Source organism: Triturus cristatus, chromosome 4_2 (genome assembly GCF_964204655.1).
Source record: "Triturus cristatus chromosome 4_2, aTriCri1.1, whole genome shotgun sequence".
In the NCBI taxonomy this organism is placed as follows: Eukaryota; Metazoa; Chordata; class Amphibia; order Caudata; family Salamandridae; genus Triturus; species Triturus cristatus.
The window spans coordinates 23,702,123-23,846,301 of record NC_140586.1 but is presented as its reverse complement, the minus strand read 5'-3'; positions in this window follow the sequence as shown (position 1 = coordinate 23,846,301).

The window sequence follows — 144,179 nt, the reverse complement described above, 5'->3', positions numbered from 1 at the left end:
CCACGCAAAGAACTCAACAAGGAAAGAACAACCCCCCTTCTGAGAGAGTTGAAACCTCAGAATCTGAGATCACAGAAAGCGAGCAGCCAGGAGATGAAATGACTGTTTCTGGAAGGGACCAAGTGAAGACTCCTTTTCACTTGGAGTTCAATCTCATTCGCCAGACGTGGCTGAGAGGGGGAAAGAGCAAGCCTCTGGAAAGCGACGGCGCACAAGACGAGGTGGCTGGAAGGGGATGGGGAAGAGGTGGCACCACGACAAGAGTGACACGAAGCAAGAGAGGGGGCAGATGGTAAGGGAAATAGAAAACCTTACCATCATCAACCTTACGCCCAGAGTTCTAACATCAGTGGAGGTATCGGCCTTGAAACTAGGACTGTCATTCTGCCCTAATGATCGCCTGGAATTTACTCAGACGAGGATAGACCTCTTCAAATTTGTTAGAAAACTAAAATTGCATAAATGTTTTAAGTTAAAACCAACAGTGAAAGAGGCACAACGGCTTAAATTAGGATCACAAGCCAAAGACACGGATATTCTCTCATGCCAGGAACTTAGCATGCTCGAAATGTTGGAAGACTTCCATTCCGAGCAAGAGAGTGAGGCCAATCAAAGTGAGGATCTAGCGTTAAGAACAAGACTGGTGGGCATCGAACAGGAAGCACCAGTGACTGCTTTCAAACCCCTATCACAATTCAATCCGCAGATGCCATATGATGCAATCAACTCTTTTTCGGATGCAGTATTGAATGATCTTGTGAAATTTAGATGCAACAAGAAGCCTCCCAATAGGAAGAAAAACATGACTAAGGAACAAGAAATAACTCTGGCAAACTTGAGTGAGGATAATAAAATCATATGTAAACCCTTGGACAAAGGAGGGAATATCGTGTTAATGACAAGGGAACAATATTGCCGGGAATCATTGCGACAATTAAATGATATAAGATACTAGGAGAGGACAAAAAAAAACAATACAACGAAAGCATCAAAATGTATCATGCTCTGATAGACAAGTGGCGCAATAAATCAATGCTGGACACAGACGAATTTCTATTCTTGAGGAATAGTGACCCTATCATACCAACTTTCTACCAACTCCCCAAAATTCACAAAGACTGTGTGAATCCACCTGGGAGGCCCATCGTTTCTTCCAAAGGAGGCCTTACTGAAAATCTATCTTCCTACATAGACCATTTCCTTTTTCAAATGGTTCTACAATTGACTTCCTACATAAAAGACACTAAAGATTTTATCATCCAGATAAGTGAAATCAAATGGGAATCTTCTTATACGCTGATTGCACTAGACATTACCAGCTTATATATGTGCATTGACCACCAACAAGGAATAGAGACAATGAAGTACTTTCCAAACAAGAGACCCTTAAAAATCATCGAACATAGTAATATGCTCATTGAATTTATTGAATTTTGTTTAATGAATAACATCTTTCTGTTTCAGGGGAACCTCTATAGACAAATCTCAGGCACAGCTATGGGCACCTGCTTTGCCCCCAGCTACGCAACTTGTTTGTGGGCTGGTGGGAGGAGCAGGTGGCCCTAACCCTAGACAATGAAAAATGGGTGAATGAAATAGTAGCCTGGCATAGATACATCGACGACCTCTTCCTAGTGTGGAAGGGGTCGGTCGAGTCAGTCGAGGAATTCATCCAACATCTGAATGATAACAACCTCAAATTCTCCTATGAGATCAGTTCAGTGGCAGTGAACTATTTAGTTCTTAGGGTATATGTTAAGGATGGAGTCTTAGAGACAGAGTTATATCGAAAACCTACTGCCGGCAATTCCATCTTACATGCCGACAGTAACCATCCACCTAAACTCGTTAACAGTATACCCTATGGTGAGTTCCTCAGGCTTAAACGTAATTGCTCAAAATATAGCGATTTCGGAGAAGCAGCAGAAGGATGTCTAGCCAGGTTTCTAGGGAAGCAAAACCAAAGGGGATGATGGACGGAGTGTTGAACATTGCAAGCACTCACCCCCAGTCAACTGATCTGGGTTTAATCCATCATCATTCTTTAGCTCACTCCGCCACCCCAGTTCAGACATGGCCATATGCAAATCAGTCTGACCCTGTGCCTCATGGGAACAGTCCAGCCCGAACTGACAAGCCATGTCTTCCCTGGACCGGAAACAAGCATCCTGGGACCGGTTTCTGGATGATCAGCCAGGCTAGCTTGAATCCAGGGGCAAAGTGAGCAAGGGACCCCCATCTGGGCATACCCTGCCAACTTAGGGCGAACAAAGCAAAACCAAAGGGGATGATGGACGGAGTGTTGAACATTGCAAGCACTGACCCCCAGTCAACTGATCTGGGTTTAATCCATCATCATTCTTTAGCTCACTCCGCCACCCCAGTTCAGACATGGCCATATGCAAATCAGTCTGACCCTGTGCCTCATGGGAACAGTCCAGCCCGAACTGCCAAGCCATGTCTTCCCTGGACCGGAAACAAGCATCCTGGGACCGGTTTCTGGCTAATCAACCGTCATCAGCCAGGCTAGCTTGACTCCAGTGGCAAAGTGAGCAAGGGACCCCATGAAGCACAGGGTCAAGACTGATTTGCATATGGCTGGGTTCAAACTGGAATGGCATGGTGAGCAAACAAACGGTGGATTTAGGCCCAGATCTCTCTACTGGGGTGAATGTATGACATTGTTCTGCATTCTGTCCATCAACTGTTGTTTTTGTATTTGTCACTCCGAGTGGGACGGGTATGCTCAGACGTGAGTCCCATGCTCTCCATGCCACTGGAATCAAGCTATCCTGGCTGAAGAGGGGTGAAATCCTCGAAACCGGTCCTAGGATGCTTGGTTCCAGTCCAGGGAGGACCTGGCTTGGCAGTTTGGGCTGGACTGTTCCCATGAGGCACAGGGTCAAGACTGATTTGCATATGGCTGGGTTCAAACTGGAATAGCATGGTGAGCCAAAAAACGAATTTAGGCTCAGATCTCTGTACTGGGGTGAATGTATGACATTGTTCTGCATTCTGTCCATCAACTGTTGTTTTTGCATTAGCCAGGTTTCTAGCCAGAGGGTAGGAGAAAGACTTACTGGTAACCACCCTAAGGAAGGTACAGCGAATTCCCAGAAAAGAATTAATGAAGGTTAAGGAGAAGGCCGATAGTGGGAGGGATAAAGATGCAGGCAAATTCCGGATGGTGACCACCTATTCAGATGATGCCAACACTCTGAGGGGGATGATGAAAATAAATTGGCACATTCTCAAGACAGATATGGTAATAGGCAAGGATATTCCATCAGCACCTTTGATCACTTTTCGTAAAGCTAGATCTTTGAGAGATAAACTGGTCCAGAGTCACTTACCCTCCATTTTGAACTGAGCAGGAACATTAAAAGACATGAGGGGTTTCTTTCCCTGTGGAAAGTGTAGAGCGTCTACCAACAGCAAAAGGGTCCTGTCTTACAGGATAGCGGGTTTGAGTAAACCCAGGACGATTGATAAACTTCTCACTTGACATACAACCCATGTCGTATATTGCCTGGTTTGCCCTTGTGGGCTAAGATACATAGGAAGCACCATCCATAGTGTTAAAATGTGCATTCTCGAACACCTACGCGCTATTGCTAATAAAGATGCTAACTACCCAGTGGCAAGGCATTTTGCTTTAAAGCACCAGAGCAACAGGGAGCTGTTGCAGTACTTTGGTCTAGACCATGTACCTATCAACCCGAGAGGAGGGGATAGGGTGCAAAGATTGCGGCGATTAGAATCCCGCTACATCATTGATCTACAGACCAAAATACCATATGGGCTTAACAGTGGAGAAGAGTTAGCGGTACATCTGGGCAGATAAACTTTAAATCTCAATTATGAAGAACGGCCCAGAGTATTTAAATAATGAAAGGATAAGAAGAACAGGAAACTAATGCTCAGACATCTTGATCCCACACTGTATATAGTTGTTGTCACTTACTTTTTCTATACATAGACCTTATTCCCCTTGCTTGTAGGCCAATACATGGCGTAATTACATGCAATAGGGTTATGTTTCCATATTATGAACAGGAATTGTAAATATTGTAAATATTGTTGTGCCGGCCGATACACGGCTTAATGAGTTGATACAGTGTACCTAAGTATGCTGCTAGTGTAAGAAGGGTTCATTTACCTTAGAACCATGATACGCAGTATGGACACTAGTTGGAATTCGCCGATTCATGGCATGATTTTAATGCGCTCAATGACTTTAATCTATAATGTATTAGTCATGAGTTGGTTTTCATACGAATAACAAATTTGGCACTGTAGAGGATGAAATGCAAAAACTGTTCCAATATGGCCACCAATGGAAATGTATTCATTTGTTACACATCCCGTTGTCTATGTTGGTGACAGAGTGACGTGTATGAATTTAAATTGCTCCTCGCAGTGAGCAAACTAAACACTGACGAAGGATTTTCCGAAACGCGTCTGTTTGCTGATTAAAAGAAATCGATACGATATTCCCCGCGAGTGCAGTACTGTGTTGTTGAATTTCGGAGTTGGAGTAACGTTGATGTGTATATATATATATATATATTACGCTCACCACAACCATCCTGAAGTCCGGAGCTTCAAATGCGACGGTCCTGGATGGGCCCCGGAAACCCTCTCATATGACGCACAATTTCCTTACGTTGCAACAAAATTCCAAAACACTCAGGGCTGCTTGATAAATTTATTGGCAAGGTTGCTCAATACCAACGCGTTTCACCTCTCAGCTTTTTCACGGTATCACACCGTGGAATTTTCTTGCAACGGAAGGGAAATTGTGCGTCATATATATATGTATCTAGTTGAAAAAGAATTATTAAACTAATAAATGTAATTTATATTAGAATTTAATAATTTTATAAATAATGTAATAATATAAATAAGAAACAAATATGTATATATACATACACATATACTCAATAACATACATTTTTTTAACCCCTTCGCCGCGGCAGGAATTCCGCCGCGGCGCTGGGGGGGTTTGGGGGCAGGTGCGGTGGCGCTGTGCTCGTGACGGAACCACTCCGTCACGAGCCACGGTTGAGCTGTGCTCATGACGGAGTGGTTCCGTCACGTCTCCGCCCACTGCGCTAATCGCCCGCACAGGCGGGGAATTAGCGCCGCGTGGGCGGAGCGGCCGCCAACGGCCGCAGCATGACGGAACCACTCCGTCATGAGCGCAGCGCAACCGTGGCTCATGACGGAGTGGTTCCGTCATGAGCGGGGAAGGGGTTAAACAAGCCATTTTAATTACAAATAAAAAAGTAAATCATGTAAAAAATTACAATATACTAAAAATATTGAACACATTAAAAACAATAATTATAAATATTATTATCTTAAATAAACAAAAACATAATGATATAAGTTGTAACAATATAAAATAAACTATAAAAGTTTACAGTTAATACATATAATATTCCCACTACGATTTACACAAAAGTAGGCAAAGTGTTGGACTGAGGAGGGATAAAATGAATTACTCAAACTTCACACAATGCAACTGTAGAAAAACTGCTACATTACACGGGGGTAAAATTTACTATTCCCAAACCATTCAGTGTAAAACTAGGGTAAATCTTACCTTTTACTATTTCCACTACAGTCAGTGGAACAGTAAGAAAAGTGTTGGATTGTGGAGGGGTAAAATATAGTATTCCCACTCCAGCCAATACATGAGTAGGGAATGTGTTGGTTAGTGGGGAGGGTAAAATTTACTATTCCCACTCCAGTCAGTGTAACAGTAGGGAAAGTGTTGGGTTGTGGGGAGGGTAAAATGCACTATTCCCACTTCAGTAATGCAACAGCAGGAAAAGTGTGGATTACGGCGGGGAGATTGCAGAGGGGTAAAATTAATTATTCCCACTTCAGCCAGTGCAACAGTATGGAAAATGTTGGATTGGAGAGGGGTAAAATGTACTATTCCTTCTCCAGTTGGTGCAATAGTGGGGAAAGGGTTGGACTCTGGAGGGGTAAAATTGACAATTCCCACTCCAGTCAGTGCAACAGTAGGGAAAGTGTTGGATTTTGAAGGGGTAAAATCTCCAGTCAGTGCAACATTAGAAACAAACTAATTCACTTCCACATAATCAAATATTTTCAAACAACATAGTCAACAATTAAAAAAAATATATGTTAAAAAAAGAAATATAAATATGTTTTTTAATTAATAAAATAAATATGTATTACATTATTAAATGCATAAACAGTTCCACAAATATTATTATAATGAAAATACTAAATTATATTCTCAAAATAACAACAACTAGTAAATACAATATTATTAACATTTAATAAACACAACACAATTTACACATAAAATAATAAAAAACGGGGGCGTGGCTTCGCGGGCCGACATGGTAGACGCGTGCTAGTCGGCTCCGTCCAGCCCAGCACTTATCCGCCTTCTATCCTGGCTCCCTCGGACCCACGATCGGTCCTGGAGGGAGCGCTACAGCACCAGTGATCGGAGGGGGCTGCTCGGTGAACAGCGGCGGAGATCAGGGCAGCGGAGCGCGGAGGCAGACGCGCTGGCGAGGTGCGGCCCAGCATTCCGAGGCGGAGCTGGGGAGTCAATTCCAGCATGCCCGAGAGGCGCAGCGAGCCGTGCGGCAGCCCCAGTGAGCCTGTGGCGGCGGCATCTGGATTAGACGGCCCGGCGGCGGCGAGATTTTCGCGGGGCAGATCGGCCTCGGGAGCCTGCACTGTGGACACCGGTGAGGAGCTGGGGGAGGCCCCAGCCAGTAGAGTAACTTGATTGGGCCTGCCCACCGCGCCCAGGAGTAAGGCCGGTGCCGGGCCTCGGGAGCCGGGGGCCCTCCACCCAGACATTCTTCCGTGGTGGTGAGGTGGTAGCAGCAGGGCGAGCAGGGGGCCCTTCCCCCAGCCCCCCACCTCCCCCCCTGATTCTCTGGCCGAATTGGCGACTGCGCTGGGGGATCGGCGGCTGCATCAGGCCGCGGTGGAGAGGCCGGGGGGCCCCACGGGAGCTGCCTGGTTGTCCCCCGGAGTGGGGATCCTACGCTTTTCTAGTCTTGGGGGCGTCTAGGTCGGGTGAAGAGAGGCGCCGGGTCGGGAATGTGCTCCAGTGGGGGGCCCCCGTGACGGGCCAGAGGCCGGAGCAAGACCAGGAGGGACAGCGCGACCGCAGGGTGAGGACGGTGGATTTTGCTGGACTGTCGCAGTTCTATGGGCCTTGGGGGCGCATGCAGGTTGGCGAGTCAGCTTTGTTTTTTTTTTTTTTTTTTTTTTTTGAAAACCTTTATTGACAGTTCAATCAAGAACAAGTATGGGCCTACAACCCCCCGGGGCCGGCCGCTAAGCAATCAGAGCAAAAAAAAGGCAAGTGTAAACACAGGCAGCACTTCGGGGAGCAGAATCGTAATGCTAATACTGTGAACAAAGTAGGTAGGGCACCAGGAGAAAAAGGTTTTCATTTTATAATGAAACAAGGCAGAAGGATCAGGTGCCAGACAATTTTCAAACAGCAATTACAGGTATGCAGAGTAATAAACGTAAGCGATTTAAAGCAATCCATTAGGTCAATGGCGCAAACACAAGAACATCAGGATGGGGAAAAATGTCATAAGCAGTTGCGCCTGCAGTCCCACGCCAGAACTCCCGGAGAGCACCCCGGAAATTGTGGTACACACGGAGCGGCAACGAGTCATAGCAAAGGAGGTGTATCACGCTGATCCCAGAAAAGAAAAACAAAAAGAATCAGAGAAGAAAAAGGAGGCCATGGAAAAAGAGATAAAAGACTAAAGAATCCCCTCCCCCAACCCCCCACCCTGCACCTCTGCAGATGAGTACGGCCCCCCCCCCAGCAGTGTGCCTGTCGCCCTGGAACCAGACCCGAAATATAGGAGAATAGGGAAAAAGAAGTAGGAAAAGAACCCCACCAGACGGGGGGGGTAGAGAAAGTATTAATAAACTGGAGGAGGGCCTTCAAAACATACCCCCGGCTTCTCCCTCCCGCACGGTAAGTTTCCCCCAAAGTGAACAATAAACGGCACAAAATCTATCTTCTCAAAGAAAAATGGGGAGCATTATGCACCTATTATGCTGTTAGCTATGCCAGGAGAGCACGCAACCCCTGAGCCCGCCCGTCCACTAGATGACCACCCCTGAAGGATCAGCCTCATCCCTGACCACTCTTTGGGAGTCTGCCCATGCCTACCCCTCGACCCAGCACCATATCCGATGTTCCAAGGTAGAGGATTGTCCAAAAACGTCCGAGAAGCGACGCACACAGGTGGGGTGGAAGTCTCTGAGCATCAACACAGTCCGCAGCGTGGAGAAACAGGCTTCCCAGTGCTGCACAAGGATATGCACTGCACTCCAGGTCCAGGAAGGCAGAAGCAGCCAAAGCAGACAATAGTTGCTGGAGTTGTCTCTGGGTCGCAGGAGGGCACGTACGGGACGAGGCTACCACATCCCACTCAGGTCTAATGCCTCCGGGGCAGATCAGGTCCTCAGCTGGACGAACACACTGTAGCATACTGGCCGGAGCGTCCAGCCGTGCACTAACCTCAGGGGTGGCCGCCAAAGTGTCCTCCTGTGCGCAGTGTGGGTAGTCCCTGTGTACGTGCGGACAGGCGGGCCGCCACTGCCCCAACGCCGACGCCACACCGTCAAGCTTACTCCCCAAGACCCCGACACCATGAATCAAGGAGGAGTGAAGAGCACCAAGGGCCTCGAGGAGGTCGCCGTACCCCAGCACAGCTCTCTGCGATCGCGCTGCCACACTCCCGAAAGTCGCACTCTCACAATCCCGCTGCGGCCCAGCGGACAGGATGGTAGGCTTCATCGCAACAAGATGGCCGCCAAGTATGCCCGACCCTCACCGGGGCCGGGACCCCGGGACAAGCGTCTCGATGTCCACGTCGCTGGTGACCGGGTTCCGGGGGCAGGCGAAAAGTTATCCGTTGCGTGGTCACGGGCAACAGTCGTCCCCACTACGGACCAGCTCCCGTAAAAATTCGGGGGCGGCCCGCAATGATCAGGGCAGGATACGGGCGGCGGCCGGGCAGCTCACCATCAAAGGCAGGGGCAGCCACCGGAGGGTCTGAGAATTGCACCCCCGGGCATGCACTCGGTCCGCTACGCTTGACAGTAGAGACGACCACGACGAAATGTAGGCCGAGTTTGGCACCGCTCCGGTGGACCGACTCCACCCAGTCACAACAGGCCGCTGTTGTTGAACTGCCACCCGGCCACGGCGTCCACTCGAGGTCCCGGCTCCAGGGCCGCACAGGCCGCAAAGTTCAAATGCACATTTCTCCAGCGATACCGCAGCCAGAAACCTCGGAGTCACACAGTCGGGTGCCTCTCTCCTTCAGAAACACGACCGCGTAGCACAGGTTAAGGATCTCGTGCAGGATATCCGTGCGGGATGCGGAGGTTCACGGAGCCGGGAGTCTACGCTGCCGTCCCGGTCGCCATCTTGGCTCCTCCCCCGAGTCAGCTTTGTTGAAGGCACCTCGGACTCAGCTGTGGTGGCGGGGCCCGTGATCGGCGGCCGCGCCCGGTCGCGCCCCCTGGGACGGCGGGAGAGCTGTTTGGGATCCGGAAGACGGCGTCCTGAGTGGGGCCACGTGGTATTGGTGCCCGGTGACTCTGTGGAATCTGCTCGCGGATTGAGGCTCACGTCGGTGGATTGCGGGCCCCGGGTCGGGGGTGCTTTCCCACCTCTAGTCTTTCCTTTCTTCCTTCCCGTGGGCCGGACGACTAATTCATCGTGGTGTGCCTGCGCGGGGGAGGCCCTGGTGTCGGCGTCCTGTCCATCGTTTGAAGGTGTGAAGAGTCCGCCGCCATGACGAGGGACAAGGGTGGTGGTGGCTCCACGAGGCATGGGCCTATTGACAAGTTCACGGGCCCGGGAGTGACGGGTGGAGCCGCCAGGGCGTCTCAGGAGGCCATACCAGATAACGTGGCCCTGATGGTGGCAATCACCCAATCCCGGGATATGCTGGACGCAAAAATTGGCGCAGTGGGAGCGGACGTCATGTTACTGCGCCAAGATCTTCGAAACGCGGTGTCCCGCATCACGGAAGCGGAGACGAACATCTCTGGGGTGAAAGATGACGTCGGCGTTCTCAAGCAGAAGGTGGCGGGTCTGGCGCTTCGGGTTGAGGATGCTGAAGGGCGTGCCCGGAGGAACAACCTGCGCTTTGTTGGCTTCCCGGAGGGGTGTGATAATGGCAATATGGAGCGCTTTCTTACACAGTGGTTGGAGAGTTGGCTCCCGCCCCGCCGGAATGCGCTATCCAGGTGCCTCGTCGTGGAGCGGGCCCACAGAGCGCTTCTACAGAAGCTCCCGGTGGAGGCTCGCCCAAGACCGGTGATTGCGAGGCTGCTAAATTACCTTGACCGAGACACTGTGCTGAAGCAGGCCCACGCCAAAGAACCTTTGCTCTATAACAACCAACGTATCCTGGTGTTTCCGGATTATACACGACTCATGCAGCAGCAACGCCAATCGTTCATGGCGGCAAAGGCCAGATTGAGGGACCTTAATCTCCCGTATGCTTTACTATTCCCTGCCCGCTTGCGAGTGGTCTTTCAATCCCGCACCCACTTCTTTGACTCTCCGGAAGAGATCATTAAGTAAGCTGACAAAACCGTTCGTGTGCGGGTGAATACGCCGCCTGGTCTGCAGTCAGACTCCTCATTGAGTGAGGGGCCGTCAAAGAATCCTCGTGGACAGCGTCGGAAGGGGCATAGGAGATCGCGATCCTGGAGGCGCTCTGTTTCCCGTGGAGCCCCGCCCCGGGAGGACTCTGCATCTCAGCCCCGGATACTAGATCCTTGATATTTGTGAATAGGGTGGTGCCAGGGTGCTTCCTTCATTGGCCTGTGTGACTGTTTGCTTTCAGGGTCTAGAGGGAGCCCTTAGGAGGGCTGAATCCCCACCGACTCAGGGCTTGTGGAGGGTGGGCCTGGGTGATATGGGCTGTAAGTTGGGGATCCATTGGCGGGCGCAGCCTGTGCCCCCTAGTTGGGGGCATGGAGCCAACCCCGCCGTGACAGGTACTTCAGTGTTTTTGAGGTATGGGGAGGGGGGTTTGTTATGGGGAAGGGGTTTGATTAGGGATATGAGTTGTGATTTCACATTGTGCACATCTATCATACACACCCGTGGCTGGGACCTTCTATCCGCGCTACATCAAGGCATGTTGCCCAATGGCTAGTGGGAGGGTAGAGACTGGGGCGTCCTCGGGCGCCCTTCGTATTGTTAGTTGGAATGTGCGAGGGGTCCTGGATAAAATTAAGCGCGGGGCAGTCCTGCGTCAAGCGAAAAGGTTCGGAGCTGATATTCTCCTATTGCAGGAGACTCCTCTGATGGGCTCCAAGGCCCTGTGCCTGCAGCGATATGTTTTTCAGCAGGTCTTTCATGCTGGGTTCCTGCAGGGCTCTAGGGGAGTAGCGGTCTTGATACATCACAGGTTCCCATACGTACATGCGCAACAGTGGCTGGACCCGCAGGAGCGGTACCTGTTTCTTCGGGTCAAGATTGGGGAGGACCCTATCGTGCTAGGATGTGTATACACCTCCCCTCCATTACAGTGGTCCTTGGTGGAGCGGTTGTTCTCTCTGTGGGCTGACATGCCAGACGTGGCCGCGGTGGTGGGTGGCGATTGGAATGATGTAATGGATTTGGGGAATGACAGGAGCAGGGTGGGAGGGGGCCTGGGTGGCACTCAGCACACAAAGCTGCACTCACTGGTTAGAAGCCTCGATTGGGTGGACACCTGGTGGCACGTACATGGTGATAGGAGGGAATTTACGTATCTCTCGGCGGTCTATATGTTTTTTTCTCGGCTAGACTATGTTTTCGTCCCACGGGCGATTGCAACGCGGGTACTGTCCGCTGGGATCCTTCCTAGGGGGCTGTCGGACCACTCGCCGGTATTCAAGGGCTGCGGTTAGGTGGGGTGCGCAACCATTTTGTTGGCGACTAGCAGTGTGGAATTTGCAGAGCGCCGAATACGAGAAGCTTCTGAGGAAGGCGATCGCGGACTACTTTGTTGCCAATGCGGGGTCGGTCCCTAGTGCCGTAACACTTTGGGAGGCACTGAAGCCCACTCTATGAGTGGTAGACATTGCATGGTGCGTGGCGGCCCGTAGGAAGCGTCGCGATGGGTTGGTTAGGGCCGAGGCAGAGATTGAAGGGCTTGAGCGTCGATGCCGGGAGGAGGGCGGCGGAACGGGGGTACGACAGCTCCTGTTGGCGAGGCAGTCCTACGCCTCACTCCTGATGGATGAGGCTCGCCAAGCATGGCTGGCTACACGCAGCAGGATCTACCAGTGGGGCGACAAGTCGAGCAAGATGCTACGGGGTCAAGGTCACCCCGGGGGTGCTGGATGTGAGAGGGGTGCCAATCATTGACCCTATGACCATAGTGGAAAGTTTCGCCACTTATTACGCAGATCTATACGCCTCTAGGGAGTGCTTGCCGGAGGTTACGGTGGACAAATTCCTTGAGGATCTCCCGCCCAGACCCTTGTCTGACGAAACGTGCCGGCAGTTGGAGCTCCCCCTCTCGGAGGAGGAACTGGGTAAGGCCCTGGGTGAGCTCAATTCCAGGAAGGCACCAGGACCCAATGGGTTCCCCAGTGAGTTCCATCGTCGGTATAATCTACAACTAGCGCCTTATTATCAGGCGACGGTGGAGGAGGCCAGGGATGCCGGTCGGCTCCCACTGGACTGGCGGCACGCAGAAGTGGTGGTGTTCCATAAGCCTGGTTGACCCCCGGAACAGCATGCCTCATACCGCCCTATCTCCCTCCTCAACGTGGAGGCCAAGGTTCTGGCCAAGGCCCTGGCTAATCGCCTCCTACCTCACATCTCGACATTGGTACACCCGGACCAGGCCGGGTTCATGCCCCAGAGGGCGACACGGCACATCATACGGCGGGCACACGTGGCACTGGCAGCGGTCCGGCAGACGGGGGTGCCGGCTGCGCTCCTACTGGTGGACATGGATAGGGCATTTGATTCCCTGAGCTGGGTGTATCTGTTCGCCCTCCTTCGTCGGCTTAACCTCGGTCCTCGTTTCCTGTCGTATGTGATGCTCTTATACACCAACTTGACAGCTTCGGTCCGCGTGGCGGGCGCAATCTCGTCCAGCTTCCCGATTAGATGTGGTACCAGATAGGGGTGCCCCCTGTCGCCCTATCTTTTCGCCCTCGCCATGGAGCCGTTGGCGGCCTGGGTGCGTATGGATGCACAGTTGGAGGGATTTGAGTGGGCCCCGGGCCTTTCGGACAGGATCGCATTATATGCGGATGATGTCCTATTCTTCTTAACGGCACTGGACAAGTCGGGCCGCGCATACTGGAGATAATGCAGATTTTTGGGGAAACGTCCAGGCTGTATATGAACCCCCGCAAGTCCACACTGTGGGTCTTGGGTCCTCGGGTGAGAGTGGGTACGTGGGCGTCGACGCTACAGGTGGCAGAGGGAGGGCTTAAATATCTGGGAGTCTTTCTGTCGGAGGTACCGACGCTATCCTGGGAGCGGAACTTGGCACCGGTGTGGGAGCGCGTACGTGCAGACCTTACGACTTGGTCCAGTATGCCACTGACTATCTACGGTAGATCGGCGATCTTTAAGATGGTTGCGCTCCCCCGTTTGCTCTATCAATTACAGAACCACCCGTACCCGATCGCGCCGCGCTGGTTCAGGCTGGTGAATTCGGCACTGAGCCGGTCCTGTGGGGGCAGGGGGCGGTGCGTTTGGCGTTGCGCACATGCTTTCTCTCCACTTTTTGTGGAGGCCTAGCGACCTCAGATATCCTCTCATACTACCAAGCCTCACATCTGTTAGTACTCAATGAGTGGTGGTATGGGGACAGGGGGGACCCGGCTTATGCGTTGGAGCGGCACCTCATGGGGCGGTACACTCTGCACACAATCCTCTTTTTGGCGAAACTGCGGGGTGCGCTGCCGCCGGTGACAGGGGTAATCTTCCAGGTCTGGCGGCAATCTTTACCAAGAATGGGGTGGTTGAATACACTAACTGAGGAAACTCCTCTGTGGCACAATGGACGCCTACCCGACCTGGCGGCCCTACAGGGTTTTAGCGGATGGGATGCTATCGGCATCTCCACCCTGGGCGATGTAGTGCGGAATGGGTCCATAAAATCGTTCCAGGATCTACAGGAAGAATTTTGTATGCCCCGGACACAATTTTACCGGTACCTCCAGCTTCGACATGCGCTTTCCCCCAGTTTGAAGGGCCTTGCTTCCATCCCCGAGTTTAGCCCATTGGAGGCGAAGGTATTCATGGGTGAACTTGCCACCAAAAAAATATCGCGGATATACCAGTCCTTGGTCATCCACAGTGTGCCTTCACTGGATAAGCTGCAAAAGGGGTGGGAGGAGGTCATAGACACGCTGGAGGAAGAAGATTGGAGGGAGGCCCTGGCCTCCCCTCGGGGAGCTGCCAGAGCGATGCGCCTCCGCCTTATCCAATTAGAGTACCTTCACCGGGTTTATTATACTCGGGTTCGGCTGTACCGAGCGGGCCTGGATGCCTCCCCGGAATGTCTCCGGTGTGGCGGGGCGGAGGGCACATTCCTACATACGGTCTGGTAGTGCTCGTCGCTGGATCGTTTCTGGAGGGGAGTCTTTTCCTGTCTGTTTGAGGTCCTGGGGTGGATGCTCCCACGCACGCCACAGCTAGCTCTGCTACATGTAATGGCAGATATCGGGGGCAACATATATAAATGGCATCTTCTGCTGCTGGGCCTCACTTTGGCGAAACGTGATATTGCTAAACTGTGGAAGGACACGCGGGCTCCCTCGGTGGCCGCCTAGAAAAACGGCCTGGACTTCTGCATGGGGCTGGAGCAGCCCATATTTGTGGCTCGGGGCTGTCCACGTAAGCATTGTAAAATATGGAAGCGGTGGGCGGACTATAGAGGCCTGTGGCTGCAGCCTCCAAATGCAACAGACGATGTCCCAGTGGAATAGGGCAGAGATGGGGTCGCTGGGTCTGATGCTTGGGGGGAGGGAGATGCCTGGGGGGGGTGTGTGTTAGAATGGCCTGGTCTTTCCTCAGAGCGGGTAGTATGTCTGTTTCTATTCTTTTTGGTCCTTGGCTTTTGGCGGGTGGGCGGTCTTCTGTGGGAATTGAGCAACTCGGGGAGGAGCGGGGGGGGGGAGTTGGGGTGTTTGAAATGGGCATCCGGAATGGCACTGTACGTCAAAGATTGTGTTGGTTTTTTTCTTCTTATAATTTAAAAAAAAGCAAAAACAAAACTGTCATTTGCGGTCATGCCACTGTATAACCTGATGATGCAGCGGTCTCTGGGGTACAGAGCCCTGCGCTTATTGTGCGACTGACAATAAAATTTGTTGTTAAAAAAAACGTACGTGATGTCCGGACGGAGACAGGCAGCGTTTTACGGACCAGCAAGTACGATTCGTGCCTACGTCACTCCGCGCGGCATATATTTTATGGCAGCCAAAAACTCCCGGGAAATTGAGGACGACGCGAAGAAGGAGCAGCAGTACGCGACGGACAGCCATGGACCCCATCCTACGTGTCATCCCGGCCCTCCTAGCCTACGACCTGGTGCACCGCAACCGCCGCGCACGCCGCAGAAGGTCAGCACAACACCCAGGGGCAAAGGGCGGGCGAGGGGCAGGAAACATAACCTCTACCTAATTTTTAAAATACCATATACTGTCCATACATTACCTCCAGGGTCTGGTCACTTCGGGGGGCGTGTCCACCAATCCCCGCGTATGCGTACCCGTCACCACTACAATGGTGGTACGGGCCGTGCCCATGCCCTCAGAGCGTGTGTACGGCCCATACCACGCGTACCCCTACATCACCACTACAATGGTGGTACGGGCCGTACCCACGCCCTCAAAGCGTGGGTACGGCCCGTACCACCATTGTAGTGGTGATGTAGAGTACGCGTGGTATGGGCCGTACACACGCTCTGATGGCGTGGGTACGGCCCGTACCACCATTGTAGTGGTGATGTAGGGGTACGCGTGGTACGGGCCGTACACACGCTCTGAGGGCGTGGGTACGGCCCGTACCACCATTGTAGTGGTGATGTAGGGGTACGCGCCGTACACACGCTCTGAGGGCGTGGGTACGGCGCGTACCCCTACATCACCACTACAATGGTGGTACGGGCCGTACCCACGCTTTGAGGGCGTGGGTACGGCCCAAACCACCATTGAGTGGTGATGTAGGGGTACGCGTGGTACGGGCCGTACACACGCTCTGAGGGCATGGGTACGGCCGTACCACCATTGTAGTGGTGATGTAGGGGTACGCGTGGTACGGGCCGTACACACGCTCTGAGGGCATGGGTACGTCACGTACACCTACATCACCACTACAATGGTGATACAGGCCGTACCCACGCTTTGAGGGCGTGGGTACAGCCCGTACCACCATTGTAGTGGTGATGTAGGGGTACGTGTGGTACGGGCCGTACACACGCTCTGACGGCGTGGGTTCAGCCCGTACCACCATTGTAGTGGTGATGTAGGGGTACGCGTGGTACGGGCCGTATGCACGCTCTGAGGGCATGGGTACAGCGCGTACCCCTACATCACCACTACAATGGTGGTACGGGCCGTACCCACGCTTTGAGGGCGTGGGTACGGCCCATACCACCATTGTAGTGGTGATGTAGGGGTACGCGTGGTACGGGCCGTACACACGCTCTGAGGGCGTGGGTATGGCCCGTACCACCATTGTAGTGGTGATGTAGGGGTACGCGTGGTACGGACCGTACCCAACCTATGAATGCGGGGGTACGGACCGCATCACCCGTACTCCTAGGGCACCAGTACATTTGTGATACAAGGCGTACACACACCACGAATGTTGGCTTAGGGCCTGGTGCAGCATATAACCAGTATATTGGGGTGTGTTCATGGCCAGGACTGCAGTGTACTGCACCAAGGGTGCGGGTGGGTGGGTGGGTGTCTGCCTAGGAGTCCCAGCAGTGGACAAAGACATGTGAGGCGTGGGTGCAGAGGAATACCAGCAGTGGACAGAGACATGGGGGTGGGTGCCTATCACTCCCAGCAGTGGACAGAGACATGTAAGGGGTGGGTGCCTATCACTCCCAGCAGTGGACAGAGACATGGGGGTGGGAGCCTATCACTCCCAGCAGTGGACAGAGGCATGTGAGGGGTGGGTGCCTATCACTCCCAGCAGTGGACAGAGACATGTGAGGGGTGGGTGCAGAGGAATACCAGCAGTGGACAGAGACATGGGGGTGTGTACATCATGATCAGATGACCACAACTCCATGGGTGTATGTACACATCCCTAATGTTCGACTATGTTGATAGTGCCATAACAACACATCACTGACTGCAGTGTCCCACTCCCATGAGGATGGATGTCTTTCCCCCGCTGCATGACACACCATATGTGGGTGTGAGGACAAATGACACATGCATACCCACCCCTGGCGGATGCAGCAAAATACACACACAGAGATCATGCCACAAGACTGTATAGTCATGTCAATGCCTACTAAACTAAGAGAGCCAAAGGGAACACACACTGTCACGCACATCCCAGGACTGGTAGGAATGTACAGGTGCCGGGACAGCCACCAAGATGTTGCCTCTCATGGAAGGAATAGGGTGGAGTTCCCACAGATACAATGCCCACAATTGTCAGTCAGGTGCCCAAATACCCTGCAGAACAAGTACCAATTGTGGGCTAGGCTGGGATAACACACATGCATAGTGCGGAAAATGGAGAATTTCGCCATTAAGGCATTACAACATACTCAATACACAAGTACAGTGACTAGCAAGGATGGCACAGACGATGCAGCCGGAGACATTGCTGAGCAGGCATGGCCATAGTTGAAGGGATCCGTCACCAATAAAGGAAATGTAGACAGAGGTGAGACCAACAATTGTGCAACTCCCTGCAGGGAAGATGTTAGGTGCCACAGAGGAAGGAACACTCCTTGGGACAATGTCTCCAAACACAAATAGCACACACGACCAAAGATTCTTTGCAGAGACCTTGTGATGGCACGCAGACACCATGGTCCACCCCATGAGCATCAGACTACAACATTTCCCTGAAACATAACACATTACCACAACCCCAACTCCTGGAGCATCAGCACCCACATCAATACCTGAAATGCAATAGTGTTCAAATTGAAAAGAAAATGCTTTATTCAGCATTAAAATCAAAATTATAAAAGGACACTATTTACAAAGGCACATGGCCAGTCCAGATCAGAAGTCCTTGGGGGGGACACATGGCCACGCGTCTGCCCTAGCTTGCCTGCACATTAGAACCCTCAGGTTCGTCGACTGGGGGGGGGGCATAATGTGGGGAAGGACCAGGCACCACAGGGACAGGAGGTGTAAGGGTAGGGGTGGTGGGTGCAGGGACGGACGCCTCCACCACAGGGGGTGGGGCAGCGCCAAAGGTGGAGGTGAGCTCGGCGCTGCACACTGCTGCCAGGTCGTCCAGCGTATCCCCTGCACCCGAAGAAACCACAGGCTCAAAGGAAGGGGGGGTCGGAGGGATGGGGTGCAGCGCTACTGGGGGAGGGGGTGGACAGGGGTGGACTCAACTCCCCTACCCGTGGAGTGCCATTCCCGTTTGTGGGCTGGTGAGCCAGAGGGGCTGAGGCCCAGCACAGCCAAGTAGGCCTCCTTGTCAGATTGTGTGGTAGGGGAGCCAAGGGGAGTGCCATTGGAGGGACTGGGTAGTGCGGCATGCGGACTCGGACTGTGGTTGCGTGTATGCCTGTGTGCCCCAGACCCAGTGGGTGTGCCTTCATCCCCCTGAGTGTGCGTGCGAGTAGGTGTGCGCTTGCCCTTACGTGTTGGTGTACTGCCTGTGTCTGGTGGGGTGCGTGCTTGGGAATGTCTGGGTGTGCTTGGGACAGGCATGGGAGTGGGAAGTGTGGATGGTGCAGAGGTACGGGGGGGACGAAGCGCTGCAGGAGACTCACTGCTGCCATCAGTGAAGAGTCCATGGACCTCAGCAACATCCGTTGGTCAGACATCGCTGATGACATGCCCTCCATGTACGACACCATCTGTGTCATCAGTCTGGTGTGGCCATGGAGGACATTCAGCATCGATGTCTGGCCAACCTGCAACTGCCGCAGAATGTCCACAGACTCTGCAGTGAGGGCAGCAGGGGGGACAGGGGCAGGGGGTGTGGTGCCTGGCACGAAGGAGACACGGTGGTGCCTTGCACGGACAGAAGGGACCGGAGCAACTGGGAGGGCGGTGATGGGAATAGAGGGGGCGGTGACAGATGTAGTGCTGCTGCCAGGTGTTGTAGCAGCCTCCGCCCCCTCGAGGAGTTCAGCCTCGGACCCGTCAGCATCGTAGTCAGTGTTGCCACTAGACAGGTCCTCCGCCTGACTCCCCTCGCCCTCCGAGCCAGTTGCTCCCGCAGACTCGCCAGCAGTGGTGGCAGCGGTGCTGGATCCCTCCTCCAGGTCCGTGCAGGTGTCTCCCTCTGTGTCCTCCGATGATTCTGTGGGCAAGGTGAAGATACAGAAAATAATCTGTATACATCTGACACATGAGTCCAAACAAAATATGTCACAGTGCATATCAGGAAATGCATCATGAGTAACATCTAGAATACTCCGCACATATGTAACCCTGCACTCCCCAGTTGGTTGACCCACCATGCCACTTGGAAACAATGGAGATTATGACACAACAGCAAATAACTTGATATCGAATTATACTGAGAAGCTAGTGTCTGGGAACAGTTGAGCACAGCAAGACTATGAATGCATGCTACCTCTTGTTCACTGTGAACGAAACAGTATTGGTGCACCCAAGGCCAAATAACAGACCTCAATGCTGAAGGTGTCCCCACACTCAGCGACCTGTGAGTACTTTGGAAAACCAAACGAAAAACATTGTGATCCCTTGGGACTCACAACACTTTACACAATGTACATGTTTAGAATGTGTGAATGTGCCACTTTGTGAACAGAACACACATGTGCCTGTATAACAGAAGTCACACAAGGAGGTGCACACAAAACTACATTTACACAGTCATTGTATGAGCTGCCAGCCGAATTCAAATAAGCCACTGTAAAGAAGAAATGGGGTATCAGTAAGTACATATACATGGCACCACGGTGGTCTGGATGACTTGACACTCGTAAGTTGGTATCAGCAACAACCAAGGACTTACCCAAATGCAAATACACTGTGGGAACATGGATATGTATAATCAGAAAACAAGTGGTAATCGAACTGTGCCTTTCTTTAAAATTTGCCAGCGTGTCCCCGGAAAGTGTAAAGGTACTTTCTTTTGCACTTCCTTGGGAGACATCTGTCATGCAGGCACATTATTGTCCTTCACAACAAAACATCAAAGTCAAGCATTAGAAAAATTGAGACATGTTGACAAGTGTAGTGAGTGCCAAGGTACAATACTTCTTGACTAACAACTTGAATCATGCCACCTGTCACTTGGCCATCCGTACCATGATGACACAGTTGGCAACACATCTGACCCACTGCCTGTCATGTGGAGTGGCACACATGTCCAAACACAGGACAATGCATTAGCTAATGGGCCTGCAATTGTGTCGGGATAAGGAGCACGTGCACTGAGGAGACACCCTCATGGGAAACAAGAATGTCCACACAGATGTCAGCACACACAGACCAAACTACGTAGCTTCTCGACCACACACTGGTGGCAAAAATGGATGAGCATGAACCATGTATTTTAACTTTTGACACATGCTGCAAAGCACACACATTAAACCCTGCACAACATGACTGGGTCACTGCATGTTGAGTGTCTGTCCAGACAATTATCACACACAGGTCAGACCTGGCAAGGAGACATAAGGTTTGGACATGTAGGCCTTGCCCGCACAAACCCCCCATACCTGAGACAATGTGATTGAGACAGATCAAGAAGTTACACCTCTTAATCTGGGTTTACTAAAATGTGCATCAAGAATTCCTAAATGTACTCCACATCACCTCGTGAGGCTGCCAACACATATTTGGGACAAAAAACCATCAACAGATAGTTGTACATAGACACACAGGCACTGTCCAGTGTGAGGATGCACAAGCCAAATGGGCTCCGCCTGTACAATGGGCACATGTAGCACACTTTAGATAAATACAAATGAGGCCAGGGAACAATGCCACAGAGGCCAATGTATGCTGAACACACAGAGAATGGGCACAGTGTTGGATGACACACATGATTCCGAGGCAAGGGTATCTTAGGGGACTGTAGTGGGCACACTGCTCCATGGTCCTGGAATGATCAGACTGTAACATGAGCAACCGTCCCGGCACTATGCGTATCTCCCACTCATGCACATCATGTCTGAGGCCACAACATCGGTCATGCATGCTGCAAGTCTGTTCATTTGAAAACTCACAATCCTATGTTGAGACTCAGCATTAGTGCCAACTAATATGGATCCCCAAATGACTGAACAGGACAGGGCACAGGCAAGGTAACAACACATGTCTCAGACCCCCCCCCCCACATGATGCAGAAAGCAATGTGCACTTGGATTAACTGGCAGCCTAGATGACCATGTGCAATAGTGATTACACACAGACCAGGGAACACATGTCAAGGAGGGGAAGGGAGGAAGAACAGCACCGGTTGACTTTAGGGAACAGGATATGCACTGCACATATTAACCCTCGCAGTGTATCCAGGCGACTGAGCACTTCCAAAAGCTGGTGACACACAACAAACACACATGTACCTACCCCCTTCCTGCTGCTGCAACTCCTGTAACTGCCTATCCAAGTCAGGGAGGACCACCGCCAGGACACGCTTCATCTGGTGGGTCAGGCATCAGCGCCCGCCGTGCTTGCGTGGAGGTGAGTCCTTCAGCAGGACCCGGGCGATCCTCCGGGCCCAGCACCGAATGTCCTGCCAGCGTTTCCTCACTTGGGCTAGGCGCTGACTGCGACCCTCCACCGATCTCACGGCCCTGACGGCCCGCTTCCAGATCTTCCCCTTCTCGTAGGCAGTTACCTGTGAGGATGACAAAGTGAGACAACATCACTACACCTGCTCCATGTCCCAGAGACACACATTTGAACATCTTTGATATGTTGAACAGGGCATAGTATGCAGGCAACAAATAGCACCTTTGTCATAGGGACATTAGCCTCTGTGGAAGCCCCAATGCACTACATGGCATTGAAAGTACACAGGTGGCATGAGGGGTGCAACACACTCCCTGATCATGGCACATACTGTGCATCATATGCAACACCAGGCTGATGGACAGCACCTCCAAGCAGTCACATGCCCCAGGCCACTGATGCAACCTCAGCAGAGTGCACAGACACACACAGGCACAGATCAATCACCTGCCATTGGCAACAGCGGATGCAAACCTCACTCTGCACATGTGCCACTTGCCTGTGGGGTGTCACAGGTGTGGTGCTAGCTCAGCAAGTCAGACACTCCGCATGGCTTACTTTTCACATCAGATGGGTGGAGCTGTTGCCTCCTCCATGCAGCTGTGGTGCAACACACCACATAGACACTCACACACATGACAAAGAACATTCACACACATCAATGTCCAGGGGGCATACACATCATTTGGACACTCTCACCACAGCTCCACTCAACTCACACACATCTGTGGGTACAGTCACCTGTCACACCGGGGGGGCCACTGAATCACCTCAGGACTATAGAACAAAAATGGCCCAAAGGATTGGGCAGGCTGAATGTGCCATGCACTATGCAGTGAATATCACAGTAAGCACAATGCAAGTGAGGAGTGCACACATGAACTACATCATGCTCTGCATGAGAGACATAAGCCATTCCCACCCCTGGGACCCACTCTAAACAACATTGCATGTCTGTCACACCTGAACAAAATGCCAGAAGTGACAGTCACAAAAAAGGTGCACAGTCAAAGGTAGTGGAGTCAGCACTCACCTGCCCCCCTGGTCTCCCATACAGGCTGGGGTACTGTGGGAGGATGACATCTAGCAATGCCTCATTCTCCTCTTGTGTGAAAGGCTGGGCCCTCTCCACAGACCTTGACATGGTGCCAGAGGAAGCACAGGCAGCAGCAGTGGTGTCGACTGAAAGGTTGTACAGGCAAGTGCCCTCTCATGGGTTCTCTCTGACTTATATCTGCCTTGCTGGGCTGTTTCATTTACAGGAGTACAGAGTGATTGGTCAGACTCATTTGCATCCTACGTTTCCTCCAATCCCTTTAAACATACACCAGTGAGTGCCTTTGCATGGTTCAAAATGTTAGCATCATGTGAAGTCAACAACCACTTTGCAACATTGTATTTAGTTACCAACTGACTTTTACAGGCCCAATAGCCCACAATACTTCCAAGTGCAAAGGAAAAAACATGCTGTGTGACTTCACACTACTATTATAATCACATAATTACATTTAATCGATATATTAAACACTTTGACCCATCAATTGGATATCAAATCCAGATAAACCTCCACCATTTTAACAGTGAACGCTAAGCACTTTCGTGATGGCACCATTGTCCAAACAGTGAACCACACCCTATATTCATGCCTCTAAATAAATCCAATCGGTACCTTAATCTTGTGTAACTGTCTCCTAAGTACCAAAAAGTACAAAAAACACACCTAGTAAAACACACTGCGGAGCACAAGAGGCAAGAAAATAAAAGACAAGTCAAATTGGATTAGAATGATTACGGATTTTAATCCAATAAGCTCAATTCTCTATAGGAGTATGCACAAGCACTGGCATATCCTGAAGGCGGATAGGACCCTACGGGAATATCTGTCAGACAAACCACAAATCACATATAGAAGAGGGAGAACTTTGGGTACAATTCTGAGCCCAAGTTACCCAAGAGAGGCTGAGAAGGAACAGTGGCTTACCCAAATGAGTAAGGGTTTTTTTTAAATGTGGCCATTGTGGGATGTGTAAACATGCGAAAGATAAAACTAAACAATTTCAGTACAATGGTAAACAAGTATATGATATAGTGACCAACATTAATTGCAGTACTAAATTTGTTGTATATGTAATTAATTGCATGTGTAAGAAAATATATGTGGGAAGCACAATAAGGGCTCTTAAAGACAGGATTGCTGAACATTGGAGAGCTGTAAAGAACAATGATCAAAGATATCCAATTGCTGAACATATACAGAATTGTACTTCGCAAGGTTTACATAAATCATTCCAATTTTGTGGTATTGAGCATGTTAAGAGGGAAGCGCGTGGAGGGAATAGAGAACTTGCACTGCGGAGGCATGAGGCAAGATGGATCATGCGCTTGAGGGCCGTGGAAGATGGTCTTAATTATGACCATGAGTTACAGTATTTCCTAGGCGAATGAGAGATGAATGGATGGGTCAGTATGTGTAAAAGAAAAGAGAAAAATTGATAAGTATATGTAGTGTTGGCTTGTTGGAGTTGCGATGTTTCCTCGAGTTTGTAGCTATTTTCTAGCTGTATGCGTCATGTAGTTCTGAGTAAGTTCTACATGGGTACATTTGTTCATGGTACACTGTATGAGGAGATAGTAAAATGGAAATAGAGAAGTAAGATGCATATGTTTTACTTAATTAGTTGAGGAATGGGGAGTTGTCACACAATTTGTGACTGCAGGCAGGAGCAATTTGGGTGATTTTCCCTGGTGCTAAAAATTACCATATTTTTCTTTTTTTATTTGGAAGTTGCTATAACGACTAAAATCACTGATTCCTCAAATGAATAAGGTTGCCATATTAAGACGGGCATTACTGTTTAAACCTTATCTTGGTATGCGAATATGGTGAATATAGGTATCTAAATTGCAGGTATGGCGAGGTAATACTATAAAATAGGAACTGGGCACGACTATAATCGTGGGTTCTGGTATATATCCGGTGTCTAAATTGATACGCTCGATTTATTAGTTTGGTATCACGTTAGGTTTCATTTATATGTTTGAAACCAATCCATAATGGCGCTCGAATATGGCTGTCAAACCTATCGAAAATGGCGCTTTTAATTTACGAAGGAGTCACCTCGTTTATTTTGGCGGGCGTAGATAACAGGTATTGGGAAACGCGACGCGAGCAGAAGCGAAGAGTGTTCCTGTTCGGGAACGTTGCCAGAATGAATAGTAACTACTATGAGAGTGGTACAATATATTACGTTAGGTTTCATTTATATGATTGAAACCAATCCATAATGGCGCTCGAATATGGATGTCAAACCTATCCAAAATGGCGCCTTTCAAATTACGAGGGAGTCACCTCGTTTATTTTGCTGGCGTAGTGGGAAACGCGACGCGAGCAGACGCGAAGAGTGTTCCTGTATTCGGGAACGTTGCCAGAGTGAATAGTAAGTACTATGAGAGTGGTACAATATAGTATTGGGGGGTGGCTTGCAGTAGTGTTAATAATTAGGATTCTTACTAAGAATCAGATGATTATTATTATTTACAGGTCTCCGTACTTCAGAGACTTGGAGGAATAATTCTGACTAAGGCTGCAAAAATTAATTTCGCTAATGGTCACGAAGAGTGCTCATAGAAAGAAGGTGAGACTATATTTCAGTCGTTTCTGTAGACTTGAGGACTGACTGACACAATATCTTTTAGTGCAATTTTTGAGAGCGTAATTTATATTGTAGGTGAATGTGGATGACTGAAATAGATCATTAGGAAGGAGCTACGGCCAATATTGCTGTTAAAGTGCACGAAGGTATGTGTTTATTATTACTAAGTTCGGTTTATCCTCGCCATTCTTGCCTCTTGTGCTCCGCAGTGTGTTTTACTAGGTGTGTTTTTTGTACTTTTTGGTACTTAGGAGACAGTTACACAAGATTAAGGTACCGATTGGATTTATTTAGAGGCATGAATATAGGGTGTGGTTCACTGTTTGGACAATGATGCCATCACGAAAGTGCTTAGCGTTCACTGTTAAAATGGTGGAGGTTTATCTGGATTTGATATCCAATTGATGGGTCAAAGTGTTTAATATATCGATTAAATGTAATTATGTGATTATAATAGTAGTGTGAAGTCACACAGCATGTTTTTTCCTTTGCACTTGGAAGTATTGTGGGCTATTGGACTTGAAACAACTGTGTTTCTATACTCCAATGTATATTATTTATTGCTTCCAGCCCTGAAGAAGTCGCATGAGTTAATCCCTATCGACGAAACGCGTTGGGAGTGGAAGAATGTTATGATTAAAGAAGTTTGGAGATTCTAATGAAAATAAAAGAAGAAGAGAAGCCCACATTAATGTGTTTCTAGTTTTGTGACTGTAACAGGAGACGTGGATGGTTAATTTGCGAGTGCTTCAACAAGAGAAAATACGTGAATCAATCTTTGATTGTTGTTTTGAGGATTAGGGTGCCTATCCTCAAGTTGTAAGCACCGTACTGGATAACTGTGGATCAAAATTACTAATTGTGTGAAATTTTGCAGGTTGCGCGTTCTTTCCCTTGACACCCATTCTTTTGTTTTTGTGACTTTTACAGGCCACCTGATGGAAAAATTTGAACTGGAAACTCGGTATCCATGACAACCAGCATGCATTTAGGCCCTAATACTTGTCCCTCATGTGTCCCTATGTAATTTTGAAATCCACACACAGGTACGGTGCGTTTCACACGTACCCCTACGGCACCAGTTGCACAGTGCGTTTGACATGTACGTGTACGACCAGTGTGTACACGTACGTGTACTACAATCGTACACATACGTGTACAACCAGTGTGTACATGTACGTGTACGACCAGTGTGTACACGTAGGTGCATGTAGGTGTACACACTGGTCATACACGTACGTGTACGACTGTAGTACACATACGTGTACACACTGGTAGTAGACGTACGTGTGTACAGTCCGTACACACACCCGTACTCCGGCGGCAACACCAATATAATGATACGGACTGTTCACATGCCCTCAGAGCGTGTGTACAGGGCGTTTCACAGCTTACACTGGTGATAGGAGGCGCACACGAAAGGAATGGAGGTGTCAGACTCGTGCACGCCTGTACATCAAGTCATTGTCATTGCAGTCCTTCATGTGCAGGGCCTAGGTGTGTCAGGCAGTGATATGGCACATGTCTCCTCATGTTTTAGCACAATAGATGTATGAGGATCTGTGTACACATGTTGTTGGAAATTCTCCACTCCCACACCGGTAAGGGTTGGTGGTAACGGGGTACTTCCAGGACATACAGTGGTAGCTTGGCTCGAGTGGTCAGGAATCAGGCACCGTGCTAAGCATACGACATACCCATACAATAACCATGCGTGCATCCGTTCCAAAAACGACTCTACACCGTAAAAATTATGATAATATCTTTCTTTATCTTCTTTTTCTCTTAGTTGCTGATTAGATAAATAATACACAATCACAATATACAAACTTTTTAAATAGTGCAGGTCAAATAAATACTGGCTTAATGATTCAATAGATAGGGGTGATCATAAATAATAAAGGCATAAATATAAGTGCAATACATACAGGCAATTAAATATTCTGAGGCAATAAATACTGTAAACCAATAAATATTGTGCATCAATAAATACTGTGGACCAATAAATACAGTGAAGCAATAAATAGGTTAAATACAATAAATACAGTGCCCCCAATAAATAATTAAAAGCTGACAGTGACACTCATAGAATCAGATCACATTTGAGATTACTATGGGCTAATTTGGCCCAGGCACAGCTTGTGGGGATGTGGAAGGCTTGAGGGTGTCTACTCCCTGGCTTGGACAAGGCTGAGGCCTAAACTGAGGTAGATCAAGGGGGGAATACCAGAGACCTGGCTCTCTCACTCTACACAACCCCTCTAAATTAGTCTCAGCTCACCCCTGGCACAGTCCAGCTGGTTCCAGCACCTCTCTAACCCCTAGAGTAGTCTCTTAGGATTCCACAGGGCCTTTGGCGCCCTCTATTCCACTTACTGCCCTTTTTCTGAAGTTCCGACGCCGCTGGAGTCGCGTCGACGCCGTGAGGCGGTTCCGGTTCGATGTCGGCGGCCTCGGCACAATGTCAGTTCTTGACGACGCCGGTAGGCGGTTCCGGTTCGATGTCGGCGGCCTCGGCTCGATCTCGACCTCCGATTCGATGGCGTCGGGCAGTCTTGACTCGATGTCGACTTCGGGCGGCTCCGGTCTGATGGCGACCTCAGCTTCGATGACGTCGGCCGGCCTTGGCTCGATGTCGACTTCCGGCGACTCCGGAGTGCGATCCTCACTCCCGACCTCCGGTGCTCCTCTCCTCAGGTTTCCGGCGACTCCGGAGTGCGACCTCCTCTCCCGACCTCCGGCACGATTCTCTCAGGTTCCGGTGACTCCGGAGTGCGATCTCCACTCCCGACCTCCGGCACGATTCTCTCAGGTTCCGGCGACTCCGGAGTGCGATCTCCACTCCCGACCTCCGGTACACTTCACCTCGGTCTCCGGCGACTCCGGAGGGCGGACTTCACTCCCCCGACGACGACGCTCCCTCGACCTTGGGTGACTTCCTCCTCGACCTCTGGGACTCCTCACGACCTCCGTCGGCGCCCTCTCTCGATCTCTGGCAGCTCCGGGTACGACGTCTGCTTTTCCAGTCAGCGCCGCTTCTCCACCTCGGGCTCCAGGTCTCCAGGCTACTCGACGTCCGGCTCCAGGGAAACCAGTATCCAGGTCAGGATCTTGCTGTTCTTGGTTCCTAAGGCCTGTTCCTGCTGTCCAGGTCCTTAAGATGGTTTTTCTTGCTTCTTCCCACACAGGGCTCCAGGCTGGGCTCAGTCAGTAGGGACTAGTATCAAGGGTGGGTTTATGGACCCCACTCCAGGCACAAGTTTCAACCCCTGCTGCCTCACTCCTTCCTCCTTCAGGTTTCTGCTGCTCTCTCTTCACCAGTCAGGTGCCAACTGCCAGCTCCAACTGCCAACTCTCTGTCTTAGCTTCCCAACATTCTAAACCGCCTCCAACTGTCACAGGGTTCTGGAATGTTCTGGAAGGTGCTAGTAGGTTCCAGTGGATGCTGGTGATGTCACAGGTGGCCACCATTTTGTGCTCCAGGCCCTCAGACAGAAGTTTCAGGGGTAGCTAAAATGGCTCCCTGAATCTGCAGCAACACTAAAAAGTCTGGTGGTTCCCAAAAAGGAAAAATTCTAACAGGGTTTGAGGCAAAAGTGGGACAAAATAAATAATGATGAGGAGGGACCACCCAAAGGGCTGACAGGTCTAACACATGTCATGTGTGATGGGGCAGTATGTGGCACACTTCCCCTTCCCACTTTGCACATGTGTGCATGTAGTACAAACGTGTCAAGCACTGCATCACTGGTATGGCACAGTCAACAACACCAACAACTGTCCCCTGATGCCAGGGACAGGGACACTAACACCTGACATCTAAGTACCAGCGTGCCCCGATGTGACTATGTCCTGTGTGTGTCATGTGTTCCCATGAGCTTGCTGTTGGTGTTCCGTCAACTGCATCTGCTGTTGCTGCATCCAACATGTGTCTGTGTGTAGATGGGCATGGCACACATATACGCACACCATGCCACATGTGGATTCACACGTTACGTGTGTCTGGATGCTTCGAAGATGATTTTTTGACATGAGGACATATCTGCACCGTATCCATGTCTGTGTTTTCGTTTTTCACGTGTACCCCTTCATCGCAATGTGTGTGATCTATACATTTTCAATGAAATGTGACCTGTGCGTCTAGCTTGCTGCCAGCTGTTTGTATGAGATGACATCCTTCAAATGCAGATATGTGGATGTATGTCACTCCTGTGATGTCTCTGGCTGTTCACTTACACTGGCCCACAGCTAGTTTCGGGGCATGTCATGTCGAACTTGACAATCAACGGGTGTAGCTGGCTTTTCGTAGGAGTATCACCTGGCTGGCATACGTGTCCTGGATGTATTGCACAGACCAGACTCTGTATTTAGCAGATGTGTAGTAGCAGTTGAGCATGTGCTCAGTTCATTGATGTTGATATGTACTCACTCTTCGTTATTCCTTCCAATTTTCTGCAGGGCACTGCCTCTCCCCCGACCAATGCCAGACTTGGATGCCATGAGGGAACGTGACTGCATAAGACGTTACCGCTTCTCGCAACAGTTGATTGAAAACCTGACCGCAAAGCTGGAACCACACCTCCAACCGCGACACAGGTATCCTACTGCGCTGACCCCCAAGATGAAGGTGATGGCAGCCCTACATTTTTTTGCCACCGGTACGTTTCAATTCACCATAGCTGATGTGGGTGGCATGTCACAGACCATGTTCAGCCGTGTCCTGCATGATGTTTTAGAAGCCATGTTGGAGCACCTGGATAAATTCATTCATTTTCCGACTCCTGAGGAGTTGACAGGTGTCAAGGGGGATTTCTATGCCCTGGGAGGGATGCCCCATGTCATTGGGTCCATTGATGGGACACATGTGGCTTTTGTACCACCACAGGCACAGGAGGTCGCCTATCGCAACCGTAAACATTACCACTCTATAAATGCCCTTGTGGTGTGTCTTGCTAACATGCTGATTTCCCATGTCTGTGCACGTTTTCCAGGGTCAGCACACGATGCCTACATCATGAGGCGTAGCAGGGTGCCAGAAATGATGCTGCGGCTGCACAACGAACGAGCATGTCTTGTTGGTGGGTATACTCTGTTTGTCCTTTGTTTAGCGCTATCTTTGTATCTTACGGCATCTCCTGACCCACTTCTTTACATGATGTTTCCATGTAGGGGACTCTGGCTATCCCAACAAGCCATGGCTAATGACGCCTCTCCGCAACCCCAGAACAGCTGCAGATCACCGTTACAACAACGCACATGGGAAGACCAGGCGAGTGATCGAGAGGACGTTTGGCCTCCTGAAGAGCCGATTCCGGTGCCTTCACAAGACAGGCGGGTCCCTCCCATATGCACCGGTGAAGGTCTGCAAAATCTTCCTTGTGTGCTGCATGCTGCACAACATGGCAGTGGAGAAGGCTGTGCCACTCATCCTGGATCCGGATGAGCAGGAACATCCACCCGTGAAGGATGAAGGGCTTGGTCACGAGGCAAGTGAGGATGAGGAGAAGGAGGACGACGACATCCGGAGTAAGCTCATACGCAAATTCTTCTCATAATGGTGAGTCCATGGGTCTGAGTGTGCACGCTTGGAGCCTTGTGTGGCATGTGTTGCAATGTGTGTGTCCAGCTGACTGTATGCTAAGTGACTTAGAGGTGTGTTCAGATGTGTCACTCGAGTGATGATATCCTTCCACACATTTTAGCTTAGACACTCAATTTTAAAATAGCATGGTGACACACTTATTCCTGTAGAGTAAATGACCATGCATGCGGATGACAATCTTTTCCCTAACTTCTTGTGTGTCTGTCATCCCCAGGTAGTTGCGCATGCTGTCTGCTCGTGTCATCCTTGGCCTCCCGCTATTCCTCATGAGTATTGCAACGTGTGCTGAATCAGCGTCACATGCACGGACATGGTGAAAAGTCTTTTTGGTTAAGGATTGCTGCAAGGCATTATGGTGTTGGTAGGTGTTTGGAATGTGTGGGCGCTGTTCCTGTGCATGTTGTGTTACTATACATACATGTCGACTCACCATGGGGCACATGACATGTTGCATGACTCCCATGAATTGATAGTCACCCTTCGTAACAGTCATCTTTAATGGGACTGTGGATTCTGATGAAGGCATCAATGTGTGTACAACTTCCCTCTGAAACATACGGGATGCTACGGGTGGACATAGTGTGGAACATCCCCATGAGAGGATCAATGGGGAATTGCAGCCCCTCCGTGTGCAGCAGGGGGTGTTTGGCTCACCCCCTTCACTTGTGTGCCAGTTCAATGGATTTACAGCATCTGTGTTGTGAAGGGGGTGTCCAGTGTAGGTCTCACATGTTCAGCCTAATGACCTGTGAGTCTGTTCATATTGATGCATTTCCCTAGGTGTGAACCTGAGTAATAAAGGTGTTCCTCACCCTCCAAGGTGCCTCATCTCTGTCAATGCAGGTCTCTTGCCACTTTGCATGCGGCATCTCTGGCATAGTTGTCAAAGATTGTGCATATGAGTCTATGTGTAGTTTAGCAACATGCATGCAGTTCTTCAGGGATTAGGATCTCTATTGTGCATGATGTCCATGGTTGTGTATGTATTTGGGCATGTTGGTCACAACAACGGGCCGTCAACACCTGCTGAGGGTGTGTAACCTGTGCGCAGCTCGGCCTTCAGTTTCCTGATCCTGTGTCAGTCATCTTTGGTGATTGTGCATCCATTGTCTCTGGGTGTGCCATGGGAAACCGGACACTCCTTCCTTTACATACGCCTGTTGCAGTTGTCCTTTCTGACATCCTTGTCTTTGTGTGCAACTTGTGGCATAGTTTCCAGGACATTCCGCCTGCTGCTGCGGCCCCTACAGCAAGGGCCCACAAAGTTTCCGTATTCGGCAACACACACACCTCAAAGATGCTCCTCTCTTCCTCCCTCCACCCATTCATTTGGCTGTCATCAGCTTGTCTGTAATACAAAAAAGGGTACAAGTTCCTCTAGTCGAAGAAAAACATAAGGGGGGAGGGTTGTGTTGTCAGTAGGACTGTCATGTGTCACAGAGGGGGGGAAAACCCTTGTTGGAACTAGGGCTCTCACACACCCAGCAAGCTAGGTGTCATGCTTCATCATTTGAGCCTGCCCCTCGTCAGGTCGGCGCTGCAATTCCTGACGGGCTCCCAATAATGGGGCTCTTTAGCGGGGATCTTTTGTTCCTGCCGAAGGGTGCTGTGGTGGTAAGGGGCCCTAGAGTGTGTAGATGTAGTGGAAGTATTAAAATAGGTACTGTTGGTCCACGGATGAATATTTATTAGAGTGGTGAACAGCCTAATTAAAAATAAATGGAAATTGAGGTGGGTATAGCCACTAGTGGTTATGTCGCTAGTTATGTATGCCCTACGCTCAAGAAGATCAACATGTTTCATGCCTAGATAGCCAAGAAATGGTCACGGCAATTCCTCAGGATCAAAAATACGAACTATCTACAGCAAAGGTGTGTGGATTCTACATACCTAATAGGTGCTCAGAAGTAACCTAAGAAAATAGGAGAAAAAGACAACACATGACAGTATAGCACATAATAAATTGCACTCACAAGATAAAGTCAGCTCAAATCATCAAGAAACTGGTGGTAACATACTCCCAAGTGGATAGTGAATAGTCAATTGTGAGGAGGCGAAAACAGTGACAGGACCATGGGTAGAGACAGGGGGAAAAAAAGGTGAAAAACTCACCTATGCTACTGACAAGGCAATCTTGCAGCAGTGACCGGCGGGTAAAAGGACTCCAACGTGGGTCCTATGGTAAAAACCGGGAAGGGGGGAGATATTAAAGGACGTAAAACTCAAAACCTGTGCGCGAAGAAAAAATGAGGTCATCCCATGACCCCAAGGGGGTGAGTATAGATCAGGAAGGTAAAGGCAGCCTAATACCTCGTAATGCACTCCCATGGGCGGTGTGGTGTGCAGCCATGGTGGCCCTCATACCCAGGGGCTCAGGTGTGTCACCGCCCAGATGGTTAGAGGGAAAATTTGCCATAAAATCATGGAATCCTCATAGACATAGCGGTGACCGCCGTAACCCCTGGCAGCGGATGGGTCAGTGCAAGGACGGTGGCGCCCATGGAGTCATAGAAGCTGGATTGGCGCCAAAAGACCCCTCCGTAGAAGGAGACTCACCTCGGAAGGTATCCGGATGTCAGGAAAGTAAAAAGCGTGCTCCACTCACCTGCGTCGGTTGACGCGTGTGCTCATAGACCTACCCCTGCCGCCGGACCTGGGATGGGTAAAGGAGTCATCGGGTGCGGGCCAGATAAGGAACCCGGGAGCCGTGAGAAGCGTCACGTGACCACGGGAGCCCATCCCCATTGGAGGAGGAGTTGTTGTCCGTGTGGCCATTTTGGAGCAGGCAGGAAATCAAACTGCCAGCATCCGGAACCAGCCCGTGACCGCGGGAACAGATCCCCATAGGTGGAGGGGTTGCGGTACGGGTGGCCATGATAGAGCAGGGAAGTAAAGTGAAAATGAAGTAAGCAGCATCCGGGAAGTGGTAATTGATAGCCATCAATCCGGGTGAGATCGAGGTGGAGACTGGGGTAGAGGGAACAATCACGGCGGCCATGATGCAACGGGAAGATAGGATATAACCTAGGGGGATGTCAACCGTAAATATATACATGAAACCAATACGGTAATAATACGCTTGGGGAAATAATGGAAAGATAAAAATTAAAAATAACAAATTAAAAATTAAAAAATTCAAGCAGGAAGGTGCAAGTAAAAATACCTGTGCAGTACAGGCGGATAGAAACACCGAACGGATCTATATAAAGTCTAGTCTACTACTAAGAGGTACAGCAAAGTCACGAGAACGTGCAGACGGGAGTGGTGAGGGGCAAAGGTCACAAGACCTAGCTGGACGATTGTGTGAGATGTCAATCACACAAAGTTACATAGAAGCCTCAAGCAGTATCAGGGAGGATCTCATCCAATGAGTGCAGACCATGGGATATCATCGTTCAAGCCAGTCAGATGTGAAGATAATCTGAGGACCCATCTTTGTTCTAGTTTGAACAATGCATTCTGAGAGATCTGTGGGTGCGCTTCTAAAACCACCCAGTTGATAGCATCGGTATGATGTTGCATTTCTTTGAAGTGCGTGTAGAGTTTAGTTGTAACTCTCTGACAACGTATGCTGCTCTTGTGTTCCGTTATCCTAGTCTTAACCATGCGGGTAGTCATGCCTATGTAAACTAAATCGCAGGGACACTTGATCATATAGATGCAATTTTTAGTGTTGCAATTGGTATGTCTGGTCAGTGTCCAGTGGAAGTCATTCTTGAAAGTGATGTCCTTGCAGGTGATAGTCAATTTGCACACTACACAGGAACCACAAGGGAAGTGGCCTCTGACTGGGGTAACTCCCACATTGTCCTTTGTGAACCAGTAGTATTCAATCTAGGTCTAGTGTGGACCAATAGGTCCTTGATATTCTGTGTGCGTTTATAGGCAAACCTAGGTTTGGGTATGTTGAGATTACCCGTGTCTAGAATACTCCAGTTCCTCAAGATGATCTTTCTAATCCTAGTGGAATCAGATGTAAAGGAGGTGACACAGGTCAAGATGTCAGTTGCAGGTTTGGTGCGTGTTTCAAGGAGTGCCTCACGTGGGTTATTCTTAGCCCTTTTCATAGCGTTATGGACATATCTAGTGGGATAGCCCCTGGCCGTCAGGTTAGTTGATAACACCCTAGCCTCTGTGTTGTAGTCAGATACCCTAGTGCAATTACGTCTAATGCGTAAGAATTGCCCAAAGGGCAAATTATCCCTCAGTGTTTTGGGATGGTGGCTGTCATAACGCAGTAGACTATTGCGGTCAGTGGGTTTTTTGTACAGTGTGGTGGTAAGGGTGCCATCGAATAGTGTGATGTTCAGGTCCAAAAAAGGTATTGAGTGTTCTGATATTGTGTGGGAGAATCTGAGGAACTCATTTTGCTCATTAATCCATTGTATAAAACCTACACAATCAGTGTGTGTACCGTGCCAAAAGACGAGTATATCGTCAATAAATCGCTTCCAAAGTGTGATGTTATCATGGAACGGATTCGAAGTATTCAAGATCACGTTTTTTTCAAAATCTGCCATGTAGAGACACGCTACACTGGGAGCAAAGGTACTACCCATAGATGTACCTTGGCTTTGATGGTATAGTTGTCTGTTGAATTCAAAAAAATTCTCAGTTAAAGCCAAGGTAGCACAATCAACAATGAATGTGACTGGTGTGGGTGATGACCAATATGTTGAGACCGTGTTCTACATGATCTCATATGCCTAATCTCAGGTTGGGTCTCATTTAGCACATCAGCATCAGAACTTAACGACACCCGGGAATCAGAATGGACCTCCACCTCTACAAGGACGGGAACTGGGAGGGCCATAGAAATGGCACCACTCGGGTTGATCTCAAGGTCTTGGGGCTGGCTTAGAGAAACATTTTCTGATGGTGTATCTTCAATCACAGTGCCTTTCCCCAAAGATACACGTCTATCATTATTAATCTGTGTTACTTTCCTGACCAGAAAATTATCTAGGGTAGCAGGAGCCACCACCACTTTGTCAGTTTTTGATTTAACCATTTCGTTCAGTTATAGGTTAAGCTTCCACCCAGATACCCTAGTGTCTGCCTACGCACTCACAAACAGGGCAGTCACATTAAAAAAAGAAAAATAGAAATAAAACATACGGACATATCAAGTGGCTAAATTAGTCAATGCGCAATAAAACACCAATCGTCACGACGTAAAGAACCTGGCCCAGTCCAGTCTCCTCAGGCCTCTGAGGGCCACAGAGGGCCCGCCCTTTGCCCGGGCTTAGCCCCGGGCGTCCCGCTCGCGTCCCGCGACGCGGGAGAGGGGCAATGATTTATGGCGCCTCCAGGCGCGTAGCCAGCATTTCCGGGTCCCGCCTTTGGTCCGCTAGGGTGTCTGGTTCCTGTAGTTCTTTCTCGCTGCGGCCGCGGTATTTGCAGTGCGGCGGCGGGAGGGAAGGCGGGAAGGAGCAGTCACCCCCAGGGCAGCAGCACAAATGAGGCAGGTGAGTTCGCTATGTCCGGTGCCGGATTCTGTGTGGTTCAGTCCCCCGCTCCACCGGAGAGGGGCAATGATTTATGGCGCCTCCAGGCGCGTAGCCAGCGTTTCCGGGTCCCGCCTTTGGTCCGCTAGGGTGTCTGGGTCCTGTAGTTCTTTCTCGCTGCGGCCGCGGTATTTGCAGTGCGGCGGCGGGAGGGAAGGCGGGAAGGAGCAGTCCCCCCCAGGGCAGCAGCACAAATGAGGCAGGTGAGTTCGCTATGTCCGGTGCCGGATTCTGTGTGGTTCAGTTGTAAAAAGTGATCGCAGAACTTAGACAACGGTTCGAGAAGCGAGCCAATGCCAGACACGATCGGTCGTCCTGGGACCGGGGTCGTCCCCTTGTGGATCTTAGGAAGGGTGTAAAAGAAGGGGACCCTGGGTTCACGAGTCACAAGAAACTCTGCCTCTTTATGGGTGATCCAACTATTGGATTCAGCTTCATGAACCAAGGTGGAAAGTTCTGCGATCACTTTTTACAACCTTTGGTACGAGACACACCTTCATTTATCAAAGACACCACCGATGTCCTCAAAATCATTGATGACTTCCCAGACACTGGTGTTATTGACTACCTTGTCACCTTGGACGTGGAGGCCCTCTATACAAACATTCCCCAGAGGGCCACATTGGCAGTTATTGAGTCAACACTACGGGCACTCGATTGGTCATCACCCACACCAGTCACATTCATTGTTGATTGTGCTACCTTGGCTTTAACTGAGAATTTTTTTGAATTCAACAGACAACTATACCATCAAAGCCAAGGTACATCTATGGGTAGTACCTTTGCTCCCAGTGTAGCGTGTCTATACATGGCAGATTTTGAAAAAAACGTGATCTTGAATACTTCGAATCCGTTCCATGATAACATCACACTTTGGAAATGATTTATTGACGATATACTCGTCTTTTGGCACGGTACACACACTGATTGTGTAGGTTTTATACAATGGATTAATGAGCAAAATGAGTTCCTCAGATTCTCCCACACAATATCAGAACACTCAATACCTTTTTTGGACCTGAACATCACACTATTCGATGGCACCCTTACCACCACACTGTACAAAAAACCCACTGACCGCAATAGTCTACTGCGTTATGACAGCCACCATCCCAAAACACTGAGGGATAATTTGCCCTTTGGGCAATTCTTACGCATTAGACGTAATTGCACTAGGGTATCTGACTACAACACAGAGGCTAGGGTGTTATCAACTAAACTGACGGCCAGGGGCTATCCCACTAGATATGTCCATAACGCTATGAAAAGGGCTAAGAATAACCCACGTGAGGCACTCCTTGAAACACGCACCAAACCTGCAACTGACATCTTGACCTGTGTCACCTCCTTTACATCTGATTCCACTAGGATTAGAAAGATCATCTTGAGGAACTGGAGTATTCTAGACACGGGTAATCTCAACATACCCAAACCTAGGTTTGCCTATAAACGCACACAGAATATCAAGGACCTATTGGTCCACACTAGACCTAGATTGAATACTACTGGTTCACAAAGGACAATGTGGGAGTTACCCCCAGTCAGAGGCCACTTCCCTTGTGGTTCCTGTGTAGTGTGCAAATTGACTATCACCTGCAAGGACATCACTTTCAAGAATGACTTCCACTGGACACTGACCAGACATACCAATTGCAACACTAAAAATTGCATCTATATGATCAAGTGTCCCTGCGATTTAGTTTACATAGGCATGACTACCCGCATGGTTAAGACTAGGATAACGGAACACAAGAGCAGCATACGTTGTCAGAGAGTTACAACTAAACTCTACACGCACTTCAAAGAAATGCAACATCATACCGATGCTATCAGCTTGGTGGTTTTAGAAGCGCACCCACAGATCTCTCAGAATGCATTGTTCAAACTAGAACAAAGATGGGTCCTCAGATTATCTTCACATCTGACTGGCTTGAACGATGATATCCCATGGTCTGCACTCATTGGATGAGATCCTCCCTGATACTGCTTGAGGCTTCTATGTAACTTTGTGTGATTGACATCTCACACAATCATCCAGCTAGGTCTTGTGACCTTTGCCCCTCACCACTCCCGTCTGCACGTTCTCGTGACTTTGCTGTACCTCTTAGTAGTAGACTAGACTTTATATAGATCCGTTCGGTGTTTCTATCCGCCTGTACTGCACAGGTATTTTTACTTGCACCTTCCTGCTTGAATTTTTAATTTGTTATTTTTAATTTTTATCTTTCCATTATTTCCCCAAGCGGATTATTACCGTATTGGTTTCATATATATATTTACGGTTGACATCCCCCTAGGTTATATCCTATCTTCCCGTTGCATCATGGCCGCCGTGATTGTTCCCTCTACCCCAGTCTCCACCTCGATCTCACCCGGATTGATCGCTATCAATTACCACTTCCCGGATGCTGCTTACTTCATTTTCACTTTACTTCCCTGCTCTATCATGGCCACCCGTACCGCAACCCCTCCACCTATGGGGATCTGTTCCCGCGGTCACGGGCTGGTTCCGGATGCTGGCAGTTTGATTTCCTGCCTGCTCCAAAATGGCCACACGGACAACAACTCCTCCTCCAATGGGGATGGGCTCCCGTGGTCACGTGACGCTTCTCACGGCTCCCGGGTTCCTTATCTGGCCCGCACCCGATGACTCCTTTACCCATCCCAGGTCCGGCGGCAGGGGTAGGTCTATGAGCACACGCGTCAACCGATGCAGGTGAGTGGAGCACGCTTTTTACTTTCCTGACATCCGGATACCTTCCGAGGTGAGTCTCCTTCTACTGAGGGGTCTTTTGGCGCCAATCCAGCTTCTATGACTCCATGGGCGCCACCGTCCTTGCACTGACCCATCCGCTGCCAGGGGTTACGGCGGTCACCGCTATGTCTATGAGGATTCCATGATTTTATGGCAAATTTTCCCTCTAACCATCTGGGCGGTGACACACCTGAGCCCCTGGGTATGAGGGCCACCATGGCTGCACACCACACCGCCCATGGGAGTGCATTACGAGGTATTAGGCTGCCTTTACCTTCCTGATCTATACTCACCCCCTTGGGGTCATGGGATGACCTCATTTTTTCTTCGCGCACGGGTTTTGAGTTTTACGTCCTTTAATATCTCCCCCCTTCCCGGTTTTTACCATAGGACCCACGTTGGAGTCCTTTTACCCGCCGGTCACTGCTGCAAGATTGCCTTGTCAGTAGCATAGGTGAGTTTTTCACCTTTTTTTCCCCCTGTCTCTACCCATGGTCCTGTCACTGTTTTCGCCTCCTCACAATTGACTATTCACTACCCACTTGGGAGTATGTTACCACCGGTTTCTTGATGATTTGAGCTGACTTTATCTTGTGAGTGCAATTTATTATGTGCTATACTGTCATGTGTTGTCTTTTTCTCCTATTTTCTTAGGTTACTTCTGAGCACCTACTAGGTATGTAGAATCCACACACCTTTGCTGTAGATAGTTCGTATTTTTGATCCTGAGGAATTGCCGTGACCATTTCTTGGCTATCTAGGCATGAAACATGTTGATCTTCTTGAGCGTAGGGCATACATAACTAGCGACATAACCACTAGTGGCTATACCCACCTCAATTTCCATTTATTTTAATTAGGCTGTTCACCACTCTAATAAATATTCATCCGTGGACCAACAGTACCTATTTTAATACTTCCACTACATCTACACACTCTAGGGCCCCTTACCCCCACAGCACCCTTCGGCAGGAACAAAAGATCCCCGCTAAAGAGCCCCATTATTGGGAGCCCGTCAGGAATTGCAGCGCCGACCTGACGAGGGGCAGGCTCAAATGATGAAGCATGACACCTAGCTTGCTGGGTGTGTGAGAGCCCTAGTTCCAACAAGGGTTTTCCCCCCCTCTGGGACACATGACAGTCCTACTGACAACACAACCCTCCCCCCCTTATGTTTTTCTTCGACTAGAGGAACTTTGTACCCTTTTTTGTATTACTAGTTGTCAGGGTATGTACACTGGACCTCTTTAAACTTACCCTCCTGTCCCTTATCAGCTTGTCTGTGCCACTGTTGTGGCCACGCGGTGCCAAAGGCTGGACCGTCAGCGCATGCAACGTGCACATTGCACGACCCTCATGTCCTTGCATGACCCACATCACACTACAGTCTGATGTTGCAGCCACCCTCCAAGCATTGTCCATCCGAAAATCTACCGCCTGCTCTCAGGCATACCCTAGGCGCACACACGACACCTTTGCATGATGAGTGTGCAACTCCAACTGCCTACACAGCGCTGCCCCACCTTCCAGGCTTTGTCACACCAACCAGGTCATGTCCCTCCTACTCCACACCGGCTTCGTACACCAGCAAGGCCATGGGAGTGGGACTCAAGCCTTCAGCATGTAGTATAGTGGCATCATCTGGCACATGGCACAGGTATCATCTCTCAGCGTGTCAATCTTCAATGTGTCCAGGTCCCCCTCTCCGGCATCACATGCGCACAGCACCTCATCATCAACTCGTATGCCATTGACAGCCAGGTGCTCCTCACCCTCACCAAAGACGCAGCCATTGCCAGTTCCAACATTCAAGAAGGCATGAGATCCATTGATGAATGGCTGAGGCTGGACTTGTACAGGACTGAGGTAATCATCTGAGGATTGTCCCCTTACAGCTGGGTCAACTGCTTGTGCCCCACCCGCAAGAGCCCTGCACATGCACCCAGTGCCCATGGGTGTGCATCATGGATTCGTCACTCACATTTGCCATGCTAATCACCAGCATCTGTACCTCAGGGTGCAACACCCTCTGCATGATGCACATGATCCACAGATAGATCCACTCCAAGGAAAGACAGACCATCCCCCAGGCCCACGACACCAGCCGTGTCAACTACTGCCCCGCCCTCTATGGAGCAAGTACATCCAAACTCCCGGGAAACTTGTCCACATCCAGGCTGCATGTGCACACCTCAGCTTCAACATCCCGCGCTCCAGCCACATCACCGTCCACCAGAGATAGCTGCAATGGATCACTGTCTGCTGCAGGACGACCTTCAGACTCCTCACCCACACTCAGGAGGCAGGCCACAACCCCAGACCCCCAAACCAATCTTGCCCGTCTGTCATCGGAGACCCCGTTGTGCCAACTTTGTGCATCCAACCTTGCCCTGGCCACCATTCTTCACATCCACCGTAATCCAGCATGCAGGACATAGTTCTCCCACCTGGCAAGACATACCTGCTACTCCCTCCCCGGCAACATCCACATGAGCCATGACCTCTACGCCTTCATGATACTCTTCCCAATTGGTCTGTCCGCACAGTATTGCATGCCCCCCCTCAGCAGCTTGAGGCCATCATGGGTGAGTATTGTGCACCATGTCTGTATTGTATGATACATTGTGACCCATGTGTGTCCTGTACCAGACTCAGATTCCAGGGTATGGATGGCTGGAGTTAGTTCAACACTCAGGCATAGTTTGACATTTCTCCACACGTAGGTTGTGTACTCATGCAAAATGAATGCAACATCTAATTGAAGAAATTAAGATTTATTCTCGGTGGGGGGCCTGTTTAGTTTGGACAAATAGGTGCTATACAGTGTGCATGGAATCCAAAGTTCATAGGGGGAGATGGGATCCTTGTCATTTGGAGTCATCAGAGTCCAGACCACAGTGTTGGTCATCATTGGTCAGACTGTGACCAGCAAGTCCATGTGGCAGAGAATGTCATTGGATGAGGTGCTGCTGTTGCGCATGAGGGCCAGGTGCCAGGCCAGGTGACCTGGGAGATGTGGATGGTCCGCTGCCTCTCACGGTCTTTTCCGTGGACGACCCACCTTCCTCGGGGGACCCTCAGATGCAGGCCTTGACGATGTTTGTGACGCTCCGTCGGACGATTCCTCCTCCTCCTCCCTCCCTGTGGCTGGTGGTGGTCTTCGCCTGGGGGCACAGGGAGGGTTGGCCATGTTGTCGGCGATCCGATGGAGTGAACGGCTTATGTCCGTTTGCACCGCCAGGAGCTCAGCCAGTCTTGCCTCCATCCGTCCTTGGTGTTGTTGTTGACTGGCGTGTTGCTCGGCCTGCTGGTTCTTAATCTCGTTGAGGGTCACCACTACCTGGCTGATGCCCCTGTTTTCACGCCGGTATGTGTCCAAGATGTGGCGTATGTGTGACATACCGGTTCCCTCAGCTGGCTGGTCAGGTTCGCGCCTCCGCCTGCCTCCACTCCCACCACCCCTGCCCACACAAGCCTGGCCTGCCGTTGTGGGAACATCCGGTCTACGGGACCCCTGAGGGATGGCATTTGCAGGGTTGTCTGCCTCCTCCTGGGTGGCTGGAGAACCTTGTCCCTCCAGGTCAGACTGGCTCAGTTGTTCTGTGCGGGCAGGGCTCCTGGGTGTCTCCTGGGATGTGGCAAGAATGGGGTTGGTGGTTGGCACAGATGTACCTGACGCAGGTGCTGCAGGGGCTTGGGCACCAGAGGGTCCAGGTTGGTTGGGGTCATCCACAGAGTGCTGAGAGTCGTCGCTGCCGGTGGGATCATCTCCCTGCCGAGCCTGGGCCTGTGATTGTTCCCCCCCAGTGTTGGGGGGAGATCCATGATGTTGCCCTGTGTGTGAGAGAGAGACAATGTTAATGCTGTTTCATGCGACATCCATGTTTCATACATGTTCTAGTTGCCACGGTTCCTCTAGGTAGTTGTATGTGCCTAGCATTCACATCAATGTTCACTTGTGGATGGGTATGTTGCAGGGGACTGATTGAAATGTTATCCAGGGTCTTTGACATGTCGCATTTGGCCTTGGATGCTTTTTTGGCTGTGGCTTGATCTTGTTGTGTCACATGTCCATTGTGAGAGTGTGTGACTCCATTGGCTTCCCCGGGGGTGTGTTCTTGTGTGAGGGGTGAGTGATCATCCCTCAGCCCGACGCTGTTCAACATCCACATGGCCCCCCTCACACAAGTGGGTCACCACCACAACCTCAAAAACATCTCCTACGCCGACGACACCCAGCTCATCCTCTCCCTTACCAAGGACCCTCACACCGCCAAGACAAACATCCACGAGGGTCCGAGGGCAATCGCCGACTGGATGCGGAGCGGCCATCTGAAACAGAACTCGGACAAGACGGAGGTCCTCATCCTCGGACCCACACCCTCAGCCTGGGACGACTCCTGGTGGCCGATCGCTCTGGGGACATCACCGACACCCACCAAACACGCACGCAACCTAGGAGTGATCCTCGTATCCTCCCTCTCCATATCCAAGCAGGTCAACGGCGTCTCCTCCTCCTGCTACGACACCCTACGCAGGCTCCGCCGGATCTACTGGTGGATCCCGACCTAAACAAGTAGAACAGTGACACAGGCCCTCGTCAGCAGCTCACTGGACTACGCCACTGCACTCTACGCAGGACTCCCATCCACACACCAACGGCGGCTACAACGCTTCGGAAACGCCTCGGCACAACTGATCGTCAAAGCCCCCCGCCACAGCCACATCCCCCCACTCCTGAGAGACCTGCACTGGCTCCACATCGACAAGAGGATCACCTGTAAGCTCCTCACCCACACACACAAGGCACTCCACACCGCTGGACAAGCCTACCTGCACATCAGACTCAGCTTCTACACCCCCATCTGCCAGCTCCGCTCCGGCAGCCTCGCCCTCGCAGCTGTCCCCCGCATCCAACGTACGCCCGCCTGCAGCAGATCCTTCTCCTACCTCGCCGCCAAGACCTGGAAGACCCTCCCAACCCACCTACGGCTGACCCAAGACTTACTTGCCTTCAGGAGACTCCTCAAGACCTGGCTCTTCGAGCAGTGGTGGAACCCCCCCCCCCCCCTCAGCGCCTTGAGACCCTCACAGGTAAGTAGCGTGCCTTACAAGTACCCTGATTGATTGTTGATTGATTGACGGTGCCTGCTGGTGGGTGTGGTGTGATTTGGCAGTGGGTCTCCCAGGTTATGTATCTGTCCCACCATGGCGCATGCTGCCATGTCAGTGAGTGTGAGTTCCTGTCCTAGATTTCTGAGCTTGTTGTGTTTGTGTTAGAGTTTGCAGTTGTCACAGGAGGGCCTTGTGCTGCCTACAGCAGGGCCAAGTGTCAGCTACCTTGTCAGTACTTTGGCAGTCCATGTGCATTGCGCATGATGCATGGGTATGTACCAGGGCCATATGGGCTGAGGGCAATGGTGTCTGTTTCTGAGTTGTACAATATGTTTAGTGATCCCCACCCTCCCAGCATCCCGGACATCCTGTCTCGGGTTTGTGGTTTGTGTAGGCTGGGACATGGCATGGCCTTGCTTTGTGAATGGGGCATACTCATGTTAGTGGCATGAGCGTTGTTTAGAGTGTGGTTGTGTCAGGTGAGGGCTTGGGGGTAGGTGAGTGCATTTGTTGTAGTTGGGGTGTGGATGCCATTCCCCCCATGTTACGTGAGTTGTTTGTGTACTCACCAGGCTCTCGAACTCCTTCGACTCCGTGTACTCCCACCGGCGGAAGCAGGGCCATCACCTTCTCCTCCCAGGGATGGTAATGTACCGGTCTGTGGGGCAGCCCACCTCCTGTGATGTTACTCTGGGCGTATTCCTCGTTCATTTTGCGCTTGACTGCCCTGCGCAGATCGTACCACCTGGCTTGACATTCATTCCTGGTCCTTCTGATGGGCGCAACAGCATTCACCCGATCGACGATCCTCTGCCACATATGCTGGTCTGTCTGACCAATGTTCCAAAGAGCTGTGGCTCGACTCTGATGATTTCGTTGACAAGGATGTCCAGCTCCTCCCTTGTGAACCTTGGATTCTTGTCTGTGGGCATGGTGTGGGGTGTGGGTGTGGATGGTTGTGGGTGTGTGGGTGTGAATGTGTAGATGTGTGTGTATGTGTAGAGGGGGTCTGTGTGAAGGAGGTTGTGTGAAGGTGTGTAAGTTGGATCACTGACAAAATATCGAAGGTCAAAAAATCGACCTACAAAAATATCGGAGCAAAAATATCGATGTCAAGAATATCGACATCCTATCTAAAACATGGTAAGTACAAAAATATCGAAAATAAAATATAGAATGTCAAAAATATCGTTTTTAAAAATATAGGGTATTTTTTAGTTTTAAAAAAATATGTAAAATAAACCAAATAATACTTATAAATAAAATAAACATAATCAAATATATTTTATAATGTTTAAAATTAATAATTAATATATATAATTTAATAAAACATTAATTAAAAATATACAAATAATATATAATATATATACTTACTTAATCAGTTGTAATAATTGTTTTAATAACTTATAAATTATTAAAAATTATTATAAATTACAAATACATCATACACATAAAACAATAACATGTATACAAATTAAATAATTATATATAACACATTTAAAAAATTACATTTAATTTGAATATTGTTAAAATTAATTATATATTACATTAGCTAAAATAATACAAAAAATATTAAATAGCACAGACAATAAAACTACTACTCCAGCTCCAAAAAAAACAACAGTAAGGAAAATGTTGGATAGCGTAGGGGGAAAAATTACTATTCCAACTCCAGAGAGTTCAACAGTAGAGATAGGTGCCAATTACGATCCGGTAAAAAAAATTCCCGTACGACTCGTATCCGGTCTTTTTACCGTACGAATCGTACAAGTGCCGTACAAACTGGCAATCACGATTCTCATGGTAAAAAGCCCATACGAGTCGCATTGGGAATAATTCCCCACACGTCCTCGGGTCGGAAAACGTGTCCGACACGTCCTCGGATGATTTACTGTACAAACGTGAAAAGCGAAGTCCGACAGTGCAAGTACGATCCGTCCCGGGCGTCCGAATTTACAACCGTATGGTTAAAAGACCGTCCGCACCGAACTCCTATAGCAACCATGGAGACGTCCAAACAGGTGCCCGGTACGTGCCGTACCCCCCCCAGCCCCCGCATGTATGCGCCGTACCCCCCCAGCCCCCGCATGTACGCGCCGTACCCCCACAGCCCCCGCATGTACGTGCCGTACCCCCCCAGCCCCCGCATGTACGCGCTGTACCCCATCCGTGTATGTACACCCGAGTACGTGTCGAACCCCCCCGTGTATGTACACCCGTGTACGTGTCGAACCCCCCGGTGTATGTACACCCGTGTACGTTCGTCGTACCCCCACCCGTGTATGTACGGTGCGTACCCCCAGCGCGTAGCGCGTAGCGCTGGGGGTACGCACCGTACATACACGGGTGGGGGTACGACTCGAACGTACACGGGTGTACATACACGGGGGGGTTCGACACGTACAGTTCGACACGTACTCGGGTGTACATACACGGGGGGTTCGACACGTACAGTTCAACATGTACTCGGGTGTACATACACGGGGGGTTCGACACGTACAGTTCGACACGTACTCGGGTGTACATACACGGGTGGGGTACGGCGCGTACATGCGAGTGCTGGGGGGGTACGGCACGTACATGCGGGGGCTGGGGGGGGTACGGCGCGTACATGCGGGGGCTGGGGGGGGTACGGCACGTACATGCAGGGGCTGGGGGGGTTCGGGGGCTGGGGGGGGTACGGCACGTACATGCAGGGGCTGGGGGGGGTTCGGCGCGTACATGCGGGGGCTGGGGGGGTACGGCGCGTACATGCGGGGGCTGGGGGGGGTACGGCGCGTACATGCAGGGGCTGGGGGGGTTCGGTGCATACATACGGGGGCTGGGGGGGGGTACGGCGCTTACCGGGCCACCTACTCTGGTCGTTTCGCGCCGTACTTCGCATTTTCGGCACTTTTTGGGTGCCGTAAAAATATTGCCGTCCGGACTGCTGTCGGTTCGAATCGTACTTCCTGGGTCGTGAAACGCTGCCTGGAAGCGTCCCGACGTCACGTCGCAGCATTCCCGGATCACATTCGTATGCATATTTTCGTCGGTCGGTGTTTTTTACGATTCGTACGGAAATGGTGTTTCCGTGCGAATCGTAATTCCATGTTTGTAATGTTTTACAACCGGGTACGAGTTGGACGGAGAATACGCTCCGACGGTTCGTACCCGGTTTTTACCGGATCGTAATTGGCACCCTAGTGTTGGATAGCGTAGGGGTAAAACTTACTATTCCCACTCCAGAGAGTGCAACATTAGGGAAAGTGTTTGATAGCGTAGGGGTAAAAATTACTATTCCAACTCCAGAGAGTGCAACAGTAGGGAAAGTGTTGGATAGCGTAGGGGTAAAAATTACTATTCCCACTCGAGAGAGTGCAACAGTAGGGGAAGTGTTGGATAGCGTAGTGGTAAAAATTACTATTCCCACTCCAGACAGTGCAACAATAGGGAAAGTGTTGGATAGCGTAGGGGTAAAAATGACTATTCCAACTCCAGAGAGTGCAACAGTAGAGAAAGTGTTGGATAGCGTAGGGGTAAAAATTACTATTCCAACTCCACAGAGTGCAACAGTAGGGAAAGTGTTGGATAGCGTAAGGGTCAAAATTACTATTCCAACTCCAGAGAGTGCAACAGTACAGAAAGCGCTGGATAGCGTAGGGATAAAATGTACTATTCCAACTCCAGAGAGTGCAACAGTAGGGAAAGTGTTGGATAGCGTAGAAGTTAAAAATAACATACTTATAAATAAAATAATTATTTAAAATAATTAGTAATTTAATTATTAAATAACTCAATATTATTTACAAATACCAATAAATAATTATTACAAACATAACTACCAATTAATAATTAATGAACAATAAATTAATAATAAATACCAATAAAAAATAATTAATAAATATTAATTACCAAATAATAAATATTAAACAATAAAATATTTTTCATAACGAAACATATGAATTATTAAAAAGTAATTACCAATTAAAAAAGATTGAACAATTAACAAAAATGATACCACAAAATAATAATGAAACACCCTCCAATAATAAAATAATACACTTAACATAATTATCAATTAATCAATTAATAAAAACTAATTACCAATTCATAAATATTAATTACCAATTAATACTTAATTAACAATAATATAATTATCAATACCAATAAATGAAAATAAATGATTACTTAGTTACAATTAAATTACTTCCCACCCTATTCCCCTATAAACCCACAACCCGCTACAGAACTTAAACGCAAAAATTCATTAAAATTAATTTATAATTCCTACAAATGTATAATTATTTTCATATAATTAAATTACTTCCCACCCTATTCCCCTATAAACCCACAACCCACTACAGTACCAAAAAACAAAACTGACTTAAAAAACCATTATTAACATATAAAAATTGTATACATATATTTTAAAACCAGTAAAACACTTAACAAAAAACATATAACACATGCATATTAAATACATAATAAAATACATAACAATAATATAAATATCGATATTAGTAACATCAATATTAGTAACATCGATATATTTGATATCGATATTACTAACTTCGATATTACTAACATCGATATAAAAATACTTACCTTAGGGTCGATATTCTGTCCATAGATATTATTGACATCGATATTCTGTCCCTTCGATATTTAAAACTCGATATTAGTGTAGGTCGAAATTTTATTTTCGATATTTTGACTGTTTACCGTGTAAGTTAAGGTGTATGGGTGCAGTTGTTTGTGTGTGATGTCTGTCAGCAGTGGGTCTGTTGCAAAGGCTCATGGTTTGTGATTGTGGGCCCTTTTTATTGGTCCATTTGTGGGTGTGGCTGGGTTTGAACTTTTGGTGGGTGTGTTATAAGAGGTGGTTGTGAGTTTGGGCCTCTGTTTGCCTGTTTGGATGTGCCAGGTCAGTCTTTTAGATGTTTTTTGTCCTGTAGACGTGTTTTGTGGTGTTGTGCAAGTCGAATTGACCCTCCTTGGGCTGTTTTACAGTGTCCTGGTTCAGTACGAGTCGTTTTTGCGTATGTAAGGTGCGTCCATAGCTATGTTGTTGTACAGTGATCACATATGCAATGGTGTTGTACGAGTCGTACATACGTGATGCTGGGGTATGGTGTTGGGGTACGGTGTGTCCAAGTACGGGGCTGGGGTGGGGGGTACGGGGCGTACCTATGCGGGTGCTGGGGTGGGGGGTACGGCGCTTACATACGCGTGTGCTGGGGTACGGTGCGTACATGCGCGGGTGCTGGGGTGGGGGGTACGGCGCGTACATACGTGGGTGCTGGGGTACGGCGCGTACATACTAGGGTGCTGGGGTGGGGGGTACGGCGCTTACATACGCGAGTGCTGGGGTACAGCGCGTACATGCGCGGGTGCTGAGGTGGGGGATACGGCGCATACGTACAGGGGGGCTGGGGGTACGGCGCGTACATACGGGGGTGGCTGGGGTGGGGGATACAGCGCGTACATACGGGGGGGCTGGGGGTACGGCACGTACACACGGGGCTGGGGGTACGGCGCATACATACGGGGGGCTGGGGTACGGCGCGTACATACAGGGCTGGGGGTATGGCACGTACATATGGGGGGCTGGGCGTACGGTGCATACATATGGGGCTGGGGGTACGGCGCGTACATACGGGGCTGGGGGTATGGCGCATACATACCGGGGGGCTGGGGGTACGCGCCGTACATACGGGGGTGGGGGGTATGGTGCGGACGTACGCGGGAGGGGTGGGAGGCTGGGGGGGCCGTACGACTCGTACCCCGGGCACAAGTGTACCCGGGGTAGGGGTCGTGCAAAGTTCGCTCCGTACGGGACGTTTTCCATACGCTTGTGTATTCGGGACGCCGGTACAGATCGGACTTGTGCGCTCGGACTTCAGTTTTACGACTCGTACGTAAAACTGTCCGGGGACGTCTCGTAGACTTTTCCCGAGGTCATTCGTATGTATTTTTCACGTACGAATCGTACTTCGCCGTTTGTACGGATACGATTCGGACGGTAAATTTTTTTAACGGATCGGAATCGGCACCTTAAAATTAATAATTAAGTAATATTAAATTATTCATATTTAATTAATTTCCCACCACTTGCTCCTACAACTGACACCTAACATATATTATAAAAAGTAATTTATTTACGTATTTTACATAATTATTTATACTTTCTATATTTTTTATAAATTAACTGTACTTATTATTTAGTACAATTAATTTCCTACACATCCCTTTCACATAAAAAACAACACACACCCAAAACTAACCATTTAGGGGCCGATTCCGATCCTGGAGAAATATTCCCCGTACGAATTGTATCCGGATTTTTTTTACGTCCGAATCGTACAAGTCCCTTACAAACTGGCAAGTACGATTCGTATGTAAAAAACTCCATACGAATCGCATTGGGAATATACCCCGACACGTCCTCGGGTCGGAAAAAGTGTCCGACACGTCCCCGGACGGTTTTACGTACGACTCGGTAAACCGACGTCCGAACGCGCAAGTACGCTCCGTCCCGTCCGTCCGAATCCACAACCGTATGGTAAAAACACCGTACGGAGCGAACCTCCATAGCAACCATGGAGATGTCCAAACATGTGCCCGCATACGCGCAGAACACCCCCCCATGTCCGCGCCGTACCCCCAGCCCCCCGTATGTCTGCGCTGTACCCCCAGCCCCCCCGTATGTCCGTGCCGTACCCCCAGCCCCCCGTATGTCCGCGCCGTACCCGCACCCCACCTGTGTATGTCCTGTGCGAACCCCCACCCCACCCGTGTATGTCCGGTGCGAACCCCCACCCCCGTATGTACGGTGCGGAACCCCCCCCCCGTATGTACGGTGCGAACCCCCACCCGTGTATGTCCGGTGCGAACCCCCACCCCCATATGTACGGTGCGGACCCCCACCCCCGTATGTACGGTGCGAACCCCCATCCCACCCGTGTATGTCCGGTGCGAACCCCCACCCCCGTATGTACGGTGCGGACCCCCACACCACCCCACCCGTGTATGTCCGGTGCGAACCCCCACCCCCGTATGTACGGTGCGAACCCCCACCCCACCCGTGTATGTCCGGTGCGAACCCCCACCCCCATATGTACGGTGCAGACCCCCACCCCCATATGTACGATGCGAACCCCCACCCCGTATGTACGGTGCGAACCCCCAGCAAGTAGTGCTCGGGGTTCGCACCGTACATACGGGGGTGGGGGTTCGCACCGGACATACACGGGTGGGGTGGGGGTTCGCACCGTACATACGGGGGTGGGGGTTCGCACCGGACATACACGGGTGGGGTGGGGGTCCGCACCATACATACGGGGGTGGGGGTTTGCACCGGACATACGGGGGTGGGGGTTCGCACTGGACATATGGGGGTGGGGGTTCGCACCGGACATACACGGGTGGGGTGGGAGTTCGCACCGTACATACGGGGGTAGGGGTTCGCACCGGACATACACGGGTGGGGTGGGGGTCTGCACTGTACATACGGGGGCGGGGGTTCGCACCGGACATACGGGAGCGGGGGTCCGCACTGGACATACACAGGTGTGGTGCGGGTACGTCACGGACATACGGGGGGGCTGGGAGTACGGCGCGGACATACGGGGGGGCTGGGGGTACGGCATGGACATACAGGGGGGGCTGGGGGGGTGTTCGGCGTGTACCGGGCCCCCTTTTCCTCACGCTTCGCGGCGTACTTAGCTTTTCCGGCACTTAAAAATATAGCCGTCCGGAGTGCTGTCGGTACGAATCGTACTTGCTGGTACGTAAACAGCTGCCTAACTCCGTCCGCATGTCGCGTATGCGCCGTCCCGGATCACATTTGTATGTGTTTTTGTGTCGGTCGGTGTTTTGTCCGATTCGTACGGAAATGGTGTTTCCGTACGAATCGTACTTGCATGTTTGTATGGTGTTTTTACCGGGTACGAGTCGGACGGAGAAAACGCTCCGACCGACGGTTCGTACCCGGTTTCTCCAGGATCGGAATCGGCCCCCAAATAGTTAATATTAATTAAAAACAATTTTTTAATTAATTAATTAACTCCCATCCTATATCCCTATAAACTCACAAACCGCACCTAAAATGTAATTTAAAAAAGTTAATTACACAATTAACATAATTGTCAATTAAATAATTAACATTAATTAAAAACTAATTATTAATTATTTATTATTAACATACTTCCAACCCTATACCGCTATAAACCCAGAACTCGCTACAGTACTAAAAATCACAAAAAGGTATTACATTTTATCAAATAACTACTAAAAACAACTATATTAAAAAACATGAATAATAATGATACAAAATAATCACAATATATACATTTAAATGATATGCTAAAATACATAGCAATAATTTAAAAATGATATTATTAACAACTATATTTTTGTAATTGATATTAATGACTTTGGTATTTTCAACATCAATATTACTTACCTTAAATCGATATTCTTGACAGTGATATTCTTGCAGACGATATTTCCATATCACAATATTTTGGACACAATATTTTGGTAACACAATACTTATATTCCGATATTTTGTGTGAATACCATATTACAATGTAAAAAATCCATCAGATGCATATGGCTGTATCAAACAGCCAATAGCATGCGGTGAGAGAGGTATACTCAGAACCAAAGCCACTCTATGTATATATTAAAGTATTGGTAACAATAGGTCTTATAGACAGCTGTGCTGCCACACCAAACCTAAAAATGGGCAAAAAGAAGAATTAACGTTTCTGAGCTGTTCCTAGGTTTTACAATAGGTTCTTGGTAGTTCTAGCTACAACCAGGACAGCAATGCGCTACACATGTTGAAAAAAGAGCAAAATGTCAAAAAATGACAGAAATGTTTTTATGAACAGTATTTCAAACATATCCAACTGAAATATCAAGCTTCTATCCACATCCACCTATTCTGGAGAAAAAAATCTTAGGGCCCGATTCTGATCACATTTGGAAAGCTAACCGAACGACTCGTGTCCGGAATGCTTTCCGTACAACTCATGTCAGGGGAGTCCGACCGAATAAGTATGATGCAATTGAATGCATCCGGATACGATTCGGTCGGACTACCGTTGACCTCAATGGGAGCCTGTGTACCAAATGCATATACAGGCTCCCATTGACAAAAGGGGTGGTTGGGGATCATCGTGCACCCTGTGGCGGGCACCCCTTGGTACCTGTCACACTGTGCATGGTCTAAAAAGGGGGGACCCTTGAGTACCCCCACGGGCACGAGTCGGAGGGCCCCGGGTGAAGAGGGGCCTGCTACAGGCCCCCAAAGACCGATTCTGGCGGCCTTTTCGATCTGGGCAAAAGGAATCGTAAAGGGTGTCCGAATCGTTCATCATACTTGCTGGCTTGGAAAACCTACTCCATATAGCTGTACGATTCGACTCGGGAGGGCTCTATCTCTCTGTTTGGCTTCCGGAAACGATTCGGTCTGTGCTAAGGGTTTCCAGGTACCGTACTTGGTCGTTCGGAATTGGGAACGATTCGGTCGGAAACAAGTGCTCTGGATTGGTTTAGGTAAAACCAAATCCGATTCGGAGCCCTTCTGACTGAGATCGGAATCGGGCCCTTAGTGGGCAAAATGCTGTCACCTTCTAAAAAGTGGAATTTACATGGATGCTGCATTTTTTTAAGTAAACACATCTTTACCAATTGCTCCTTTTTAGCGTCTGTGAAAAACAGATATCATTTTAACAAATCCAGCTTTATATAATCTAATGAGAGACATTTTCTTGTGTCAGTTTAAATTACTAAAGTGGATGTTCAAGATAAAAATGACAAGAAAATATATATATTTTTAGGAATTTAGAAACAGAACCACTTGATTTTAGAAAGGTTGCATATTAATGAAGATCTCGCCTACTACCAGGGCAGGAAAAAGAAACAGGTTCCATGCGGCTGTTGTTCCTCTGGAGATCAGAAGTGTAGCTAGTTCTGCTGCTAGCCATTTTGATGCACAGAAAAGACCTAGGCCCTCGTTATGATGTGGGTCGGACTGCAACCAACGGTTTGTTGGTGGCAGTCTGACTGCATCTACTGCTGCAGTCCAACCGTCGCAAGCGTGCGGTCGGTGGCAGCAGTTGGAGGGACCGACAGACACCTTCCGATGGGCTGATAGTGCCTGGCAGTTGGAAACTCATCATAATCACTTAAGCATTGTGTTTCCGCCGTCAGGATTATGATGTCGGTTTCCGAAAGCCTTTCCATGTCGGCCTTTCCGACATGGAAAGGCTATCGGAAAGTGACATTGAGGGCCCTTGGCAGAGCTCCCTTCTCCCCTGGCCCATCTGGACAAGGGGTGCACCTATGGTGCCCCCCTGAAAATCCCTGCACCGTGTGGCAGGCACCGTGCAGTAACAAACTGGGGTAGCATAAGAACAATGGATTAAACCCAGATCTCTTGACTGGGGGTGAGTGGTTGAAAAATGTTCCTCCATCATCTTGTTGTGTTTGCTATACTCAAATAGAAAAGGCACAACCTGCAGAAGTTGCCAATGCTTGTTTTTACGCACGTCTAAGCTCAGGCCCTCACTTGAGATCATCAAGGTTGCAGATCGAAGCAAAACGTTTCCTGGATACAGGAGTGCTGCTAAACTTTTTCACAACTGCATACCATTCCTCCACTTCTACCCCAGGCGACATCCCCCAAGTAAAAAAAAACCACCTACCCATTACACAACCCATCTGCAAGAAAACTATCAGGGAAGTAGCAACACAACAGCAAAATGATCTACACCTGGGGAGACAACATCCATGAAGGCAGCAGAGCATGATCTAACCTGATCTAGGGTGGTGCCACAGTGTGAACAACACAAATCTGAGAAGAAAAGGCCATAGCAAAACAGTCCTAGGGAGACTGTGTCAATGCCCAGGGACACAGAAACGCACCTGAAACACACTACCTCTCCACCTCTGGCAATCATCATTACTGCCTCACTTGAGGCTGGAACTCAAGACCTCGCCCTTCGATTGAACCACAGCTGCATGTCGGTCCAGCAACTACACCCCACGCCCCAGCGCCTTGAGACCCTTACGGGGTCACTTTACAAGACATCTGATTGATTGGTTGACCCCCTAGGTGATGTTGGAATATAAAAAATTATGTTTCTGTATTGTTTTATGTAAGTTAGCATTTGCAGCGTCATTTTGTGTGTAGGCGCCATTTTATATTTGGATCAAAACTAATTTTGCTTTTTCTGAGAAATAGCCTTCATTAATGAATGCACTATTCTTATTAGCACATACCTCTCCTTTAGATGTAAGCCTTCTCCCACTTGTCTCGTGGTGGGCACAGGCAGAGTAACCTTGAAAGATAGATACTGTGTGCCTGGCCTCGTAATCGAAACTTACTCCTTTGTAATTTACTGTCCAGCTGCATCCCTCTGGAAAATTCCATGGTGGGTGTGTTTTTATTTATTCTGAAATGTACATAATGTATTGTTATGCTTGCTGATGTCAGACTCTCTCTGCAGCACTCTTAGCAACTGGGCAGATAGGGCTCCGCTCTGAGCGAACTTTGAATTCACTATTATTGATTTGTATTCTCTACCGTCTGACCGACCCTTCATTTGTATGGAAGGTGGAGAGGTGGTCGTGGGTGACCCGAGTGACCCTAATTGGGCCACTTCCTTCAGTGACAGCCTCCTTCCTGCTCTTTGCTTAAAGAATACATTAACCCCAACAGCACAACAACACAACCGCAAGGAGACAGAAACACAGTCCCCTCCACAGGCAACACCAGAGCAAGCCTGAGCCAGAATACTACAAAAGTGAGCATGGCTCTGTCACAAAGAGACAGACCCTACAAGGAGACCACAACTACAAAAGTCCCAGGAACACTGCAGTAATCTCCAGACACCACCCTAAGGTAAGGTACTGTTGGAGAGTGTGCATCTCAACAATCTAAACAAGACAACTCAAGTACACAAACAATATTCTGTCAGCTGTGAGTAGCTCACCTAGTTCAGAATTCAAAAACTGTATTATGTGAGATATGAGCAACACATCCAGTCAAAAGACCTCAACCTGGCCTTTGTTACTTGGGGTACTATTTATTCTTTGTATGCTAGAGAGAGTACCTTTGCTTTTCCCATCATAAACTGAGCTCTTCAGGTAATAGTCAAGTCAAGTCAGCTTTATTTTGTTTTAAGAAAAAAACATAAAAGCATTGCAATACAAAAACATCAGCATCCACAGTATAAAAAAATGTTTCACAGCATCATAAAATAGGTAAAAGGTAAGTAATATAACATTCCATCACCCTAAAAAAGGATACTATCTCCAGCGAGTCCGATTCCAAATCCCATTATAATCAGGGCCACTGGAATTATGCAGCAGGAGAGGGACAAATTACGAGGCTGGGTTGAGTAAATTATGTGAAAAGAAAAGCAACTTATGCCGTATAATGCGGCACATTTTCAAATAGTATTACTTCATTATTCCTTATTTTTAAACTTGGACACTGTCAGGGCATTGATAGTATCTCATTAGTACCAGTTTGATACCCAAATATAGCAATAAGGAACAGAAAGGTGACCAGCCCATCTTTGTAAAGGGCCTTTCACTGCGCTGCAACCCATGCGCTGCTTTTGTAGTAACTTAAACCATTTGAGCTGGAACCAATTTTTTTTTTGTTAAAATCTTCAGATTATGCGGCAGATGATGGATTATGTGGCAAATGCAGCAAATCCTTAATTATGGGAAGATTGCCGCACAGTCACATAATTCCAGTTGCCCTGAATATAATACAAAAATAACACAGTTAAATGCTCCACAATTAATTAAAATCCACTTCTAGAGAAAAAAAGTTAAAATCTAAGAATTCATTCTGGTACCATTAAAAGTGTATAAGGTGACCATTGCATTCAACATTTGCATAAAAATGTCAATTAATCCAATGCCAGCCCTCCATTGATTCTATACACTTTGAGGAAGGAGCAAACTCTGGGGCAAACACAGAGCTGCCTAGCTAAAGTTAAAGAAATGCATCTGTACATCTCCAAAGATTTGACTTCTTTAGAGATAGCTTGAGACAGAGTAAAAAGAAGGGTCTCTAAAATCTACAGTAAAACAAAAAATACAACAGTGAAATGGCAGATGACCCATCACTTGGGCAAGTTGGTGTAGAGGTGCCCAAAAGGCTATGGATCAGTAGCGGCTGGCAGGGAACAGGGGTGGCGGGGCGGGTGGGAGTGGGGAGAACAAAGTATTTTTTAAAAACCCACTTATCTCCGTCCCCACAACTGCCGGCCACTGTCTCTCCTCCTTTGCTTCAACCCAGAAGGAGGAAGCACCCAGGACCCCCTAAGCCAATCACAACACTGCAGTGCAGCTTTCTGATTGGTCTGAGTGCCGCAGTTCTGTGCTTAGACCGGTAATGGGAGCCTGGACATGTCCCTCACTAGGCTGTGTATTACAGCCCGGTGGGAAATATGCAAAGTGTGCATGACTGTTTGTCCGGCTCAAGACGACCAGCCAAGCAGTCACGTGCACTTAGTATGCACAAACCACTCCTCCTTCCCGAGCCACCAGCTCCGTCCGACCCTAACCCAGCGCCGTAGCAACGTAAAATAAAATGATAATAATGTTGTTTTTATCATTTTATTTTTCCCTTTTTTACTGTTCTAAGAGCATTGGGGCATCTCTCCTTAGCTGAGGAACCGCCCCGGTTGGGATTCCGGGAAACACAGGAGTCACCACACCGTGCCGGCCCTAAAACACAAAAGGAGAGCTTTCTCCCAACGTGTGAGCTCAGGTATTACTAGAATGTAAAGGGTAAAAACAGGATTAGTTGAGCATCGCACATGTTGCGTGTACCAGCCTCTATTGTCACTTCAATGACAGCCCTCAGAGGCCCTGGCAGCAGCTGGCCTATGATGCTCTGGAGAGAAGAGGTCCCTGGCCACCATCTTTCGGCCTTCTTGAAGAGGCGTGGCTGGGCAAAGCTTCACTCGAGCAGAGCCCAACACCTGAGACATTTGCATCTGATGCTGGAATGAGCCTTTCCCTTTATTGTCGACAGGGACTGGAGAAGGGCCGAGGCCTCTGAAACACAACCTTTGGTGGCAACAGCAAAAGCCTTACATGGCCAATTGACAGATCAGAGATATGGGCGGCTCTATAACTAGGGCTACTGGAATCATGCAGCTGGAAAGGACCAAATTATACAGCAGCATTGACTACATTATTCATCAAGATAAGGAAAATTATGCGGCATAATACAGCACATTTTCTCATTGCATTACTGCATTATTTTATCATTTTACACGTCAACACTATCTGGAAAAATGTTTCACCTCATTAGTACTTTTCACCCAGCTGCAACAGTAACCAACTGAAATGTGACCAGTCAACATTTGCGAAGGGACTTTCACTGTGCGGCGACTCGTTGCTGCTTTTTTAGTAACTTTTGATCCTCTTGAGCTAGAAATGCATATTTTTGTTGAAATCTGCAGATTATGCAGCAGAAGGTGGATTGTGTAGGTAAGGCATCAAATACATAATTATGTGAAGAATGCTGTGGCTGCAGAAATGCACAATTCCAGTAGCCTTGCCTACACCCTGGAATTACCAGGCATTTGCTTGGAGTAGCAGGAGCTAAAGGGGGCGAGAACATCCCACAACTACAGGAAACCTTTTAATCACAGCTAGGTTGCCACCTCTCACCGTTAATCCAGCAAACCATCACCTCGTTTAAACATAAGGATAAGTGGCACATTTTCTCTACTTTGCCAGTGGAGGAAAGGCACGTTTCACATGTGCTCACCAAATAAACCATCAACTTGTTTTTGAATGTGTTCATTTTGATTTAATGCATCCCTCAATAATACCTTAATATGTGACAGCGATATAGGTGCTTTACAGTTTTTTTTATTGTAGATTTATATAGCGAGAACTCGACCCAAAGGTATTGGAGCGCTTTACACGAGCATCGGTTACCTTACACAAGGACACATTCATTTTTTTTTTTTGGTAGGCACAGGGAGATTAAGTGATTTGCCCAGAATCACAGGATGTGGACGCGACCCCGAGGCTTGAACCTTGGTTTCCCAGCTCCAAAGTCGGCAGCTCTAGCCGTCAAACTCTAAAAATGTGTGATACGTTTAGATGTATTGCTTTTATGAAGAGCCCACGATGTGATGTCTGCATCAAACCACTTGCAAAGGCGTAACGTAACATGACAAATCACATATAACATGTGACACGTTTGTTGTGACGTTGCTTTGACATCAGAAAGGTGTGGTTGACATAGGAATGATAACATAAGAGCCAGAGGAAAGCAATCCCTTCATTGCTTAATTGTGTTTTGTTGGACCTGTCAGCCCTAGTGTGGTCTCCCCATCTATTTTTGATCGTGCCTCATTTTTTCCACCCTCATTTTGATGTTGGACTTAGGTCTCCGGGCGCCTTTTCATTGCCAATCAGTGTTAAGGTGCAGGTGCTCCCTTCTCCCAAGATGGCTGCCACAGGCCCCTGCTACTGCGGAGTGGTCTTTTCTAGTAGCACCCTAGCTGCCAGGAGCTGGCTGGGACCCCACAACAATGTTGCGACACCAGCCCGCCTTTTTTGTCCCATAGGTAGAATGGGGAAGCTCCTGGAATGTGCTGGAACCTTCTAGAAGGGAGGTGGGGTTTTTACTTTTGCCGCCTTGGATAAAGGTCACCTGACCTAGGGATACATAAGTGAGGGAGGGAACATTTTCTGGTCAGTTGGCCAGTGGGAGTAAAGCAGACCTGGGGAAAATCCACGCAGGAGTGTAGGCGGTAGGGCCTAGCCAGGGACTTATGCCTCTGAAAGTGACAGGACTTAGGTACTGCCTTTTAAGTGAGTGAGGGATCCTGTACAGCCCACTGATCTAGCCCAGTGATAGGGGAACCCAGGGGCCATCTGCTAAGCTTGACTAGGAAGGAACTAGTCACCAACTCAATCCCTAACCCCAAGGAACAGAACCCCCCAAGGGCGCCAGTGACATCTGCGCCGCAAGAGCTGAATGCTGAAACTTCATGCCAGAACTGAATGCTGAAACTTTATGCCAGAACTGAATGCTGAAACTGCATGACCAAACTGAATGCTGAAACTTCACTTTACGATTGAATGCTGAACTGCTGGGGATCAACCAGGTCTTAGCGCTGTGACCCCTGCGCTCCCTGACCTGGCCTGAGAGTCCCTGCATCCATCCACGTTGAGCGCTGAGCTCTCCCGCTTAATTTGACCCACCCCCCTGACGCAGGGACCAGAGCGCGCTCACCGCCGCGGCCCGGAGGCCGGAAACTTGCACCATCCCCACGTCGAGGCCCGCGGAGAAGCCCGGGGCCCCATCGCTGCCGTCGCAGGTGCTGGCGGAGGTGTGAGAGGCCGTGACAGCCCCCGACGCTGAGGAATCGACTGCGGAGTCTGAAGCGGCGAAGAACGCCTGCAGCGGTGAAGACTCCTCGGACGCCGAGATCAAGGTAACCCCCGGGGGCTGGGAGGTAGCGTGGCCGTGCGGAGGCCTGGGACTCACCTCCCTGCTCCCCGGGAGGCTTGGGAAGGACCCGGTGCTCCCCCTGTCGAGCGGGAGCGGCACCGCACTCTGAGACTCCCTCCGCGGGACTCCCTCTGCGCATCGGAGACTCTGATTCCCCTCTGTGGGATTGCCCCCCTTGCTGCTAGACTGCCACATAAACGGGGACCAAGTGCCTACGGCCTGATTATTACGAGTAGCGCTGTATTCCTAAGCTCTGCTCACCAATGCTTAATGTGTGATTATTACGAGTAGCGCTGTATTCCTAAGCTCTGCTCACCAATGCTTAATGTGTGATTATTACGAGTAGTCCTGTATTCCTAAGTTCTGCTCACCAATGGTTAATGTTTGATTATTACGAGTAGCGCTGTGTTCCTGAGTTCTGCTCTGAAGTGCCCCATGCCGGATTATTATGAGTAGCGCTGTGTTTGTAAGTTCGGCTCTGAAGTGCTTAGTGCCTGGATATTCCGAGTAGCGCTGGGTCCTCAAAGTCTGCGCTTAAGCGCTAGTAGTCTTCCATGTGTGGCGCTACATTTTCCAGCCCTATTTCAAGCGCTGATAATCGCTAGATACCGCGCAAGGTACCCACGGCAGGTTGAAACGCTAGTGGTGGGAGGGGCGCAGCGCGCTGGTTAACCGCTGTGTTCACCGTTCCCCCCAGGCTCACCAGGTATTACCAATGGAACTATGATGAGTTGCTGATGAAATCTGACTCCAATGTATTCAGGTACTGCCTATGGCACCATAATGAACTGCTGGTGATTCTAATGTCAATGTATTCAAGTAATGCCCATTGTCATCTCATGAACTGCATTTGAATCGAACTGCTTAGATAAACTTGTTTGATTTTCACTGAACCTACGGTGTGGCGTCCATTCTTGTGTGCGTTTCCTGCTTCAGGGGATGTGTGTGTTGTATGGTCGCTTTACACTCAAGCCTTTGGGTGCCCAACCGCTCGAGTCACGTTACCCCCTTAGGGCTTGGTGACCCCAGGTCTTACATGTTTCATCATCACATGACAAATATATATATATATCTGCGTTCTCTGCAAAGGCTTTTGTCCTGTCTGCTGACGCATGTTTACTTGTTAATAGCTATCAAGTCTCTATGTACCTTGTCAAATTTATGCTTGCTGTTGGTTCTAGTAAAGACTACAATGTATATATGTTGAATAAATAACTGTGTGCACAAACACTAGGGAAAGCTTATAATGAATAACCACAAGTTAATTGCTGATGATGTGGCATCCCCTCAAGTAAGGTTTGCCATTTTGTGCGCATAAAATGCACTATGGGCAAAGTTTGTTGACCTTTTAGAATTTACATTATGCCGCGTGGATACTTCATGTAGCAAGACATGGGATTTATGGAAAAAAATTAACTTTATTTATCTTTGGAAAGGGAATCTGTGGAACTTGATTCATCTGTCAGAATTTTGTCATACCCATCTGCAGACACTCCATTCAGGCATCAAAAGTCATGTCACTTAGACCTAGTCCTTGTTTTGACTCTGCTTCTCGCGGTTAGGTGAGTGGTGCCTTGTGTCTAATGTAGAGTTAAGGTTAAGATGTGGAGCTTATCACTTGCTAACCTACTCATTAGCGGTATAGAACATGCCCACTACGTGCATACATCATTGTAAGTACTACTGAGCACCTAGGTATGCGAATTGCAGTGTTTAGTAGGGTTGTTTTTGATTTCATAGAAAAATTATTTAATGGAATACCATTACTGAGAAACCTTTTCCTCTAATCTATTTGATGGAACTTTTCAGAATGAATGGCATTAACCTTTTTGTAGAAAGCAATTCATAATATGTCTTTTTGACTGAAATTGGGTTTTGAATACTTGGGGGTATATGTACAAGGAAGTGGAGGAGAGAGGCGTTAGCCTTCCTGACTAAACGCCTCTCTCCTCCACTTCTGAAACGCAAGGCTGTACCATATTCACAAGGATATGGTGCAGCCTTGCGTTTCCCCCTGCAATGGTGCTAAGTTTGGCAACCTAGCGCCAAAGCAGGCACCCTTGCATCATAGTGCACGGGTGTCTGCGTGGAGGGGAGGATTGTTTATGTGTAGGAAGGTGTCCCTTCCTGCACATAAACAATCCTAGAAATGCCATTCAGTCACTTTCATGTGTGCTGTTTCATGCAGCACATATGAAAGTGACAAAATGGCATTTAAAAAAAAAAAAGTTTGTTTATGTACAGGAAGGGAAACCTTCCTGTACATAAACAAATAACGGCCTTTTGCTTTTTCCATGTGTGCTGCACAAGGCAGCACACATGGAAAAAGCAAAAATGAGGCGAAATAATGCATTTTTCCTTGTTTTGCCATCTTATACCAGTTTTTACCTGGTCTTAATTTTGGCGTTGCCTTCTATGTACGCCACCTTTGTACATAGGGGGCAGCATCAAACTGAATGGGTGTTGTGGTGGAACGCCCACCCAACACCCACTGCCTAACCCTTTCAAGTAAACCATAGACTGAAAGGGGGCCTTATGTACAAGGCAGCGTTAAGCCACGTTAAGTGGCTTAACGTTGCCTTGTACATAAGGCGCAGCCCCTATCGCCACCACAACGTCACTATAGGTGACTTTGTGGTGGTGATATGGGCTTGTACATATGCTCCTTAGTTTTTTAAGTCTAAATGGAATGGCTGCATGTGTTACTTTCAGAAACATTTTTGTTGGAGATATTTATTGTGGTGCTTTACTTCTGGAAACATTAGTTTATATTTATATATTTTACTTTGTCAAACAATAACTTCTGCTATTTTTTAATTTGCTGACCCCTCTCCACCTATAAACATCATCCTTCGCTGACCCCTCACAACCCCTAAACACCATCAATCCCTGCCCCAAAACCTCTCTCCACACCTAAACTACACTCATCCCTGAAGCCTGAAACCTTTTATACCCCCCAAAATCCACCATCCCTGGACCATAAAATCACTCACTACCCCTAACTCCACCCATTCCTTAACCATAAAAGCCTCTTTCTATGCCTAATCCCCACCCATCCCATATCCCTTAAAACACCTCAGCACACCCAAACTCCACCCATCCCTGAACCCTAAACAAACCCTCACCACCCTTAAACACCAGCCATCCATGACCCATAAGAACTCATCACCCTGAACTACTCATCCCTGAACCCTAAAACCACTTTCTACATCAAACCTCCACCCATACCTGAATTCTTAAAACCCCTCACCACTCTAAACTTCACCCTACGCTGAACCCTAAAAGCTCTTCACCACCTCAGTCGCTACCCATAATTGAACCTTAAAAGCCCTCGTCACTCATCAATGAATCCTAAAAAACCCTCACCACACCTACACTCCACCCATCTCCGAACCCTAAAAACCTCTTTCTATGCCCAAACTCTAATTATTCCACACCCCTAAAAAACCCTCAGCACCCTAAAGATTACAAATCCCTGAATCCCAAAACCCCACATTACTCCTAAACACCACCCAAGTTTAATGTAATTTTGATTTTTTTCTTAGAATTATCTTTCTTTAAAATGTTTCCTTTCATTTTTGATCTTTTTGTATTTCCTTAAAATTGTCTTTCCCTCAGTTGGTTTTCCATGATTTGCTTTTCTTCAATGTGTTTCTCTATTTTCGTTTTCCATTGATTCACACACATCAGTTCAATAGACATCAACTTGAAGTGGTGATGAGACCATGTGTCATCTGTTTTGTGTTTCTAAGCACTTTATCTAAAAGTCCCATTGATGCAGTGGTCGGAGTGGGCGAATGGCTGGGCACGGCGTGCCCCTACTTTTTTAATTCAATAGAATCAGTTCCCCTACTTTTTTATTTTGAAAATGCATCCCAGGACAGCAAAAATTGCCAAGGTCTATGGATAAGACTATGCAATTTGTGGCAGTTTGGGGACAGGCGGGGTGGGCAGAGAAGGAAAAGAATTCTGTATTTTCCTTCTTGCCCAATGAAGACAAGGATAGTGTCCACTTCTCCTACTCTGCCACTGGCAGCTGCCCCCTCCCTCTTTTTTACCTCTTATTCCCTCTTTTTCTGTCTCGCTCCTCACTTACTGAAAACCGTGACTCCAAGAACCGGCTCTTACCCTCTCTTTCCTCTCCTTTCCTTCATTCGTTCGCCTGTGAAATGGATCCAAAAAAGAAGAAACACTTTTGATGAAAATGTAGTTTTTTCTGATATTTTTCTTTTCCAGAGTGTTGCCTCAGAACAAGAGAGAAAAAAAGGTTAAACATACGAAAAATAAATAAATAACTAAATAAAACAAGACAGAGCACTCACAAAGTGGCCAGATTGGTTTTATTCACACTCAAACACATTAGCGCCACTTTACAGAGTTTGCCAGTGAAGCAGTACTTTAGTTTTCGCATCTTTCTTTGAACAGCATTTTTTCCCCCTGGGTGGGGTGGGAACCATTTCTGGAGATACAGCAATACTTGGTTGATGTGTGGAGTGGAAAACGTTCATTGTGATCCTTATAAGCTGTTTTCCTTATTTTCTTTTCATAAAATGTGTACTGCAACTTTGTGTTCACAGATGTGGTCTTTTTAAACCATACTGCTTATGTTTTGTAAGGATATAAGCAACGCACATTGAAACGGGTCCCTTCCAGGCCCTATAGTCTGGTCCTTAACTTTTCAGGCAAAAACACTCATTAATTTCTGACTAGTGAGTGGTAAGGTAACCATGTTGTTCCTGTTTACTTTTCACATACTTTACTTAATCTTGTATTCCTTATGAGTGTTTACTTTTTCCAGGATATGGTAATTTTTTTTTCTGGCAGCATGTTTCTCTTGTCTAGTGTATAATGTGAATTCAGTTGCATCCAGGTGTTTATAGCGGGGCGCAATTGGGTTGTAGCTGAAGGCAGTGCAAGCTTCTTTCAGTAGGGCAGTATGGTGTTCGGCTAGGGAGAGGATATGGGACTATGACCAGAGCTTCTGAATTTGGAACTGGGGAACCAGGTTCAGCCTTCATGACCAGTCCACCAGACCACTCTCCTGAGGCAGCACATTCCCACGCTAGACCTAAGAAGGCCCCATTAGACCTTAGAAGCTTTTGGTGCCGATCACGATCCGCTAAAAAATGTCCCCGTACGACTCGTATCGGGTCTTTTTACCGTACGAATCGTACAAGTGCCGTACGAACTGGCAATCACGATTCGCATGGTAAAAAGTCCATACGAACCGCACTGGGAATCATTCCCCACACGTCCTCGGGTCGGAAAATGTGTCCGACACGTCCTCGGACGATTTACCTTACAAACGTGAAAAGCCAAGTCCGACCGAGGAATCACGATCCATCCCGTGCGTCCGAGCTTACAACCGTATGGAAAAAACACCGTCCGCACCGAACTCCTATAGCAACCATGGAGACATGTGCCCGCATACGCGCCCAACACTCCCCCCAGCCCCCGTACGTCCGACACGTACCCCCCGTGTATGTATACCCCCACCCGTCTAGGTACACCCCAGTACGTTCCAGTCGTACCCCCACCCCAGTACGTGTCATACCCCCGTGTACCTACACCCCAGTACGTTCCAGTCGTACCCCCACCCCAGTACGTGTCGTACCACCCTCTATGTACACCCCAGTACGTTCGCGCCCCACCCCCACCCCTGTACGTGTCGTACCACCGTCTATGTACACCCCAGTACGTTCGAGCCCCACCCCCACCCCTGTACGTGTCGTACCACCGTCTATGTACACCCCAGTACGTTCCAGTCGTACCCCCACCCCAGTACGTGTCGTACCACCCTCTATGTACACCCCAGTACGTTCGTGCCCCACCCCCACCTCTGTACGTGTCATACCCCCCTGTACCTACACCCCAGTACGTTCCAGTCGTACCCCCACCCCTGTACGTGTCGCACCACCGTGTACCTACACCCCAGTACGTTCCAGTCGTACCCCCACCCCTGTACGTGTCGTACCACCGTCTATGTACACCCCAGTACGTTCCAGTCGTACCCCCACCCCAGTACGTGTCATACCCCCGTGTACCTACACCCCAGTACGTTCCAGTCGTACCCCCACCCCAGTACGTGTCGTACCACCCTCTATGTACACCCCAGTATGTTCGAGCCCCACCCCCACCCCTGTACGTGTCGTACCACCGTCTATGTACACCCCAGTACGTTCCAGTCGTACCCCCACCCCAGTACGTGTCGTACCACCCTCTATGTACACCCCAGTACGTTCGCGCCCCACCCCCACCCCTGTACGTGTCGTACCACCGTCTATGTACACCCCAGTACGTTCCAGTCGTACCCCCACCCCAGTACGTGTCATACCCCCGTGTACCTACACCCCAGTACGTTCCAGTCGTACCCCCACCCCTGTACGTGTCGCACCACCGTGTACCCACACCCCAGTACGTTCCAGTCGTACCCCCACCCCAGTACGTGTCGTACCACCGTCTATGTACACCCCAGTACGTTCCAGTCGTACCCCCACCCCAGTACGTGTCATACCCCCGTGTATTTGAATTGAATTTGAATTTAAAAACATTTATTAAGCGCACTTATACCATGCGGTTTCATGGCGCTTTAAGTGGTGCAGTAGCAGTCGGCAGTAGAGGCTAGACAATGTAGGCTTGCTCAAATAACAGGGTTTTAAGATCTTTCCGAAACTGTATATATGAGGGAGAAGTACGGAGAGCGGCAGGAAGAGAGTTCCAGAAGAGCGGGGCGAGAGAAGCGAATTTCGCTCCGCCAGATTTCTTTTTCTTGAAGTGAGGAATGGTCAGGAGAGCCATGTGGGCAGAGCGGAGTTCGCGACCTGGGAGGTACGGTTTTATGGCAGCGCAGATGAACTCGGGGGCTGTACCCGATCTTGCCTGAAAAGTGAGGCAACCGAGTTTAAAAAGAGCACGCTCCCTCACCGGGAGCCAATGCAAAGCTTTAAGCAGGGGAGTGGCACGATGGTATTTGGGTAAGCCATAAATCAAACGAGCCGCTTGATTCTGAATGAGCTGCAAGCGATAAAACGCATAGGCTGGAGCTCCATTGTAGATGATGTTACCATAGTCAACTCGCGACAACACCATGGCCAACACAATAATTTTTAAGGCAGAGAGGGAGAAAAAACGCGATACTTTCCTAATTAGTCTTAGTGAAAAAAAACAAGCAGAAACCACTGAACCAACTTGTGAGTGGATAGAGAGTTGTGAGTTAAGAAAAATCCCAAGAGTTTTGACCTTAGGGACGGGAAGAGGGGGGACACCAAGTGACAAGGGCCAGTGGGAGGAGGTCCATGGACTGCAACCACCTCCGGTCAGGACTAACTCAGTCTTGTCCGGATTGAGTTTGAGGTGGTTGCAGTTCATCCAGTCCTGAATGAATGTCATTACAGTCTGAACATTGGAGGCAGATGAAGGGGAATTAGAAAGGTTAAAGATTAGCTGGAGATCATCGGCGTAATTGAACACCGTGACCTCCATCTGCTGTAACGAAAAAATGAGGGGGTGGATGTATAAGTTAAATAAAAGGGGGGAAAGTGATGAGCCTTGAGGGACCCCGCATTCCACCGTACGAAAGTCCGCGGTGAAATTGGCCAGATGGACAGCTTGGGCCCTCCCTGTGAGGAAGGACTCAATCCACGAGAAGGCTAGGCCTTCTATGCCCGCCGCCCTGACACGATTGAGGAGAATGGAGTGATCCACCGTGTCAAAGGCGGCGGACAGATCTAATAAAATCAAGGCTTGCGGGAGGTTGGTGTCAATGCCTTCACGTAGCGCGTCCATTACCGAGATCACCACTTTCTCGGTGGAGTGCAATGGGCGAAAACCGGCTTGACGGGGGGGAGAGACAGTGATTGATTTCGACATGAGTACTTAGGGTGGTTGTGACATGAGTTTCCAGAATTTTTGCTAGGTAAGGCAGTAGGGATATGGGACGATAATTGGAGGGGGAGGAAGGATCAGCGTCAGATTTTTTAATAATGGGTATTACAACCGCTGATTTGTGTATGCCAGGAACATTTCCTTTCCTTAACGAGTCATTAAGGAGGGTCAGAGGGGGAATGGGGGAGGTTAAGTAGATTTCCCTAAGGATATGGGCTGGGGCAAAATCTAAGGGGGAACCAGATTTGACTCGGTGAAGTAATGGGAAGAAAGTGTCCTCAGTTAGTAGTGGGATGAGATTGAGTTTAGGGACAGTGGGCGGAGGGGAGGGATTGACGAATGTGAGGGAGGGTGGGGGAATGTTAAGTTTAATTTTGGCTACTTTGTCAATAAAAAACTCATTGAGCGAGTTACAGAGGGACTGAGAGGGGGGGATGGTAGCCGTGGTTCTACTGGATAGCGCTAGTTCATGGAACGTGGTAAAGATTTCCTTTGAGCGAGACTCAGCTGCCATAATCCTGCTGGTGTAGAATTCAGTTTTAGCCGCAAGAATGCCCTTTTTATAAGTTTTTAGAACAGACAAATACATTGTCTTTAGCTCTGGACTATAGTTTTTCCTCCAGGCTCGCTCGGCTCTTCTGGCTGCTAATTTCTGTTCTTTTAGTTCTGAAGTGAACCATCGATTGGCTGCATGGGCCCGCTTAACAGTGAGTCGCCTCAGGGGGGCGAATTCGTCGCCCGCCAAAGTCAGCCAGTTGTCAATGGCGGCCAGTTGAGAGGTAGCAGTGAGGTCTGTAAGATCGGGAGCGGTTTTGGCCAGGGTAGAACAAAAAGAGGGCATATCCGTTTTTCCCCATTTCCTGACCCAGGTGTTTTTGGGAAGAGGAGGTTTGACCAACGCGGTCAGTGCAAGGGAAAAAGAAATGATAGAATGGTCGGACCAGGAACACGGGGAAATTATAGGGGATGTAGATGGAATGTTTAATGCCCAGATTTGATCCAACATGTGACCGTGTGTATGTGTGGGGCCATGAGTGAGCAGTGAGAAATTTAAAGAAATCATAAAGTCTGTAAATTCTTTGGATTGAGGGCTCTCAGCAGGTTCATTGGGCCAAAAGTTGAGGTCCCCTAGAACTAGTACCGATGAGTTGTTAACCACCAGGGTGGCTAAGAGAGCCTGAATGCTAGGAAGGAAGGATAGGGTAGGCTGGGGAGGACGGTAAATTAAGACAAAAGTGAATGGTACCTGATGGAGGGTTGAACGAGCTACAAGGTAATCCACCTCAGGAATGGGTAGGGATGGGAGAATCTGGAAGCTGAAGTCGGTCCGGGCTATTAAGGCTACTCCACCACCCCGTTTGCCCTCAGGCCGGTCTGCTCGAATGGCAGAGTATGATGGGGGCAGCGCGGCTAATACGTTGGGTAGCCTTGAACCAGGTCTCAGTTAAAAATATAAGGTCTGGGTTATGAGTGTCAATATAGTCAAATAGATCGTATTGATGACTAACCGCGGATCTAGTGTTTAGAAGTATTGCTGAGGTATTGCAAATTGGTGCTGGAGGGGCTGATGGGGGCAAAAGAATACAGGATGGTGTTTTGGGTGAAGGAACTAAGTGTGGACCGATAATGGGAGGACAGTGAGGTGGGGGGGAGTATAAATCAAGCTGTCTCAGGTGGGTACTGATCAGAGGGTCAACCGCTCCGGGGACCCAGTAGGAGAGTAGTAGGGCTGGCGAATACATAAGTAAACGAGTTGCCTTTCGTGCCCCTAGCCCCGGTCGGCCGCGGACGGGCGCAGACGGGCTTAACTCTGGCGCAACTTCGGCGCGCCTACGTCGCGCCCGCTGCGCTCGTCCGCTGCGCTGACACATGCTGCACGATTAAGTAGGGGCGGGGCGGTGGAGGAGGGGCAGGGCTGGGAAGGAAGGCAGCCCAATCAAAGATGGCGCCCGCTGCCGCTAAGAGCCCGCAAATACGCCAACCCGCCCTGGCAGCCCAACTCTGAAACCCCAATAAGGTGAGAGACCTGCACAAACTTTAAAAACAGTTAATAGCAGTGAAATACAGTACAAGTAAACATCGCCTGCGCTAGTAATCAGCGGGGGCGGAGAGCAGGGAAATCGCGACCAGTTATCCAGCGTTATACCAGCCAGCCCACTGCCACCGGGCTACTAGCAAACACGATATGAGAACAAGTCCAAGCTCTTAAGTAGGGGCGGGGCGGTGGAGGAGGGGCAGGGCTGGGAAGGAAGGCAGCCCAATCAAAGATGGCGCCCGCTGCTGCTAAGAGCCCGCAAATACGCCAACCCGCCCTGGCAGCCCAACTCTGAAACCCCAATAAGGTGAGAGACCTGCACAAACTTTAAAAACAGTTAATAGCAGTGAAATACAGTACAAGTAAACATCGCCTGCGCTAGTAATCAGCGGGGGCGGAGAGCAGGGAAATCGCGACCAGTTATCCAGCGTTATACCAGCCAGCCCACTGCCACCGGGCTACTAGCAAACACGATAGGAGAACAAGTCCAAGCTCTTAAGTAGGGGCGGGGCGGTGGAGGAGGGGCAGGGCTGGGAAGGAAGGCAGCCCAATCAAAGATGGCGCCCGCTGCTGCTAAGAGCCCGCAAATACGCCAACCCGCCCTGGCAGCCCAACTCTGAAACCCCAATAAGGTGAGAGACCTGCACAAACTTTAAAAACAGTTAATAGCAGTGAAATACAGTACAAGTAAACATCGCCTGCGCTAGTAATCAGCGGGGGCGGAGAGCAGGGAAATCGCGACCAGTTATCCAGCGTTATACCAGCCAGCCCACTGCCACCGGGCTACTAGCAAACACGATAGGAGAACAAGTCCAAGCTCTTAAGTAGGGGCGGGGCGGTGGAGGAGGGGCAGGGCTGGGAAGGAAGGCAGCCCAATCAAAGATGGCGCCCGCTGCTGCTAAGAGCCCGCAAATACGCCAACCCGCCCTGGCAGCCCAACTCTGAAACCCCAATAAGGTGAGAGACCTGCACGAACTTTAAAAACAGTTAATAGCAGTGAAATACAGTACAAGTAAACATCGCCTGCGCTAGTAATCAGCGGGGGCGGAGAGCAGGGAAATCGCGACCAGTTATCCAGCGTTATACCAGCCAGCCCACTGCCACCGGGCTACTAGCAAACACAATAGGAGAACAAGTCCAAGCTCTTAAGTAGGGGCGGGGCGGTGGAGGAGGGGCAGGGCTGGGAAGGAAGGCAGCCCAATCAAAGATGGCGCCCGCTGCTGCTAAGAGCCCGCAAATACGCCAACCCGCCCTGGCAGCCCAACTCTGAAACCCCAATAAGGTGAGAGACCTGCACAAACTTTAAAAACAGTTAATAGCAGTGAAATACAGTACAAGTAAACATCGCCTGCGCTAGTAATCAGCGGGGGCGGAGAGCAGGGAAATCGCGACCAGTTATCCAGCGTTATACCAGCCAGCCCACTGCCACCGGGCTACTAGCAAACACGATAGAAGAACAAGTCCAAGCTCTTAAGTAGGGGCGGGGCAGTGGAGGAGGGGCAGGGCTGGGAAGGAAGGCAGCCCAATCAAAGATGGCGCCCGCTGCTGCTAAGAGCCCGCAAATACGCCAACCCGCCCTGGCAGCCCAACTCTGAAACCCCAATAAGGTGAGAGACCTGCACAAATTTTAAAAACAGTTAATAGCAGTGAAATACAGTACAAGTAAACATCGCCTGCGCTAGTAATCAGCGGGGGCGGAGAGCAGGGAAATCGCGACCAGTTATCCAGCGTTATACCAGCCAGCCCACTGCCACCGGGCTACTAGCAAACACCCCAGTACGTTCCAGTCGTACCCCCACCCCAGTACGTGTCGTACCACCCTCTATGTACACCCCAGTACGTTCGAGCCCCACCCCCACCCCTGTACGTGTCGTACCACCGTCTATGTACACCCCAGTACGTTCCAGTCGTACCCCCACCCCAGTACGTGTCATACCCCCGTGTACCTACACCCCAGTACGTTCCAGTCGTACCCCCACCCCAGTACGTGTCATACCCCCGTGTACCTACACCCCAGTACGTTCCAGTCGTACCCCCACCCCAGTACGTGTCGTACCACCCTCTATGTACACCCCAGTACGTTCGCGCCCCACACCCACCCCTGTACGTGTCGTACCACGTCTATGTACACCCCAGTACGTTCCAGTCGTACCCCCACCCCAGTACGTGTCATACCCCCGTGTACCTACACCCCAGTACGTTCCAGTCGTACCCCCACCCCTGTACGTGTCGCACCACCGTGTACCTACACCCCAGTACGTTCCAGTCGTACCCCCACCCCAGTACGTGTCGTACCACCGTCTATGTACACCCCAGTACGTTCCAGTCGTACCCCCACCCCAGTACGTGTCATACCCCCGTGTACCTACACCCCAGTACGTTCCAGTCGTACCCCCACCCCAGTACGTGTCGTACCACCCTCTATGTACACCCCAGTACGTTCGCGCCCCACCCCCACCCCTGTACGTGTCGTACCACCGTCTATGTACACCCCAGTACGTTCCAGTCATACCCCCACCCCAGTACGTGTCATACCACCCTCTATGTACACCCCAGTACGTTCGCGCCCCACCCCCACCCCTGTACGTGTCGTACCACCGTCTATGTACACCCCAGTACGTTCCAGTCGTACCCCCACCCCAGTACGTGTCATACCCCCGTGTACCTACACCCCAGTACGTTCCAGTCGTACCCCCACCCCTGTACGTGTCGCACCACCGTGTACCTACACCCCAGTACGTTCCAGTCGTACCCCCACCCCAGTACGTGTCGTACCACCGTCTATGTACACCCCAGTACGTTCCAGTCGTACCCCCACCCCAGTACATGTCATACCCCCGTGTACCTACACCCCAGTACGTTCCAGTCGTACCCCCACCCCAGTACGTGTCATACCCCCGTGTACCTACACCCCAGTACGTTCCAGTCGTACCCCCACCCCAGTACGTGTCGTACCACCCTCTATGTACACCCCAGTACGTTCGAGCCCCACCCCCACCCCTGTACGTGTCGTACCACCGTCTATGTACACCCCAGTACGTTCCAGTCGTACCCCCACCCCAGTACGTGTCATACCCCCGTGTACCTACACCCCAGTACGTTCCAGTCGTACCCCCACCCCAGTACGTGTCATACCCCCGTGTACCTACACCCCAGTACGTTCCAGTCGTACCCCCACCCCAGTACGTGTCGTACCACCCTCTATGTACACCCCAGTACGTTCGCGCCCCACCCCTGTACGTGTCATACCACCGTCTATGTACACCCCAGTACGTTCCAGTCGTACCCCCACCCCAGTACGTGTCATACCCCCGTGTACCTACACCCCAGTACGTTCCAGTCGTACCCCCACCCCTGTACGTGTCGCACCACCGTGTACCTACACCCCAGTACGTTCCAGTCGTACCCCCACCCCAGTACGTGTCGTACCACCGTCTATGTACACCCCAGTACGTTCCAGTCGTACCCCCACCCCAGTATGTGTCATACCCCCGTGTACCTACACCCCAGTACGTTCCAGTCGTACCCCCACCCCAGTACGTGTCGTACCACCCTCTATGTACACCCCAGTACGTTCGCGCCCCACCCCCACCCCTGTACGTGTCGTACCACCGTCTATGTACACCCCAGTACGTTCCAGTCGTACCCCCACCCCAGTACGTGTCATACCCCCGTGTACCTACACCCCAGTACGTTCCAGTCGTACCCCCACCCCTGTACGTGTCGCACCACCGTGTACCTACACCCCAGTACGTTCCAGTCGTACCCCCACCCCAGTACGTGTCGTACCACCGTCTATGTACACCCCAGTACGTTCCAGTCGTACCCCCACCCCAGTACGTGTCATACCCCCGTGTACCTACACCCCAGTACGTTCCAGTCGTACCCCCACCCCAGTACGTGTCGTACCACCGTCTATGTACACCCCAGTACGTTCGAGCCCCACCCCCACCCCTGTACGTGTCGCACCACCGTCTATGTACACCCCAGTACGTTACGGTCCTACCCCCAACACAACCTCCTAAGTACGGAGCGCACCCCAGGCCCCAACATCACAACCGCATGTACGAGTCGTACCAACCCACACACAAGGACAGCACCGTACAACCAAATGGCCCATCTACACACCGTACACACGCTCAAAACGCACGTACACAACCAGGACAAAACAAAACAACACAAGAAGACACTATTCGAATGGCACAAAGCCACTAAACATGGCCAACAAACACTACAAATACACCTTCACTGACCTGCAACTGCCAAAGACAAACAGAGGGCCAAAACACCACCACTACTTATAACACACCCACCCAAAATTCAAACACTGCCACACCCACCCATGGTCAATACAAAGGGCCCACACACCCAAACCATGAGCCTTTGCAACAGACTCACTGCTGCCAGACACCACAGAACCATACAACAAGCTACACCACACCTTACACTTGCACACCTTCACACAACCACCCTCACAAACACCCCCTCATCACATTCACACACACACACACACACACAACCATCCACACACCCCCCCAACATCCACACACCCCCCCCACCATCCCCACCCACACCCCTCACCATGCCCACTACCAAGAATCCAAAGTTCAGTAACCGAGAGTTGGAGGTCCTTGTTGATCAAATCCTCAGAGTCGAGCCACAGATCTTTGGAACATTGGTCAGAAACACCAGCCTGGCAGCAAAAACAGCCATGTGGCAGACCATCGTCGATGCTGTGAATGCTGTTGCGGACACCAGGAGGACCAGGCAGGAATACCAGAACAGGTGGTACGATCTGCGGAGGAGGGTCAGAGCCAAGAGGCAGGAGGAACACGACCAGGCCAACGCCACCGGAGGAGGGCCCTCCCGCAGACCCGTACAGTACCATCCCTGGGAGGAGAGGGTGATGGCCATACTGCCGGTGGAGGCAGTCGAAGGATTAGAAGGACTCCGAGACCCGGGTGAGTACACAAACAACGCACCTCACATGGGGGGAACGGCATCCACAACCAAAATCACTAACAGGCACGCAACCACCACAAGCCATCGCATTACTCAACCACACTCCATGAGCACGCACATGCCACTGCTGCCACCATGCCCCATGCACCCAGCTGGACAATGGCAAGTCACAGAAGACAACAACACATGACACGGTAACCCGGATGGCGGGAGGCTGGGCCCCAAAAATCACATAGTGCGACTCCGAAGCAGACAACAATGCACTCTGCCCATATGGCCTAGGTCACAGCCAGACAAACAGTGTGTCCCAACACAGGAATGACTTGCCAGCAAATGGCGGATGCCTTGCATCAACACATGGGGGTGAAGGCACTGTTTTGCACATGACAGCAGCTAATGAACAGCCAACATTGTGAAAGAGTGGCAGCACACACCACCACAGCAGCAGCGCACAGACACACATCACACCCAATGGGTGCCTGGAGATCAGAAACAAACTCACATCAACAAGCCAAGGGCCACTCAAAGATCTGCTAACAGTGTGTGCCCAGGAAGCTGGGCTGAGGTGACAGAGGGTGACACACAGAGGGAGGGAGAGGGGGACAGAGAGGGAGGGAGAGGGGGACAGAGAGGGAGGGAGAGGGTGACAGAGAGGGAGGGAGACACAGGGAGACGGACAGAGGGAGGAGGCTGACACACAGAGGGAGGGAGAGGGTGACAGAGAGGGAGGGAGAGGGGGACAGAGAGGGAGGGAGAGGGGGACAGAGAGGGAGGGAGACACAGGGAGACGGACAGAGGGAGGAGGCTGACACACAGAGGGAGGGAGAGGGTGACAGAGAGGGAGGGAGAGGGGGACAGAGAGGGAGGGAGACACAGGGAGACGGACAGAGGGAGGAGGCTGACACACAGAGGGAGGGAGAGGGTGACAGAGAGGGAGGGAGAGGGGGACAGAGAGGGAGGGAGAGGGGGACAGAGAGGGAGGGAGACACAGGGAGAGCAAATCAGCCGTGTGGTGTGTGGGAATGTCTGCTCGTCAGCAGGTAGACTGCGTGCATGTAGCCAAGGGTGGCCCGTGCCAGAACCCCCCTCTTCTCCATGGCAAAACACAGGGCCATGTCACAACCTGTGCACGAGCACAATGACAGCTACCTGCATCACATAAGTGTGTGGAACAAATCCATGTGCACATGTACAGTGCTACACGGAAGGCGCCAATGCATGGCTCGCAACACCTGCCCACTCCACTGCTGACTGCAGTCACACTTGACGCAGCAAGTAAGACTGTGCCACACATAGTTAAAGGTGCCAAAGTGGTGCCCAAGGGACACACCCATGCACAAGTGCACTGTGAGTGGAATGCAAGACAGATCCTAATTCCAAGAGGAAATGTGCCAACTTAGGAAATGATGAAACATGGATGTTGCATGGACCAAAATTAACATTGTCTCTCTCACACACAGGTCAACGTCGTGGTGCACCCCCCAACACTGGGGGGGAACACTCACAGGACCCAGATCTGCAGGAGCCCGATCCCACCGGCAGCGACCACTCTCACCACTCTGTGGACGACCCCGACCGACCTGGCCCCTCTGGTGTCCAACCGCCTGCAGCACCTGCGTCAGGTACAACTGTGCCAACCACCACCCCCACTCCTGCCACAACACCACAATGCAGCCAGGCTGGCCAGGAGGGACACGGTGTCCCGGGCACCCAGGAGGAGGCAGGCGACAACGCCAATGCCACCCCTCAGGGGTCCCGGAGACCCGATGTGCCCACAAGGGCAGGCCAGGCGCAAGTGGGCAGGGGTGGTGGGAGTGGAGGACAGCGGAGGCACGAGCCTGACCAGTTGGCTGGGGATCCGGTATTTTCCCATGTCCGTAACATCCTGGACTCATACCGGCAGGACACCACGGGCATGGCCCAGGTTGTGTCCACCCTCAATGAGATCAAGGGGAGCCTCGATGAGATAAAGACCCAGCAGGCCCAGCAACATGCGGAGCTACATGCCTGTCTACTGGTACACCAACGGAGGATGGAGGACAGACAGGCTGAGCAAGTGACGGCATTCCAGGGGATTCACGCTACACTCCGTCGGATGGCCGACAACATGGCCGACCCTCCCTGTGCCAGAAGGCGGAGAACATCACCACCCACAGGGAGGGATCAGGAGGAGGAGGAGGAGGAAACATCCGACGGAGCATCCCAGATGTCGTCACGGCCTGCTGGTGAGGTTCCCCGCAGGAGGCCGGGTCGTCCACGGAAAGGACCGTGAGGGTCGGCGCTACATCACCATCTCCCAGGACACCTGGCCTGGCACCTAGCCCACTGGAGCAACAGCATCACAGCATCAAGAGACATTCTCTGCCACATGGCCCTGCTGGTCACTGGCTGACCAATGTTGACAAAGACTGTGGCATGGACTCTGAGGACATCCAATGGCAAGGACACCAACTCCCCTACTGAACTTTGGATTCAAAATTCCCGGAAAGACACTGACTTTGTTCCCCCCCCCCCCCCCCCCCTCCCCTTCCCAATAATAAATCACACTATGAAGAGTAGATGCCTGCTGGTAGCATTATTACCTAACATGTGTCTTGTAAAGTCAAAACATGCCTGAGTCATCTTTTGTCTTCAACCACCCACACCCTGGGGCCTGAGTCTGGCACAGGACACATGGGTCACAGTGTATTAGGCAAGACAAATAAGAACAACAAGAGAGCGAGGAAAAAGAAAAACTTGTCCTCTTCCCCAAAACAATATGATCAAACAAAATGGACAAGTTTCATGACTCAAAGCAAACTTTTTTCGCTGTCATTGTTGAAAACAACGTGAAAGGAGGGAGAGCACAACTGCTGTGTAAGAAACCCCTCACCCACCTACCTAGTAGGTGGCATGCTTCATCATCGGGGCCCAACTGGATTGTCTAGCACAATCCAGTTGTGCTACAACGCCTGAGATACAGCGGAGCAGGGTTTTGAGCAGTAAGTGGAGTGCTATGTGTGAAGTGATTAAGAGTTAAAAAAGTCTCTGGGAGATACCCTATGAAAAAACTTTAATTATAAGGGTCCCAGGACTAATGTAAAAAAGGGGTTTTGCGGGATACGTAATTAGGAATGTTATTTTCCTTATATCCCTAGTAACTAAGGTCAACTAGTTTCAGCCTTCTTGATGGTTCCAGCCAAAATTAATATTAAAAATAATTTTGATGAATGGCCGTAAAAACAATGTACAGGCCACGTGTAAATATCAGCACACACCCTAAAGTGTGCTGTGAGTGTAGTGAAAAGGTACTCACAGTAACTCCGTTTGGGATTACCTGAAAATGAAGAATTAATTTAGATATGGGGAACAGTTGTGAATCATGCATATACACTAAATGCATGCTCCTTTCGACTGAAAGGCTAGTGATCTCGAGCCAAACTGATTTTGTGAGAGTGCATGAACACTATAGAGGCTTGCGTGGCTACAATGTGCCCCACGGGATCCGTAAGTGAGTAATTGTTGTAGTATTGGGGCACATGGTGCGCATATTCGTAATCCATTATGTGCGTGCCTATAGCGCGGTCATACACATATTGTACGTATTAAGTTGAGACTGTGCAAGTATTGAAGACACTAGTAGCTGATGTGCTAAAGTGGCCAAGTGCGCGTGCAGTATTGTAATAGTATGTTTATATGGTGGTATATATAAACATTATGTCCGCTGTGTGTGACGTTCAGCAGACAGGCATTCGTGATTAAAATTGAAAGACAAACAACAACTAGATGACAGACAACATAAAATACAGTCTCACTTGAGTAGAGAGGTTGTTATGCCTCTGGAATTAGAACGCCGTATGATTCTCCGCTTGCCCTTAATGGAGAAGGAATGGCGAGGAGAGTTTGTAAACGCGTTATCGCACATTACAGGAAAAAAGGGGGGTTAAAGCGGTGTGGTATTGAGGGTCTAGACGGGACCATGGTAGCCCCGTTTTGTACTCACAGTTTGTAAGGGAGGACAGGTCCGAAATACCTAGGGCGGCGATCGGTTCCGCTTGTTCAGCGCCGATACACAGAAGGGGAGTGGTTAAGAGGCCGGCAAAACAGGAAGTTGCGCGTTGCCGCTAGGAAGACTAGAACGCCTAACATGCGAATGGAAATGGAAGAGATATTTACTCGGTATCCCGTATTCGGAGCACTGAGTAGAGGTGACACGAAAAAAGGGAAATTGTAGTAGTACTACGGCGGTGTCAATACACATTTAAAAAGGGGAAAAGAGTAAAAGAGAACCTTGTGGGACAGAGTGAAGAGCTCCTCATTATTTAAATAGGAGGCATCCTACGAGGCACTCTATGCCTATGTATTAGAAGGGAGAGTAAAGGAAGGATAATAAGCTACCACTTAGGGCTGCGTGAGTTTTAAGTGTAGCGGTAGTAGTTACGGTGAAGGGCGTAGGGGTCTGCACAGTATAAAAATCGATGATTGCACAGGACTGAACAGGTCATATATTTACAGACTATAGTGTGATCGAAAGCAGTGATTCGCTGTCATCAATGCCGATGTATGCTGTTCCAGGGTACATTATCGTTAAGTCCTGTAATGTGGGTTGAGAGTCTATATACCCAGCGTTGTTCTTTTTCGAAAAGACGTTCCTGGATGTCGGTTGGGCTGGGGTCTAGTTGTTCAATTATGACCCATGACATGTCATTGGTGGTATGTCCCTTGGCTAGGTAGTGTTCAGTAAGTCTTGTCGTGCTGCGTTTGCAGCGGATGTTACTGCGATGCTCGCAGATTCTGGTTTTGACCTTTCTGGTGGTCATCCCTACGTATCGCAATTTACATGGGCATGTGATGAGGTAGATGACGTTTGCCGAATTACAGTTGGTATGTTTCTTGATTGTCCAGATTTTGTCCTGTTCAAGATTGAGTGTTTTCGTGGGTTCGGTGAGATGGCAAATGCTGCAGTTGCCACATGGGTAGTGGCCTGTCACTTCTGGAAGTCCCCATGCATTCAAGACTGTACTAGGCATGCTCAGAGTCTTTTTTGGCCTGGTCGGTACTAGGCTGTCTCTGAGATTATGGGACCTCTTGTACGAAAATAGAGGTTTTTCCCATTGTAGTTTGCCTGAGGTTACAATTTTCCAATTGTTTTGTATCAATTTTGCTACTTGATTGGAGATGGTGTTAAAGGTGGTTACACACGTGAGTGGTATGGTAGTTGACAGATTCATCTTGGGTTCCAGTAGACCTTCACGGTTTTGGTTACGGGCTCTTTTTTGTGCTTTGTGGATGACTTTGTTTGGGTATCCACGGTTTTGAAGTTTTGTAGTTAGTTCTTCTGATTGTTTTTTGAAATCTTTAAGATCACTACAGTTTCGGCGCAATCTGAGGTATTGGCCGAATGGCAAATTGTCCCTTAGAGGCCTAGGGTGGAAACTTTGGAAATGCAGAAGAGAATTTTTCGCTGTTGGTTTAAAGTGAGTTTTAGTCATCAGTATTCCATCTTTTGCTTCAATTTCCAGGTCTAGAAAGGTGATTTTGGTATTGCTTATGGTGTGAGTAAATCGTAGGTTTGGGTCTAGTGTGTAAATCCAATTCAGGAATTCATTAAGTCTTTGGTTGTTACTTGTCCAAATTAAGAATACATCATCGATGTATCTTTTGTAGAACGTGATGTCTTGATTGTAAATTGATTGAGGGTTGAGGATATATAGGTCTTCAAAATTAGACACGTACAGCCCCGCTACACTAGGAGCGAAGGTGCTCCCCATAGAAGTTCCGTACTGCTGTAGGAAGAGGGTACCCTCATATTCGAAAAAATTGTCTTTGAGGGCTATTTCCGCACATTCCATTATGAATGATTTTGGGGTGTTATACTCCCAGATTGTTTTGTCAAGGGAGGTGCGGAGGACCTCTAGGGTGTCATCTTGGGGTAGGCTGGTATAGAGGCTCTCAATGTCTAGACTTACAAGGATGGATGTAGTAGGGTTGAATTCCAGGTTGTTAATTTGGCTCAGTAAGTCTTTAGTATCTTTTAAGTACGCAGGAGTCGACTGGACTAAAGGCTGTAGATAGAAATCACAGAAGCGGGACAGGGGTTCAAGCAATGAGCCTATTCCAGAGACGATGGGTCTGCCCGGTGGTGGTGTTTTATTTTTATGTATTTTCGGGATGGTGTAGAAGTATGGAATGGTTTTACCACCTGAGGTAAGGAATAATGCCTCTTGTTTGCTAATGTAGCCATTTGATTCTGCTTCGTGAACTATGATGTCAATTTTGGTCTTGACTCCGTTAGTGGGATCTTCGTTCAGTACTTTATAGTTCTTTGGGTCATCTAGGAGGCGTATGCATTCTAGATGGTAGGCATTCCGGTTTTGAATAACTATCCCTCCTCCTTTATCAGCTGGTTTGATGATAATGTCTCTGTTGTTTTTGAGACTACGGATGGCATTGAACTGTTGAGTTGTAGTGTTGTTGAATCCTTTGTTCTCATGAGTATTCTCTATGCCTTTGTATATCGCTTGTTCGAATGCGATGAGTTCGGCTGGTGTTGTATGAGGAGGAGGAATGAAAGTTGATTTCAATTTAAGGGTGGTGTCACCTTTTGCTTCTTGTTGTGACTCCTTATTCGGTGAGTTTTCAAAGAAAGCTTTGAGTTTAAGCTTACGGAAGAATTCTGATAATTCACAGTGTAATTTGAATTTATCAAGTTTCGCTGTGGGTGAAAATCCAAGGCCTCTATTGAGGACCTCTTCCTCCGCTGTTGTAAGAGTGTGGGTTGAGAGATTGGTTATTAGGCTCTGCTTGTGCTTGGCTGGGGTTCCTTCGTCCTGCTGCGTGTGTTGGCACTTGGGTTCTGGTTGTCTTCCCAGTGTACTTGGCTTCCTCGTTGGCGTCTTCCGCCAGTTTGGCTCGAGATCACTAGCCTTTTAGTCGAAAGGAGCATGCATTTAGTGTATATGCATGATTCACAACTGTTCCCCATATCTAAATTAATTCTTCATTTTCAGGTAATCCCAAACGGAGTTACTGTGAGTACCTTTTCACTACACTCACAGCACACTTTAGGGTGTGTGCTGATATTTACACGTGGCCTGTACATTGTTTTTACGGCCATTCATCAAAATTATTTTTATTATTAATTTTGGCTGGTCCTGACGAAAGCCTCTAGAACCATCAAGAAGGCTGAAACTAGTTGACCTTAGTTACTAGGGATATAAGGAAAATAACATTCCTAATTACGTATCCCGCAAAACCCCTTTTTTACATTAGTCCTGGGACCCTTATAATTAAAGTTTTTTCATAGGGTATCTCCCAGAGACTTTTTTAACTCTTAATCACTTCACACATAGCACTCCACTTACTGCTCAAAACCCTGCTCCGCTGTATCTCAGGCGTTGTAGCACAACTGGATTGTGCTAGACAATCCAGTTGGGCCCCGATGATGAAGCATGCCACCTACTAGGTAGGTGGGTGAGGGGTTTCTTACACAGCAGTTGTGCTCTCCCTCCTTTCACGTTGTTTTCAACAATGACAGCGAAAAAAGTTTGCTTTGAGTCATGAAACTTGTCCATTTTGTTTGATCATATTGTTTTGGGGAAGAGGACAAGTTTTTCTTTTTCCTCGCTCTCTTGTTGTTCTTATTTGTCATTACAGCGCACAGCTGTGAGAGCCAAAAACATTTTACTCTGTTATTTTACAACCATCTGGTTTCTTATCCATTTGATAAGCACAAACTATAACTTCTGACACATCATGGCAGAAAATGCAGGACTCACGTTCACTGACGAGGATGTCAACAACATCTTAGCAGCTACTCCTTTATTAGCTGACTTCAACGTGGCACAAACAATTTCTCAGAGCGCCGATTGGGAAAATCTTTCTGAGAAAAAAAGAACACGCATTAGAACAATATTACACGGGGTAATACTGACTGAATATTTGCGTTCCAACACAGCGCCAAAAGGCCTAATAGTAACTAACGCGCCACGCATCTTCTTAGACGATGCAGCATTCCGTAGAGACTGGGCACAAATTGCATGGCACTGCACAAGAGACTGGATCATTCTGATCATCCAAACAGCAAAAAGACTTTCAGATGCGATCCTTATAGAAATCCAGGCAACTGAACAACACTTCAAAACCACATTAACATCATATAAGAAAAGACTAGAGGAGGTCAATAAAGAAATAGCAGATTACAAAGAAGAGCTTACACAATCCAAGATCCAACAATTTCAAAAAGACTTGAAAAAATTCTCATATGTCAAAACATATCCATATTCTGACGCAGACTACAAAACCCCAACGAGATCTAGCCACTCTATATCTTCAGAAGAAGGTTCCTCAATACATAGTGGTGGCAGTAATGAGAGCTCAGGATCAGAGAAAAGTTACTATACAAACAGACAACGAGGAAGAGGCAGAGGAAGAAACACACACTGGCAACAACCTTGGCCCAACATGCACCCAGGAATGGTACCCAATTACCCGGCTCCTTTCCCTCCCATGACTCAACCAATGTTCTATGGCTGGAACCCACAATTTCAACAACCCCACCCCCAATTTGGCAACCCCAACCAACGGTTTCCTTTTTTAGGATCAGGCCAGAGGGGACGCGGAAGACGCCAACGAGGAAGCCAAGTACACTGGGAAGACAACCAGAACCCAAGTGCCAACACACGCAGCAGGACGAAGGAACCCCAGCCAAGCACAAGCAGAGCCTAATAACCAATCTCTCAACCCACACTCTTACAACAGCGGAGGAAGAGGTCCTCAATAGAGGCCTTGGATTTTCACCCACAGCGAAACTTGATAAATTCAAATTACACTGTGAATTATCAGAATTCTTCCGTAAGCTTAAACTCAAAGCTTTCTTTGAAAACTCACCGAATAAGGAGTCACAACAAGAAGCAAAAGGTGACACCACCCTTAAATTGAAATCAACTTTCATTCCTCCTCCTCATACAACACCAGCCGAACTCATCGCATTCGAACAAGCGATATACAAAGGCATAGAGAATACTCATGAGAACAAAGGATTCAACAACACTACAACTCAACAGTTCAATGCCATCCGTAGTCTCAAAAACAACAGAGACATTATCATCAAACCAGCTGATAAAGGAGGAGGGATAGTTATTCAAAACCGGAATGCCTACCATCTAGAATGCATACGCCTCCTAGATGACCCAAAGAACTATAAAGTACTGAACGAAGATCCCACTAACAGAGTCAAGACCAAAATTGACATCATAGTTCACGAAGCAGAATCAAATGGCTACATTAGCAAACAAGAGGCATTATTCCTTACCTCAGGTGGTAAAACCATTCCATACTTCTACACCATCCCGAAAATACATAAAAATAAAACACCACCACCGGGCAGACCCATCGTCTCTGGAATAGGCTCATTGCTTGAACCCCTGTCCCGCTTCTGTGATTTCTATCTACAGCCTTTAGTCCAGTCGACTCCTGCGTACTTAAAAGATACTAAAGACTTACTGAGCCAAATTAACAACCTGGAATTCAACCCTACTACATCCATCCTTGTAAGTCTAGACATTGAGAGCCTCTATACCAGCCTACCCCAAGATGACACCCTAGAGGTCCTCCGCACCTCCCTTGACAAAACAATCTGGGAGTATAACACCCCAAAATCATTCATAATGGAATGTGCGGAAATAGCCCTCAAAGACAATTTTTTCGAATATGAGGGTACCCTCTTCCTACAGCAGTACGGAACTTCTATGGGGAGCACCTTCGCTCCTAGTGTAGCGGGGCTGTACGTGTCTAATTTTGAAGACCTATATATCCTCAACCCTCAATCAATTTACAATCAAGACATCACGTTCTACAAAAGATACATCGATGATGTATTCTTAATTTGGACAAGTAACAACCAAAGACTTAATGAATTCCTGAATTGGATTAACACACTAGACCCAAACCTACGATTTACTCACACCATAAGCAATACCAAAATCACCTTTCTAGACCTGGAAATTGAAGCAAAAGATGGAATACTGATGACTAAAACTCACTTTAAACCAACAGCGAAAAATTCTCTTCTGCATTTCCAAAGTTTCCACCCTAGGCCTCTAAGGGACAATTTGCCATTCGGCCAATACCTCAGATTGCGCCGAAACTGTAGTGATCTTAAAGATTTCAAAAAACAATCAGAAGAACTAACTACAAAACTTCAAAACCGTGGATACCCAAACAAAGTCATCCACAAAGCACAAAAAAGAGCCCGTAACCAAAACCGTGAAGGTCTACTGGAACCCAAGATGAATCTGTCAACTACCATACCACTCACGTGTGTAACCACCTTTAACACCATCTCCAATCAAGTAGCAAAATTGATACAAAACAATTGGAAAATTGTAACCTCAGGCAAACTACAATGGGAAAAACCTCTATTTTCGTACAAGAGGTCCCATAATCTCAGAGACAGCCTAGTACCGACCAGGCCAAAAAAGACTCTGAGCATGCCTAGTACAGTCTTGAATGCATGGGGACTTCCAGAAGTGACAGGCCACTACCCATGTGGCAACTGCAGCATTTGCCATCTCACCGAACCCACGAAAACACTCAATCTTGAACAGGACAAAATCTGGACAATCAAGAAACATACCAACTGTAATTCGGCAAACGTCATCTACCTCATCACATGCCCATGTAAATTGCGATACGTAGGGATGACCACCAGAAAGGTCAAAACCAGAATCTGCGAGCATCGCAGTAACATCCGCTGCAAACGCAGCACGACAAGACTTACTGAACACTACCTAGCCAAGGGACATACCACCAATGACATGTCATGGGTCATAATTGAACAACTAGACCCCAGCCCAACCGACATCCAGGAACGTCTTTTCGAAAAAGAACAACGCTGGGTATATAGACTCTCAACCCACATTACAGGACTTAACGATAATGTACCCTGGAACAGCATACATCGGCATTGATGACAGCGAATCACTGCTTTCGATCACACTATAGTCTGTAAATATATGACCTGTTCAGTCCTGTGCAATCATCGATTTTTATACTGTGCAGACCCCTACGCCCTTCACCGTAACTACTACCGCTACACTTAAAACTCACGCAGCCCTAAGTGGTAGCTTATTATCCTTCCTTTACTCTCCCTTCTAATACATAGGCATAGAGTGCCTCGTAGGATGCCTCCTATTTAAATAATGAGGAGCTCTTCACTCTGTCCCACAAGGTTCTCTTTTACTCTTTTCCCCTTTTTAAATGTGTATTGACACCGCCCGTAGTACTACTACAATTTCCCTTTTTTCGTGTCACCTCTACTCAGTGCTCCGAATACGGGATACCGAGTAAATATCTCTTCCATTTCCATTCGCATGTTAGGCGTTCTAGTCTTCCTAGCGGCAACGCGCAACTTCCTGTTTTGCCGGCCTCTTAACCACTCCCCTTCTGTGTATCGGCGCTGAACAAGCGGAACCGATCGCCGCCCTAGGTATTTCGGACCTGTCCTCCCTTACAAACTGTGAGTACAAAACGGGGCTACCATGGTCCCGTCTAGACCCTCAATACCACACCGCTTTAACCCCCTTTTTTCCTGTAATGTGCGATAACGCGTTTACAAACTCTCCTCGCCATTCCTTCTCCATTAAGGGCAAGCGGAGAATCATACGGCGTTCTAATTCCAGAGGCATAACAACCTCTCTACTCAAGTGAGACTGTATTTTATGTTGTCTGTCATCTAGTTGTTGTTTGTCTTTCAATTTTAATCACGAATGCCTGTCTGCTGAACGTCACACACAGCGGACATAATGTTTATATATACCACCATATAAACATACTATTACAATACTGCACGCGCACTTGGCCACTTTAGCACATCAGCTACTAGTGTCTTCAATACTTGCACAGTCACAACTTAATACGTACAATATGTGTATGACCGCGCTATAGGCACGCACATAATGGATTACGAATATGCGCACCATGTGCCCCAATACTACAACAATTACTCACTTACGGATCCCGTGGGGCACATTGTAGCCACGCAAGCCTCTATAGTGTTCATGCACTCTCACAAAATCAGTTTGGCTCGAGATCACTAGCCTTTTAGTCGAAAGGAGCATGCATTTAGTGTATATGCATGATTCACAACTGTTCCCCATATCTAAATTAATTCTTCATTTTCAGGTAATCCCAAACGGAGTTACTGTGAGTACCTTTTCACTACACTCACAGCACACTTTAGGGTGTGTGCTGATATTTACACGTGGCCTGTACATTGTTTTTACGGCCATTCATCAAAATTATTTTTATTATTAATTTTGGCTGGTCCTGACGAAAGCCTCTAGAACCATCAAGAAGGCTGAAACTAGTTGACCTTAGTTACTAGGGATATAAGGAAAATAACATTCCTAATTACGTATCCCGCAAAACCCCTTTTTTACATTAGTCCTGGGACCCTTATAATTAAAGTTTTTTCATAGGGTATCTCCCAGAGACTTTTTTAACTCTTAATCACTTCACACATAGCACTCCACTTACTGCTCAAAACCCTGCTCCGCTGTATCTCAGGCGTTGTAGCACAACTGGATTGTGCTAGACAATCCAGTTGGGCCCCGATGATGAAGCATGCCACCTACTAGGTAGGTGGGTGAGGGGTTTCTTACACAGCAGTTGTGCTCTCCCTCCTTTCACGTTGTTTTCAACAATGACAGCGAAAAAAGTTTGCTTTGAGTCATGAAACTTGTCCATTTTGTTTGATCATATTGTTTTGGGGAAGAGGACAAGTTTTTCTTTTTCCTCGCTCTCTTGTTGTTCTTATTTGTCATTACAGCGCACAGCTGTGAGAGCCAAAAACATTTTACTCTGTTATTTTACAACCATCTGGTTTCTTATCCATTTGATAAGCACAAACTATAACTTCTGACACATCATGGCAGAAAATGCAGGACTCACGTTCACTGACGAGGATGTCAACAACATCTTAGCAGCTACTCCTTTATTAGCTGACTTCAACGTGGCACAAACAATTTCTCAGAGCGCCGATTGGGAAAATCTTTCTGAGAAAAAAAGAACACGCATCAGAACAATATTACACGGGGTAATACTGACTGAATATTTGCGTTCCAACACAGCGCCAAAAGGCCTAATAGTAACTAACGCGCCACGCATCTTCTTAGACGATGCAGCATTCCGTAGAGACTGGGCACAAATTGCATGGCACTGCACAAGAGACTGGATCATTCTGATCATCCAAACAGCAAAAAGACTTTCAGATGCGATCCTTATAGAAATCCAGGCAACTGAACAACACTTCAAAACCACATTAACATCATATAAGAAAAGACTAGAGGAGGTCAATAAAGAAATAGCAGATTACAAAGAAGAGCTTACACAATCCAAGATCCAACAATTTCAAAAAGACTTGAAAAAATTCTCATATGTCAAAACATATCCATATTCTGACGCAGACTACAAAACCCCAACGAGATCTAGCCACTCTATATCTTCAGAAGAAGGTTCCTCAATACATAGTGGTGGCAGTAATGAGAGCTCAGGATCAGAGAAAAGTTACTATACAAACAGACAACGAGGAAGAGGCAGAGGAAGAAACACACACTGGCAACAACCTTGGCCCAACATGCACCCAGGAATGGTACCCAATTACCCGGCTCCTTTCCCTCCCATGACTCAACCAATGTTCTATGGCTGGAACCCACAATTTCAACAACCCCACCCCCAATTTGGCAACCCCAACCAACGGTTTCCTTTTTTAGGATCAGGCCAGAGGGGACGCGGAAGACGCCAACGAGGAAGCCAAGTACACTGGGAAGACAACCAGAACCCAAGTGCCAACACACGCAGCAGGACGAAGGAACCCCAGCCAAGCACAAGCAGAGCCTAATAACCAATCTCTCAACCCACACTCTTACAACAGCGGAGGAAGAGGTCCTCAATAGAGGCCTTGGATTTTCACCCACAGCGAAACTTGATAAATTCAAATTACACTGTGAATTATCAGAATTCTTCCGTAAGCTTAAACTCAAAGCTTTCTTTGAAAACTCACCGAATAAGGAGTCACAACAAGAAGCAAAAGGTGACACCACCCTTAAATTGAAATCAACTTTCATTCCTCCTCCTCATACAACACCAGCCGAACTCATCGCATTCGAACAAGCGATATACAAAGGCATAGAGAATACTCATGAGAACAAAGGATTCAACAACACTACAACTCAACAGTTCAATGCCATCCGTAGTCTCAAAAACAACAGAGACATTATCATCAAACCAGCTGATAAAGGAGGAGGGATAGTTATTCAAAACCGGAATGCCTACCATCTAGAATGCATACGCCTCCTAGATGACCCAAAGAACTATAAAGTACTGAACGAAGATCCCACTAACAGAGTCAAGACCAAAATTGACATCATAGTTCACGAAGCAGAATCAAATGGCTACATTAGCAAACAAGAGGCATTATTCCTTACCTCAGGTGGTAAAACCATTCCATACTTCTACACCATCCCGAAAATACATAAAAATAAAATACCACCACCGGGCAGACCCATCGTCTCTGGAATAGGCTCATTGCTTGAACCCCTGTCCCGCTTCTGTGATTTCTATCTACAGCCTTTAGTCCAGTCGACTCCTGCGTACTTAAAAGATACTAAAGACTTACTGAGCCAAATTAACAACCTGGAATTCAACCCTACTACATCCATCCTTGTAAGTCTAGACATTGAGAGCCTCTATACCAGCCTACCCCAAGATGACACCCTAGAGGTCCTCCGCACCTCCCTTGACAAAACAATCTGGGAGTATAACACCCCAAAATCATTCATAATGGAATGTGCGGAAATAGCCCTCAAAGACAATTTTTTCGAATATGAGGGTACCCTCTTCCTACAGCAGTACGGAACTTCTATGGGGAGCACCTTCGCTCCTAGTGTAGCGGGGCTGTACGTGTCTAATTTTGAAGACCTATATATCCTCAACCCTCAATCAATTTACAATCAAGACATCACGTTCTACAAAAGATACATCGATGATGTATTCTTAATTTGGACAAGTAACAACCAAAGACTTAATGAATTCCTGAATTGGATTAACACACTAGACCCAAACCTACGATTTACTCACACCATAAGCAATACCAAAATCACCTTTCTAGACCTGGAAATTGAAGCAAAAGATGGAATACTGATGACTAAAACTCACTTTAAACCAACAGCGAAAAATTCTCTTCTGCATTTCCAAAGTTTCCACCCTAGGCCTCTAAGGGACAATTTGCCATTCGGCCAATACCTCAGATTGCGCCGAAACTGTAGTGATCTTAAAGATTTCAAAAAACAATCAGAAGAACTAACTACAAAACTTCAAAACCGTGGATACCCAAACAAAGTCATCCACAAAGCACAAAAAAGAGCCCGTAACCAAAACCGTGAAGGTCTACTGGAACCCAAGATGAATCTGTCAACTACCATACCACTCACGTGTGTAACCACCTTTAACACCATCTCCAATCAAGTAGCAAAATTGATACAAAACAATTGGAAAATTGTAACCTCAGGCAAACTACAATGGGAAAAACCTCTATTTTCGTACAAGAGGTCCCATAATCTCAGAGACAGCCTAGTACCGACCAGGCCAAAAAAGACTCTGAGCATGCCTAGTACAGTCTTGAATGCATGGGGACTTCCAGAAGTGACAGGCCACTACCCATGTGGCAACTGCAGCATTTGCCATCTCACCGAACCCACGAAAACACTCAATCTTGAACAGGACAAAATCTGGACAATCAAGAAACATACCAACTGTAATTCGGCAAACGTCATCTACCTCATCACATGCCCATGTAAATTGCGATACGTAGGGATGACCACCAGAAAGGTCAAAACCAGAATCTGCGAGCATCGCAGTAACATCCGCTGCAAACGCAGCACGACAAGACTTACTGAACACTACCTAGCCAAGGGACATACCACCAATGACATGTCATGGGTCATAATTGAACAACTAGACCCCAGCCCAACCGACATCCAGGAACGTCTTTTCGAAAAAGAACAACGCTGGGTATATAGACTCTCAACCCACATTACAGGACTTAACGATAATGTACCCTGGAACAGCATACATCGGCATTGATGACAGCGAATCACTGCTTTCGATCACACTATAGTCTGTAAATATATGACCTGTTCAGTCCTGTGCAATCATCGATTTTTATACTGTGCAGACCCCTACGCCCTTCACCGTAACTACTACCGCTACACTTAAAACTCACGCAGCCCTAAGTGGTAGCTTATTATCCTTCCTTTACTCTCCCTTCTAATACATAGGCATAGAGTGCCTCGTAGGATGCCTCCTATTTAAATAATGAGGAGCTCTTCACTCTGTCCCACAAGGTTCTCTTTTACTCTTTTCCCCTTTTTAAATGTGTATTGACACCGCCCGTAGTACTACTACAATTTCCCTTTTTTCGTGTCACCTCTACTCAGTGCTCCGAATACGGGATACCGAGTAAATATCTCTTCCATTTCCATTCGCATGTTAGGCGTTCTAGTCTTCCTAGCGGCAACGCGCAACTTCCTGTTTTGCCGGCCTCTTAACCACTCCCCTTCTGTGTATCGGCGCTGAACAAGCGGAACCGATCGCCGCCCTAGGTATTTCGGACCTGTCCTCCCTTACAAACTGTGAGTACAAAACGGGGCTACCATGGTCCCGTCTAGACCCTCAATACCACACCGCTTTAACCCCCTTTTTTCCTGTAATGTGCGATAACGCGTTTACAAACTCTCCTCGCCATTCCTTCTCCATTAAGGGCAAGCGGAGAATCATACGGCGTTCTAATTCCAGAGGCATAACAACCTCTCTACTCAAGTGAGACTGTATTTTATGTTGTCTGTCATCTAGTTGTTGTTTGTCTTTCAATTTTAATCACGAATGCCTGTCTGCTGAACGTCACACACAGCGGACATAATGTTTATATATACCACCATATAAACATACTATTACAATACTGCACGCGCACTTGGCCACTTTAGCACATCAGCTACTAGTGTCTTCAATACTTGCACAGTCACAACTTAATACGTACAATATGTGTATGACCGCGCTATAGGCACGCACATAATGGATTACGAATATGCGCACCATGTGCCCCAATACTACAACAATTACTCACTTACGGATCCCGTGGGGCACATTGTAGCCACGCAAGCCTCTATAGTGTTCATGCACTCTCACAAAATCAGTTTGGCTCGAGATCACTAGCCTTTTAGTCGAAAGGAGCATGCATTTAGTGTATATGCATGATTCACAACTGTTCCCCATATCTAAATTAATTCTTCATTTTCAGGTAATCCCAAACGGAGTTACTGTGAGTACCTTTTCACTACACTCACAGCACACTTTAGGGTGTGTGCTGATATTTACACGTGGCCTGTACATTGTTTTTACGGCCATTCATCAAAATTATTTTTATTATTAATTTTGGCTGGTCCTGACGAAAGCCTCTAGAACCATCAAGAAGGCTGAAACTAGTTGACCTTAGTTACTAGGGATATAAGGAAAATAACATTCCTAATTACGTATCCCGCAAAACCCCTTTTTTACATTAGTCCTGGGACCCTTATAATTAAAGTTTTTTCATAGGGTATCTCCCAGAGACTTTTTTAACTCTTAATCACTTCACACATAGCACTCCACTTACTGCTCAAAACCCTGCTCCGCTGTATCTCAGGCGTTGTAGCACAACTGGATTGTGCTAGACAATCCAGTTGGGCCCCGATGATGAAGCATGCCACCTACTAGGTAGGTGGGTGAGGGGTTTCTTACACAGCAGTTGTGCTCTCCCTCCTTTCACGTTGTTTTCAACAATGACAGCGAAAAAAGTTTGCTTTGAGTCATGAAACTTGTCCATTTTGTTTGATCATATTGTTTTGGGGAAGAGGACAAGTTTTTCTTTTTCCTCGCTCTCTTGTTGTTCTTATTTGTCATTACAGCGCACAGCTGTGAGAGCCAAAAACATTTTACTCTGTTATTTTACAACCATCTGGTTTCTTATCCATTTGATAAGCACAAACTATAACTTCTGACACATCATGGCAGAAAATGCAGGACTCACGTTCACTGACGAGGATGTCAACAACATCTTAGCAGCTACTCCTTTATTAGCTGACTTCAACGTGGCACAAACAATTTCTCAGAGCGCCGATTGGGAAAATCTTTCTGAGAAAAAAAGAACACGCATCAGAACAATATTACACGGGGTAATACTGACTGAATATTTGCGTTCCAACACAGCGCCAAAAGGCCTAATAGTAACTAACGCGCCACGCATCTTCTTAGACGATGCAGCATTCCGTAGAGACTGGGCACAAATTGCATGGCACTGCACAAGAGACTGGATCATTCTGATCATCCAAACAGCAAAAAGACTTTCAGATGCGATCCTTATAGAAATCCAGGCAACTGAACAACACTTCAAAACCACATTAACATCATATAAGAAAAGACTAGAGGAGGTCAATAAAGAAATAGCAGATTACAAAGAAGAGCTTACACAATCCAAGATCCAACAATTTCAAAAAGACTTGAAAAAATTCTCATATGTCAAAACATATCCATATTCTGACGCAGACTACAAAACCCCAACGAGATCTAGCCACTCTATATCTTCAGAAGAAGGTTCCTCAATACATAGTGGTGGCAGTAATGAGAGCTCAGGATCAGAGAAAAGTTACTATACAAACAGACAACGAGGAAGAGGCAGAGGAAGAAACACACACTGGCAACAACCTTGGCCCAACATGCACCCAGGAATGGTACCCAATTACCCGGCTCCTTTCCCTCCCATGACTCAACCAATGTTCTATGGCTGGAACCCACAATTTCAACAACCCCACCCCCAATTTGGCAACCCCAACCAACGGTTTCCTTTTTTAGGATCAGGCCAGAGGGGACGCGGAAGACGCCAACGAGGAAGCCAAGTACACTGGGAAGACAACCAGAACCCAAGTGCCAACACACGCAGCAGGACGAAGGAACCCCAGCCAAGCACAAGCAGAGCCTAATAACCAATCTCTCAACCCACACTCTTACAACAGCGGAGGAAGAGGTCCTCAATAGAGGCCTTGGATTTTCACCCACAGCGAAACTTGATAAATTCAAATTACACTGTGAATTATCAGAATTCTTCCGTAAGCTTAAACTCAAAGCTTTCTTTGAAAACTCACCGAATAAGGAGTCACAACAAGAAGCAAAAGGTGACACCACCCTTAAATTGAAATCAACTTTCATTCCTCCTCCTCATACAACACCAGCCGAACTCATCGCATTCGAACAAGCGATATACAAAGGCATAGAGAATACTCATGAGAACAAAGGATTCAACAACACTACAACTCAACAGTTCAATGCCATCCGTAGTCTCAAAAACAACAGAGACATTATCATCAAACCAGCTGATAAAGGAGGAGGGATAGTTATTCAAAACCGGAATGCCTACCATCTAGAATGCATACGCCTCCTAGATGACCCAAAGAACTATAAAGTACTGAACGAAGATCCCACTAACAGAGTCAAGACCAAAATTGACATCATAGTTCACGAAGCAGAATCAAATGGCTACATTAGCAAACAAGAGGCATTATTCCTTACCTCAGGTGGTAAAACCATTCCATACTTCTACACCATCCCGAAAATACATAAAAATAAAATACCACCACCGGGCAGACCCATCGTCTCTGGAATAGGCTCATTGCTTGAACCCCTGTCCCGCTTCTGTGATTTCTATCTACAGCCTTTAGTCCAGTCGACTCCTGCGTACTTAAAAGATACTAAAGACTTACTGAGCCAAATTAACAACCTGGAATTCAACCCTACTACATCCATCCTTGTAAGTCTAGACATTGAGAGCCTCTATACCAGCCTACCCCAAGATGACACCCTAGAGGTCCTCCGCACCTCCCTTGACAAAACAATCTGGGAGTATAACACCCCAAAATCATTCATAATGGAATGTGCGGAAATAGCCCTCAAAGACAATTTTTTCGAATATGAGGGTACCCTCTTCCTACAGCAGTACGGAACTTCTATGGGGAGCACCTTCGCTCCTAGTGTAGCGGGGCTGTACGTGTCTAATTTTGAAGACCTATATATCCTCAACCCTCAATCAATTTACAATCAAGACATCACGTTCTACAAAAGATACATCGATGATGTATTCTTAATTTGGACAAGTAACAACCAAAGACTTAATGAATTCCTGAATTGGATTAACACACTAGACCCAAACCTACGATTTACTCACACCATAAGCAATACCAAAATCACCTTTCTAGACCTGGAAATTGAAGCAAAAGATGGAATACTGATGACTAAAACTCACTTTAAACCAACAGCGAAAAATTCTCTTCTGCATTTCCAAAGTTTCCACCCTAGGCCTCTAAGGGACAATTTGCCATTCGGCCAATACCTCAGATTGCGCCGAAACTGTAGTGATCTTAAAGATTTCAAAAAACAATCAGAAGAACTAACTACAAAACTTCAAAACCGTGGATACCCAAACAAAGTCATCCACAAAGCACAAAAAAGAGCCCGTAACCAAAACCGTGAAGGTCTACTGGAACCCAAGATGAATCTGTCAACTACCATACCACTCACGTGTGTAACCACCTTTAACACCATCTCCAATCAAGTAGCAAAATTGATACAAAACAATTGGAAAATTGTAACCTCAGGCAAACTACAATGGGAAAAACCTCTATTTTCGTACAAGAGGTCCCATAATCTCAGAGACAGCCTAGTACCGACCAGGCCAAAAAAGACTCTGAGCATGCCTAGTACAGTCTTGAATGCATGGGGACTTCCAGAAGTGACAGGCCACTACCCATGTGGCAACTGCAGCATTTGCCATCTCACCGAACCCACGAAAACACTCAATCTTGAACAGGACAAAATCTGGACAATCAAGAAACATACCAACTGTAATTCGGCAAACGTCATCTACCTCATCACATGCCCATGTAAATTGCGATACGTAGGGATGACCACCAGAAAGGTCAAAACCAGAATCTGCGAGCATCGCAGTAACATCCGCTGCAAACGCAGCACGACAAGACTTACTGAACACTACCTAGCCAAGGGACATACCACCAATGACATGTCATGGGTCATAATTGAACAACTAGACCCCAGCCCAACCGACATCCAGGAACGTCTTTTCGAAAAAGAACAACGCTGGGTATATAGACTCTCAACCCACATTACAGGACTTAACGATAATGTACCCTGGAACAGCATACATCGGCATTGATGACAGCGAATCACTGCTTTCGATCACACTATAGTCTGTAAATATATGACCTGTTCAGTCCTGTGCAATCATCGATTTTTATACTGTGCAGACCCCTACGCCCTTCACCGTAACTACTACCGCTACACTTAAAACTCACGCAGCCCTAAGTGGTAGCTTATTATCCTTCCTTTACTCTCCCTTCTAATACATAGGCATAGAGTGCCTCGTAGGATGCCTCCTATTTAAATAATGAGGAGCTCTTCACTCTGTCCCACAAGGTTCTCTTTTACTCTTTTCCCCTTTTTAAATGTGTATTGACACCGCCCGTAGTACTACTACAATTTCCCTTTTTTCGTGTCACCTCTACTCAGTGCTCCGAATACGGGATACCGAGTAAATATCTCTTCCATTTCCATTCGCATGTTAGGCGTTCTAGTCTTCCTAGCGGCAACGCGCAACTTCCTGTTTTGCCGGCCTCTTAACCACTCCCCTTCTGTGTATCGGCGCTGAACAAGCGGAACCGATCGCCGCCCTAGGTATTTCGGACCTGTCCTCCCTTACAAACTGTGAGTACAAAACGGGGCTACCATGGTCCCGTCTAGACCCTCAATACCACACCGCTTTAACCCCCTTTTTTCCTGTAATGTGCGATAACGCGTTTACAAACTCTCCTCGCCATTCCTTCTCCATTAAGGGCAAGCGGAGAATCATACGGCGTTCTAATTCCAGAGGCATAACAACCTCTCTACTCAAGTGAGACTGTATTTTATGTTGTCTGTCATCTAGTTGTTGTTTGTCTTTCAATTTTAATCACGAATGCCTGTCTGCTGAACGTCACACACAGCGGACATAATGTTTATATATACCACCATATAAACATACTATTACAATACTGCACGCGCACTTGGCCACTTTAGCACATCAGCTACTAGTGTCTTCAATACTTGCACAGTCACAACTTAATACGTACAATATGTGTATGACCGCGCTATAGGCACGCACATAATGGATTACGAATATGCGCACCATGTGCCCCAATACTACAACAATTACTCACTTACGGATCCCGTGGGGCACATTGTAGCCACGCAAGCCTCTATAGTGTTCATGCACTCTCACAAAATCAGTTTGGCTCGAGATCACTAGCCTTTTAGTCGAAAGGAGCATGCATTTAGTGTATATGCATGATTCACAACTGTTCCCCATATCTAAATTAATTCTTCATTTTCAGGTAATCCCAAACGGAGTTACTGTGAGTACCTTTTCACTACACTCACAGCACACTTTAGGGTGTGTGCTGATATTTACACGTGGCCTGTACATTGTTTTTACGGCCATTCATCAAAATTATTTTTATTATTAATTTTGGCTGGTCCTGACGAAAGCCTCTAGAACCATCAAGAAGGCTGAAACTAGTTGACCTTAGTTACTAGGGATATAAGGAAAATAACATTCCTAATTACGTATCCCGCAAAACCCCTTTTTTACATTATTCCTGGGACCCTTATAATTAAAGTTTTTTCATAGGGTATCTCCCAGAGACTTTTTTAACTCTTAATCACTTCACACATAGCACTCCACTTACTGCTCAAAACCCTGCTCCGCTGTATCTCAGGCGTTGTAGCACAACTGGATTGTGCTAGACAATCCAGTTGGGCCCCGATGATGAAGCATGCCACCTACTAGGTAGGTGGGTGAGGGGTTTCTTACACAGCAGTTGTGCTCTCCCTCCTTTCACGTTGTTTTCAACAATGACAGCGAAAAAAGTTTGCTTTGAGTCATGAAACTTGTCCATTTTGTTTGATCATATTAGGCAAGACAGACATGGAGCACCATACACACCCGTGATGGGCCCAACAAGCTGAGGGGGTTACCGAACAACCGTGCTGACACACACATTGAGTACAGCAACAGTCATGCGCAGAGGTCAGGGATCCAGTCCAGTGTCCTGGGGGGCACCCAGGTATGTGTAGACAGGTGGCAGAAACATGTCCTGCAAGCTTGAGTCCGGTGGATGCAGAGAATGGGGGCCTGGCCAACGTTGGATGCATGGGGATGGCACATGTCACAATACCCACACAGTCATGGACATCATGCCCAATACACAGTCTCAGCCCACACACACAGCTTGCATCTTGCCACTCGACACATTGACACATAGCCACAATCAGGGAATACCATGCCAGACAAGCAGGATGCACCGTGGCAACACACCAGCATTGACTGAGAAGAGGCACCTTGGAGGCATAGGGACACCTTTATTAGTCATGTATTCGGGATTGCAGAGGCAACTCGAAGTACACATGAACACATCATGTGGAGTAACATGTGGGTCCAACACTGGCACCCCCCTTCAGCAGCACACATGCGTGTTCGCCATGGAACTGGCACACAAGCGTCGGCTAACAGCTAAATACCCACAGCTGCACACGGAGCGCCTGCCATACACCATAGATCCGCGGATGTCGAAGTCCCACACCATGTCAAGCCAATGCTAACCGAATGTGTCCGAGGGCAGTGTCACACACATTGATGCCATCATCACAATCCCCTATCCCATCACTGATGACTGTCAACCAGGCAGACCATCTATTCAGGTGTACACAGCTGCATGTCGTGTCCCATGGGGATGCGACATGGCTGCAGAGGAACCAAACACCGACAGGGGCAGTGTGCACACATCGTGAACAACTGCCACACCCAATACACCCCAGATGCATCCCTTACCCCATGGAGACTTCCAAACGTGTCCGTGCCTGTAACGCTGAGTCAGCCCACGATGTCATGTCCATGAGGAATAGCAGTGCCACAACAATGCAACCAGCAGACGGCATGCGCAGGTACCTGGGGAAGAGAAACACACAAGAAGTCAGCCACAAAAAGCACAGCCACTTGCATGTGCATTTACTCGACACATGTATGGATGACAACATGCTAGGTCACAATTATGACTGAGGAAGTACAACCATCACTGGCACCATCACTCCAGTGACACACCCAAACACACCTCTGACTCACGTGCCATACATGCAGGTGGAGACACACATCACAACGCATGCCACACGGGGACCAATGCGTGCACACTTAGACACTGGTACTCACCACTATGCAAAGAAGTCGCGTATGAGCCGAGTCCGGATGTCCTCTTGCGGCTCCACATCCTCCACATCACTAGCCCCATTGCCAAGCCCTTCGTCCTCCACGTGTGGATGGTCCTCGTCATGTTGATTCAGGATGAGTGGCACTGCTCTTTCAACTGCCATGTTGTGCAGCATGCAGCAGACCATGAAGATCTTGCAGACCTTCGCCGGGGCATATGGGAGTGCGCCGCCGGTCTTGTGGAGGCACCTGAATCGGCTCTTCAGCATGCCAAACGTCCTCTCTATCACTCGCCTTGTCCGGCCATGGGCGGTGTTGTAGCGGAGCTGGGCCGGCGTGATGGGGTTGCGGAGAGGTGTGAGCAGCCAAGGCATGTTGGGATAGCCAGCGTCCCCTACATGGAAAGCACATGGTCATCATTAGAAGTGGTGAAGCGGTCGTGCTGGTAGGCTATACTGAATACAGGACAGGCAGACTGTACCCACCAACAACACATGCCCGTTCGTTGCGCAGCTGCATCATCATATCAGGCATCCCGCTACGCCTCATGATGTAGGCATCGTGTGCTGATCCTGGAAAACGAGCACAGACATGTGAAATCACCATGTTGGACAGACACACCACAAGGGCATTGATGGAGTGGTAGTGCTTCCGATTGCGGTACGCCACCTCCCGTGCATGTGGTGGTACCAAAGCTACATGTGTCCCATCTATGGACCCAATGACATGGGGCATCCCTCCCAGGGCATAGAATCCACGCTTGACCTCAGTCATCTGTTCAGGGGTTGGGAACTTGATGAAGTCATCCAGGTGAATCAACATGGCCTCTAAGAAATCATGCAGCACACCACTGAACGTGCTCTGGGACATGCCACCAACATGAGCTATGGTATTTTGAAAGGTACCCGTGGCAAGAAAATGTAGGGCAGCCATTACCTTCAGCTGGGGTGTCAGTGCCGTGGGATACCTGTGCTGCGGTTGCAGGTGTGGTGCCAGTCTCGCCGTCAACTCCAGAATCAACGGTTGGGTGAAGCGGTAGAGCCGGATGCTGTCATTATCCTGCATGGCAGCCAAGTCTGGAATTCTTCGGGCAAGAGGCGGCGCTCTGCAGTAATTTGGAAGTGACAACGAAGAGTGAGTTCACTACGACAACAACTCATGTGTACTGAGCACATGTTAATCTGGCAATACACACATGCTACATAGGGAGTCAGGTATGTGCTACATGGCCAGGACACGTATGGATGCAAGGTGACACTCCTTCAAAGACCCAGCTACACACGGAGATTGAGAACCTCCCCATGCCACGCCATGGGAATAGCTGTGTCCCAGTGCAAGTGAACAGCCAGACGCAACACAGGAGTGACATACGCCCACACATCAGCAGCAGTAGGATGCCGATTGCAGAGATTGGTAGCGGAACACTGGAGCCACAGGTCACATGACATTACACTAGGCCAGCCCACACACCTTGCCATGAAGGTGCACATGTCATGACTCACCACACATACCTTGTGAGGATGCTGACATGTCCTTGTCACGCTACTCCGTGTCCCATGCATACATGTGCACCTCACATCCGATACCACAAGTGGCATGGTGTGCGGAACAGTGTGCAATGACAATCTACACACAGACACATGTTGGTTGCTGCAACGGCTGCAGCTTTTGAGGGTGCTCCAACATCAACCTGATGGGAAGCCCCCACACATACATGACATAGTCACATTGTGCACCGTGGGTAGTGACAAGTCAGGTGTCATAACCCCTGTACCGGGCATCAGGGGACACTTCCGTGTGTTGGTGTCCGTGCCATGCCAGTGACGCTCACCCCAAGTGCGCAGTACGACATGCACACATGTCAAAGGAGTCAAGGGCATGCCTGGCACACATCGCACCATCACACAGTACATCTGTACACATATCATCATACATCTGGTGCCTTCTCGACTCAGGAGTAATGTTCCACATCACAGGCCTTTCACACCTGTGCCCCACACATGTAGTGATGCACAGACGATGCCTCGATGTCAATTAATGGACAAGTATGTCCATCCATGGACAAGTATGTCCGCCCTATCCCTACCTGTGTGCCGCCTGTCACCACTGTGATGTGTGAATACCGCTGTACTGCTACAAAGAGGGCCTGTGTACGTTCCCATATCACTATGGGAGTGCTGCCGTATGTATACCCATCGTGATGGCGAGCGTACAGGCATGTGTACGGCCCGTACCACTACGAGTACGCATACGCGAGGCCACCCATACTGATAGGGAGCGTACAGGCGTGTGTACGCTCCCTATCAGTATGGGTGGGCTCGCGTATGCGTACTCGTAGTGATAGGGAGCGTACAGGCGTGTGTACGCTCCCTATCAGTATGGGTGGGCTCGCGTATGCGTACTCGTAGTGGTACGGGCCGTACACACGCCTGTACGCTCCCTATCAGTATGTGTGGCCTCGCGTATGCGTACTCGTAGTGGTACGGGCCTTACACACGCCTGTACGCTCCCTATCAGTATGGGTGGGCTCGCGTATGCGTACTCGTAGTGGTACGGGCCGTACACACGCCTGTACGCTCCCTATCAGTATGGGTGGGCTCGCGTATGCGTACTCGTAGTGATAGGGAGCGTACAGGCGTGTGTACGGCCCGTACCACTACGAGTACGCATACGCGAGGCCACACATACTGATAGGGAGCGTACAGGCGTGTGTACGCTCCCTATCAGTATGTGTGGCCTCGCGTATGCGTACTCGTAGTGGTACGGCCCGTACACACGCCTGTACGCTCCCTATCAGTATGGGTGGGCTCGCGTATGCGTACTCGTAGTGGTACGGGCCGTACACACGCCTGTACGCTCCCTATCAGTATGGGTGGGCTCGCGTATGCGTACTCGTAGTGATAGGGAGCGTACAGGCGTGTGTACGGCCCGTACCACTACGAGTACGCATACGCGAGGCCACACATACTGATAGTGAACGTAGTCACGCGTGTACGGGCCGTTGCAATGCATTTGGGGTGCCCTAGGGCCCCGGAACGCACCGTACCTGTGTGTGGAGCTCAAAATTACATAGGGGACACATGAGGGACAAGTATTAAGGCCTACATGCATGCTGGTTGTCATGGAGACCAAGTTCAAAATTCGAATTTCTTCTGGAAGGTGAACAGCAGAAGTCAGTTGGAATAAAAATACTTTGTTGCAATGTGTTTGTGGAGCTGACATCATGCAGGAGAATGAAACCGATAGAGTACACACAGACTGCTAGGTTTGAAGGGATTGGTGGAAACATAGGATGCAAATGTGAGTGACCAATCACTCTGTACTCCTGTGCATGAGACAGGGCAGAAAGGCACATATAAGGCAGCCAGGTCCCATGAGGGAGTACTTGCCTGCACATCTTTGAATTCGTCGACCCAGCTGCTGCTACTGATTCCCTGGAACCATGTCAAGGGCTGTGGAGAGGTCACAGCCATTCACCCTGGAGGAGAACATGGCATTGCTGGATGTGATCCTCCCACAGTACCCCATGCTGTATGGGCGAACAGGGTATCAGGTGAGTGCATAGGCCACTGGCACAGACTGTCCCTATGTTGTGACTGTGACTTCTGCCATTGTGTCCTGGTGTGACACACATGCCATGTACTGTTGGGGGGGTCCCGGGGGGGGGATGCCTGATGTCTCCCAGCAGTGCCCTGAGACAGGAGGGGTGTGTGCCTATCACTAACAGCAGTGCCCTGAGACAGGAGGGGTGGGTACAGAGTGCTCCCAGCAGTGCCCTGAGACAGGAGGGGTGGGTACAGTGTGCTCCCAGCAGTGCCCTGAGACAGGAGGGGTGGGTACAGAGTGCTCCCAGCAGTGCCCTGAGACAGGAGGGGTGTGTGCCTATCACTAACAGCAGTGCCCTGAGACAGGAGGGGTGTGTGCTTATCACTAACAGCAGTGCCCTGAGACAGGAGGGGTGGGTACAGAGTGCTCCCAGCAGTGCCCTGAGACAGGAGGGGTGGGTACAGTGTGCTCCCAGCAGTGCCCTAAGACAGGAGGGGTGGGTACAGAGTGCTCCCAGCAGTGCCCTGAGACAGGAGGGGTGTGTGCCTATCACTAACAGCAGTGCCCTGAGACAGGAGGGGTGTGTGCCTATCACTAACAGCAGTGCCCTGAGACAGGAGGGGTGGGTGTGATGCACAGTGTGAGCCTTGATCATTGATTGTGACATTGCCATCATTCCACCTGTGTACCCACTATGGCACGTACTGCTTTTTCCCTCACCAGAGGATCATGTCCCTATGACAAAGGTGCAATGCGTTGGCTGCATGACATGCCTTGTTGTTACCAGCTAATTTGTTATCAAATGTCTCTCTGTGACATGTGGCTGGTGTATTGATGTGGTGTCACTTGTTCTTCCTCACAGGTAGGCGCCACTGCCAAGGAGCAGATCTGGCTGACCGCCGTCAGTGCCGTGAGGGGTGTGGATGGTCGGAGGCGGAGCCTGTCCCAGGTGAGGAAACGCTGGCAGGATATCCGGTGCTGGACGCGGAGGATTGCACGGGTCCTGCTGGAGGACTCACCTGAGAGCCACAAGAACCGCGGGCGCCGCCGTCTGAGCCACCTCCACAGGCGTGTGCTGCCGGTGGTCTTTCCAGACTTGGATAGGCGCTTACAGGCGAAGCAGCAGCCGGAAGGGGGTAGGTACATGTGTGTGTTGTGTGTCACCGGCATTTGTAAGGGCACAGTAGCATGAATTCACTGCCAGGGTTTAAAGGTGCTGTGCAGATCCATTTTGCCCCAGTATAGCGCTGCGCCCCTGCCACCCTTCCCCTCCTTGCAATGTGTTCCCTGGTCTGTGTGTAGTCACTCCTTCACAAGGTAATGTAGGCTGGCGCTTTGTCCACGAGAACTATGCCTGTAGCATCATGTGTGGGGGTGGTGTGTAACAGGTTTTGGGACCTTGGCTGTGCCCTGTCAAGTTCACTGCATGTGGGTTCCATGTCAGTTGGCACTGATGCTGACTCCAGACATGGGAGTTGGTCTCTCATGTGTCATGCCTTACAGCGCGCATGTCCTATGTAGTGGCCTGTGACATGATGTGCATGAGTGTGCGATACGCATAGTGCAGGGATGGTGGTGTGGGTTGCAGTCATTACCATTCAGGAGCATGGAGTTGCGTGGCCACTACTGTCCCCTGGGGCACCTTTTCATCGGTGTTGTATGTGTCATCATAAACGTGGACACTCTCAGTGTCTACAGCGTAGGTTGTGCTCTGTGCCATTGTCCCCTGGCACCATGTATATAGACGTGCTATTTTGTACAGGTGTCCACTGTGCAGCCTGACCTGAATGTCCTTCTTCATACTCACAGTTGCTAGTGCCTGTGTGTCTTGTTATACTCATCTGAGGATGGGCACTGGTACCTCATTATTTGTACAGGCGCACCTTGGCTGTTTGGCATCCAATCTTGCATTTTGCCTGCCCCTGTGTTTATCACCCAGACTATGAGATGTTGGTGCCACCTGTGTCTCAACTATTTGCCTCGTGTAGGGGGTGGTTGGGGCGGGCAAAGCCTATATGTCAAATCCAGATTTCTACTTGCTGGGTCTGGGCAGTGTGTGATGTTTGTCTGGACACACACGCAAGGTGCAGTGACCGAGTCATGTTGTGCATGTTTTCAGCATTACCTATGCAGCATGTGTCTCAAGTTCATGGATATGGTCCCTGGTCATCGGTATTTTCGCCAACGCTGTGTGGTGCAGATGCAGTGCTGGATTGTCCCCAGGGCCTGGGTGCTATGTCAGACTCCGTTTCCTGTCTTTAGCTATTGTCTCATGCTCTCCATGGTATTTCAGTGGCATGGTGGCTCAACCAACTGTGTGTTTCATGCCCTACATCGGTACCTTGTTTAGTAGATGTTAGGGATCTTCCTTTTCAGGCTATGCAATGTTACCTATGTAGATTGGACTCATGTGACAGATGTGTACAGGTGTCTGATTAATTTCTGTCTCTCCACCCTGCCCACAGCATCGTCGGGGGACACAGAGGGAGACATGGACACAGACCAGGCGGAGGGACCGAGCACCAGTGCCAGCCGTGACATCGGGGCTGGCACATCGAGTGGGACAGAGGCGGAGGATAGTGCGGCCGAGGACCTGTCGACTGGCACATCAGAATACGAAGCTGACAGGTCCGAGGAGGATGTCTCCGAGTGGGCGGAGGCTGCACCAGCAGCTGACAGCGGAACAACACCTCGCACCGCCCCCTCAGTTCCCATCAGCCGCCTCCCACTTGCTCGTGTCCCTTCCCAGCGTGCCCGGTCACCGCATGTCTCCTTCATGCCAGGCACCGCACCCCCTGCCCCTGTCTCCACTGCTGCCGCCAATGCTGAGTCTGTGGACATCCAGCGGCAACTGCAGGTTGGTCAGGCTGCGATCCTTAATTTCCTCCATGCCCACGGGCAAACCCTCAACAACATCGAGGCATACTTGGAGGGCATTCATTCATCGCAGGCTGACCAACGCAACTTGCTGAGGTCCATAGACTCGACACTGACTGCAGCAGTGGGTCTCCTGCAGCGCGACCTCCCCCCACCTACCCCTGCCCCATCCACACTTCCCACTCCCATGCCTGTCCCACGTACACCCAGACGTCGGCATGCACCCACATCAACAGACACAGGCACCACACCAGCAGGGAAGGTCCACCGCACTCCTCCTGACACGCACACACAGGGTGAGGTAGGCACACCCACTGGGTCGGGGGGCAAACGTGTGACACGCAGCCATAGTGGGAGTCCGCATTCCACCCAGTCCACTCCCTCCAAATCCCCTCCCCTCAGCTCTCCTGGCCACATCTCCCCCAAGGACTCCTTCATGGCCGCTCTGTCCCTGAGCCCCACAGTGACACCACCCCGCAAGCGGTCAAGGAAGTCCTCGGTCACGGTGGTTGATTCTCCCCCCCTGTCTACGCCCTCCCCCGGTGGCGCTGCGACCCATCCCTCTGACCCCCCCCCCCCTCCTTGGGGCCTGTGGATCCTTCGGGTGCAGGGGACTCCCTGGAGGACCTTGCAAAGGTGTGTAGTGCCATCCTGGCCTCCGCCTTTGGCCCTGCCCCACCCCCTGTGGTGGAGTCCTCCATCCCTGCACCCACAACGCCTCCCCTTTGCCCTGATGTCCCTGCGGTGCCTGGTGCTTCCCCCCCCCCCTGATGGCCTCACCCCTGTGGAAGACAACGGCATGTAACTGTGCAGGCAAGCTAGGGGACACGCATCCCACTGTGTCCCCCATCCAGCTGAGACTTATTGACTGCCCTATGGGCTTTGTGAATATTTAACTGCCTGCAATCCACGGACACTGTGATCATGCTGAATAAAGCTTTATTTTTTTTTTCATTCTGACACTACTGCTATGCTGGTATTGGTGTTGGTGGCGCTGCTACATGGTTTTGGGTGGTGTTTATGTGTTGGGTGTGTGGGAAATGTAGTAGTGGGCTGCTCATTGGGGGGACCCTGGGATCTGTGTGCCATCACAAGGTGTTAGCTAACTTTCTTTGTTCATGTAAGCAGTTACTGCATGGTGCAATTGTCCCAGGGTGTATTCCTCCCTCTGTGTACCCTGATATCTTCCCTGCAGGGTGTTCCCAATCTTTAGCGCAGAGCTGTGTCTACATGAGCTGTGTGTGTGACGGAGCCCTTCTACTTTGGCCATGCATGCAGGGCCATGTCTCCACCTGCAACATTCGTGGCATCCTTGGTGATCACTGTACTTGTGTGTGGAGTCTGTTGACATGAGTTCATGGGGACATGTTCCCTTGTAGGCAGTATGCATGTGGGTACTTCCAGCCTCACACACATGTGTTGCACACCTCCTGTCTCTGGGCACTGCTGGGAGTGATAGGCACCCACCCCTCCTGTCTGGGCACTGCTGGGAGGACTCTGCACCCACCCCTCCTGTCTCTGGGCACTGCTGGGAGGACTCTGAACCCACCCCTCCTGTCTCGGGGCACTGCTGGGAGTGTTAGGCCCCCACCCCTCCTGTCTCAGGGCACTGCTGGGAGGACTCTGCACCCACCCCTCCTGTCTCAGGGCACTGCTGGGAGGACTCAGCACCCACCCCTCCTGTCTCAGGGCACTGCTGGGAGTGTTAGGCACACACCCCTCCTGTCTCAGGGCACTGCTGGGAGTGTTAGGCCCCCACCCCTCCTGTCTCAGGGCACTGCTGGGAGTGTTAGGCCCCCACCCCTCCTGTCTCAGGGCACTGCTGGGAGGACTCTGCACCCACCCCTCCTGTCTCAGGGCACTGCTGGGAGGACTCAGCACCCACCCCTCCTGTCTCAGGGCACTGCTGGGAGTTTTAGACACACACCCCTCCTGTCTCAGGGCACTGCTGGGAGTGTTAGGCCCCCACCCCTCCTGTCTCAGGGCACTGCTGGGAGTGTTAGGCACCCACCCCTCCTGTCTCAGGGCACTGCTGGGAGGACTCTGCACCCACCCCTCCTGTCTCAGGGCACTGCTGGGAGGACTCAGCACCCACCCCTCCTGTCTCAGGGCACTGCTGGGAGTGTTAGGCACACACCCCTCCTGTCTCAGGGCACTGCTGGGAGTGTTAGGCCCCCACCCCTCCTGTCTCAGGGCACTGCTGGGAGTGTTAGGCACCCACCCCTCCTGTCTCAGGGCACTGCTGGGAGGACTCTGCACCCACCCCTCCTGTCTCAGGGCACTGCTGGGAGTGATAGGCACACACCCCTTCTGTCTCAGGGCACTGCTGGGAGGACTCCACACCCACCCCTCCTGTCTCAGGGCACTGCTGGGAGGACTCCACACCCACCCCTCCTGTCTCAGGGCACTGCTGGGAGGACTCTGCACACACACCTCCTATTTCTGGATATGTACGCTTGGAACATACACGGTGGGGGTACGCTCCATGCATACGAGGGTGAGGGTACGGGTCGTACTTGCACTGTTGGGGTGGGTGTACGGTACGTACATACGCGGTTGGGGTGGGGGTACGCTCCATGCATACGCGGGTGAGGGTACGGGTTGTACTTACACTGTTGGGGTGGGGGTACGCTCCATGCATACGTGGGTGAGGGTACGGGTCGTACTTACACTGTTGGGGTGGGGGTACGCTCCATGCATACGCGGGTGAGAGTACGGGTCGTACTTACACTGTTGGGGTGGGGGTACGCTCCATGCATACGCGGGTGAGGCTACGGGTCGTACATACGCGGTTGGGGTGGGGGTACGCTCCATGCATACACGGGTGAGGGTACGGGTCGTACTTACACTGTTGGGGTGGGGGTACGCTCCATGCATACGCGGGTGAGGGTACGGGTCGTACTTACACTGTTGGGGTGGGGGTACGCTCCATGCATACGAGGGTGAGGGTACGGGTCGTACTTACACTGTTGGGGTGGGGGTACGGTACGTACTTACACTGTTGGGGTGGGGGTACGCTCCATGCATACGCGGGTGAGGGTACGGGTCGTACTTACACTGTTGGGGTGGGGGTACGCTCCATGCATACGCGGGTGAGGGTACGGGTCGTACTTACACTGTTGGGGTGGGGGTACGCTCCATGCATACGCGGGTGAGGGTACGGGTCGTACATACGCGGTTGGGGTGGGGGTACGCTCCATGCATACACGGGTGAGGGTACGGGTCGTACTTACACTGTTGGGGTGGGGGTACGCTCCATGCATACGCGGGTGAGGGTACGAGTCGTACTTACACTGTTGGGGTGGGGGTACGCTCCATGCATACGAAGGTGAGGGTACGGGTCGTACTTACACTGTTGGGGTGGGGGTACGGTACGTACATACGCGGTTGGGGTGGGGGTACGCTCCATGCATACGCGGGTGAGGGTACGGGTCGTACTTACACTGTTGGGGTGGGGGTACGCTCCATGCATACGAGGGTGAGGGTACGGGTCGTACTTACACTGGTGGGGTGGGTGTACGTTCCATGCATAGGGGGGGTGGGGGTAGGGTCCGTACATCTCTATCCCCACGCTATGTGATGCTTGTGCGGGCCGTACCCAGGCCTTTGCCACGTGGGTACGATCCGTCCCGCCATTGTTGGGGTGACGTGGGTGTGGGCGTGGTACGTCTCGTACCCACGCTCTTGAGGCGGGGGTACGGGACGTACCGGTCTGGTTGTGTTGCCGGTTCGCGTGGTGACGGACTTCCGTTGTGGCGGTCGCTGGCTTAGCTGGACACGCCCCCACCCCCTCGTAGTGAACAGGGCATGGGTGTCAGGTATGTCCTGGGCATGTGTGGTGTGTGACTTTGGTGGGGGTTTTGTGGCCTGCCCTGGTCCTGCCACCCCCACCCCCCCCCCCCCCCTTTCCCCCCTCCCTTAGTTGTTCTGACCTTCTGCGGCGTCTGCGTCGGAACCTGTAGAGGAGGTGGACTGCTATGAGGGCCGGGATGACACGTAGGTTCGGGTCCATGTCTGTCCGTCGCGTACGGGTCCTCCTTGTTTGCGTCGTCCTGTGTGTCCGTCGCGTACTGGTCCTCCTTGATCGCGGGGTCCTGTCTGTCCGTCGCGTACTGGTGGTCCTTGTTCGCGTCGTCCTGATTTCCCGGCAGTTTTTGGCAGCCGGAAAATATTCACCGTGCGGGATGACGTCGGTGCGAATCGTGATTCCTGGTTCGTGAATGGCAGGCTGCGAGCGTCCCGACGTCAGGTCGGCCATTTCCCGGATCGCATTGGTAGGTTTATTTTGTTCGGTCGGGCTTTTTTACGAATCGTACGGAAATGGTGTTCCGTGCGAATCGTAATTCCTTGTTTGTAAATTTTGACGACCGGGTACGCGTCGGACGGAGATTTTGCTCCGTCCGACGGTTCGTACCCGGTTTTTACCGGATCGTGATCGGCACCTCTGTGATTGCAAACGTATCCTACATTGTGAATGTATTTTAATGTCAATCACTCATATTAAATCTTAAATAAACATTTGCATCCACTGGTTGTATTACAAAACGTAATAAGCTGTAGCTGGTCAGTGAAATGCCAAACAAATACTAAAAATTGGGATGCTTTGCACTTTCTGGCCACACCTCTGACTCCCCCCACTGACCCAATCCTCTGGTTATTCCCGCCTACTTTCCCTCTCCACTTTGACCACTGCATTGATGGATGTAACAAAATGGCCATTGCATTAATATCCGCACCGAACCCTGGTGTCTTTTTCAGGCTCCATGGTGGCCTCCCTTCATTCTATTAGGCACTCTCTACAACAGCGGTGAAGCTTCAACTGTCACCAAACATGTGATAGTGTGTCCTATACAACCTGTGACGATCAACCTTTGGACAGTACACTCTCTACGGTCAGTGATGTCACCACCCCTGCTGAGGTACACTGTCACACTTTGATGGCATTCACCCTGTGCTTGGACACACTAGTCAAATGTGATACCACCAGTCCCTCAAATGTGCGATCTGTGTTTTTATCAGCTGGTGACAAAGCACGATTTGTCCTATTTTGTATAACCGGCTCTGTGGCAGTGTGCTGGTCACCCTGTGACACCACTGGCCATTTAAATGTACACTCAGTGATGTCATCCGGGCATGCAACGGCCATTGGGCTGAAAGGGCTCAGCCCCCCTGTCGTCTGTCTCAGGCCGGGCTGCTGCAGCTGCTGTGGGCTCGGCTGGGCAGTGTCTGGAGTTTTATCTCCGGCACCCAAGTGTTTTTCACAGGTCTTTAAAGACCATTTGCATAATTACATACCTTTGTAAACCGGTTACTGAGGCTTAGTTTTTGTTTCTGGTTTCAGTACTCCCTGGACTCCCACTCTGCCTATTACTTACATTTGTATTTTACATTTACTACCGTAGAGTGAGCATGTATTTCATGAAAAGAACTATAAAGTAGGGTTGCCAAAAGATAAATGCCAGCCATGTGTTGTTTAAAGAGCCTGCAAAGACCTCGTCTTGACACTAAATAGAGTTATAAATTAAAAGGTATATATTTGTTTGTAATGTGACTTCTCTGTCTTTGTTCTGTTTAATTATCGGTCATGCATCATCCAGGCAGCCCTAGAACACAATTAATAGTGCTTACTATTTATATTTGCTGTTCGAAGTATGCACAGATAAGTGCTGAAAATTTGGCATCAAAATAATGAGCTGGCAACCCTAATCATAAGACTGGAAGTTTGTTGCAGGATCAGCACATTATTTATTTCCTCCACCCTCGATTAATGCCAGAATAGCAGGGCTTTAAGTTGGCCGGGTCCAGCCGGTGCGCAGCAGTGACAGTTTTTAAAAGCAGGTGCCGAGACAGGTCCCTATCAGGCTCATTTTCACCCTCACACTCAGAATGGAGAAAAAAATCTTAACTCTGCAGCAGTTCACTGTTTTGATGTAACTTTAATTTTTTTGCAATTCTTTATTGTACATAAGCACCAACAAGGACATCTTCATTTATGTTTTTGGTAGGCATGGAGGATTGAGTGATTTTCCCAGAAACACAGGATGTTGAGCCGACACTGAGACTCACACCTGCTTCTTCAGCTCGAAAGATTTCAGCTCTAGCCATTTGGCCACGACCTCTCACGTAAGAAGTAAAGCATTTTCAATATTATATACAACAAAGCCATAGTTGTATGTATGCATGTAGTATATTTATCTTATGTAACTAACAACCTTTGACAAAGCCAATAGTCGTGGGTTGTTGTAGGTGTAATGTTACTTATGTGGAGGCAAAAGCAGAAGCAGCAAAATACCAGTCGGGCGGTACATTATTCTGAACACCGATTTTTAGCATAAATGTTTTAAGGCATGCCCTTAATTATATCAGCCATGCTCCTTCGAGAGACCCCCCCAGTTTTCCATCCCACTTAAAGTCCTGCATAATAGCAATAGTTTAACATATATCTGAAACCCTATGCTGCTGTCAATAAAATGTTGAGTTACTTCATGTGTCTGGGAATGCACCCTTCATTCAGACAACTCACTCCTCATTCTCACCCTTAACTTTCACGCTCACCCTGCTCTCACAGTGATCACAATACACTCATACTGATCACCATGCACTCACACCATTCACCTGCCCACCCTGCACTCACAGCGATCAAAATGTACTCACACTGATCACCATGCACTCACACCATTCACCCACTCACCCTGCACTCACAGTGATCACTCTGCACTCACAATCACTTGTGCTTGTCACCCTGTACCTCACCCTGCAGTCACATGAGCACACTACCCACCCTGCACTCATGTGACACTTCACTCACCTGTCCCCCTCACTGCTCAATCTGCAATCTCACTCAAGCAAGTCACTAAGCATGTATTAATTCGTCCCACTCTGCACTTACATCTGCACCCAAATTCATATGGTCACCTCACTCACACCGCAGCCACTCCTCTTACCCTACTCTCACACTATCGCATCGCTCACCGTGCACGCACATGGGCACTCCTGCCACCCACACAGCGCAGAGGGTTAATGTGCCTGCTACAAAGAACGTGTACCATGCAGATCACAGAACTGAGTGTGATTAAACTATGAGTTTGTGATTGTGTGGCGCTGTACTTAACACAATCTGTGGGAATAGCTTTTCCTATGGATATATAACGAACAGATTGTACCTAGGATTAGCTTTTTTGGAATTTTAAAGAACAGATGTGTTACCTAATGACAAAATATACTGTCTGTTTTTTGTCTCTCTGTTAATTGTATGTTGAAGTATAGAAGTTAGGCACAGGTGTTATTGCTGTGATCTTTTCTACAAAATATAATTCTGTATTATTATTTTGTACCAACTTTTCTCTAATGAAATGGGTTTCCACTAAGTATATGTGATGTATTTATGTTTTTGATATATGCATTTGTGGTATGATCATAGACGGCCTATGTCTATTTTTTAATTGTCTTTTTAAGGAAATATTTTTCCATTCATTTTAAAACTGTTCTGGTTTAATCTAATATTGTACATGTTCTAACACATGGGCTTTGGTTTGTGTTTGTAATAGAACAATTTAATCTTTAAATTCAATATTCCACCAAGGGAACCTTATTTCTACCTGCTAGTAGTAACCTATTTCCCTGGTTGGCATAAGGGGTCCCTCTCATTTCTATTTTGATATCAATATGTGATGTCATTAGGCCTGGAAACATGAGCTCTAAAAATTGGATACGCCATCTCAGCGACAGCGCACCTTAAACAGCTTTTATTCGGCTCTAGTCTTACTGGATTACCAGGCTAGAGCCCCCTATAGCCCCCCATTTCCCAGGCACTAGCTGCTGCAGGACTTCAAATAGAAAATTGCTGTCATAAGTTCCCGTGTGTGTGTATCAAGCATCTTGGAGTGGGAAGGAACGCAAGACACTTAGGAGCCGCACGACACTTAGGAGCCCAGTGTCTTTATTTCTCTTTACAAAGCTTGTAGCGCTCCCTCCTGGGTACATGTGAGATTGCAGCTCTTTTATGCTTTTCTCAAAATTCTCCTCAGTAGAAATGTATCAACTCCAAAGAAAAGGGAATTTTATACAATATCTCTTGGTCATAAGTTGTCATCCACTACGTAACCTTCTTTCATAGCCAACCGGAGGATCTCCATTTACAATATCAGGAAGACAAGGATTCAGGCTGCTGACGATAGACTTAACAATTGCCCACCACTTCAAAACCCTCCTCAGATCCTTCCAGGATCTCTCATTTTCGTCTCCAACACCTCACCACTCTCCCTTTTTACCTCTACTTCTTCTGATGATTCTGAATTTATTCTGGACTCCAGTCTCAACCCCCCACCAACCAGTCCATTTTGATTTTTGCTTCCTCCCCTCCAGGCTCCTTCACACCTATTTCTTCACCCTAGAACCTCTCACCCATCTCCTTCTCCCCCTCTCTTCAGATACCTCCTCCACTTAGCCCATCATATTTCCTTGCCAATATTCCCATTCGTCCCACTCCTGCCTCGTACTTGTCTTCTGATGCTCCCCCTCTAACACCGTTTCATCACTTCACCCCTTAAGAGAAGCATCGCCACTTCTGCCACCTTACACCCTAAAATGGTCCTCCCAGTGGACTTCCTACATCTCAATGGAGCTAAATCAGTTGGTACACCTTCTTTCAATGTCAATGAACTTCTTTCCCTCTCAACCTATAAAAATGTAGCAGAGATGGCCATTTTGCTCGGAATACTACCTGTAAGAAAGTGAATTATTAATGGGTAGGTTGGGGCCACCACAAGTAATAAAGTCACCAACCGGTTAGGTGTAATCAGAGGATTCAGTACTTTAAACCTGAACTCAATCGCTGGTAGCTGAGGCACAGAGCAGACAGGCTTAACTTAAAGAAAATGTGTGAACCATTTAGAAGTACTAAAAACAGTAAAGAAAAGTCAAAAACATAACACAATGAAAATAAAATTTAGAATAGTAGAGAAAACTACACAAAATCCAACAATTGGAATTATGGATATGAGTTTTAGAAGATTTAAGGTAAAAAGTGCCATGAAAAAAGTAAAGCACCAATGATTTTCTATGGATGCAGTTGACCTGGGCCTAAGTGCGATTTCAGACTGACCCAGATGGGGCATGGGTCGGCTATACCAAGCAGGTTCGTCTCGGTTAGAGATTTTGTCTTGGGACTCAGTTTAAAGTCGAAACCCTTCAGCGGAGCAAGGTTGGAGGCTTTATCCAACAATGGGCTCTATGAAGCAGGATACATTCTTGTGCCAGCGCAAGGAGAGAGCAGAAATGCACCATATCTTTCTAAATATGGAGCATTTCTGCTATCTCCCTTCCACGCAATGCAGCACAGCAAGTTCCCTTGGCACTTAGCGTTGTGTGAAAAAATGGTAAATGTGCCCCATGGATCATTTCTGCTCTGTCCTTGCGCTGGGGCACGGTGTACTGCCTAGCGCTAATGCAGACACCTTTGCACCACAGTTCAAGTGTGTCTGCATTACAAGCAGGATTGTTTTTGTTCGGGAGGGGACACCTTCCTGCACAAAAACAATTCCTAAATGTATATTCCTTTTTCTGTGTGTGCTGCAGAATGCAGCCGACGAGGAAAGAGGAATTTGAGAGGAGCAATAAAGATATTGCTCCTTGTTACGCCTCTGTTGGGTAGGTGCACCATTTTGGCACAAACGCAGGTTTACAAGTCTTTGTTAATCTGTATTTGCATCAAAATCCATGTGTGGATGCATGAGCGCCCCCATGCACCACCCATGTAACGCCAACCTGATGCAAAGTAACGCAAGGCAGCACAATGTGCTGACTTGCAATACTTTGTATTTACTAAAAACACACAAAGTAGCTTTGCATGGCTTAGTAAATGCCAAAAATGTTTTTGTGTCGTGACTGCCAAAAAAAGTAATGCAACCCCGATATGAAATGATGGTAAATCTGGCCCCAAGTTCTTGCTCTGCTGAAACCTGCAGTACTAAGGTCATAGAGCACTCTCCATCAGCCCTCCCCTCAGTCAGATGGGAAGCCCTTGGCTGCACCCACTGCCGAATCAAACAAGGCACCTGAGCAAGGCCTGGTCCACGGTCAATATTAGGGCAGCTGACCTAGGGCACCACTAAAAGAGGATACCATAGTATAATAAAATGATTCAAAGATAGACATTACTAGAGAAGGTTGAGCACTGAAACAGCATAAGGTAATTTTGCTATGGGTTCCGAAAATCTTTCCACTGGAGATGGCCTAGAGAAAAAGTTAACCAAGTGGTGGGCCTGGCGGGCGTTGCATCAGTGACCCTAAAATCACCAGATGGTCCTTAGAGGTCTGGTCTTGTTTTTTACTTTGTCTCTTCACACATTTTTCTTAAAATATATATTTTGTGTTTTCTCCTCAATTTTATAGCGAAGAAAAACCAACATCCACTTAAAAGTAACTTATGACCCAGTTAAGCTACAGATACATCCATACAAAGCATCCACAGATCATTAGTCCATTGGCATACAGACCCCTGAAAAGCTGCATCTTTCCTTCAGTTTGCATGTGAGAATGTTGATGGGCAATATACCACAGGCCAGAGTAACGAGAAGCAGGCAATAGTCTGATATGCAGAGAACTTTCCCGGAATGTCTGTGCCACCACCAATTGCCAATAAGTTGTCTCCTGAAACATTGATGGCAGCCAAGTTCAAGGATTCATGGAGTGCCAGCACAGCTGCAGCAACCCTCTGAGCTTGTACAGAGTAGAGGAAGCTCTGCCAACCTACTGCGGTTTCCCCTTGATTGTGATCTCAGTCGCGGTCTGTAATGGGATTGGTGCATAGGTCTTTCACGGGTTGTCAGTGCCCCAGCCCATGTCCACCCTGCTGATGCATCAGTGTAGTAGTGAGATTTTCTATTGTGGAGGACTTTCAGGTCTGCTGGGAATGATAACATACTTGAGGTGTGATTAAGGGAGTAGTTTCTTAACTTCAAGAAACAGTCTCTCTTGTTGTTGTACTGCCACGCTATCTAGAACAATCCATACTTCTGCATCACCAATTGTGTAAGCAATTCATGCAAGTCAGAGGTGTTTGTGGGGCCTAAGGCAAAACCTAGTTGCGGTGACCTGACCGAAGGAATCTAGTTTCTCAGCTTCACCAAACAGTGTGACTCTGAAAATTGTTTTTCTTCATTGTTACCCCTTTTCCATTATCATCACATTTAAGAGCACCTTGAGATGATTCAGTTCAGGATGCACACTGTACAAGAACCTTTTGTGTATATGGTTTAATAGACCATACATTTGCTCCAGCTATAACAACAATAAAGATCTTATGCTGGAGGCAAAAGACAACTGACTTGCCTCTAGGTCAATAATACAAATGTCATCAAAGCAGAAGAGGAAAAAATGTGATAGCCATCCAGTGTCATAATTGCACAATGCACAATAAGGAACCCCTGTTTCTATCCCAGCTTCTCAGTTTGACCAAAATATGTGACCTTAGGCAATTACTTTTCTTCTCTGTACCTCATTTTCCATGAGTATACCATTTGAGAGCACCTTGAAATAAACAAGTTCAGGATACACACCGCACAAATATCACAATTGTATATTGCTTATATACTATAATGTTGCTCCATCTATAACAGTAAGGCTTGTATAGAAGGCACTATACTGCTGACTTTGCTCTTGAGTCATTAATAAAATCACCAGGTTTGAAAGACTGTTGCTGACTTTGCAATACAGTGAAGGCTATTCAGTGCAGTGCTAGTTTGTTTAAATGAAACAATCTAAAATATACATTTTCTTTCCAAACTTTGTACCTTAGTTCTAAACAAAGGAACAGTCAGCCGGGGCCCGTGCAGATAAGAGCGATGGTTCAGTGGGGCTGGGTGGAGGGGATTTCCACGGATGATAACGAGGGAAAATGTACTATTTATTTAATTTCCCCTCATCATCGTCCAGGGAAATCCTCCCCCCAACCCGTCCCCACCGCTCTTACCTGCACGGGCCGCGGCTGGGAACAGTTGTCCAGCAACACTGGTAACAGGCAGAAAGGATGTCAGAATGACGAGGCATGTATGAGAGCTGTTCTCCTCTCTGGCACTGTTATGCTGTGGAAAATCATTGGACCCATAACAGCCTCAGTACTACTAATTACTGGTGCTGGCTGATAGTAAGGTGGGAGATCCTTGGATGTTGGTCATAAGGTCTAGGCTTTCCTGCCCTGCACTTGTTTGCAGGATGACATCTCTGTCACTAGTTTAATAGTTTAGCAATTATAGGTGTAACTGGCGCTCCAGGCCCACTGGTGATACTAGGGTCCTGTGTGCCCATTCAACTGAAAAGAACTTCTTAGGACATTGGTTGAAACTGTTGTCCTCAGTTATTCTTCCAAAAACAGCTCTAACACTGAGCTGTTTTTGGAAGAGTAACTGAGCACAACATTGTTTCTCCTCATACCTCTTCTTTCTGCATCTTTGGCCCAGCCTTTAAGGAAATGAGATTCTGTCCTAAAGTGCTTCCTCAGGGGTCAAATGTCAGGTGTCACCATTGTCAGTTTTGTTTCAGCTTCAAACTTGAAGCCTGCCAATTTCTTCTGATCCGCTCCAAGTTAACCCTGTATCAAGCATTAGAACATACATGTTTGCTTCTGGTGCTGCACGAGTATCCCTATTGCAGCAGTATGTGACTCAGTCTGTCAGCAGTGTCCACAGCTATAGGACCCTCTGTGCAGTGGCGTAACGAAAGTTAAGGGGACACCCCTGCAAGGTACACGGAGGGGCCACCGCTTATCCGGAGCTCTCAGGCCCGAGTACTGTGCTGAGGGGGTCCCCTGCAGCCTGGGCCCCCTCCCCGCACCGCAGGGGCTGCAAGGGCCTGTGATACACCCCTGCCTCTGTGGCAACAATCTTTGATGTTACAGTGGTAAGTGACTGGCTTTGAAAATCTCCCGAAAAATGGAAATGGGTGGCTTGGTCAAGGACTTTTTTGGATCGCCATGTGTCTGATCTATGCAGATGTTCAGGAGTGATTTACCTCCTCCAGCCTCCTGTGGTGCTATTTAGCATTCATGGGGCACGCCGCTGCCCACTGTCCCTGTTTGTTAGGCTGTCGCGACTCGAATATCGCTATGTCACAGTATCCAGCACCTGCAGTAACATATGTGCCTAACTATCATTTAGAAGACTCAGGTCATAGCAGGTTGCACTATCATGCATCAGTGTAGTGATACAGCAGTTTGGGGTACAATATCAGGACCACACTTTCTTTGCAGCGTTTGTTTTGCAAGGTGATGACCAAACTACTTACAGTTAACAAAAAAGACACCCTTTGCTCCTTTCCCAATGAGATTGCATGAACAAAGAGGTGTAGCAGCCAAATGTCTAGAGTGTTCTCCTGGCCTCTCTCTGCTGAGCCTCTTTCCTTTTCATGATGATTCTGTTCCTCTCACATCCACCTCTCTTCTCCCCTCTTGGCCATCTACCCTTCTCCCCCCCAGTATCTTCTCTTCTCTTGCTGGTTCTTTCACTCTTACATCTACCTATCTCTTTCCTCGTTTTATTCTTCTTGCTTTTTTATAGACTCTCCTATACCCACCTCTCCCCTTGATGCCCTACTCTTTAACTGTCACCTCTCCCCAGCCTCTCATCTTCTGCTCATCATGCACCCATCTCTCCCTTTCCGCGTTCTCTCTGCCTATTACTTGGTATCCCTGGTTCTGCTCCTTATACACTCGTATCTCCCACTGACACTTTCCTCGCTCCCTCAGCTTCTCACTTTGTCTCAGTGGTTCTACTCCACCGGCATCCAATTTTTCCCTCGAGGATGTACTCTTCCCATAGGAGTGCCACCTGCACAATCTAATAGTAAAATGGATTGTATTTTTAAATTTAGTCCGATAAAAGAAAACCTGGAACCTCAACAAAAGCTGGTATTTATTCCTGCTTGAAATAAAAGGTTTAAAGAGTTACTATAAGCATAAATAGCGCCTAAATTATTTCCAAGCAATATACATAATCACTAAATGATTATTAAAGCTAACAGAGCCAGAATTGGGAAATAAAAGGCATACATCACATTTTTCCACTAATTGATATTCAAATAGCAGTTCAGTGCTCATATTGTGTTTGAAAATGATGGTAACTCGATATATGTGTATCATATCCCCACTTTAAATTCACCTCCCCCACACACCCTCCAGTTCATGTTAAGGAAGCAATGCCCCTTGCGGATGGAGCATATGCCCTTCCTTTTTTGTGCATTTTGCAGGATGCCCTATAGTTCATTCCTGGACGGGGAGGTCTGCCTTAACTTCACAGTACCACCCACTGCCTACCTAACTTTGAGCCCATCTCATCACGGTTGCCATGAAGAGATGCAGCGAAAGCCACGAAAGGGCTCGGTAGGGGAAACTGCTAAAAGAAAGGGAAAAAAAACATGAATGCCTGCGTTGTGAATACCAGGGCTTAAGGATGGCCAATGCAATACACTTGGGTCCTGATTTACAAAGATCCTCCGCTCTCGTGGTGGAGGCTTCGCATAGGGGCGGGAACTCCGCCCTCGTGGCAGGATCTCTGCCAGGGCCGGACTGGTCATTCCGGACACCGGGCAATCCCCCGGTAGGCTGGATGGGTTGGGGGCCGGTTTTGTGACCGGGGGGCCGGTTCTGTTGTTGGGGCCGATTTGGACCGACCACCAGTCACGGTCGGTCCAAATCGGCACCAACAACAGAACACAGTGCTTACATTACATTAAGCACAATCAGGCCGCTGGAATGTCGGAGAGGCCTGGTGTGAGCACGGTTCTCATGCTGGCAGCGCTGCGCCGATTTCAAATACATTATTTAATTTTGATCAGGCGGCCACCACGGCGCCGCCCGGCCCTACTCATTATAATGTATTCACTTACACACCTACGTCACGGAACGTCACCACCTGACCTGACCTGCGACTGTCACCTGACCATGATGATGATGATGTGTAGAAGACGCGGCGCGCATCGCGCACATGTCACCGCCTCCGCGTCTGCGTGCCGCTGTTTTTTTAGGGTGGGGTCTGCTGCTGATGCTCATGCGCATTGGGAAAGTGCGCGTGACTGAGGCGAGGTAGGCATTCAGAGCAATGCCAAAGAGGGAGACAGCGGGACAGCCAGGAAAGAGAGTGGCACCCCGTCATTTAATTTCCCCTGTCTGGACTGCCGCCCGCTGGTGAGTGCTTTTTGTTTGCAGGCATGGTCATTCGTGAAGCTTGTAGGTAAAATGAAATAGTAGACCAAATGAACTGCTTTTTAAAGAAAGTTAGGAAGTGTTCATTTTAATACTTAATAGTGGCGTGAGAAAGGCATGTTAACGACTGTCCAATATGAAACTGCTTGCAAACTTGTCGAGCAAAACAACGTTGCAGGTTGTCTCTGCATTGATAATCATTTACTAAAGACAGCGCGAAGATGCTTGAATAGCACACTCATGTCATCTATACCAACTCCTCCTCACGTGACCTATCTAGTCTTAAGGTTTTGTCAGGGTGAATGCATTCCATACCTGGTAGGTAGTGTGGTGCAGCCTGCTAGCATAGCCGGACTCAAGTCTTGCTCGCAGCCTCAGGCACAGGCTGCCAGGCCTGCCTGTGCCTGAGGCTGCGAGCAAGACTCCGGCTATGCTAGCAGGCTGCACCACTACCTACCAGGCGGGCTCGGTTCTAGAGGGTGGGCCGCCAGGCCCACCAAACATGAGCCTCCTTAGCCCTCGCAGTCGCAGTGAATCTGCCACCGATATACAACAACAATAAAAACTGTTAACTTGTGATTTACGATCCTGATGCAGAGCAACCATTTGTCGGTTGGTAGTTCGTAAATGCAGATAAACTGAATTTTATGGGAATAGCTCAGTGGGTTACTACCTCTGTCACAGATATCCTTGTGTTACTTGCAGTTCAGAAGTTAACATAAGAAAGTGACCAATGAACTGTCATCAAAAAAATGCATACAAACTTCGCTTTTTTGTGTTGTGATGTAGTTAGAACTTCTCCATTCTTTCATTATTCTAATGTTACTAATAAGAGTTTGTTTGGGCAGTTATACATTTTTATCAGTAAAGCCAACCCTGACCACTGGAGTACTCTTTAAATCCTGACTTTGTGCTTCTCCGAGTCCCGACCAAACCCCCGTAAAATATACTGCCCACCAGAATGGATGAAGTGATTTCTACACCTTGTAATCCTCATTAGTTTATGTGACATGTCGCGTAAACTGATTTTGATTTATTGTCTCTGTATAATGTGTGCTGCTGTTATGTAAAGTACTGTGACACCTTACACTGATATGAGTAGTGCTATACAACGAATGGAATGGGTATGAGAGGGGCAACGGAGAGATAAGGGGCACTAGTGGAGGGTGGCAGTGAGGGAATACCAGAAAGAGGTCATGGGGTAGGGGGAGCTACGGAGAGATGAAGGGTGTGGGTGGCAGACAGTGAGGGAGGGTGGCAGTGAGGGAGTCAGAGGAGGAGGTCACGGGGTGGGGGGGAACTACAGAGAGCTGAGGGGCACTAGTGGAGAGTGGCAGTGAGGGAAACCGAGGTGGAGGTCATGAGGTGGGGGAACTACAGGAGAGATGAGGGGTACTAATGGAGGGTGGCAGTGAGGGAAGCCAACGAGGATGTCATGGGGCAGGGGAAACTACAGAGCGATGAGGGGCAATAGTGGAGGGTGGCAGTGAGGGAATCTGAGGAGGAGGTGGGTCACAGGCTGGAAGGGAACTACAGAGAGATGAGGGGCACTGGTGGGGGTGGCAGTGAGGGAATCCGAGGAGGAGGTCATGGGGTAGGGGGGGAACTACAGAGAGATGAGGGGCGCTAGTGAAGGGAGCAGTGAGGGAATCCCAGGAGGTGGTCACGGGATGGTGGGGAAACTACAGACAGATGAGGGGCGCTGGTGGAGGGAGCGGTGAGGGAATCTGAGTAGGTCATGGGATCGGGGGCTACAGAGAAATGAGGGGCACTAGTGGAGGATGGCAGTGAGGGAATCTGAGGAGGAGGTCATGGGGTGGGGGGGCTACAGAGAAATGAGGGGCACTAGTGGAGGATGGCAGTGAGGGAATCTGAGGAGGAGGTCATGGGTTGGGGGGGCTACAGAGAAATGAGGGGCACTAGTGGAGGATGGCAGTGAGGGAATGCGATGAGAGGGTCATGGGGTGGGGGGAAACTACAGAGTGATGAGGGGTGCTGGTGAAGGTTGGCAGTGAGGGAATCTGAGGAGGAGGTCATGGGGTGTGGGAGCTACGGAGAGATGAGGGGCACTGGTGGAGGGTGGTAGTTAGGGAGTCTGAGGAGGAGGCCATGAGGGGGCGTGGCTACGGAGAGATGAAGAGCACTGTTGGAGGGTGGTTGGTAAGTTATCTACAGAGAAAGAGGTCAAAAAGACTTTTGTACCAGCACTAAAGCCGGCCCTGTCAGGGCCTTTCTGTTTTTGTTTATTTAATTAACAGTCATGTGATTAGGACAACTGTAGAGCATACTTTAACATGCATGCTGATTACATTTACTGCTATATTCAATGTTTCAAATTTGAAGGTGATTTTACTTTTGTTTTTTACTGGGAATAATGAAAGTGGAACTGAATGGTGGCTGATATGGGGCTGGGTCCCAAGGTCAGCTGTGAGATAAGGTGTAATGTAGAGGGGTGGTAGAAAAGTGAATAATCAAGTCTGTAAGGGAGTGCGCTGCACAGTCAGGGGTCAGGTGGAGGTAGTAATGAAGAGGGTTTCTGCTCGCATAGAGGGAGCCCGAGTAGAGTCACTTGCTAGATGCTCCCACCTTAGAAGGTCATCATCTACTATTTACTGTGGTTTGAAAGTTGATACAATTGAATATGTAATGAAAAATGTGCTGTAAAATTCACCATTTTGGTCGGTTGTTTTCCAAACCCCCCTAGTAGCGGTTGGGCTCGCTCACTGCGCTCGCTCACTACACGTTCCCAGTCCGGCCCTGATCTCTGCAATTGGCCTCGAGTGCGGAGCTCCTCCTATGCCACGAGTGGGGAGATCCCGCCACGCCACGAGTGTGGAGCTCCCACCACGCCACGAGTGCGGAGCTCCCGCCACGAGTGCGGAGCTCCTGCTATGCCACGAGTGGGGAGATCCCGCCACGCCACGAGTGCGGAGCTCCTGCTATGCCACGAGTGGGGAGATCCCGCCACGCCATGAGTGCAGAGCTCCTGCCACGCCACGAGTGCAGAGCTTCCGCCACAAGTGCGGAGATTCCTCCCGCCCGCCCGGCTGCAGAGCCTCTGCCTTGACTGCGAGGCTCTATGTGAGTCAGGGGCTCGGTTACGGGCCGGCAGTTCAACATGGTTGCAGTGGGAGTGATGGGGGCTGAAGCCCTTTCATCCCAATGGCAATTGCACACCTGTATAGTGATAGTTGATATACGGGTTTCAATTTTTTAGCTCAATATGTGCTACCCCGATACAATATAGTACAATCAATTACCAATCCTGTCCATCTTTAACCTACTTCATACAGCTATAGGACGGTGACCTGACGACCCAACCAAATCATGCTTGCCTGCCTCCCCACATTGTTATCTTCCTATAGATCTCACTAATAACCTCTGGGCGACACCCATTAACATCGCACAGATCAATAAAGCGACCCCAGTTTTGAAAAAATAGCTGGTTTTCTTACGCCTTTCAGCGTTTAAACCAATTATTGGCCACACAGAGGAGTAATAAACAGTATAAACAGCCTTGTATCTGGAAAACATCTCCTGTATCCCATATTGTAGTTTTTCAACTAGCGGCACTCTTTACAGCAGCATAACACTACAAACCATTGTCCTGTGTTGTCATGGAGCGATATATTGGTTTGTGAAGCGTGGAGTGAGCTGTTGTGAGCTAGATAAGGTCCAGCTGTATGGTGTCTTTGAGGTGTGTAAATGTGTGCATATTGTTCCGATCATTGTTTTCTGTTGGGGGCTGGAACTGGCTATATAATATTAGCAAAAAGAACAATTGATGGACAGAATGCAGAACAATGTCAAACATTCACCCCAGTAGAGATCTGAGCCTAAATCCATTGTTCTTTTGCTCCCCATGACATTCCAGTTTGAACCCAGCCATATGCAAATCAGACTTGACCCTGTGCCTCATGGGAACAGTCCAGCCCGAACTGCCAGGCCAGGAGCTCCCTAGACTTGAAACAAGCATCCTGGGACCGGTTTCGGGGTCTAACCCCCTCATCAGCCAGGATAGCTTGACTCCAGTGGCATGGACAGCATCCATGGCAACATGTTAGAAGAGGAAAGTGGGAGATTTTAGAAAAATAATCGGGAGATTGTTTTTCTCCCATTGACTTCTAACGAGTGGAATCAGGTCTGCTGTCACGTATGGGACTTAGTGTGCTGATGCAGGATCGGATATCAGAAACACAGATGCATATATTTTTTCGATCACCTGTCAGGGGCACGGAGAAAGCTCAGTCAGAGAGCCCTTGACAAAAATGTTGTGCACTGACAGGCAGGAGCAGGCTACTGGCAGTGAGTCTCACCAGGCCAGTGCCCACTGCAGCCTGCAGATGAATCTGTTTTTTTAATGCAGGAACCGGGAGTTGGGATACTAGCCTTGAAATCTGCAGTCTCCCATCAGGAGGGTTGGCATATATGTTTTAGGGTTGGTACTTATAGGTGCTCAGTGCTACCAACTAATCTGAAACATCAAAACTGCGTTGGAAGTGACCCATTTAATGAGATTCAACTTTTTAAGAATAGTCCTGCAATTTGGAATCAGCAGCTTTAAGGTTGTTTGTGCCTTTGGGCGTTTTCCTCATGCTGCTGGTGGGGCATCCTTTTTGTCGTTTCTGGCACCCCGGGACTGATGGGGTAAGACACTGCTCTTCTCTGGACAGATTTCAAGACAAACACCAATACTTTACCACTATATGCGGATGCATTGGCATGAGAGCTTTATATAATGTATCAATGTATCATGTATCCCTTTTAATGTGAAATGTACCACTATATGTGGATGCATTGGCATGAGAGCTTCATATAATGTATCAATGTATCATGATGTACCCCTTTTAATGTGAAATGTGCCCGAGAATGGCGAATGCAGACAAAGATGGAAGCCGCTGCGTGTTAAATATCAGTTTAAACATTTGGAAACTTTCAAGAGGTTACAATGGAAAAAATAAAGTGGTCTGGTAATTCTGGGATTTTGGATTGTGGCTGGTCATTACCCAGAATGACGTATAGAACTTCTCTTTAATATATATATTGAGTGAGAGGCAAGCATGGAGTGGAGGAATCGCATGCCTATAGCGCCATCCAGTGAGTTTAGTGAGAACTGCGCATGCACTAAAATAATAATGCCAAACTCTTAGCGGAGAGCTTACAATTCTTGCAATGTTTTAGCTCCTGCGTGCCTACCGAACGCACTTGTCTTTTTAGGTGTTATAGAGGTGGCGAGCTCAAAAATTATCAGGAAGAGCCCGACCAAATCCAAGCCAGTGATAGGTTCTGGCTCTAAGAGCTCGTGCACGAGGGGGGGGGGGGGGGGGGCGAGGGGCTGAAAATATTTGCCATGTAAATCATGCAACAAACGTCACAGAGTATAAGGTGTTTTCAAAATTCAAGAAAGCATACTACTTTAACACGCGGAAGCTTTTGAACTTAGTACATCGATTTACTTGAAAAGTATTTCTTAAAACTGTTTTCAAACTTGAACTGAGAAACGTTCCTCACCCTGCCCTGATAACAATGTTATTAGTGAACTAAAAGGCCAGTCAGTTTTCATGTATACCTTAAATGCTACTTAGATTCACATTAGAGAACAATAAATATTATGGCTATTAAATAAACACGATATACAGGTTTTTTTGTACAGTGCACATCTTAAACTCACATATCTGAAGGTACTGTCATCTCGGATCATGAACAAAAAGGAGGCTCGCTGAACTAAAGCATTTGTCCAAGATCAGACAATTTGGTCAAGCTAGTATTGATCTCAGATTTTCCAGTCTCACACTGATCAATTGAGTCAGTAGATGGTATATCTGTCTGACATCAAAGGTTAATGCTTTATTCGTAATTCATGGGGGATGAGATTTAGAGTGTGGGTGACAAGCAAAATCCACATTTTATTTAAATAGCGCAATTGTTGCCCACAGACATAACCATGCTTCGCTTCAGGCACAGACTGCGTTACAGGATTTGTTTGGGCACAGGGAGTATTGCTGGGATTCTAACCCAGTTTCTGATGATACACTGTTGGCAGATGTAGCCCCTAGGCCATGTTGCTTCCTGTCAAAGCTCAGCTCATTCTGGCCATTGAGGTTCCTAGAATATCTTGAGCTGAGCCAGAGCCGGGCACCTGGCTTGAGCCTGGGTCAAGTTTCAGTGGCTCACCCACCTCTAGTTTTATATAATGCTGACATGCTGCTTTTGAATATTTTAGGACACTTTGAGACATTCTAAAAATACTGGATTGTCAAAACAAAGAATTATCCAGAAAGATACTTTTAATTTTTTTTCTCCGAAAGACAATATTGATCATATGAACAATCCCTTGACATTCCATGAAACTACTCTAAGTAGCATACTGAATCAATAATTTAAAACCTACAGGGCTACACTTCAAAGAATTGATAAAGAACACACATAAACATAAAACATATCCATCATGAATTCATGACAATGATAAAGAAAGCACAGTAGAATTAGATTCAACGTGAATGGGAGAAATTGGGAAAATAGATTAGAAAGGGTGATATACAAGAAAAGAGAAGAGAATGAAGGATAAAGAGCAGCAGTAAATGCAAGAAGGAAAGGCACATATCTACAAACATGACAAAAGGTTGTGGGTGGTGAGGCCACGAGATGAAAGCGACACACCAGCACTCCATGATAAATCAGGATGTCCTCATCTATGACAGAACATACAGACATAGTGACAAAGGTTAAAACTGAAATAACCTGCAAGAGCAAAGGAAAAAATATCATCAACATATGTGTGAACAAAATTCATACAACTATCAGTAAATATCATTCAGTCAGTGACACATTTTAAAAGTATCCTGGTTTACTCCTTTACAGTAATCCAAAAATGTCCTCAATTTGGTAGGATCTTCATATGTTGTCATTTTGTTTTATATGTAACTTTGAAAAGACATGGATGAAAAAAGACCAAATCTGGCATTAAGAGCTCTTAGTTCTTGTCGCATTTTTAAGAATTGCTTTAGCTTGTTGGCAGCGGCTTTATCAATACCTTGAGAGAAATATACATTGCAGTCATAATGACCTTGAGTAAGTCAGTATATTTGAGAAAAAAAGAATAAAGGGGCAGATTTATGAGCCCCTTGCGCCACTTTTGCGTCACTTTTCCCATGTTAAAAGTGACGCAAAAGTGGCGCAAGGGGCTCATAAATCTGCCCCAAAATGTCTGGGTCTTTTAGATGGAAAAGCAAAATTCAGTTTATGCCCCAATCTATGTGCTCTTTAAATATTTAAAGAAACTGATGATGGCAAGTCTTACAACTTAGGTATAATTGTTTGAAACTGAATGGTAAAGGAAGATCATTTTTAGGTGGCTTATGCGTAGAGCTTCTGGGGTTTAGTGACACTTTAGGTATATGGCAGCTGGAAGTATTTGCTGCTAGAGATAATTTTGGGAATAAGGAAGGGACATTTGCATTTTGCTTGCTATTATGAGGTACTTCCATATTTTCAGAGTTCAAAGTATTTCCAGTTGATTGAGAAGAACATGTAGTGTTAGTTAATTTACATTTTTCTCATTTTGCCCGTGTAGAAAACTGGCTAACAAAATGTTGGTGAATATCTCAGAATTTGAGAAACCACTGGTTGCTAATGACAACAGATATCTCATTTGGAGCTAAAGTAATATGAAAGTAATGCCTAGAAACTTGTTGGTATTATCAGCTCTCCTTGAACCTATGCCATCCACATGAATAAAGGTGTGTGTCAGTAAGCAAAAATGAAAAAGTATAATACCTCATACAAAGAATGACTGAAGGGATAGCAGAAAATGAAAAGAACATTTGGCATTTGTAATTCTTTAAACGTGCTACAACAACAGGCAAATAAGAGGAAAATAAATGATGCTTACAAACTATATCTTTCATTTTGGCACATTTTACTTGCGTACCCCCAAATAAAACGCCAAAAACAAAATACATTGCCACATTGCCAGTCAAAAAGCAAAGAAATGTAACAAATATGTGAAGTGCCACCCCTTTCAAAAGGCAGCAGGACACTCCAGGAGCTGACTATCACATATCATTCCTTTCTTTCCTGGTTGGATTTTCAGTGTAAACTCATTGCAATTTGTATTGTATTTGAAGCTAAAAATGTTGCTTCCACTGCTGGAGATTTATGGCCTGCCATGTCATTTAGTCCACAGCTTGTGAGAATTACAATCTTTTCTATCTGGCTATATTTGCCTTTTAATTAGACAGCATATTAATCTGAGCAGTGTCAGAGCTTTCAATGTGGATGTCTAAAGCAAACAAAGTAGATGAAAAGCAGAAATGCTTCAAAGAACAAAGAAAAATATTTGCCAAGCTCTCCATGTGTCATAAATACCAGGAAATGGTGGCCGTCATGAAAACACAGCTGGTTGCTTCATGCAAAAGGCCTACCACATAGCAGCAGCTCTGAAAAACAATTCAGTTTCAGAATTAAAGAAAGGGATGACTTCCACCTTGTTATCTTCTAGTTTTGGTATGCAGAATATAAATTCACTGCTGTCATTGTCATTTCGGGTCACGGAGCTGAATCAGCTAGCGGCCATCTTCTCTCAGCGTCAAGCCACGCCACGCAAGAAATATACTTGAGGGAGCAATGTGCCTCAAATGGTTTGCACCCGAAGGGGCTGCTTATTGCCTACTAGCTCCTGAAGGTCTTCTGGTGACCTCAGAAAGACTCAAAGGGCCATCAACGGGTAGGTTTTATGTCAGTGAGCTCAACAATAGTGACTTGTGCAGCTGATGGCGATCTTCAGTCTGAGGGTCCCCTTAGAACAGATGCCATGACCTGGAGCCTGCATGGGGCACAAGTGTGGCTGGCAATCTTTGGGGTGACAGTGGGCATTTTGGGTGTTTAGTGTATCTGGGATTAAAGTTGGGTTCTTAGGCTGATACCAGTTCTTGGTGACTTGTGAATGCAGGTATGAGGTGGCGATGGAGGCGGCTGGATTAGGAGACACCTGTGCAGTATTTGATGCCATTGTTGATCCTCCCAAACCAATTAAGAATCATTTTCCTACAGTACACACACACACACACACACACCACTCCCAGATACTTCAAGCCCACAATGCAATGCAAACACGCACATCTCGGAAATGATTTCTATGAAAAGTCCTTTCTGTATTTGCTTCTCACCACCCAATTGTCTCATTCTTATGCAATCCCGCATCGGAAAATCTTCTTATATGCCATTCTGAAACTATGTGAGAAGGGCAACCAAACCTCAGTAAACATACATCCAAATCCTTTCCTTGTCCAGCGCCTCTCAGAGCGTGGGGTACAAGGAACTCTGGTATGTGTAAAATCCCTCTGACGACTAGAGCCAAGTGAGTGGCTCTCTCCCTCTTTCAATCGGCTTTTGAAGGATGTTCTACCACAATATCAAGTGACAAAACATTGTCCTGTAACAATATCGAGTGCAGAGTATTGAAATCAGCGATATCACCAAGGTATGTGCATAGGTAAGTATAGATTTACTACTCTTAGATCAACATCTTCATAATTTGATATATTTTCAAGGTATGTAGAGGTTAGTGGGTGAAGTGCCTATGATTTGAAGCTGTCAAATGAGGGGTGCCCCACAAACCACCACTTTTATCTGTGTTCTGTACTTTAAAGTATATCATTATGTTGGGGCTTCAGCGGTTGACACCCACATTCCACCCACTCACATTCTATCCTAACTTTGAGAGTGTCTCTGCGGCTCAAACAAGCTCCTGTCTCTCCATCATCACAAAGTGCAGGGGTGTTCATCGTAGGCCCAGGAACACCGGATTCATGGCAGATTTCCAGGATACCCACATACAATATATTTGCTTATAATGAATCAAAATGGACATTATTTACATAGGCAGTAGTTATCCTGAAAACCTGGAATAGATCTAGCTCTCTCTGACTTGTGTTGGACACCACTGACATAGTGAATGTTAGCAATTTTTCTAAAGTTCATCCTTCTCATCAACCCTGGCTTGGATTTAAGGATAGTTGTTTTTGATGAGGTATTCAAAGCACTAGGGTAAGGCTATTGGTAAAACAAAATAATTTTTTGGCATATTTACAAGCCCCTATCGCCACATTAATGTCACTTTTAGTGACGTTCCTGTGTCGATAGGGGCTTCGCCTTATTTACAAGGAGAACATGGCTTAATGCAGCCTTGTGAATAAGGCCCCCTTTCAGGCTATACTTAGCGTGAAAGGGGTGGCAAAGGGTGTTGCGGTGGCAGTTCCACCGCAACACTCATGGATTTTGATGCAGCCCCATATTTACGAGGGTGGCGTAAATATGGGGCAGCGCCAAAATTAACACCAGGGAAAACCTGGTCTTACCCTGGCGAAATGAGGAGAAATGCTTTATTTCTCCTCGTTTTTGCTGTTTCTATGTGTGCTGCGTTGTGTAGCACAAAAAGAAACAGCAAAACGCCATTGATTGTTTACGTGCAGGAAGGTGTCCCTTCCTGCACATAAACAGTCATAAAAAATAAAATGACGAGTTGCAACTTCTATGTGTGCTGCACAAAGCAGAACACATAGAAGTTACAAATCACCATTTCAGATTGTTTATATGCAGGAAGGGACACCTTCCTTCACATAAACAATACTTCCCCTCAACGCAGGCCCCCTTGTACTAGGGTGCCTGCTTTGGCACTAGGCAGCTACAATTAGCGCAAGCACAGATGGAAACGCAGGGCTGCACCGTATCCTTGTAAATATCGTGCAACCCTGCGTTTCAGAAGTGACGGAGCACAGCGTTAAGCCAATAAGGCTAACTCCACGCTCCGCCACTTCACTTGTAAACATACCCCTTTGACTAAGTCACACAAGTTGTAAAGTTATTTCAGTGTCTTTCAGTGTACCAAGCATATTATTGCGGGTGGCTTCTATAACACAGCAGTAGTACTCAAAATTTGTTCCCGAGAAAATTGCACAAAACTAAATATGTCATCAATTAAACTATGGTCCATCTAACACCGTGCATATACCCGCCTCAGTTCAGCATGTAAGGTCTTTAATTATCTGTAGCGATCTATTTATGTAAACTCCTGCTGGCCGTATGGAAATTGTGCACTTTATCAACCAATTGATGTGTACAGGATCTGTCACATACATCAAGGTGCACTACTCTAGCCCATATGGTACGATACTACCTTTAACAAAAACAAGTTTTCACTGATGCCATTGTTAGACAATTGACCAAAGTAATAACAGTGAGACAACTCAATGTGATTGCTAATAAAAAGAAAACAACATTAGTCAAATTCACTTGACACTTTCTGCGTGTCCTCTGTGTTATACAGTTTTTTAATGCATTAACAACATTATAAATTCCTCATGAGGTCTTTCTTTGCCGTGTTCCCAATGCATTTCGGGAATCCCTTCATCAGGGGAACTCTACAATGACAAATAATGCATAATGTTTTACCATACTGTGTAAAAAATAACCCAGAAACAACATAAAAAATCTAAGGACTTTTCAGGTTTATGCCCTTCACAGTGTAGTTAGCGCCATGAGTTCATGCTGTGGCTCAAAAGCCCATGCCTTCACACTAAAATGAAAAATAACTTAAAAGATTCCTTCATTGACATCTGCTCACCAAGTGCGCCATGCCTCCCTTCAAGTGTGACTTGTTGAGGATAAAAATGTTTTGTTAATATTTACACATGGAGAGGAGGTGCATGATTTAGAGGTAATGCACTAAGGGGCATATTTATCCTCAACAAGTCACACTTAAAGGGAGGCATGGTGCTAACCACACGGTGAAAGGAAGGGCAGGGCTGTGCAGCTCACCCAGTCACAAAGTCAGAGGATGTGATGGTTACTAGCTGCTTATATAAGCATTAGAAAAGCCAATAAGTTTAGCCTATATGACCTATTGGCTTTGTCAATGTTTTTTGCCACATTTCACAGCAACATAGCTGCTGTGCACCATGACTGAAAGTTATAAAAAAGCACTATGGCATGGGGCAGACAACATTTACACCCTCTGAGTTGCATATACTCCCTCAGTGCTGCGCTTTCATTTCCACGTGTGAAGTTCAGCAATGGCAGTATATTGATATTGTTTCTCTTAACAGCTATAAAAGATGTCATTGTAAGTGAATATGCAGTGCAGCATATGAAGGAAGTTAATATACTCTTGTACACATCAAGTATGACCTCGCCCAACTATATGCCTTACCGAACCTCCCACCATAAGGACCCACATAAGAACAGAATGTGACCCAGGACATGAAGATTAAGGGCCATATTACGACTTCGGCATTCCCGTGGACAGCCGTATTGGCAGTGGCGGTCCAAGCATAGAAAGCTCGGCGGTCCCACCATGGTATTACGAGTTGGGCAGATCGTCTTTGCGAAGACCACCACTGGATTGCCGAGACCGCCGACTACCAAGGTTTGCGATCGGGGAAAGGCAGCCGACAAAGGATGGTACAGGGGAGCTGCATCACAGTTCGTATTATGAGTTGCCTATTCCATGAGCGGACCACGGGGGTCTGACAACCTGCTTCAAGGTGGCAGTGATGAAGGAATTGGCGTGCATACTCACCCCTTTCTTGTTCTTCCAGGCAGATTCCAATGTGGATCCCTTTCACCAGGTCCCCCCTTCACAGCAGGATCTTCATGCCAAGGATTACAACCATGTTTGCAGCACTCTACAGGTAAGTCCTTTTTGTACCATATACCCATTGCCAGGACTGCCCACATATGAGCTGAATTCTGGTAATGGGTATATGGTATTGTTAATGTTAATGTTATCAGGATTTATAAAGCGCACTGTCGCCCTACGGGCATCCTGGCGCTGAGATATGTGTGCTCTGCGGAACCTAGGTGCTATAAAAGAGGCAGTTCTCCATAGGAGAAGGAGGATTTAAAATTAATTTCTGGGATAGAGCCAGGTCTTTATTTTCTTCCTGAACTGCAGCAAGTCTTCCATCTGTCTAAGGTCAGTTGGAAGTTTATTACAAAGCTGCGCCGCTGCAATGATAATGGATCTTCCTCCCGATTTTGTTTTTCTAAACCTAGGCACTTTCACCAATTTTGCTGAGGAAGAGCGAACACTACGGATAGGGACATACCATTCAAATTTATTCTGCAACGGTTTAGGCCCAAGACCGTTCAGAGCTTTAAAAACAATACAGAGTGTTTTGAATTGTATCCTCTGTAACACTGGAAGCCAATGAAGCTCCGTAAGAGCCTGAGAGGCCTGTAGAGGTCTCATTAAGACAAGCTTGGCTACCATTATCTGGATTCTCTGGAGTCTCCCAATCAGATACATTGGGGACTCCAGCAGCAAAGCATTGCAATAATCAAGCCGATTCAAGATGACACACCTTACTATCGTCGCTCTAGCCTGTATTTTTATTTTATTTTATTATTTATTTATTTTTTTTTGTCCTCATACGCCACCAAGGTTCTATGTGCGTGATCGATAGGTTAGCAAGCAAAATGCTACCTCAGTACACGACATCTGGAGGGGACCAAACAATGAGCGAGAACCTCGTCCCATAGCAGTAGAGCTTGACATACCAACGATCAACATAGCGTAACCTTGCAAAGGATTTAAAAAAAAAAATCCGCCAGAATACTGAACAAGAGTATCAAGGCATTACTTATACCCAGACATGGACATCTGGCATTAAGAGCTCTTAGTTCTTGTCGCATTTTTAAGAATTGCTTTAGCTTGTTGGCAGCGGCTTTATCAATACCTTGAGAGAAATATACATTGCAGTCATAATGACCTTGAGTAAGTCAGTATATTTGAGAAAAAAAGAATAAAGGGGCAGATTTATGAGCCCCTTGCGCCACTTTTGCGTCACTTTTCCCATGTTAAAAGTGACGCAAAAGTGGCGCAAGGGGCTCATAAATCTGCCCCAAAATGTCTGGGTCTTTTAGATGGAAAAGCAAAATTCAGTTTATGCCCCAATCTATGTGCTCTTTAAATATTTAAAGAAACTGATGATGGCAAGTCTTACAACTTAGGTATAATTGTTTGAAACTGAATGGTAAAGGAAGATCATTTTTAGGTGGCTTATGCGTAGAGCTTCTGGGGTTTAGTGACACTTTAGGTATATGGCAGCTGGAAGTATTTGCTGCTAGAGATAATTTTGGGAATAAGGAAGGGACATTTGCATTTTGCTTGCTATTATGAGGTACTTCCATATTTTCAGAGTTCAAAGTATTTCCAGTTGATTGAGAAGAACATGTAGTGTTAGTTAATTTACATTTTTCTCATTTTGCCCGTGTAGAAAACTGGCTAACAAAATGTTGGTGAATATCTCAGAATTTGAGAAACCACTGGTTGCTAATGACAACAGATATCTCATTTGGAGCTAAAGTAATATGAAAGTAATGCCTAGAAACTTGTTGGTATTATCAGCTCTCCTTGAACCTATGCCATCCACATGAATAAAGGTGTGTGTCAGTAAGCAAAAATGAAAAAGTATAATACCTCATACAAAGAATGACTGAAGGGATAGCAGAAAATGAAAAGAACATTTGGCATTTGTAATTCTTTAAACGTGCTACAACAACAGGCAAATAAGAGGAAAATAAATGATGCTTACAAACTATATCTTTCATTTTGGCACATTTTACTTGCGTACCCCCAAATAAAACGCCAAAAACAAAATACATTGCCACATTGCCAGTCAAAAAGCAAAGAAATGTAACAAATATGTGAAGTGCCACCCCTTTCAAAAGGCAGCAGGACACTCCAGGAGCTGACTATCACATATCATTCCTTTCTTTCCTGGTTGGATTTTCAGTGTAAACTCATTGCAATTTGTATTGTATTTGAAGCTAAAAATGTTGCTTCCACTGCTGGAGATTTATGGCCTGCCATGTCATTTAGTCCACAGCTTGTGAGAATTACAATCTTTTCTATCTGGCTATATTTGCCTTTTAATTAGACAGCATATTAATCTGAGCAGTGTCAGAGCTTTCAATGTGGATGTCTAAAGCAAACAAAGTAGATGAAAAGCAGAAATGCTTCAAAGAACAAAGAAAAATATTTGCCAAGCTCTCCATGTGTCATAAATACCAGGAAATGGTGGCCGTCATGAAAACACAGCTGGTTGCTTCATGCAAAAGGCCTACCACATAGCAGCAGCTCTGAAAAACAATTCAGTTTCAGAATTAAAGAAAGGGATGACTTCCACCTTGTTATCTTCTAGTTTTGGTATGCAGAATATAAATTCACTGCTGTCATTGTCATTTCGGGTCACGGAGCTGAATCAGCTAGCGGCCATCTTCTCTCAGCGTCAAGCCACGCCACGCAAGAAATATACTTGAGGGAGCAATGTGCCTCAAATGGTTTGCACCCGAAGGGGCTGCTTATTGCCTACTAGCTCCTGAAGGTCTTCTGGTGACCTCAGAAAGACTCAAAGGGCCATCAACGGGTAGGTTTTATGTCAGTGAGCTCAACAATAGTGACTTGTGCAGCTGATGGCGATCTTCAGTCTGAGGGTCCCCTTAGAACAGATGCCATGACCTGGAGCCTGCATGGGGCACAAGTGTGGCTGGCAATCTTTGGGGTGACAGTGGGCATTTTGGGTGTTTAGTGTATCTGGGATTAAAGTTGGGTTCTTAGGCTGATACCAGTTCTTGGTGACTTGTGAATGCAGGTATGAGGTGGCGATGGAGGCGGCTGGATTAGGAGACACCTGTGCAGTATTTGATGCCATTGTTGATCCTCCCAAACCAATTAAGAATCATTTTCCTACAGTACACACACACACACACACACACACACCACTCCCAGATACTTCAAGCCCACAATGCAATGCAAACACGCACATCTCGGAAATGATTTCTATGAAAAGTCCTTTCTGTATTTGCTTCTCACCACCCAATTGTCTCATTCTTATGCAATCCCGCATCGGAAAATCTTCTTATATGCCATTCTGAAACTATGTGAGAAGGGCAACCAAACCTCAGTAAACATACATCCAAATCCTTTCCTTGTCCAGCGCCTCTCAGAGCGTGGGGTACAAGGAACTCTGGTATGTGTAAAATCCCTCTGACGACTAGAGCCAAGTGAGTGGCTCTCTCCCTCTTTCAATCGGCTTTTGAAGGATGTTCTACCACAATATCAAGTGACAAAACATTGTCCTGTAACAATATCGAGTGCAGAGTATTGAAATCAGCGATATCACCAAGGTATGTGCATAGGTAAGTATAGATTTACTACTCTTAGATCAACATCTTCATAATTTGATATATTTTCAAGGTATGTAGAGGTTAGTGGGTGAAGTGCCTATGATTTGAAGCTGTCAAATGAGGGGTGCCCCACAAACCACCACTTTTATCTGTGTTCTGTACTTTAAAGTATATCATTATGTTGGGGCTTCAGCGGTTGACACCCACATTCCACCCACTCACATTCTATCCTAACTTTGAGAGTGTCTCTGCGGCTCAAACAAGCTCCTGTCTCTCCATCATCACAAAGTGCAGGGGTGTTCATCGTAGGCCCAGGAACACCGGATTCATGGCAGATTTCCAGGATACCCACATACAATATATTTGCTTATAATGAATCAAAATGGACATTATTTACATAGGCAGTAGTTATCCTGAAAACCTGGAATAGATCTAGCTCTCTCTGACTTGTGTTGGACACCACTGACATAGTGAATGTTAGCAATTTTTCTAAAGTTCATCCTTCTCATCAACCCTGGCTTGGATTTAAGGATAGTTGTTTTTGATGAGGTATTCAAAGCACTAGGGTAAGGCTATTGGTAAAACAAAATAATTTTTTGGCATATTTACAAGCCCCTATCGCCACATTAATGTCACTTTTAGTGACGTTCCTGTGTCGATAGGGGCTTCGCCTTATTTACAAGGAGAACATGGCTTAATGCAGCCTTGTGAATAAGGCCCCCTTTCAGGCTATACTTAGCGTGAAAGGGGTGGCAAAGGGTGTTGCGGTGGCAGTTCCACCGCAACACTCATGGATTTTGATGCAGCCCCATATTTACGAGGGTGGCGTAAATATGGGGCAGCGCCAAAATTAACACCAGGGAAAACCTGGTCTTACCCTGGCGAAATGAGGAGAAATGCTTTATTTCTCCTCGTTTTTGCTGTTTCTATGTGTGCTGCGTTGTGCAGCACAAAAAGAAACAGCAAAACGCCATTGATTGTTTACGTGCAGGAAGGTGTCCCTTCCTGCACATAAACAGTCATAAAAAATAAAATGACGAGTTGCAACTTCTATGTGTGCTGCACAAAGCAGAACACATAGAAGTTACAAATCACCATTTCAGATTGTTTATATGCAGGAAGGGACACCTTCCTTCACATAAACAATACTTCCCCTCAACGCAGGCCCCCTTGTACTAGGGTGCCTGCTTTGGCACTAGGCAGCTACAATTAGCGCAAGCACAGATGGAAACGCAGGGCTGCACCGTATCCTTGTAAATATCGTGCAACCCTGCGTTTCAGAAGTGACGGAGCACAGCGTTAAGCCAATAAGGCTAACTCCACGCTCCGCCACTTCACTTGTAAACATACCCCTTTGACTAAGTCACACAAGTTGTAAAGTTATTTCAGTGTCTTTCAGTGTACCAAGCATATTATTGCGGGTGGCTTCTATAACACAGCAGTAGTACTCAAAATTTGTTCCCGAGAAAATTGCACAAAACTAAATATGTCATCAATTAAACTATGGTCCATCTAACACCGTGCATATACCCGCCTCAGTTCAGCATGTAAGGTCTTTAATTATCTGTAGCGATCTATTTATGTAAACTCCTGCTGGCCGTATGGAAATTGTGCACTTTATCAACCAATTGATGTGTACAGGATCTGTCACATACATCAAGGTGCACTACTCTAGCCCATATGGTACGATACTACCTTTAACAAAAACAAGTTTTCACTGATGCCATTGTTAGACAATTGACCAAAGTAATAACAGTGAGACAACTCAATGTGATTGCTAATAAAAAGAAAACAACATTAGTCAAATTCACTTGACACTTTCTGCGTGTCCTCTGTGTTATACAGTTTTTTAATGCATTAACAACATTATAAATTCCTCATGAGGTCTTTCTTTGCCGTGTTCCCAATGCATTTCGGGAATCCCTTCATCAGGGGAACTCTACAATGACAAATAATGCATAATGTTTTACCATACTGTGTAAAAAATAACCCAGAAACAACATAAAAAATCTAAGGACTTTTCAGGTTTATGCCCTTCACAGTGTAGTTAGCGCCATGAGTTCATGCTGTGGCTCAAAAGCCCATGCCTTCACACTAAAATGAAAAATAACTTAAAAGATTCCTTCATTGACATCTGCTCACCAAGTGCGCCATGCCTCCCTTCAAGTGTGACTTGTTGAGGATAAAAATGTTTTGTTAATATTTACACATGGAGAGGAGGTGCATGATTTAGAGGTAATGCACTAAGGGGCATATTTATCCTCAACAAGTCACACTTAAAGGGAGGCATGGTGCTAACCACACGGTGAAAGGAAGGGCAGGGCTGTGCAGCTCACCCAGTCACAAAGTCAGAGGATGTGATTGTTACTAGCTGCTTATATAAGCATTAGAAAAGCCAATAAGTTTAGCCTATATGACCTATTGGCTTTGTCAATGTTTTTTGCCACATTTCACAGCAACATAGCTGCTGTGCACCATGACTGAAAGTTATAAAAAAGCACTATGGCATGGGGCAGACAACATTTACACCCTCTGAGTTGCATATACTCCCTCAGTGCTGCGCTTTCATTTCCACGTGTGAAGTTCAGCAATGGCAGTATATTGATATTGTTTCTCTTAACAGCTATAAAAGATGTCATTGTAAGTGAATATGCAGTGCAGCATATGAAGGAAGTTAATATACTCTTGTACACATCAAGTATGACCTCGCCCAACTATATGCCTTACCGAACCTCCCACCATAAGGACCCACATAAGAACAGAATGTGACCCAGGACATGAAGATTAAGGGCCATATTACGACTTCGGCATTCCCGTGGACAGCCGTATTGGCAGTGGCGGTCCAAGCATAGAAAGCTCGGCGGTCCCACCATGGTATTACGAGTTGGGCAGATCGTCTTTGCGAAGACCACCACTGGATTGCCGAGACCGCCGACTACCAAGGTTTGCGATCGGGGAAAGGCAGCCGACAAAGGATGGTACAGGGGAGCTGCATCACAGTTCGTATTATGAGTTGCCTATTCCATGAGCGGACCACGGGGGTCTGACAACCTGCTTCAAGGTGGCAGTGATGAAGGAATTGGCGTGCATACTCACCCCTTTCTTGTTCTTCCAGGCAGATTCCAATGTGGATCCCTTTCACCAGGTCCCCCCTTCACAGCAGGATCTTCATGCCAAGGATTACAACCATGTTTGCAGCACTCTACAGGTAAGTCCTTTTTGTACCATATACCCATTGCCAGGACTGCCCACATATGAGCTGAATTCTGGTAATGGGTATATGGTATTGTTAATGTTAATGTTATCAGGATTTATAAAGCGCACTGTCGCCCTACGGGCATCCTGGCGCTGAGATATGTGTGCTCTGCGGAACCTAGGTGCTATAAAAGAGGCAGTTCTCCATAGGAGAAGGAGGATTTAAAATTAATTTCTGGGATAGAGCCAGGTCTTTATTTTCTTCCTGAACTGCAGCAAGTCTTCCATCTGTCTAAGGTCAGTTGGAAGTTTATTACAAAGCTGCGCCGCTGCAATGATAATGGATCTTCCTCCCGATTTTGTTTTTCTAAACCTAGGCACTTTCACCAATTTTGCTGAGGAAGAGCGAACACTACGGATAGGGACATACCATTCAAATTTATTCTGCAACGGTTTAGGCCCAAGACCGTTCAGAGCTTTAAAAACAATACAGAGTGTTTTGAATTGTATCCTCTGTAACACTGGAAGCCAATGAAGCTCCGTAAGAGCCTGAGAGGCCTGTAGAGGTCTCATTAAGACAAGCTTGGCTACCATTATCTGGATTCTCTGGAGTCTCCCAATCAGATACATTGGGGACTCCAGCAGCAAAGCATTGCAATAATCAAGCCGATTCAAGATGACACACCTTACTATCGTCGCTCTAGCCTGTATTTTTATTTTATTTTATTATTTATTTATTTTTTTTTGTCCTCATACGCCACCAAGGTTCTATGTGCGTGATCGATAGGTTAGCAAGCAAAATGCTACCTCAGTACACGACATCTGGAGGGGACCAAACAATGAGCGAGAACCTCGTCCCATAGCAGTAGAGCTTGACATACCAACGATCAACATAGCGTAACCTTGCAAAGGATTTAAAAAAAAAAATCCGCCAGAATACTGAACAAGAGTATCAAGGCATTACTTATACCCAGACATGGGATAGATGGCTTAATCATTGGACCTGGGGAAAAAAATCAAACAAAAAAAAAACCCCAGACTCTCAATGATCCCATCTCAGGAGGCGCCAAAAAGATCTTTTCTCAGGATTCCCTATTCTGACCAAGTCCAGCTTGGAGACTTGCAGGGCAGAAGCAAACCATTCAATAACAGAAGGAGGTGAACAGTCCTTCCACTTCTTGCATATCTCCCTTCTAGCAAGCAGTATAGCATAGAAGACTAACTTTTTCGCCATTTTGGAGACCCCCTCTAGAATTCCGAAGATCACTAACTGAGAATCCAATACTATGTTGAAGTCGACTGAGGTTGACAGAATCTTACAAATAGCTTCCCAGAACTGCGACAAAAAAGGGCACTCGTAAAACATGTGGATATCCGAGGCAGCCAAAAGTCCACATCTAGCACACTTCACCATATTCCCCTGAGTAAATTTAGAGAGGCGAAGGGGAGAGTAGTACGCTCTATGAATAGTATAAAGGTGGTTCCTGCGCAACCATGCCGGTTTCACAACATCCCACATCATACTGCATGATTTTCCCCATAGCTCTTGCAAATTGGTATTGCTTATATCTAGCCTCCAAAGCTCATCAGGTAACAAAAATTCCCCGTCCAACTCCTCCAAAATCAAATTGTACCATGACGAGATCTCTTTCTTGGCAGGGGGTTTGTCGATCAACAAATTTATGAGAATACTATAACCACCTAATGGGGGCTTACTTCTCCGAGAGGGCTGTTCTATATAAGATCTATACCAACTGGACATCTGCAGATATTTTAGCCTAGATAGGCCAGAGCCGATCTTCCCACTCAAGCACTCCCAAGAAAGCAATTCGCCCTCAACAAATAGGTCTCCCCAAAACTCCAACCCTGCCTCCCTGATGGGTAATGCAAGCAAATCACATAACCAGGTCGGGGGATCGGGGAGATCCCATAAGGGAGTCCTACTGCCATAATACCCTATTTTAATGGCTTTTAAAACCTGGGCCCAAGTCCTTGCCATCCCCAATAGGATCTTCAGTTTAATCTTTTTAAAGTACTTCGGATCTCCAAATTTCAAAAGGAATCCAAACTGACTAACCCCCTCTCCATCAAGCAAAGTGGTGTATAAAATTCCCACCCCATACTCATCATCATAGTCTTTATTCGAATTTTTAAAAGAATCCATAAAAGACACAAACATATACAAAAAACACAGACCCCATACTCTAATGGCTTCTTTAACAGCATTCTGGCATGGGAAAGCTGGAACGCCCATGCATACAACTGGATGTCCGGAGCAGCCAAGCCCCCCTTTTCCCTACGCCTCCTTATCTTTTTCCACGAGATTCTTGGAAGGTGTTTATTCCAAATGAATGTATTAATCTCGGCCTGAAATGTTTTAATAAGGATTGGATCGAAATACAAGGGAATAGTGTTTACTAAAAAGGAAAGCTTTGGCAGGACCGACATCTTGACCAGATTAGACCTTCCCAGTAACGACAGAGGGAGACAAGACCAGGACTGAAGTAACTTACGACAGTCCTTAGCTATCTTGGAAAAATTGATATTGACAATCTGGTCCAAATCTTCAACAATATCAAGGCCCAGGTATCTCAACTTCTTTCCTGGCCGAATACCAGCAATACTCAAACTCTGGTCCATACCCCAGGTCATCATCTCGGTTTTTGTGGCATTGTTCTCATATCCAGATACTTCCCCAAATGCAGAGGCTAGCTTGAATATTTCTGGAAGAGCCATATGGGCATCAGACGTAAAAATAAGGATGTCAGGGCCACCTTTCTCTCCCAGCCCCTGCACGCAAACTCCTTGATGTTAGCATTATCCCTCAGGCTTTGGGCAAAAGGTT